The 144,179-nt window shown below is 35.3% G+C and overlaps 1 protein-coding gene across 2 annotated transcripts; it reads right to left on the bottom strand.

Annotated features, from left to right (window-relative positions):
* Positions 1 to 29,302: 29,302 nt before the first annotated feature.
* Positions 29,303 to 133,436, bottom strand: TUSC3 (tumor suppressor candidate 3). Of its 2 annotated transcripts, none has more exons than XM_018069670.1 (10): positions 133,367 to 133,436; positions 100,906 to 101,075; positions 91,280 to 91,397; positions 88,764 to 88,904; positions 88,062 to 88,202; positions 78,399 to 78,488; positions 45,362 to 45,425; positions 37,802 to 37,876; positions 35,528 to 35,618; positions 29,303 to 29,584 (listed from the first exon to the last, which is right to left on the bottom strand). In XM_018069670.1, exons 2-10 carry the CDS (start codon positions 101,043 to 101,045, stop codon positions 29,569 to 29,571), a joined length of 876 nt encoding a protein of 291 aa, XP_017925159.1. In that variant the 5' UTR covers positions 101,046 to 101,075; positions 133,367 to 133,436; the 3' UTR covers positions 29,303 to 29,568. The 2 variants fall into 2 exon arrangements, with proteins under 2 accessions (XP_017925159.1, XP_017925150.1); XM_018069661.1 differs by lacking the exon at positions 133,367 to 133,436 and adding an exon at positions 130,180 to 130,232.
* Between the last annotated feature and the right edge of the window lie 10,743 nt (positions 133,437 to 144,179).

The following is a 144,179-nucleotide window of genomic DNA, read 5'->3' as shown; positions in this document are numbered from 1 at the left end:
AATCCTGGAGATGGTAGTTGAGAGATTTCTTCAACAAAACAAATATGAAACTTGGTTTCAGTAAGTACTTAAGCTACAGATGGTGTTAAAATAAGCAAAGTTCTAAGATTGTAAATTAAATGGTAAGTATGTAAGAATAATAAGGTACTTGATTTTGAAATGGCAGACTTGGGGGAAAACCCCCAAAAAAACCCCTGGAAACAAAATGAGGAAGATAAGCAAGCTACTGAGAGACAGAAATGTGACAGAAAGCAAGAATTTATTTCAGTTGAAGGAACTATAAATACTCAGGATCTAAATCTTGGAAAAAGACAGAGAAATTCTTGTGGAAAAAAAAAAAACAAAACCAAAAACCAGACTTACCAGCATGAACACCTTGAGATAGATGTTTGAACTATATATAGTATCTGAAAGGAATGGGGAAAAGGAGGGATGATCAGAAAAGTGTGTCAAAGTAGAAGTAAAGAAGTTTAGGGAAGCCTTAAAACAACTGGAGACAGAACATGCAGGTGACTAAAAAGTGATGATACATGAGAGAAGAGCTAGTATGTGGTTCCCAAACTGAGTAAATATTTCACTTTATGTTCAAGTAACAAAGACCCTGTTGGCCATTCAGACACATGCATGAACATGGAGATGGAGTTTACTCTTGCAAAGTGTATGCTAACTGAGAAGACTGGATAGCCCAAAAAAGTTAGTACAGGATACTGTGTGTCTCTTAGCATATCTTCTTTCTTTATTATTTTTTTTAATCATCTGATTTATGATTATAATATTACAATTATGATTACAATATTATTAGTGGATTATGTATTCATTTGAGAATAGTCACAGGCAGAGAAAAGCAAAGGCAGAGAGAAACCATATTAACAAAGAGGGTAAAATATCCTGGGGATTTCCCATCATGTATCCCTTCACAAGGATTATGAAAATCTTTAAAAAAGGGCTGAAGAAGAATATAATACAAATGGACACAATCTAAAAACTGAATACAATGCAGCATAGTTCTAACAAATTAATATCACATCATTCTAAGATCATACCACACTAATTTCCTTTGATATTTCCATAAGTAAATTCATTTGAATTAAAGGAAATAATTGATGATGGTGAAGAGAAACAGAGAAATCATAAGATGGATGAAGAACTCATAAAACACAGTGAGAGTTTATTGTCTAAGAAATTTTTTTGTGGAGTTTCTATAAGATAAATTTGGGACTCAATGTTTTCAAACATTTTCATTAAAGTTCTTAGCAGAAAGATTACAGTGCTGGGATGAAATCAACTGGTGTTGCAAAATCACTAAATGCATTCAGCATGAAGAAGGAAAGATCAATCAAAAAAATAAGAGAAAGGAGACAGTTCTCTGGAAAGAACATATAGAGCTGGTGAACATTTGTCTTACAAAGAATGCCAAAACTTTACAGAAATTCTCAGACTGTCTCTTAATACTGAATAATAGTGCCTATCTCAATTCAACAAGATGTTTGAATCCCTTCCATATAATTAATGGCTACTTTGCCAGCTTTTTGCTGACTTCATTGCAAACCAATTCCCTCCATACTTAGACTGAAGGAGATGGTCCAGCTATGCACTTGGCACTGGTATCTGGAGGTGAACAGCCTGTTACACACCTCTAAGAAAATACTTAGCTATATAGGCAAAGATTTATTCACAAGTTCTGTATCTGATCTTATTAAAAACTTTTTGTTATTTTCTACAGCCACAGCATTGGATTAAAACTTATGCATAAACCAAGTTTAAAATATGAAACATTAATGTTCATTCTTATAAAGACAGCTCCTCTCACTGATACCCAGGAGATGAGGAAATGTACTCATATTTGAAGCTACTCATGTCAATCCTCACATAACCCTAAGGAACCTTTCCTTATGGGAGCACAAAGTGTGTGTGGCTGTTGCATTCTCACTGCCAAACTCCCTGCTGCTTCCACTTATGTAGAAAAGTTTTAGCAGTTACTCCTTGCTCTGAAATTTACATTGCTTTTGCTACATAACCTTTTCCTGGCTGACAACTATCTGATTGCTGTACTTGAGGAGACAGTGGGGCAGTCTGACCCAATCAAATCACTTGTAGAGCCAGAGTTCAAGAAGGTTTGGGGTTTGTTCATCAGAAGAAAGGTTCAGCCACACTTAGTACTGCTCCTGTCCGTCAGATCTGCTCCTGTCCGTCAAATCTGCTCCTTTCCCAAGTAAAAACGAAGTTTCTGAGAGATGCTGAAAATATGAGAGAATTATACTGGTAGAGAAGATACTCTTCATGGGAAGATTCATTAAATATTAATAGCCAGGATTTTGCTTGTTTTCTCTCCGTAACATTTTTTATTTGTTTTTGTGTTTGTGTAAAAACAATCAATTAATATGGAGAGTTCTTCTGCATTAACAGGTTAGTAGAATAGGGACAACTAGAAAAGCAGTCATAAATTACATGTTAAGACGTTAATTTATCCCAATGTAATTGGAATTGCATAAGAAAGTAAGGTGTTGAAAGGGTCATTCTGGTTTTGGGCCCTCAACATGAGAGTACAGCTTTCATTTAATCAAACAAACCTTACTTGAAGAATCAAAAGAACATGGAATGCAAACTATCATGTGCTTCAAGTCTCCAGAATCGCCAGGCATTATTCCCAAATGTCAGGCAGGTTAGACAAGGTGAAGACCTCCTGGTCTTCAGGACACCTCTCAAACCGCGTGCTCTAAAATGTGTGTTTACGTAATGCTATCTAATTGTAAAATAATAATAGTAAGACACAGAGGATTATTCAGAAATTCAAGTGAACCAGGTATATCATGCTGTATGTTTCCGCCAGAGCTTGTAAAATAGTGGTTGTCTATCCTGGTCTCTCCTTCATTTATAATCTGGGCTCTACATACATTAGAGTTCAGGGAAAATATATTCATGAAAGAGTTAATAAGTATTTTGCTTTTCATCACCACCTTCCAGTGGTAATCAAAGAGTTGCAGAGAATGGATTTAAAAACAAAAACGCAAGACTCCTCCCAAGATGTTGAGCTGGTACAGTGAAACAACCCAGTAGCTGAATATTATCACTGTTTGCACAAGATAACTATAAAGAGTAATTCAGTGTTTTTAAATACAGTGGCAAATAAAGCAAGCTGAAATGCATGACTGTATCCTCCATTTCTCATCATATGTGATACTACAAAACTAGTATTAATAGCACCCTTGTGAAAAGTATTCCACAGAAATTAAACAATTTCCTGATCCCCTACATGCAGAGAAGGTAACATGGAAACTGTTGCAGAATTATTAAGGTAAGGTGGTAGCAGTCAGGTTTTCCACCTTATCACTCTGCCTGAAGGGCAGAAGTAGCTGGGATGAAGCCAGAAATTTTCTAGCTCTTTCTGGCTGGATTTTTTGTTTGAAATATTTTGTTTTATAAATCAATAACAGAAAGCCCTGAGGACAGGGACCAAAACTCTGGCACTGGTGAGAACATTATTCATCTTCCTTGGCTGGTTCTTCAGCCCACTGGCATACAATCTTACATTGAAAGTGATAGCCATGCCTAACAGGAATGGATGATAACTTATCTAAAGGCTACATCTATTGGGTCTGTATTATTATATTGCAGTTAAAAGGAGTTTTGCAATTGATTCAAATAAAATGGAGATTTGGGTCTGAAAGAAATTGTTTATGAGTAGGACAAAGTGACTTTAGGTTTTAAAGATACATCAGAGATACAGCAAATACATCTTTTATTAGATGATGAAGCTCATCCATGTGTATCAAGACAGCACAAAGCTTTTATATTACTTTTTATAGTTTAGAGATTCCACTGTTGGAAAATGTTACAATAATTTTAAAAGGCAGATAGGTTCTTACAACCTTTATATAGTTCCTTCAAAGAAGGAATCAGCTCCTGCCCCAAAAGAAGTCTCATCAACTCTAAAAAACTAGAAGCTGATGAGGAGCTCTTACACCTATCTGTAAGTATGTGAAAGAAAGTGTGAATTATCCCTCTGAACATGCACTCCTATACACACAACTGACATATATGAGTTCATTCAACGTTCATTTACTTGTGTTCCTTTTCATCACTCTTAATTGATGTAGAAAGGGTTGAGAGAGAGAAAAGAATTTCAAAAGGCCAGACATTCCCCACAACATACAGCAGAAGAAAGCCTATAGGTGCTGGTGACTCTCTGTTGCCCCCTCTCCTGAAAATGTCCACCTTACTTTTCAAGCTCTTCAAGACAGAAACTTTTCTTTCCTAGTATGTTCAGAAAACCCTTGACATCATCATATATACGATTATAAAAACATCCATCATATACAGTTATTCCATGAATGTTATTTCCTTCTGACCAACCTGAAAAATTCTTCTGACTCCTTACACTTGTATCTGTCATCTTACATCTAATCATTTGTAACTGACAAAGCTAAATGTGCTCTGCCCTTTTCACCTTTCCTTTAGCATCTTCTTGTAGTCTTTTATGTTCCTCTCTGTGGTCTCTTAGATGTGTCAACATTAGTGATCATAGGAAAAGGGAAGACTTCAAGATGATCTAATAGGTAGTTCTGAATCAGGAATTGCTTTGACAAAGTAACACAAGCTAACCTGCACAGCCTGCTACACTATGCCCAGCAAAGTAAACGGCAGAAATCGTCTTCAGAGACAGCTAGGCATTTTTACGGTTGGAGAAAATTGAAGGAGACAGTGACAAATCAGAGAGTAAGGGGTAAGATAAGCTAAAGAGGGACAGACTTTTTGGGATAAGTTGGTTTTCCTTATGTAAGTAATTCTATGAGACCTCTAATTTAAGCAGCTGATGTTTTATGTTACACTGAGGTAAAAAGTTTGCTAACAAAATAAAATCTGATTTCATTGAAAAGCAGCACAGAGTTGTTTCAAGAGTTCAGGGCAGGTTAAATGTGACACATATGAGATTTAATATTTGAAAAACTAGCTTTTCTAGCTAGAGATACTGCGGATTTAATGTGCTTGATAAATCACTGTCATTGCTACAATGGGACTGACATAGCAGGTATAGAAATAGAAGCCCAAAGGAAACACAACATGTTGAAGATGAATGATATCAAACAATACTTTTAATGGAAAACAACTTGGACAGAATTGCCCTGTGTTACTATGGTTTTTTATCACAACATCTTTTAAAATGTTGCATTGCTTCAACAGTAATTTTGAAATTGATACCTGGGTGTATGAATATACTGTACAAATTCAGAAATGTAAGTGTATCTGATATAATATATATGGCATACATTATTGAAGGTAGCTTTGTTTTATTTTCCCGAACCAATCCCAAAGTAAAATATGTGAAAATAAAGTGCTAAAGGCTGGTTGAGGTCTAAGCCCTGTACACATTTGGATATTTCTACTACATCTATCAAATTTTAAACATAATAATGTAGATTACAAGCAATAACTAGCAAGAATATTATGGTACAGACTACGGAATGAGTTTTTTTAAGCACTTGTTTATTTGAGCAATGCGACTGCATTTGTACATGGACAAAATTTAGCTGCGAAAAAAACATTAGAGGTAGAACTTAGGGGAGGTATTTGCACCACTCTGAAAATTAGATTCTAAAAATAAAGTCTTATAACCTTTGTCCAGACATTGTCACTAATGTTTATGGTATAATATGAGAAGCCACCTTGAATTTGCAAGCTAAAAGTAATAATTTTTTCTGTTCAGTTGACATTGTACAGCACTGTAGCATGCCATCCACAGAAAAGCAATGATGTAGGCACTGACAAAAAAGCAAAGGTATGCAAATAAAAGTCCATCTTAGGAAACATGGGGCACGTGGGGGAAGAATTGAAAGAGTAAAAGTGAGAAAAACCCATGGGATGAGATAAAAACAATTTAATGAATGAAGGGAAGGTCAAAACAAACCTCTAGTGATGCCACGGCAATCACTCACTGCTCTCAGAAGCAGACCAATGCCCAATCGGTCTCTGGACAACAGTCACCTTGGAAAGTTTGCCCCACTACTTTTAATTATGCATGTGATATTACACAGCATGGAACATCCTTTTGGTCGTCACAGGACAGTTGTCCTGATTGTGTCTACTCCCAGCGTCCTGCTCAGCCCCAGCCTACTCATTGTGGGAGGCAAAGTGAAAAATAGAGAAAGCCTTTGCACTGTGCAAGTCCTGTTCAGCAGTAGTTAAAATATCAGTGAGTACCAGCATTTGAGTCACAAATCAAACCCACAGCAGCACACAGATTGCTATAAAGAAAGTTAACTCCATCCCCACCAGACTGAGCCCAGTGAGTAAAAGCAGTTTAGTTTCAGTCTTCATCGTTGCCTGCCAGATGATAACAGATCATCTCTTATGCAGTATGATCCTGGTGCCATTGGAGTAAGTGCAAGTAGACCCTAGACCACAGTAAAAGTAGAACTAGACATTTTATCGTCTCTTGGAAGATCTAGTTACAATATTCTAGTTGTACCTGATTAAATGCCTTTGAAGCTAAATAAAGTATGAAAGTTAATTAAAATGAAAGGGTAGGATTTACGGAAAATGGATGTTGCAATCTTTATGCCCCTCTGAAATCCAAATCCAAGCCCAGGAATCTGGACTTCTTGTCAAGATAATGCTTCATTTTGGCAATTGCCCACGCTTGAAATATGCTATTTTTTTTTCCTGTGCATGATTTTTTATAGACTTCCTTCATGTTCAGCATTTATTGCCAGTTTCAGTTGTGCAAGTAATAGTACCTGAGTCCTTCCCATCCAGTTTCTTATCTGTCTCCTCAGCAACTCCTGAAGACTCTGAAGATCCCTGTCAAGAGTGAATAGTCAGATATTGTTTTAACTTTATTATCTACAAATTCCACGGTTTCTGCCTTCTAAGTCACATCCTATGTCAGCTGTACCATTTGAATTAAATTTACGCCTCAAATGGATAAAAGATAAAAAAACCCTCAGTGCACCGTTTTACAATTTTGTGAACTTTCTGTCACAGCAAGAAAATGAAAGTTGTAGTGTTTTCCTTCTTTTAAATGATTCAGAGTGGAGTGAAAATTGCGGGTCAATATTTTTGTTAGTGTAATGTTGCTGACTGTAATTTGTTTTGCAAAATTATGTTCTTCTGTGAAATTCTGCCCAACAACCACTATTTTTCCTAGATGTATTAAAAAGCAATATATCCCTTCACAGCACATACACTCTTTCTCAACTTGTCAACACAAACAAAAGTAAGTTATTAAAGTTAATATATATTCCATTCAAAATATCAAACATTATATACTCTGGTAGCAGAAAGAGTCTGATTTTGGATCTAATAGTCAGTCATAAGAGGCAGCTTAAAAAAATGATCATATAATTTTGGATTGCTGAGAAAAAGCTCTCTGAATACGTTAGATATGTAGTCACTGCAAAAACCTATGAGCAGCAAATCCTACATTGTCTCTGTAACTGTGGTAAGTAATGCCAAAATGGGAAACAACTTTACCTAATGGAAATGGAAACAAAAAAAATATAATTGATTCAAGGGGATTCCTTATTTCCTTAAATATGCAGTCAAGTTTGTATGCAACAAACTTCCTCCTGAAACTGATAATAAGACTGGATCTACAGCGGAGTTGCCTTCCCCAGTGCTAAGTACATATGCAGTCAACCTGTTTGTTTTGTCACAACTGTTGCATTGGATTAGTCACATTCAACATTCACCACCAAAAATAAATCAGAATTAACTGAAGTTCATAGTTGGTTGCATTGACATTTAGATATTGACATAATCACTGTCTCTCAAAATCCACAAGGTTGATGTGCACAGGCAAATAGAAGTAACTATTTTTGCACAGTCATCTACCATTTTTTTCTATGATTAAAATTCATAACAGAATTTGAAAATCACACTCTTTGCAAGATGTTTAGGTATATGCATATATTTTATGTATGCAGCTGTCAGTTGGCAGTTTTTCCTTTTCTAGAATAACTGCCAATTAGCAGGAACAGTCATCCCCTGTGAAACTTACTGATCATATTCATCATGTTCTTCTTCATGGTTCTTCTTCATTATCTTCTTCTTCAGGTAATGATCCTTTTTGTAAGGTTAGGACCCATATTTTTTCATATAGAGTGTAACCATAGGTAGAAACAGCCATACAACAGAAATGCTGAGGGCATTCCTTACAGCATGCTGACAAAGGAACTCAGACATTACTTGAGAAAAATCAGGGCATACTAGCTCTTTTAGTTTAAATGGGAATTGCTTATTGGCTTTCACTATAAATACCGATGTGATCTGGGTGAGCATTAAATAAATTAATGCTACACATGGCTCCAGATTCACTCCAGATTTTATCACAAAAAGTACTCTCACTAGTGCCTGTATGCTGCACTCATGACCAAGACTAGCTTTGCAAAATAAAATGTAAACAAAGGTAGGGCTGGGAATATGGTATTTACTAGGAAATTAAGTGAGAAAGACTGGTGACATATATGGGAAAATAGTATTTCTGATAATGCACTCTTCCTTTTCCTGTCACTAGGTTCAATCTGGAGACAGGGGCTTTTTCTGGTGTGCTTCTAGGAGCAGCACTAATCCTGCTCCAGGTGGAGCAGACTGGTTCCAGAGCATCACCTCTCCCACTTGCAAAGTCCTGATGATCTTCAGTGTCTCAAACCCACCCTGGAGCTCAGGTTGGGCTCACCCTACGTCTGCATCCCTGTACCCACAGAGGTCTGAACACAAGGAAGCAGGAAGACAGGAGCACTTTTATTTTTAGATGTAGGATGTTACTTCTGTGGGAGGCAGTAATCCCTATGATTACTTTGTGACAGAGAGGAAGTCACAGATTTTGCAAAGGCAGGATAAAGCCTTTATGAGAGGCGGCTTCTCCTTGGCTCCTGTCAGCCCTCCAGCTCAAGTGAGAACAAGGATGCCTTAGCTGTCAAGGTGGCAGGTTCTTGCTGCTGCAAAAGATGCTTTATGACTGGGTCCTTCTGAACTTGGACTTTAAACATTTTGAAAGCTGGAATTACATCACAGAAGATGTAAAATTTCTTAAATGAAGCAAATCAGAAACAGAAGCAGGGAACAAGTACTAGGAAGAAATTTTTTTGAATGTCTGAACAGATCAAAGAGCTACATCCCAAGCAGACAACAGGATACAGAGGCAAGGATAGACATGAATGAATCAGTATGGGTAGCTTAGATCAATAAAATAAGAATTAGCTACTTTTCCCATCTAGGGTCACATGCTGGCTCAATTGTTAGCCCAAATCATCTTGAGAAGTGATGAAATTTTGAATAGACCACTTTTCTCTGTACTTCTTGTTTTCTCCACTTTTTCAAAAGGCAAACTACCCTTTGCTTTTGTCCTATCTGGCTCATGATTTGATTTTTCACTCTTCTCAGAACTAGCTAGAGAATATCCAGGAATGTTTCCAGCTTGCCCACAAGCATCAATGGTCTCTACTCACCTCTCTACTCACCTCCTGTTGCCTCTCAACTACATTACTTCTTCCTAGTGCCATATATCTACACAGAAACTGGTATATTATTGACTTTAAAGGCATTTTCCCCACTCTGTCTTGCTATGATGGAAAGCCTAGCTTTTAGCGAGGCTTGTTGACTCATCTGTCCTTGAAGGTGAAAAGTCCTTCCTACTGAACACTTCTATCTTTTTACCTCTCTCTAGATGTCTTCTTCCACCTCGACCCCTGTATTAAATCAAAATTACTAAATGCATAATGCAAATCATTGGATCATTAGTATTTTTATACTTGCTGTACAAACCTGACATTTAGACATGTCAGTAGTCTTGGACTGGGATAATTTTAGAAATGATATTTGGAAGCTTTGACCCAACAGACTATGCAACTGCTCAGACATTGGCACTAATTTGGTTTGCTTTCCATTGTAAAGCCCTTTTGATACCTTAGATGCTGTTAAAACTATAACCCATCATCTCCTGGCTCTCTTCTGTCTTAGGCCAGAACATTTACTTTTCATATATAATAACTATATATGTATTTCACCATTGGTTTAACTTTGGAATTGCACTTACAGCACAATTTATAGCAAAGCATAAAATATTTCTGTTATATTTGACATCTTTTATATAGACATCTGTCTATACCCAGACTCCATCTATTCTTATTTACACTAAGCAGAGAAGTTATCTCTGATATTGAGAACCAAAACTCTATATTGCTGAAATTCAAATGGAAGTCTTTAGCAGAACTATTTCCAGCATTTTTACAAGACAAAATTTTGAACTGAAAAGCGTTGAGCAGATTTTAAGTTTATTATTTTTATTTTAAGATTACTGTTATTTTTGAACCCACAGTTTTTATTAAAGGGGAAAAATAAGCAGGCTGTTGTACTCTTTGCTTTCTTTAATGCCATCTTCTGTGGCATTGTTTATATTAGTGAGAAAGGTGTATTTTTTAAGTAATCCAAACAAGTCAACCTTCAGTAAGCATGAAAATATTCAATGCTGAAGAACAATATTCCTTAAACCAACTATTCTTTCTTTTATTACATATACATTTTTTCATGTCTTGTAATAATATGAAATTTTATGTAAGCATATTTCTGAAGAAGTCAAAATGTAAAAAATGTAAAAAATTCTTTCCTCTCCTTGTCTTAATAAATGAATGTGAGCAGTATTTCAGCATGTGAGAGAACAAGGATTGACTGTCCCCTCAAGGCATTTGGTAAGATAAGAAATAACCTTAAGGCAATATTGTGACTTTTGCAACTATTGCTGTTTTGGAGATGTAGGGTAATGAAGTCCATTCCTTCAGTTTTTGCTGCCAGAGGCAATCTGCCCACAGAGGATAGAGCTTATGTTTCACATTTCTTGTCTTTCATGGATAATGCCAGAACTAAGAATTCTCTGACATATTAAAGGAAATCTCACACAAATCCCTATAGCCTCATCATTTAAAACTTTTTTTTTTTTAAATAGAAAAGAAATATTAAGTTAATCATTTAAATGTTGAGACAGAAGGGTGTTTCCACACTTGTTACAGAAAGGAGGATGCATTGCCCTGAAATTCCACCGTACCAACTGCATTATGGGGAAAATGAGGTGGACCTGGTAGTTGCAAGATGTAAAACTGCCATTAAAAAAGAGAAAGTCTGACAGAGTAGCTAACCTTTGGGAAAAATAGAAAAAATTACTGTCTTGCTAGGGAAGCATTTCAAGGTTAGATCCCACAGCACTTTCAAAGATGGTCCCTGCTCTGAGGCAGTTATGAGCCTGGAACATGATCAAATCTAACACTGAAGAGAGTGCACATGGAAATTAAAATAGATGAGATAAAAATTTCAGTTAATAGTATTGCATTTATCTCAAAGATGAAGAGTCAAATAATTTGAAACATAGAAGTACATTGGGACTGAAATAAAAATCTGTAATCATAAAGTAAAAAAGTTTGTTCTTATTCTGCTAGCAACTGCATTCCAATACATAAGCATTTTTGGCTGAAACCAAAAATCATGAGGAAATTCATTGACAAGAATTATTCTCAGGGTTGAAAACACAGAATAAAGTTGTCCTTGGAACACATTAACCATTACAGGTTCCCTAGGCAAAATGTCTATGGATTTCTGAGACTGTGATACACGTTGTTGAAAGTAAGGAGGCATTGCATTCTTTCTCTGCATCACCACGAACCCCTGTAGTGGGAAGCTGGCCCGGTGTTTTCAGAGAACGTGTAATAAAAGAGCCTAACTCTATCTAAAGGACTTATTAGTCATTTTCCACTGGTTTCCGGCTTGAGAACACAACACTGTGTAGTTCAGGTGTAGCCTGCTAATTACATTTCTCTTTTACTCATTCTTCCAAGTCTTAAAATAATCCCGAATGAGATGAAGTGGGTCAATACATTCCCAAATATTCACTGAAGCAGGAAATGTAATCTCATGGAATCCTGACTTTCTGCTCAAGAGATTTCTAAAGAGAGTGGATGCTGTGCATACCTCTTTAGGCTCAAAGACACAAAGACGAAAAGAAATTTGCTTGCATCTCACTCATCAGGATCTGATCTTTGGTTTTCAGGAATTATTTCTGCATACAAGGATAACCACTAGAACTAATATTCTAATAGATTAACATAGTATTGCAGCCAAGCGAGAAAGTTCTAGTATTACTTAAGTCACAGCCTAATAAATTTGACATACAGCAAGCATCCTTTCAGGAACACCAAACAAATTAAAAGTCTTAAAAATACTGCTTACCTGTTTCATCTTCAACTATGCTGCACTCTAAATTACTAGAAATACTTGATTAAACAATGATGATTTCAAATACTGAGTTTAAGGATTTGCTGGACAAGAACAATAGTTCAAATTTGACTTAAACTGTTGTCTGCGGGTTAAGTTGAGCAGTGAAAAGACTAGGAAACTTAACAAGCTTAGTTTACACTGAAATAGACTTCCAGCATAACAAGTGAGAAGGGATATTGTTCAGTTAGTATCTCATGAGAGGCATAATCAAGAAATATGAGTCTCTGTGCTCTTTCCAAAGGCACCTAAATTTGCATGTTATTTGTCTGAATATTTCCCCATATCAATGATGCAAGTATTTGTGTGATAGGTTGTCAGACTACAGTAAATTGACTCAGATAATCCCAGTAGAGTATTTTGCAAACCAGGATCACTAGGGATTAAAGAAGTCTGTCCATGTGGTACTCCTGAATACCTTCAGTGACAAAAGAATGGCTACAGCCGTATCCATTTCTGCAAGGACTCTCTCTGTCCTGTCTAATGCATTCCCAAGGTTTAAACAGACATTCCTGGTTGAGTGTGGTTGTTTGGACTTGGCTCCCTGCCAAGAGCCCAGGATCACAGCAATAACAGAACCAAAGCAATATATATATATTTACACTTATATACAGTTACAAAAAACTATATACATATAAGAAAGAGAACCTCAACACTCCCCAAAAAAGCAGAAAAACAGATATACATGGTCAATAAAGAACTAGCAAAACAAAATCTTAATACTTTCCTTAAGAAAGCAGAGTCCACAACATGGGATCTCTCCTCTCAAATGGGAAAGAAGCAACGGTCTCTCAAAAACTTACAGATTTACACTCCCACACGAAGAACTCAGGAACGCTGCCTGCCTTCTCCAAAATCCACTGGAAGAGATCTACTTTCCAACTTCCTCCCCCCTTCTATCTATATTTCTACTTGTGTAAAGAATAGAATGGAATACTGGGATATGGGTACTTCCTTAGTTTTGACCTGGTTGCCAGGAAAAGGCCTAAACCAAACCACTACATTGAGCATCCTTCAAACAAGTTACAACAGTAAGTAAACCCACTTCTGATTATATTCTAGTGTGGTTACATCATCTGTCTTTTAGCCGTGTTTTCCATCTGGAATTAGTTTTACAATTATGTTCCTTCCCTTCTCTTCCCTGCCCTTCCTTGCCCTGCCCTGCCCTACCCCTGCCCTTCCATTTTCCTGCCCTTCGCTGCCCTTCTCTGACTTGCCCTGTCCTGCCCTATCTCCCTTCCCTTTCCCTCTCCTCCCCATTGGTTTTCTGAATTTTGCCCTGCACTAAAATATATTTGTCTTCAAAGGACATGTAAGAAAAAATAATGCAGTGCATTTTGCTGAATCCAGGATACATCATAATAATGTCTTAGTTCCTGCTATCAGAAAGAAAATCAAACCCATAATTGAATAAAAATCCTCACAGTGTCAAAATTTTGGCAGTTGGGGCCCTATTTTTTGTCCATTTGGTAATGCAAAGTGCTGCTTTTTCTGCACAGTGATAAATTTAAAATTATCTCATTTGCTACAAGTTGCTTGAACTTCCATTTCTCACCTTTCCTGTCAATCAAAGAATGCAGAAAGGGAAATAACTTTTTTGTGATTGGACACACGTAGCTTTAATCATCTGTCAACTGCTGTAAATCAGCAGAAAGAATAGTCAAGGACTTAGTTCAGACACTATTACCAAAATGTCTACAACTAGTCAGGTTTCTCTGATTGCTAGATTTGATAATTAAAAAAAAAAAATTAAAGTGAAATTAAAGTACAGGCGGTATCCAAAAATATTAAATACATTAGGGAGAAGTTATAGTAGCCTACACATAAAAGAATATCTACAAGTTAATGGTTAATTAGACTTAGGAAAACATAATGTGCAAACGAATTTGGTTAAATGGAGAATATAATAAATTATTTCCTCTGCCTAGGGTTTTTGAGTATATATACAATCCATAAGCTGGATTCTCACACTAGATATCCTCTCTTAGGATACCTGAGGTTGAGGCTTACTGTGTACTCACTTCTGTTAACTCCATAAATACATCTCTCTCTACAATGTGGTCAGGAAACTAGATGAAGGAGTTGTCATTCATCGTGTCTTGCTGCTGATATTTCCTGGCTCTTCCTGGGTTTTGTCCATTGCTTGTTCCATCCTGGCTGCAGGGCTCAGCCAGTGCTGGCGACAGCAGGGTGAGTCAGGGAGTGGCTTTTCTCTGTGGCCAAATTATTGGCAGTTCTTCCCCCACTTCTCAAGGCCTTTTTTCTTCTCTTGCTTATCCAACATTTACTCCGCTTTCAGATTCTATAAATGTTTGTTCATATTATTGTTTATATTGTTTTTTCTGCCAGGTGTTTACAAAGTTAAATTTGTTGTCACTTTTCAGTCTGTAAAACATCAGTGGAATTGTTAAAGGAATTCAAGTCATTTTCCTAAAGGACCTATTATGTTTTTACAGTTTTCCATTCACGACAGAAAATGAATTTCAAGTCAAAATGCAGTTTAATGAATCCTGACAATGCAATTAAAACTTTTCTATGATGGGTAAATCCCCAGGAATTTGACAAGAAACAAATAAAGGTAGCTCCTTTTTCTTTGTAGAATAAAAAGAAAGAAAATTAAAAGGCAGAGGTAGTCGTGAGAAAAACATCCCACTACAGAGAAACTCATTCTTCAGGTACATTCATATATTTTCCTCCATTGCTTTACTGTTCCTCCATGGATCAGTGGAAATATTAGAATCGATTTCTTCTCTTGAGGCTTTGAAAGAAGGAGTAATAAGATGCAATTCCGATAATATCAGTGATCAACAAACCTCTAAAAATATGGAAGTATCGTTAAGATAAGGCTGAGTGCTCTCTTGTGTGGAAGTTCCCAGGGACCCTCACAAGTGATGCATGCAAACACAGACTTTCAGGATCCAATAGTTGTTTAATAAGATGATAGAAAAACGCTATTGGATGCAGACAAACTAAAGCAGATGCAGAATATGTATGTGCTTAGAAAAGTATGAATACCGAAGCACATTTACAAAGTTTTTGTTTACTTGTAGAAGTTCAAAGGAACGCATTGTGTTAGCCTTTCCCTTCTCAAAAACTGATTAGTAGTCTAACCAATTTGTTATTTTTAAATGTCTAGAAAAGTGGAAGGGTGAGATGTGCAGAAGAAAATAGGTGAGGTTCATTATATTTGCATTATTTCAGATCAATCAGGGTGGCGAATTCCAGACCTCTGGAACTTTATTGTAAACATCTAGTCATAAATATTTTCAAATATATAAAAATGTGCTCATACACCTCATACACTGACTTTGTGGCACTCTAAGGAGTATGGAGCAATATTACAGCTGTTTCCCCAGCAGTTGTATGCACTTATACACTGAATATCACCAATCCTGACTGGTTGCAACAACAACAGTAGCAAGAAAAAAAAGTGAAACAAAATATGAAGGGCATTTTGTGAGAAAAAAAGAGTAGTATTCATTTTATGACTGCGTAGTTTAACTAAGCAAAAAAATTTATCAACAAGCATTTAAGGAAACATTTAAAAACACATAAATAATCAAAATCTCTTTACAATTTACAGCTAGTTTTCTTAAAATATATACACAATTTGTAATTCTGTCTAGCAGTGAAATTTTACAACTTTGATTTTTTCCACAAAATATTTCTGTGTAATTGCAAATGGTATAATTTTATCAATCGTTACAGCTTATTGGACACAGCTTAGTAACTGCCACTGAATTCAGTAGATTTGGTACAATTCTAAGATATCGATTAGACTCCAGCAGTTAATTACATATAATTTGGAGAGTTTTCAGTTTATTTGTTTTATTTTATTTTATTTATTTTCTTTCACTTCATTTCACCTTATTTTTCTTTTATTTTCAACTATATTATTTTATTCTATTCTATTCTATTCTGTTTTATTTTATTGATTCAACTGATCAATAGTTTCATGTAGTCTCAGATTTTGGCATCTAAAAGCTTCCATTTTCCTTGGTCGTATCACATCTTACTAGTTATTTGGGCAAACCACCACTGTGACTTGCACATTTCTCTAGGGCAGACACTGCTATTTTTCATTATTTTTCTTGATGTTGATGGAAAGACCTAAAATATTTTATTCATTTTGACAATTTCAGGGTCTGCCTTTCTCCAAGTCACAGAATCAATGCAGTTTGTAGGATTCAATATGAGAAATATTGCAAGGCTTTTAGTATTATTTAATTAAGATGAAATGTTTGGAGTTTAGTAAGCACTTAAAGTAACTGCTCCATAGAGAATTTACTGTGCTTTCTCATTAACAGGAGAGCAAGCTCCTTCTTTCTGGGTAGAGACAATTGGAGCTGTCTCCAGAGGCAAGAAGCAGTGCAGGTAAGGAAGGGGAGAGCTGGGGGGAAACATGGTCACTCCTCCAGCAGCCCTCCAGCCAAAGGAGGTGTGCAGAGTGGGTGTGGCCCACATGCCCTGAGTGGTGATGTGTTCCCCCTTTTCCCTTACCCTCCATGTCTCAGCTGGGTCAGGAGTGGTGGCTGCTCTTTGATCACTGATAATGGTGTCCAGATAATGGTGTCTACACCTGGTGCAGGACAGGAAGTATTGGTGGGGAAGGGGAGTGGTTACCAAGTGGAGTGGCTATCCAGATTTGTGCTAGATCCCTGCAGGGACTCAAGAGGGCTTTGACAGGAGACAGGTGATATCCACCTAGGTGGCTTTGCAGAGAGCAGAATGTCACTTACAGGTTCAGCCCTATCAGCAACTCAACTTGCATTATTTTTATTTATTTATAATTTTATTTTTATTCTAACAACTTTTCAAGTCCTTCTTTGCAATTAGGAAAAGGATGCAAGAGCTTAACATCTGGAGTTGGAAGGACAGTACCATTCTTTACTGTTGTTGGCATTTTTTCTTAATCATTTTCTCTGTTACCATAAAGGAAAAAGAAGGAAATGGATTCAGCCACAGTGCTGTTCAATAGTATAACTACATCTCTCACCCTGGCAGCTTGCACCAGTACAACATACTTCGTGAACACTTACTTTGATGGACTGTACCCCTGTGACATTGGACAAGACCAGTAATGGCAGGAAGTAAGTCCATCAAATGGATTTACACTGAAAAAGGTGCAGGCCTTGTTAGAGAGTGACCTATGTGTGACAGCATGACCATTAATTTTCTCTTTTGTGACTTTTTTCCTTTTCATTAGCAAAGATTAGTCTTAATTAAACACTAGCTGTTAGATCAAAGGGAATTAGATCAAAGAAGGAAAAAAACCCATTACATTTATGCAAAAGTATTTGGCATAATACTTCCCAAAATGCATGTGAAAAGTGTTATCTAACCTTACACTGGTAGCCAGAGTCTGAAAAACAGGAGCCTCCTCTTTATAGCTAAAGTCCTGCAGATTTTCCTTTTATTTTTTTCCCAAGTCATACAAATGTCACTTTCAGGACTGTCTCAGATAAAGGTATCCACTTATCAACAATCAACCTGGAAGTGGTGCCCAGCTTCAATAATAAATACAAAATAGTCTTGCCTATGCTACAAATAAGCATCTCTAGTTTAGGAGGCAAGTGAATTTGAAGATGATTAACTGGAAATCTGCTCAAAGTTTTAAGAAGGACTTGACAAGAGAAGCATTTTTCCTTTGAGCTTGTATTCAGCTTTGAATCTCACTAGAACAGAGCTTTCATTTCAGAGGCAGTCACTCACTGCACACCCGAGCTTTAAAATTTAATGAATGCATCCTTTGCAGGAGACTCTGGCAGTAGCTCAGATATATTAGTAAGTGCAATCATGTCAATTAAAAAAGGAAAAAGGAATCGCAAGTAGTCTTTCACTGTTACGGTCATATTGATAGTTTCAAAGCTTCTGTGTATTGAATTCCAGAACCGTTCTCTATTTTGAAGAAAACATAACTGCTAAAAAAAAAAGAAGCATAACATTTATTATACTATAATTAGTATAATTAGGAAAAATAATAGATCTAATTATACTAATTATAGTATATTATTTAATATGCTTATTTTAGAGAAAGTATTTCCATATTAAAATAGGCAATGTTAATTTTCATTTAGCTACTCTAAAAGGTAGCCACAACTCACATATGTAACAAGTTCAGCTACTGTTAGGGTTCTAATTAATATCTATACACCTATAAACCGATGCGCCAATAGGTTTTACAAACATGCAGTGAGCAAGGCCAGGGTTAACCTCATAAATAAAGCAGAGCCAAAGGAAACAGACTCATTGTTGGGAATAAATGAGCAGCAGGTGCATCTGAAGCTTTGCAGAGAGTAAGGAATCCTCAGAGATATGGATGGTATGGATTCCATAAGCAATAGAGGTGTGTGGCTGGTGTCAGGGAGAACTGCGTTAGGAAGCTGCCCTCTGTGTTGGAAAGGCTTTTCTGGAGGGCAGAGGCTGTCCTAGGCATAGCTGTGGGACTTCAGTCCAGTGCTGGGACTGTACTGGTATATTGCTTTGGGAAAATTATTGGTATATGAATGTTCATGTAAACCTCTTATAACTTTTCCTGTCAAAGCAATCATTGCATATATCCTGTGGACTCAGGGTTTTTTTGTTATGCTGGGAACTGCTGGGAAGAAACACAAGTTTCTTTGTGAGAATTATGTGTATCACGTGAAACCATTTCAAGTGCAGTGTTTATCTGAGATTCCTGATTTTCCTGGGTTGATCAGAAGTAGACGAAATTAAGTTGTTTCTGTCTTCTTCTTGAAGTTAGGATGACAAAGGCCTAGCAGTTTAAATAAAACTCAAAGGCTGAGTTTTATTAAGGTACTCTGAATAAGGATGTGAGCTGCTATGTAAAACGTACCAAAACATGAGTCAAATCTTGGTTATCTTCCCACTGTATCCTTGCATAATGGATGATTGCTTTAGATCCCTGCATGGTCTCTTGCATTCTCCTTGGACAGGATGGACTCTAATACATCTGAATTTTAGGTATGTGTCTTCTCTCTTCTGCTTCTTCAGAGTGCCTTAAACCTCAGTCTATGCTGTAGATACTCTGCTCACTTAGTCTTTCCTCAGCAGACTGCCACTGTGCTCTAAGAAGCCTGTGCCAGCAGAAGAGGTGCAGCACCCTTGGAAAATGTGCCATATCCTTCACTCCCAGGGTTGTGTCTGGCTGGAAGAAAGGTTGTCCTTTTGTCTGTAAACAACCAACCTGAAACTTCCATCACAACACCCATGCAGATGGACAACTGCATGCAGATGGAGAGGAAAAACAGTATAGAGACGCACTGGTTCTTTTTTATTTTCATTTTGATCAACCAATTTTATTTATTTACATTGCAGTTACCTTTACCATCTTCTGGAGCTCACATCTGCTTGCAAATAATGGAAACTCATAACTTGTATTTATAATGGGAAATTTTCCATGTTTTTATGTTTCATGTTGCCTGCTCTCTTTTGCTTTTATAGTCCTGTGTTGAAACTAATAACTGAAATAAAAGGTATAGGAGACATAACTTGTAAATATTAAGTTGCTTTTTAGTACGAGACTTCTAAGCTTGATTTAATCTCTTTATCAGAAGCACTAAGCACTCTTGTTCTTGCCATATCATTTTTTATTAGGGCTTTGAAGATTATACTAATAATTAGTGCAAATATGTGCCTGCTGGAAGCATGAGTAAAGACGACCTCAGCTCAGCAGTCTCCTAAACTGAGCAAACTGGAAACCAATCAATTATTCCTAAGTAGGAAGACAAGTACTTTGCATAACAAGAGATTAATGTAAAATGTAATTGTTGCTTTTAAAAGCCAGGATTATTCATTATTTTCTATCTCATAAAGCTGTAATCCTAATTACTAGAAGGCTACATGTCAGATTCACAAGCCAAATTATACCTATATCCTATAGTTGTTTTGTTAAACTCAAATCACAGCATCCTCTCTGTACAGAGTATGGGCTAAATGAGCTCTTCCCAGACATTTTCGACCATCAGTATCATGTAAAAGCTTTATTTTGTGCCCTTCTTTAAAAATAGTGCAGTTGGGTTCTTTGGCATGCTGTAGCACTGACCACTGAATGCCAGCAGCTCCTTATGACAAACATAGCTCTCTGTTTTCACTTATGCTATTTAAGAGCAGACTTACCAGTTACCTGAATACCATGTACTGTTGACTGCAACTAATATGTAAGTTGAAATAAAGGATTATCAACACATAACATACCTGATGCAAATAATATTTATGGGAAGAATGAGGCCTAATTCCATTATTTCTTCATAACATGAACATTGGTTTGGGAAGTATGGCAAGTGGACTCCAGGAAAGCTTGCAAGGATACACTTGTTATTAAACTGCAGAAAGTATGTGTTATTTGAGAACCTAGTGTGTATCAAGAGTACATTTTGTAGCTGTAATTTATCTATACATCCACTGACGTAGCAATATTATAAATTTAAATACTGAGTAGTATTCTTCTGACTTCTGACACTCCTGGGAGTACTGCTGCTTGCTTTGCCCATCTGCAAATCATGCTGAAGGCTAGTCTGTATCAAGCCATTCTGTTATACATCTTCATTTATCTCTATTATCTTGCCCAGCTTTTTGTCTTTATTAATGCATGACACACTAGAGCAACTTCCAGTGCTGATTTATATTATTGTCACCAAAATTTCGACCTGCAGAAAGGAAATTACTTCCCTCAGGAGGATGATACATATCTACTTAAGCCTGTAATGACATTAAATGTTAATGTTTTTCTGAAATTAATCAGACAGAAGAGGTGTTTGAAGGAAGAGTGACCCAGAAAGCACAACCAATTGAAACCAAAGTCCCTTAATGCACTTCTTCAGGTATCCCTCAGTGTGAATGACACTTGAAAGTACTAAACCACTTCAAAAAGAAAAGTGATGATACTTGTGCACTAATAGCAGTAGAGAGCCTCTTAAAGGAACAGCAAATTTGGGGGTTCTGTAATATGCTTAAGATTTGGCAAGAAAGAAAGCTGAAGGAAAGATTGTGAAATTAGAGGGGTTTAAGGTGAAGATAAATTCAATATGGAATACTGGACACCTTGGTTTATAAGCTTTCTTATACTATGCAGCTTTGTTGAAGAGCTCTTAGTGATCAAATTTTTTTTTTATTTTTTTCATGAAATTTAATTTCATAATAAACAGAGACCCCAGAGGCATTCAAATGCCCCTGAATACATAGGGAAAGAGGTGTAGGTTATTTGGGGTTGCTTTGTGGAAGAAATTTCTGGTGAGAGAGTTAAAAGAAAAATAAATCTGAATGTTAATATCTTAATAGTTCCTGAGTTGTATCAGCTAGTTGGTCTGTTGATGACAACTAATATATCCCTGAAGAGCATGAGTTGAAGCATCTGTGGGTGTTTTTTTACTGGATATGAACAGTAGGATGTGAGTAACCAAAGCTTGTCTGTCAAAGAACACTGATGTCTTGAGCCTAACTGAGAATATATGGAGATTTCTCCCAGCAAGAGTCTCTGTGGGGACAGAGGGTTTAGGATATTATGATATTTTAATAATTAGTATGTAGCCATTTATGACTGATTTTTTACTCTCTTAAGAATTGCCTCACCTGGGAACAGTTTAAAACATGCAAAATGACCTGTTTCTAAAGCTGTGGTGGCTAGATTTTTCAGTGTTATCTGTCTGCCTTAATTGCACATGATAGTGGCTTTGTTTACTGCCATCATGCACTGGCATGAATGCTTTCACTGCTTTTATTCTGTGAACTAAAATACAGTCTTTGGATTTGATGTAGTCTTGATGTTTGTGCCTGTGGCTTAGATACTGTTTTTGTGGAACTGGTCTGGGGAGGGAGGTAAAGGCCCAGCAGGAAATCTTCCTTTGAGGAAATTCCCATGAGGCAGCTCTTTCATGAGAGCTGGGTACTGCTGGGTTAAGGCTTTTAACAGATGTGAATACAAGAATGGTGTAGGATGAAATCGTACCATTACTGTCATCAATTTCTTAACTTGAGGCATTTTAAATGCTCATTAAAATTCTCAGAACTTAAAAAGATTCCTAAATAACTGAGTGGTGAGGGTAAGTTTGAGATGAACCTACAATGGCTTCAGGATAGACGCAGCATTATAAAGCAATGAACTGTGACTATATCCTGCTCTCCCTGAATGAGAAGTTCTGGAGAAATGCTTAACTCAGCTCTTTCTAAATCTTCTCCGTATTCAAGTTTTTGTCACATTATATGTTAAATGAACATCTTAGGTGCAAGTAATTGCAGTGTTTGCATGAAAAGTACTGTTTGCAAACTTTATTCATTTTTGCAAATATGTACCTGTTACTCAGTTGTGCTTTCAGTCTGTACTCTGGAAACAAGTTCTCCTGCTAACTGCAGGAAAGTCTCTGGTCTGATGCAACACCATACAGCAGAGGTTGAGTTTTAGCTTTGTTTTCTCTTAGGATTTTATAATATGTAAGCTGTGAAAAGGAAAGATCATTCTGCTTCGAAGGGCAGGGGGATCAGGCCAGCGCAGCCCTCTTCTGAGAGTATCACCTTAGGAGGAGACCAGCAGGGAAACTGGCAAAGAAGAAAGTCCGCCTGGGTCAGGCAATCACTGAACATGCTGTGTGTGTGAGGGTAGGGAGCTTTGGCCTGGGGCTGGACACCTCTGTGGTTAGAGAGATTCTCTGAGAAAAGTCACAGCACAATCCAGTCAAGCTCTATGGCTCTGACTTAAAAGTGGTGAGTCAGAGATTCAAGAGGAGAGCCTGAAGAAAACAGGGTATCTGAGCAACAATCAGCTGATGAGGATCTTAACTGTCATACTAGTAGGGCCATCAACCTGCCATGGCCCTATCCAAGAGGGAGGTGGGGCAAAGAATTGGTTAAATGCAGCTGAGGAGAGTGAGTAATTATAGAAAAGGAAGGGCTAAAGGCTGTTCAGCACCAGGTACAATTATTCCTAGTTCCAAATACCTTGACTAAGGAGGACTTTTTATTAACACACATAGATGGGCAAATCCAGTCTCCAGATTGAGGTGATTTATTACTTGCCATCAGATGTGCTGGTGGTAGATAGCCATCTTGAGGGCAAAAACTGGCTACAACCTTCCTCTAATACTAACAACAACTTCTACTAGCTTTGACCAATGAAAATATTTTCAGATAAATAAGCAGTTCTGTTTATCTTCATTCTGCTAAATGACTCCACTTCTAGTGAAAATATACACTATTACAAAACAAAATAAAATGGAACAGGACTCTAACAGCTCTTTTTAAAATACAATGTAAAGCTTCTTGTTCTCTATTCTTAAACCCAAAGAATGAAAGTCCTGCACCAAGCGCTACCAGAGGGGAAAGAAATACTTATGGAAGCCTGTGCACTACAGCCTAGATAAATCCTTATTTTGCACTGGTTTTGCCTGAAGTGCTCCTCAGTAATGACTTACCTTGAGGCTTTTTTTCTCTCCAGAGTAGGACTCCTGAAGCAAAAATATAACTATTAGAAGACAAAACAAAGCTTTTTTACTTTGGAACTTTTAAGGCTTCTTCATTACTATTTATACTTGTGATGCATTTTAAAATGCAAGGCAAAAAGGCTAAATACAAATCAGAGAAATATTCCCTATTTAATTCAAGTACTTTTAGAGGGTCCAACACAGCCTAATGTTATGGAAGTTACTAATCTCAAATAAAAAATATACAGACCCATGTTAACGTACAATGAAAACATTCCTTGAAAATATGGAAAGATGCTTCTTTTGGGCATCATACACTTACTGTGGTGCAGACAGAAAGAAATTTGGGGTTGCTTACTCATCTATATCTTGTGTAGTAGCATAGCTAACTGGGGTAAACGGAGGACATGAGATTTAAATTTTTAACATAGGTAACAAAAAATTAAAACCAACACCTGTGAAGCTCTGTTCCTCTGCAAGTACTGTCTTTACATGACAATGTCAGAGAACGCTAGACTTGTTTGACCTAATCTTTCTTTATGGATGATGAGGGTTCAGTTTGCCACGTGACAAACAACAAGCTCTAAACTTGCATTGCTCTTACAATAGCATGTATCCACACCTAAGAGGAGAACATAGAGTTTTCCTGTTCATAAATGGACTGCATATAGGTGAATGTCTGCTCTTGGATTTGAGATGTTCTAACAAGAAGTCAGAGCTCCAACATTTTTTCATCAAGAACTCCTAATGCGGCATTCTTTTGTATGTATGTGTGTGCATCTGGGACTGAAAAATATGGGGGTGAAAATCCTCTAGGACAGAAAATATAGGGGACTAAAAAATGTCCAAAGCCTCAATAAGTGTATAAAATCTTTAACTCACATTACAGCACACATCTATATTACATTTTTCTCACAGGCAGAAACTACAGGCCATTTTTCTCTTGAATATAGTTATTCAGTACTACCAAACATAGAGAGTAAAATCATACTCAGTTGTTCACGTATCACAAAGAACTGGAAACATAACTACAAGAGTTTCTAACTTGGTCTGAGGATATCTTAAATCTTTTAATGATGAGATCCTGACCAGACATCCGCAATCATGCGGAGGTCTGTTCCGGGTCCGTAATAGGACACTGAACCTTCTAAATGTCACTTAACATCAGTATGGAGAAAATTTTATTTGGCTGTTCTGAAGAGTATGTGGAGTTAAATTTAATTCAAAAGACAAGGATGATTACTTTTTTTTTACACTTTCTTTTCAACTTCAGTTGCATGGTTTTGCTCCTGTAAATCTCTATGCTTAGATCCTCAAGTATGGATTTCTTTTATTACAAGTTTGTGGGTGTCCACTGCTGCAAACATGAAAAATGCCATCAAGCTTTTCAGTACCACACTTCTGCTCATTTGGAATCTGGGTACTTTTAAGAGATTCTCCTTACTTATGTCCACCTTTAGCTTTATTTAATTTTCATAGAAATGGTCCCTTTAATGACAACACATGTTATTCCAATTATATAAACATCTAATTAAAGAACTAACAAAGTACGGCAAAACAAACATACAAGGTTTCCTCAAAAATAGAGGGATTTGTGCAAAAACTTTGAGGTCTTTGATACCAAAAAAGGACACAAATAAGAAGCGACTGGTACACAAGGAAGAAAGAAAATGGAGCTAACGTTTTTGAAGATGCTTCCTAAGGTCTGTAGAGAAACATCTAAACCTGAGGGTGAGAGGAAATATATGTGCCAGGTAGCATGCAGCAGAGCAAGCACAAAAAAAATGGAGGATTCTGTGTTGCCTGCTGTTTGTAGACTTGAAGTTCTTTTTGCCTACAGCTGTGTGTTTCTCTCTGCTTTGGTTCTTTAAATCAAACTCCAACCTGTCCCTATACTACTATGAAGGCTATAGTTAGGGTGATAAATTCATAGCACTGTAAGCAATCACTTATAAAATATGATAGGAACTGTGCTATCTACTCCTTACAAATGCAACAGGAATGAAAGACTTCTAACTTATGACAAATAGCATTCACTTCATAACATGTTGTGCATTTGCATCAAAAGAAGATCCCAAGATTTTTGATCCATCACGTGGTGAAAATGCCTTGAATTTTAATGACACATTTCTCTATATATTTTAAAATGTGATTGCATGTATTCTTGTCACTCAGCACTTGAGATCTAAATACACTACTGTTTGTATTAGTGTTCTGCTAATTTTTGTACTTTTTTACCTACAGGGTTTGCCTAACCACATGCCTTGGGATTGGGGTCTTTTGAAATCCTTCTTATCCTCCTGAGCTCTGCCAATACCTATGTTTGCCTTCTCCTTGTTTGCTGGTGCTTTCCAGGCCTGCTTATTTGTGCTGTCAAGACAATAAAAGTTGCAGTGGATCATACAGCTCTCCTTAATGTCACCTCCCTCCTCCTTCACAGTTCTTAATGAGCTTACAAAATGCCTGAGGAGGTTAGACCAAAAGGCCATCTAGCTCAGTGTTCTGGCTGACTGGAGATAGTAGTTAGAGAGAATGTGGTCTATTTACCTCATACTTTCTCCAGCATCCAGAATTACTGCATTAAGGATGGTAAACTGTATCACCTTTAAAGTTTCTTGTGGAACTGTGGCCACGAATTTTCTGACCCTATTCTGAACCTGCTGAATATTGTCTATCTCCTCAACCTCCTGAAAAAGTAATAAGGACATATTTCCTTTTAAATAAGCTGCAGGTTTGTTCTAGTACTGTAGGATTTGGTGAGTGTTTAGTATTTAACTTATCTAAAGTGTTTATAAACTTGTAAGCCACAATCATACTCACTCCTCAGGTTTTTTTTTCTTTTCCAGTTGAAGAGTTCCAGTGTTTTCAGTGTCCCTTCATGAGGGGGAATTCTACCTCCCTGACCAATTCCCAGTGCCTTTTTTCTGTACCTTGAACTGCTCTGTGTCTTTGAGATGTGTACATCAGAACTATATGCAGCACTCACTCAACAGGAATCTATGGAGATTTTGTGTAGTTGTAAAGTGTTGTCCTCTGCCTTGTTATCCAAACTCTCTACTAAACATCTCCTACTAAATATTTAGTACCATCTTGTACACGGCACTAAACATCTTCTCTTTGGCTGTCAGTGCATACTGACAATTCTGCTAAAATCTGTTCAATTATGACTCTACTGTCTCTTTCCTGAGTTTTAGCCGAACAAGGCATTATTTATTTTCTCTAGATGCATTGATGTTCACCTCCCAACTTTTTACCCATTCATCAAGTTTTGTAAAGTTTAGTGGACTTTCCTCCCTATCAGCACAGCACCTTGAGCTTCTCTGTAAGGCAGGTTGCACTGCACATGCACTTTCTACACGTCGCTAAGGAAGATGTATTAAAGTGGTCACAGCACTAGTCTTCAGGAAAGTTCTATTTTTGTCTTTCCTGTCATAAAGAGTGACCATTAAGCCCTATTCTTCTCTTTCTAACTTTTAATTGGTTTTCAAGTCATGAAAAGGACACCTCTCCCAAATCCAGATTAGGTTCTTTAATAAATCCTTGCCAAAGGATTTTTATCCTTGTGCTTTCCTGGCACTATTTTAGCCTTCTACAAGCTTTGTAAACTTAAATGCTCCATTATCCAAGTCCTCCATCTTTTTCAGATGACTGTGTTTATCCCTGCTCTCTTTATTGCAGACTTGATCATCCCATCAGGACTGGAAATTGCTCACTGGTCTGTAGCTCAGTCTTCCCTCTAGACTCTCCTTTTTATAGATGACAGCTGTGTTGGCAATCTGTCAGTCTTCTGATACAGAGGCAATCTGTAATGATAGGTGAAGGTACCTTGCTCAGCAGTTCTGCAACCTCACATCTGATTTCCTTCAGAGGTCTTTGATAAATGCCATTTGGTCCTGAGATCTTACCAGCATCTAACTTACCTATTTAAAACAACTACATAGAATGTACTAGACCACTTTGACCTAAGTCTTCTGGCCCAGCTGCTACAGAGAATTTGGCTCCTCTGTCACATTTTTTATCAGTGGGTGCCCCTTAAATCTTTTCACCAACTCTTTCACTAGTTCCTTGCCTGGTCCCTTGCTTTTGGTGTATTTTAAGAAGTCTGTGCTACCATGAGCATCATCTTCAGATAATTTTTGTTTAAACCTGTTATTTTACCATTGACCTGTGTGCAGTGTTGTGGTTTTTATTTCAGATTTCACTTAGAGAGTCCTGTCTTGCAACAGCATTTACCCTACTGTACTGTGTTTGCTGTTATAGAGTAGACATCCCATGAATACCTCTTATGCTAGTACCCATGCACTACTCAAGCTGCTGCTTCTGATTTGGCTATCATTTGAGATCTACTAGTTGTTCCAGGAGGCAGTCACATGTCATTGGAACACTCTACCTCATTACAAGATGAAATACTTAAATTGCGTTAGGCTGAGGTCTTGAGATCTCTCACTACTACTGCATGTCTGAAACTTGCAGTTTCTCTACTCTTTCTGACTGCCGTTGTCATCTTGATCAGAGGTCAGTAGCAGAGTTCTAATTATTTTTTAAAATACAGACTTCCAACCATGGAACCTAGTGCTTCTTTTTTTACCTATAGGAGGTCCATGCTGTTGCACTCTATGTAATCTTTCCCATATGGCCCCACTCTGTCACCTGCATATCCTGCTGTGCCATCCTTAACTCAGTAGTCTGGTAACAGTGTCCCATGGATTTTTTATTTTTTTTTTTCCACCAAAGCTTTGAATGTCTGTTATAATAGGGCTGTTGTTCAATACCACACAACTTAATTCTTCCATCCATTTCTCAGGTTTCTAGCACTGACTTAAACCTCTTGCAAATTCTGTCCTAGCTTCCCCACACTGGCACATTGACAGTCCACATCAGTCTGTGAACCAGGTGTTTTGAGTTTGTCAGTTTTTACCCAGCTTCTATTTTAAATACTGCTCTACAACCTTCCAGCGTTTCCACACCAGTGGTCTTGCTCTGCATTTGTGTAACATATAAGCTGTCCTTCCTGTTTTCTTTGCTCCTAAAATGTCTTCTAGTTCTTAAAATACCAGTATTTTTTTGGAGAAGGAACAGATAAAAGCATTAGATGAAGTGAGTTTTGTAAAGTCTAGTCAATCTTATCCTCATATTTAGAGGTATTCTTATGAACAAAGAGATTCCAACTGCTACTGACAGTGAACTGGTACTTGGAAAAGTATCACCTGGAAAAATACCAGTAGGGAAGAAAAGAAGAAGCAGGACTGAGGAAGAGTATCACATGATGATTCTTGTTTTCTGAGTCACTGAGAATACACTATGCCGGTGTATGCAAAAGGTTTATGAGCAATTCACATAATATGAGATGTGAACAGCTACAAAAATGGCATTTTTAAATGGCATTCCAAATTCCTACATAAGCTTTTCACAAAGCTGTGTGGACACATAAAACTGGCAACTACGGTAACTCCTGTTCCAATATGCTCATCTGTACTGCTTTCCACCATGGTATTTCTCTCAATAGTAGCTGAAAAACTGAGGCTATTTTGTTCACCTCTAAAACACATCTCAAAATCTTATAACAAACTTTGTGTGAAAAATCTTGGTGATACCCTTTGGATTCAATAAGGAAGACTTAAACAGAAGCCTATTATAATGAAATTTATTTAAAATCTTGAGCACACCATATTCATAACATTTTAGCACTTTCCAATTAGATGTTTATATTTCTATAAATTATGCATTCATTGCATAAAACTGCATTCATTTATCTATCAGCATACTATATAAATTATCACAAAAACAGATGAACCAACAAAAGATTCTTGAATACATGTAACAATCGTGGGCTGATAATAGCAGTTATAGCTTATCTTCATGGTAAGCAGCTCTAAATGAATCCCGCTTGAATTCATTTAATTAAGAAGCTGAAAAAAAAGAAAACATGTTTAAATGCTGCAAAATGCATATAAAACATAGCACAATTATTTGAAAATAATAAATAAGGACTTCAAAACATTAATTTGAAAAGTCATTTGACATTCGTGTAATAATCTCTTAAGATTTTTATATCCCATTTAGTAATTACTAAGCAAGGAGGAAAGTTATCAAATAAAACATGAGTGATTGAAACTTAAATTTGCCTATTTAAAAAATTAAAAAGGAAAACACTCTTCAAACATCTGTTCTCTTTAATCAAGTTCTGCATTTGCTCTTACTACTTAAAGTGAGAGACCTCTCCTAGGAAATGTTTCAGGTTTATTTAAAACCTTCTTCCTTTACTGTTGAAGTGGCACCAGAGTGGGAAGACTATATAGTGCTTGGCAAGGCTTTGTAGGGTTGCAGACTCTTCTTAGTATTTTAATACATTAAGAAGTTTCAGATGACATTGCTGGTTTTTTTACCCCTGGAACAAAACTTTGCATTTCTAAAGTGCAGATATGTATTGTGTGTCATACCTTTCTAAGTACTTTACCAAGTACAAACTGGGAGATGGGAACACACTGAGAAAGATTTGTCCATGACTATAGACTAGCTGTACAAACACAAAAGCAATGAACTACTGAATGGAAGTACTGCCTCTAGCTTCACTGGGAAGGTCTTGCAACTCCTTACAGATATGCAATGTGCTCTAGCATACACATGTAGTAATTTCATCAGTTTTCCATTCATGGTATAATTAATTAATGATTACAAAACAAATACAAGTGCCATAAGCTTAAAAGACTGTATCAGTATAAAGATGTTCACTGCTGCAAAAAGCTGACAAGCTCATTAGGCAAGACATACAAACCAAGGCAAAACAGATGGCAACTGGCTGGGTGCTGGAGGGTGAAAGGATTAATGAAAGGGAAGCGCCAGCAAGAACAACTGCATGAAGAGATGAATTGTAGGGTGCTGAGTGGAGAAGTAAGAGAATGCTGAGTACATGCGTTAACCCAGGTTTAGGATAGATGTATAAGGCCATGTACAGGAAAGGAAATGAGAAGAGAGAGGACTACTGGTAGGGAAAAAGTTTGGAGGGAAGAGTGGGGAGGACTGAAGATTACAATAATCAGGAAAGTAGAACTGATAGGCCTAAGAGGGGTAAGAGACAACGATATAACTGTAAGGAAATACAAATACAGCAGTGTCATTTTGGATCAACATGCTACTATCTACTGTTCCTTACTTTCTGTCTACAAGGAAACTGCATCTTTAGCAGCTCAGAGACACGATACAGAATACAGATAAGAGAAACACTGAGTTACAGAACAAGCTTAAGAAGCTAGATACACAAAGAAAGAAAAAGCCTAAGGCAGAAAGATGAAACATATCACGTTCCATCCGCATATGAGGAAAAACTTCCGTATTTCGAGGATGACAGAGCAATGGAATAGGCTGTCCAGAGATGTTGTGGACTCTCCTCTGAAGAAACCTGCCTGGATTTGATCTTGCTCAACCTGCTATAGGTGAACCTGCTTTAGTAGAGTGGTTGATCTCCAGGGGTCCCTTCCAACCCCAACCATTCTGTTACTCTCTGATTCTGTGGAAACTACAAAAAGCCAAAACACCGTGAAAAATCATAGAGTAGCCACAAAGATAGAGACAGGGTGTGGGCAGTTTCTGAAAAATCTAGAATAACAGATTGGACAACATATGTTGGTATAGATCTGCAAAAAGAAAAAAGGAAATGTCTCCTTATGAAGAATTGGGAAGTAGAACAGAAAAAGCTGGCCAAACTGTGCCATTCCAGACATTAATTAGATGGAAAGGGGAAGAAATAGGTAGGAGTAAATGGCAACACTGTAAGACTTACAGGGAAGACATAAAAGCAAGAAGAGGCATTTTTAATGGTGGTAATCACAGAAGAAAGGTCCTATGAGAAGAGCATCCAAACTTTGCCACAGGAAGAAGCACATCCTTCCTAAGAGATCTGTTACAGGTCCAGACACCTGGAATTCAGATCTCCCATTCTTTAAAGAATTAGAAACCAGCACGGAAGTCTACACTTCACATAGAGAAGAACGTGGAGGTTTGTGGATAGTCATGAATTCAGTGTGCTGTTTGATGGTTTAGATGAACAGAGAAAACCAAGGTTGGCTTTCATTTCAATGGGCAGCTTCTTTGATGAACTGTTTAGCCACATTAATAGTAGAAGTATTGAAAATGCTAAATGTAAGATGCTTTTTGATAGCTGTGTATTATTGTTTTCCTGTCTTTTACAATAATCCCGATTTCTGCCATTTTGAAGAAATAGCCAATTTTGCTGGACATGATAGACCAGAATGCCAAACCTGGTGTTTATCAGAAGTAGATTTACCAGTTCATGAATTTAAGGTGAATCAATTGAATTTGCATGAAATCAACATGGAACATCTAAAAAGCTGCTAGTAGTGTGCTCATGTTTATTAATAAATTTAATTTTAGATGTCTGTTTGTTCTGTGTAGTAATATTTTATCAGTATGTTTCCAAGAAACAACCATTCTATTTTATTCACTTGCATTTAATTTCAATGGCTCCATATTACACAACTGAACTGAAACTAATTTAATTACAATGAGGGTAGACAGGTCTTATGTAGTGTATACAGTGAATGTGAGGAATGTTCATATTCTGGGGCATCTTGCAATTTGTCTGTTTCTGTTACATTTATTGTCCTCTATACAGTGAATGAATATCTCATGTCTGACTTAATATTTATGGTTTTTTGATGAAAATAAGGTAACTTTTATTTATCATGCTCCCTTGCAGCTTATTTCATTTTCTCTGCTAGTCAATACAGAATATGTATTTTCCATTTCATCAATACATAGTTTAGAAGGCTGATTATTTTTTATGATTTAACCAAAAAAATTTCCACATTATTCTAGTAAACAATACTGAAATACAATGGCCATGAAGGATAATCTAGATAACAAAACGCTCAACTGGAGGTACTAAAAACTTCTTTCAAAAGCTACTTAATGTAAGTTAGTTAATTAAAACTTATGAAAACTTTGAATTTTCAGGTGTTCATTTCATTTAATATGAGGTTAAAACAATAAATGATAACATGTTGACTTGACAGAACAATTTAAAGCATCAACAATAATGAAACTGCTAAAAGTTTCATTCAGAAAACAAAGCAGGGCAGAAGACAACACAAGGTAGTTAATTAGTTGCAGCCAATGCTAAAAAAAATAATCAAGGAACTGTTTTCAACATCAGTAAAGCGTGGACAAAACTTTTGTCTGTCCTTTTGAAGAAACCAGTATTACAAAGGTTTAGATGCCTAACAATTCCTGTGCTACAGGAATACAATACTGTGCTACTGTATTGGTATCTTCTATTTTGCTCTTACCATCCTCTCTCATTCTTTTTCATGTTCTATGTGCTTTTTGGACTGAAACTGCCTAAAGTGAGGTTTCTAGAGATTCCTCCAAGCTCTTTCCTGACTAGCAAAGCTAACTTAGAGTTCATACTTTTGATTCATAGTGAAGAAGAGTCTTCAATCACTCACCGAGTATCTTTAATCACTGAGTATATTTAATATATCATCCATTCACTCTACTGGGGTGAGAAGACTTCCTAAAAACATTCTCTCAGATATATCAACACACTTGTCTTATCCAGAAAGAATTATAAAAGGGAAAATGTTCAACAGTATCAAATAAAATTATTGCATAATCTTTCAACAGCTAATGATAGCAATTAAAGTGAGAGTTTTAGCAAAATGAAAAGTTTCATCTAGTTCCCATAAAAAAGGTGAATCAGTGCAGGTATGAAAAGCCCTGCCATTGCAAAAATGGCTCTAGCACACAGTTTTGTGTTTGCTCAGTGAGTAATTTTCATGATGACCTCCTGTGCTGTTTTCAACTAGGGTAGAGTTAATTTCCTTCACAGTGGCTAGTGTGGGGCTATGTTTTGGATTTGTGCTGAACACAGGTTTGATAATATAGAGATGTTTTTGTTATTGCTGAGCAGTGTTTACACAGCGCCAAGGCCCTTTCTGCTTTCCACACTGCCATGCTGGTGAGGAGGTTGGGGGGTGCATGGGAGGCTGGGAGGAGACACAGCCGGGACAGGTGACCCAAACTAACCAAAGGGATATTCCACACCATATAACATCATGCTCAGAGGGGAAGGAGGAGGAATGGGGAGACATTTGGAATGATGGCATTTGTCTTCCCAAGTCACTGTTACTTGTGATGGGGCCCTGCTCTCCTGGGGATGGCTGAACACCTGCCTGCCGTTGGGAAGCTGTGTTTTGCTTTGCTTGTGTGTGCGGCTTTTGCTTTCCTTATTAAACTGTCTTTATGTCAACCCATGAGTGTTTTGGCCTTTGCCATTCCAATTCTCTCCCCGGTCCTGCCGGTGGGGGAGTGAGTGAACAGTTGTGTGTTACGTGGCTGCTGGTTGGGGTTAAACCATGAAACCTCCATTTTGTGTCACCTTTCCCATTCCAATGCTTTATGGTATAAAGGCATTTTACCAGCATATTAATTAAACAATTTTTTCCCCCAATCCTAGCCTTCAAGAAGAAAATTCTTTGGAAGAAAGAATCAAATATATATTGGAAAATATCTGAAGTGGATCAAAAAAACGTAAACAAAATACTACTATCCCCTCCTACATACATGCCCTATAAAGAGGACCTTATAGATCTGTGCTCATATCTAGCACTCCTCAGGACACTTCTCTTTTTATCACAGAAATTAACAATGACAATGGCATTACAGGGTCAAAGAAACAACAGAATGCCCAGTACTTTTATTTATGCACATTAGATGACGAAATAGCAGCCTTTCTCCCGTTTTTGCTCTATGTTTATCCAACTCTGTTTTGACTTATCTTCACTACATGGAGGTCACTGCAGAAAAGAGGATGCACAGCAGGTTGTGTTACAGTTTCACTTTTTATTGATGCATGATGCTTCACAGAGGACTGACTTGGTTATTCAGTGCCAGAGAACAGAAACAGTTTAGTACATTTGACCTTTTTTTTTTTAAGTCGGACAGTAAAGTTGATGCTTGAAGTCATGTATACAGCATTAAAACAATTTCTGTTTTCCTTAACTGTTGCTTTAGACATGCCAACATAAACTTCCCTTTTTCCTAACAGATCATTAGTATGCATTGCTGTTGATATTGTTAAAGGCAACACTTTACTAGCCTGAGGACAATTTATCATGTAAAGACTGATTGTTCCAAGGTGAAATCTACAACCAGTGAAAGTAAAAGGACAGACGTACTTCACATCTTAAGATATATCTACACTGGGATCAACTGATGGGACATGGAACTTTTTGGAAGATCTTAAGGAATGTAGACAAAAAGATTAATGCATTTTAGCATATATGACTGAAGTTCAAATGCAGGATACTAAATTAAAAGGTCCTCTTAAGTGTTTTGTGCATTCATTTCATTAAAATCCACAAGAACTATGCACAAAAATCAAATGGACTTCTCTAAAAAACACTATGAAATTGTCCCCTCTGTGGTGGGGCTGACAAAAAAAGAGGGTATTTTTAGTGAAAAGTCATAGCATAGCACTGCACACTGTTTTGGTATTTTTATATTTCATCTTATGTACATCTTAGTTATAAAGATACACAAATAAATATCTAATAAAGCCTTATAAAAGAAAGCATGTTTTCTTTTGCATTTTTTGTGGGGCACTGCATGGGTTACACACCTGTGCTCAAACCCTTTTAACTGGTATGCATTAGCAGTCATGTTTAACAACATGAGCTTTTCAGCCCTTTTTGGTTTGCTTGACTCAATCACCATCTTTCCTGCTTCTTCCATTGACTTCAGTGGTAAGGATTAAAGATTGTTAACCTGAAAGCTATTCATAAACTTACACAAAGCTATTACAATCTATAAATTGAGAATTTAATGACAATTACCTGTATGGGTAGCCATGGTATTTGGAGCGAAATATCGATAACAGGAAGCTGAAGAAAAAGACCACGAGACCAAGGCCTACCAGACATATTACTGGAAATAAAATAACTTTGTTTATTAGCACATAAAACATTTAAAACTGGAATCTTTACAAAGAATATTATTTATGCCAATTATTTATAGAGAATTTTGACACAGTTAAATACAAAAATGTTACTGCCTTGAATACTGATGTCCACTATCTTCTGACAGGATTTAAAACACATATGGAAATAATGTTTATGGTTATTAAGAAAAAATAACTTGTCACGGTAAATGTACTTTCAAGAAAAAAAGAGCAGAAATTTGCAAACTAAATATATGTGGATGCAAACACCTTACTGCTGATAGAGGATTTAATAACCTTGTAAATTATACATATCAAGTAATGTCACTTCAGGTATTTACTTTTCTTTTTGGAAAAAAAATTACATTTAGAAAAATATCCATTTACTGATGAAATCATGTTCTCTCTAGTCAACCATCTATGGCCCAAGTAACAGCAAAGACAGCTAGTGACTACTTTATCTAGTTATTGGTGACTAAAAATGTCACTGTTGTAAGTTCCAAGGCTGGCAGTCAAATCACGTTTTATTCTTAACTCAAAAGCAATATAAATCTTCAGGTTTTGAAACTAAATAACAATGATGCAGATCTTCCGGTAGCATCCTTTGAGCCTTTTCAGGCAAAGAATTAAGTAACAAGGTAAATGCTTAAATTAATAAATAAAATTTGGAAAATCTGTTGGCACCCTGTGGAATAATAGGATAAAGCCTCTTTTGATCGTGATAGCTTGCTCTGTTGCATGTAAATAAACATTTTTAAAAAGGGAAAATGTTACAAGCTGATGCATATAACTCAGATGCAGCTGCTCTACATTAGACGTAGTGAGCTACTCTGATTTTAAAAACTCCTCTTCTTATACTACTCCTACTTTAGCCAAACCTTTGCTATTTAATTGCAATATTCATGCTTCAAAAGTGTGCTGCCTTTGAGCAAAGGATGAGCAAACATGAATCCAAGGAAACCGCCAATGACGCATTTTTTCATTAAAACTGACCATGTGGAAACTGACGCCTGTCAACTGGAATATAAAATTTCAAGTTATTTTGAGAAAACTAGCCATGTACAAACCTAATAAACACACTTCATTATAAAGAAATCACCACTCACAAATATGATTTCAAAGCACGGATGAATAAATTGAAAGCATGAACAGTGCAAGCCAGATACACAGAAAGCATTCACATAAGGGGCACAAAGAGCAAAGTCTGAATTTGTACTGCAGTCCACTTTTATTTCACTGTGCTCATGTTCACAGACCCAGATCTAAGATTATATTTCAACTATACTCATGTCATTGTCTCCTCTAACATCAGTGTTAAAGCTAGATACTGTAAAAGATATTCAGAATGAAATGATTAATCTACAGCTCATTGAAAGAGATTCTCAAATCACTACTGATTAGAGATCTCTAGCAAACATTCAACCAGTTATGAAGCATTCTAGAATGCTTTTATAGAAAATAGTTGGCCAGTCTTATCTGCAATACTGTGTATTACAGAGAAGTAGCTAAAGAACTGATCTCAAAAGAAAGGGGAGGCAGTGTAGCAAATCTGGTATCTTCCAAGTATGAGGAAGTTTGATTCTGGATAAAATATTTTCATCTTGTGTGTTTATGTAATTCACTGACAAAAAAATCTTGCAAATATTTTGAATGACAACAACATTCAGAAAAACATAAAAATTGCATTTCAGACTAAAAATCTTTAGACATTACAGATTAGGATACTATATCTACTGCTGGGTTTTCATCTTCCTCTCAAGACATGATACTGGCAAGACTATCAAGTAAAAGAATATTCAAACTCCTTTGGATGTTGTCATCTTAAATGCCTAAATTAATTTTAAAAACAATGTTTTGAAACTCTTATTCTTTAAGTCACTCACTTTCAATGTAATTCAAGAGCCAAAAAGCATTTATGCAATTCTAAGTAGTAGAGATACTACTGTGTCAATCCATACCTTGGCTGAGTGTGCTCAGAACATTTTTTTACTGACTTCATTTGAATGTAGTTTTATCAACAGAATTTTTATGCTCTCCTCTTTTCCACCCCAAAAAAGTAAACACTGGTTTAAAGTAAAGACCTTCTGAGAACCTAATCAGATATTCACTTGTAATTTCTCAATATCTTCTAATTGTCTAAACATTGCCTTAGCTATTTAGTACAACTTACTTCTCCTTTTTCCAACATCCCCTTTGGAGGTAGCAGCTTCATTCAGGAGTACCATTCCCATGGTGATAGCAGCATCTGTATTGCTATTGTCAAGGAAAGCAGCAGGTGTGTGGGTAGCTGAGAAAGCTACAAAGGTACATCTACAAACTAAAGCTTTTAAGTTCATAAAATGAAAGGAAGTATTTACATATAAAAACCGCATATCGCAATCTGTACTGCACCAATACACTCACCTGTGGCAAAAATCTGTAGTAAAATTTTTCTTTGTGCATTCTAGATTAAAAAAAGGAAAGAAGGTTCAAAAAGCTTTAAAGGATAGTTGTCAAGTAGGACACACAAATTTTGGACAGCTATGGAAATAGTTATTCACCAATATTTTATAATATCTGTATATTTGCAGTAAAGGATTTTTAAAAAATAAAAACTATAAGATCCTTCAATGCAATTGCACACAATTCATTGGTTATTTGACACAAACTGAAGCAGTTGGACTGCTTTATCTTCTTCGGCATTTAGATAAGACATTAGCTTCCTCTTTAGTGTCATATTGCTTAATAGTTTAGCAGAGAAACATCTCAGAGGCAAGTCCTCAGTCACTTTCAATGTTTTGTTGTCTCATTATAACTGTTACTAGTGTGAGCAAGTACATAACAATAAAACAATTTAACTAATCTAGCAAGATGTTAAGCCATTCACTTTATTGTTTATTTGAAACTATATAAACAAAAAAGGTTACTACTGTGCATAACATCTGTTTTGAGGCAGGGAAAGCCCAAATGCCATCCTGAAGCAGGAGTGAACCATGGGTGCTATTTCAGAATCACAATTTCAAGGAAATACGAACTTCACCAGTTAACAGATTCAAATAAGGTTGAAGTTTTAAGCATTACCCCAGGGCTAGGAAGCAGGATGACTATCAATGTTCATATTAATATTTTTCATTTTAGAAATGTTCAAAATTATACAAAAATGCTTAGACATCTGGAATTCCACTATGCAATTTTAATTAAGTTAAGCCTGAGCAAAAGGATTTAGAACTGTCAATGCTAACACAATCACACTTCATCAGAGATGAGCAGCCTGATTTAGGTTTGAGACTTCCAAATTTCATATACATAGAATAAGAAGAGACAAATGAAAAATACAAGATTTAAAAAAGCAAATATCGATGGTGAATAACAATAGACAACATCAAAACCTATTATTTTTAACATCACTTCTCTGATACAGTCTTCTATCTACAGCCCTAAATCAAACTCTAGTTAAAAACAGACTAGTAGCCCAAATTACCTTCCTCACACACGCACAGTGTATAAGGTTTAGGGTCGCTCATGAATAAATGCTTATATTCAAGTCTTCTGGAGGTTTGTTATTGGACTTGACAAAATTTAAAAAAAAATTGCAAAATATTGTGAAAAAACCCCAACCATGGAATCCATGATACTATGCAAACTGGGAAGGCAAAAATTATTTTCTAAAAATTTGGCCTGTCAAGATTCAGATTCATGAGCATAAGAGACTGGGAATCTCCTGTGCTACTGTTATGCTTCAAGTAGGGAAAACAATTGGAAAGAACATCATGAGAATCACTCAGTTCTCTATTTTCAAATGTTACAAAAGCATTAACATGAATTAATTGAGGCAATTGCCACAAGAAGGGCTGACAAAAAATTTCCCCCATGTATTTCTACCCTATTAAGAAAAGTCCCTAAGTTAGCATTATCTGATTACTTTATTTTGCCAATACCTCGCTTGGATTTATAGTAGTGTTTTAGTCCTGACTTTAACAGTCATGGGGAAAAAAAAACAGTCCCAAGATGTGAGGGTAAGTCACCAAATCCTCTTGGGGAAGTGTTACTTTTGCAAAGGTTTTGAACTGCTCTGTAAATGGAATTTTTCTGTGTGATTATCTCATGCAATATCAATACATAATGTAGTCCTTTGCTATTTCCCTTACCTGGTTGCTTCTGAGAAACAAACCAGTCAACCACGCACTATAAAGCTATCTGGCAGAAACCATTTTGTAACTTAGTTCTTAATTTTTTTACCAGATCATGAGTTTAATTCACTTTTCTTACCACCAGGAATAACAGCCTCACAAAAGTAACTTGTTTGCTCTGCAACTGAGAATTCTAGCTCTGTAACCACCTGAATTATGCTGGTTTTTTCCCCTCTCTTTTGGAGCCTCACATGATTACCCCTAAAGCTTCCCTCACATTGTCACTATTTTTGCTTCAATTGTTGCTTTCTAACTTTAGTCATCATTGTTGAGCTTTCAGCCTCATTGGCTGCCTTTTACCTTCAATAATATCAGCTTCGTAGCTTCACACTGTAACACTGAGCATGGTACTTGCTGCAGCTTTCTGATGTGGAAGCAAAAATTCAACAGAGTTGTGATTTCAATACAAGGTTTTTTATCACAGAATACACAGCTTGTTTCTATTTTTAACTCCTGTTTCTAACATTCTCCATTATGCCTTTACACTATTTTGATATTCTACAAAAGAAAACAACAGTCCTAGCTCTTAAAATAATCTTTTACAGTACTGTAATTCTCTAGCAATGCAGAATGTAAAATTTTAGCAAGTTCTTACTTCAACAGTTTTTCATGTGCCAAAAATGAGATGGCATCAAAAGATGTACTTATTTTCCAGTTCCTCTTTATCTGCATCACTATGCATTAAGAAACTATTTTGAAAACATGGGGGGAATGTGGCAATCAGATAAACCATGGCAAGCAAATGTTTTAAATTCAGATGTTCATGTTTTCTGATAAATTTATTCCTCTGTAGAATTTTTTTTCTGTGCAAATCCTGTTACGTATCTTCTCAAATTATTACACTTTTACATATGAAACTTCTGTTGTTCCTTTTCCCAGCTGATATATGCTGAAAACATATTATTTAGACAGTGCTATTGAAAAGGTTTTGAATTTTGATACATGAAGAACAACAGTTTTAAAGTAGGATGAAAAAGACTGATCATCAAAATTTGTAAGATCATACAGAAAATGATCAGTAGTAACAGAGCATAATATTTAGCCCTTGTAAAAATCAAGGTGATTTTTCGGATGTATGAAAAAAACCCATACCACCAAATCCAAAACAAAACCCAAAAATTGTATCAATAAACTCCAAAATTACAGATACCCTACTAAATGAAACCAATTGCTAGTAAATTTGGGATACTTTTTATTAGTATACTCTAATAGAAAATTTAATCACAGAACGCCCAAAAGGAAGAAAACCTGATAATTCCTACATTTATTAATGTGATACATAATTTATAGAAAGGGCTCAGAAAGTGCACTGCCATATCTGACTTGGCCGCGCTGATCCTCATGGAGTGAGACGATCATTTTAGGGGGGACAACCTAAACGTTCCAAAATCTGCCATAGACCTTTTCTGCTCACAGTATCGAAAGCCTTGGTGAGGTCGACAAAGGTTACATAGAGACCTTTGTTCTGTTCCCTGCACTTCTCTTGCAGTTGTCTGAGAACAAATACCATGTCTGTGGTGCTCCTGTTGGCTCTGAAACCACACTGGCTTTCAGGTAGAATTCCTTCTGCTATAGCGGGTATTAGTCTGTTCAAGAGTATTCTTGCCAGGATTTTGCCAGCAATGGAGAGCAGTCTTTCTGCTGTGCCTTTTGAAACTGGACGTGCCTATCTCGTATTGGCCCTTTTAGCCACCAACACGCTTTCAACAAATGTGGGTAGAGCCCTCCCAAATCTTCGTTTGCGAAGCCCAGCCATGATGATGACATAATTTATACTTTTACTTCATACATTTAGTCCTTATTAGTAGTAAGCGAGGAAAGAAAGAAGGAGAGAAAAGAGGTTGACTAACACTCGGTTACTTTTGTGAAAACAGTTTGGTAGTCTCATTCATAGTTTGCTGTATTTCTGCCAAGAGTACAAAATCTGGCATTAGCATTACACACATAAAGAAATGACTACCTTTTTAGTTGCAGATCATGCAGTTGCTTAATAACACATGAGAAGAAAAACTAGAAAACATCCACTTGAGCCTGTGCTCAGTTTACTGTTGCATAAAATGGGGGGAGAGATTATCATGCACGCTTTTTTATCTTTTTTTGTTTGTTTGTTTCGTTTTGGTGTAGTTTTTTGGTAGGTTGTTTTTTGTTTGTTTGAGGGTTTTGTTTGTTTAGTCTGGTTTTTTTTTTTTGTGCTTGGGGATGATGATTAGAACATGAGAAATTCTTTGCTGACCCCTTACAAGGTGAGGCATACTTTGCTGATAGAGGTATTTGTCTTAACCTTCTCCTACTAATACTTAAACCACTACAATACCTGATAAAATTTCAAAAATACTGATCACATTACAGGTTCTTTATCTCAACCATTTCCATTTGAATTTAATTTCTACTTACATTTGAAAAATTCAAGCAAAACATGCACTCTAGTAATTCTATTTAGGAAATATTCTCCAGTTACATGCTGTTCTCAAAAACAAGGTATTAGCCTCTTTTCACAGCAAGAGTTTTTATTTTTTTTTATATAATGGATTGAATGATAGAATCATAGAATGGTTTGGGTTTGGGAAAGGAGATCTTGAAGATCATCTACTTCCAATCCCTCTGCAATGGGCAGGGACACCTTCAACTAGACCAGGTTGCTCAGAGCCCCATCCAACCTGGCATTGAACACCTACAGGGATGGGGTATCCCCAACTTCCATGGGTAACCTGTTACAATGCCTCACCATCCTCACAGTAAAGAACTTTTTCCTAATCTAAAGCTACTTTCAACTTGAACCCATTCCCCCTTATCCTGTTACTACATGCCCTTGTGAATAGTCTTGCCCCACCTTGCCTGTAAGTTCCTTTCAGGTACTAGAAGGTCACAAATAGGTCACCCCAAAGCTACCTGTTTTCCAAGCTTACCCAATCCTCTCTCTTGGACTCGCTCCAACAGGTCAATGTCCTTCCTGTGCTGGGAACCCCAGAGCTGGATGCAGCACTCCAGGTGAGGTCTCACCAGAGAGGAGTAGAGGGGCTCCTTTTGATGCAGCTCAGGACATGATTGGCTTTCTGGGCTACAAGTGCACATTGCTGGCTCATTGTCCAGCCTTGCACCCACCAGCATCCCCAAGTCCTTCTCAGCTGGGCTGCTCTCAATCCATTCATCCCTCAGCCTGTGCTGGTACTGAGGGTTGTCCTGACTCAGGTGCAGCACCTTGCACTTGGCCTTGTTAGACCTCATGAGATTTTCATGGGTCCACTTCTGGAACCTGTCCAGGTCCCTCTGGATGGCATCCTGTCCTTCAGGTGTGGCAACTGCACCACTCACCTTGGTGTCATCTGCAAATTTGCTGAGGGTGCACTCGATTGCTCTATGTCATTAATTAAGATATTAATGACTTAATATAGAAACTAATGAATACAAAAAGTATGGTTGTGCAATGAAACACGTCTCATTGCTTCTTTCAAGACGGTTTTGCTTCAGATCAGGAAACAATGAGCAATGACTAATACTCCACTTATACTATTCAATTCTCAAATCATAACCATCCCAGGGGATGATTTGACAAGCCTTGAGGGTTGAGGAAGGAGTATGTTTAAGATACCAATTGCTAAATATCTCATCTCAGTGAAGAAGGATGATTCCTAACTCAGAAGTTGAGAAAGTGGACAATAGTCTGAAAATTATCTATTTGAATCTGAATTTATGGATGAATTGTACACAATCAAGATGTATTTCAGTATTTTTTAACGGCCTGAAATCCAGTTGTACTGATAGTTAAAATAACCCTGAACGTTCTTTCTCTTAAAACTTTCTGGCTTCAGCTATGTCAAATGGCTTTTCAAGAATTTTAGGAAGCATTACGTGAGTCTTGGCACCGGAGTTCCCTTAAACTCCTTGAAATATGCATCTCACAACAGTGATGTAGCTGGAAGTTTGCATTTCAACCACTGAAATGCCAATCAAACTACATCACTTTCTTTTTTGATGCTTTTTCATTACCACAAGTGGTAATGAGGTTCACCCCTGTTACCAGTTCTAGGTGGGTACACTGTCTGTGTACATACACCTGGTATGTAATCAGTAACATTGCATAGATTTTACTGAATTTAATTTTGATTTATAAAATTATTTAAATTGAGTATCTGACTTCTTCACAAGTCCTTCTTAACCATGTCCTAATTATGCAGCTACAGCCTGGAAAACCAGCAGATTTTTATACAGAAGTCATTTAGTAAATGGGATAGAATCCCTATCTAAAAATAAGTATAGAAATGCAATGGAAATTCACATTTTTTCATCAGAGGTATTAAAAATTCACTTTATAGAGAAACACAACATTTTATTTCAACATCTAGCAAAAAGTGACAACTACTACAAAGTAAAAAGAAGCAACCAAATGAAACATGTACATTACCAGCATAGTAATGCCTTGTTTTAAAATTCAATGCATCTTTTAAACTTTAAAGGATAAATTGAATGTACTGCTGTTTATCAATTTGGCATACTTTTTTTTCTAATTCTCACATTTTCTAGCAACATTTTCTCAATAAGCAAATAATGAAGAAGCAATGGAGCAGCTAATAATTATTACCAACATTGAAAGTATACAGAAATATTAATTTTCATGCACATTTGTCAATATTTCATGGCAAAGATTTCATTTTGAAATTTGTGTGTGACCAAAAACTCATCTCAACAGTATTGAGCCATGAAATGAAACCTCAGAGAATTCCTTTTGGAAGTGGCAATGAACAACATCACTGAAAGGATTCTTTCAGACAGTTGCATTAATGTAACTGAGATCTAGTTATTACTATAAATTGGGAAATACTATTTTCTTTTGTTTGCTCCCCTCAGACAAAGGTATTTGTAATGGAAACTAGACTTTAAAAATGGTTAATGGTGACTACAGTTTTAACTCAATGAATAAAGCTGATGAGAAGCAGGGTTTAAAAAATCCAGAACATATAAGCTTTTCTTACAGTTTATTAAGACATATTCACAAAAAAAATTCATTTAACTTTTTCTGACTCAGTAAGAATGAAAGAGTAAAAGGTAAAAGTAGGTCTCAAGAGTCTTTCTGTGAGAAGATGATGTCAGAACAAATGTGATTGAGTTATTTATTTCAAGAAGTAGTAAGAAACTGTCTAGATTAGGTGGGGGAAAAAAAAATCCAAGGACTACTGGAGGACAAATCATCTTCGTGCATGATTGGTAAATTTCTGTATGCTTTTCTTGTCAGTAAGAAGAAATAAAATTATTTTTTCAATGAATTTTTAACTATTATAACACAGAGTAAAAAAAGAAGAAAATTAGTTTCTGCTACGAAAAGGTAACACTGAAGGCATAAGACTAACAAAGGATATAATAAGGTACACATTAGCGAAAGGAATGCCAGGTTTACTTGGCAGTAAATAGCAACAATACTGAATATTTACTTCAACATATAGCAAGTAAGGCAAAATACAATACCTGCTCAAATGTTCAGTTATTCCCTGCCAGAGCAATTTTATTTAACATCACACTGTGCCTCATCTTGCTTTTTTTATATTCATCATCACTTTGAAGGATACTCAGCAGAAGAATAATATGTGATTCTGCAACAAACTGAGCCTGACTGCTTCCATGTATGTAACTCTGTAAAATAAAAATGAAGAACAATTCTCTTTAAAACGAAGAAATCCACTGAAAATGGCACAAATGGCTATATGAGAATAAAACTAAAACCCGTTTTGCAGAAAAATGCAGGCAGCAACAGCTAGAAATTAACAGCACAGTTTATGTATATATGTTTAGTAAAAAGGAATGTTAAAAATAGTATATTTAGCAAAGCATGTATATACAGTGAATGCAATGTTTCAAACATTACATTATATTGGACTCTTTTTCACACTGCTGCTACTGTGGAATAAAGGACATACATTTATTTGCTTAGGAGATACAATTTTTGAGAAGGCAGGTGATGAAATCAAGGACTGATTGATCAAAAGCCATCAGCATGGCTTTTACAAAAGTGAAAACTGAACCCTGACTCTAAAAAAAAATTCAACTTTAGTCTTTCTCAGATTGAGATATATATACCAAGTATATTTCATTTTTCTGCAATAAGGTACAATTGTGTCCTTCAGAGATCCTAATTCATGAACTCTCTTGTTTAAATGGATATGTTATGACTGCAATAACAGAAGTTAATACTAAGCCTAACACAGTCTACTTCCCCCTTACCCCAAATAATTATTGTTAATGGGCTCCCTTTGTACATTTATTTTTAAGAACTTACAGCACGTTAGTGAAAAGCTGTTAGAATTTATTGTTAGCTAGTTATGATAGCAAAAAAGAAGCAAAAATTTGAAGGAATGCAAACATGCACAAAATGAGGGAGATTCTGTGTCTTTCTCTACTATATCAATTACAAATATTGAGTACAGTTTGTCATACTATTCTATGTGAAATTAAATATGTCCATGTTCTCAAAGTATTATTTACACATATTCTTCTTAGGCAAAGATACAATTTTCACCCCAACTAAATAGAAAGAAAAATGCTTACATCTATAAAGGTAAAGAAACGGGAAACTTTTTGCCCTCCTTATGGATGCAGGGTTCTGTTAATTTATTTTTTCACTCATACATGTTGCTTTAATTAATTTTATTCTGAATAATTCTGGTGGAATACCATCCTTGTCATGATTCAGAACAATTCAGATTTTAAATACTCTAATGCTTTGAAATACAAAAGAATGCCTTTTTCCACAGTAGTTAAGCTCTGATTGATGTGGTGTCAGATCATGTATTACATAAGAAATTATAGAAGTTTTTACTCAGTAGATGGTTATCTATTGCTTTCAGAATTCAATCATATTATGCTCATTCAAATAACTAATAAAAGCTAAACCAGGCAAGGCCTTCATGTATCTAAAGATTCCATCTCTCAGAGGTATCTTTTTTCTTTAACAAGATAAAAATCACTGATCTCAGAAGAATATCTCATTGCAGTATAATATGACAGTGAGCCAAATTGTATTTCTTGGGTTTTTTTGCATGACTCATAAATCTCACTAAGGTTAAATATACCTATATATATACATATATATATACACACACACACATATATATAACACAAAGGAAGAATATTTCAGATTAATAAAAATTAATGACAAAGTTAAAATGCTTGATACATTGTGTACTCTGACTCAGACATGATCACAGTTCTGTGAATAGTGACCTTCTGTCATTATTTCTCACACATCTAAAGCAATATATATACACACAGGTCTACATACAAACTTGCAGGATCTGGATTCAAGTGTGCCTAACAAACAATAAACATCTATTTCTTTGATCATGACACAAAGTTATAGTCTAAAGCTTACAGTGATTATAATATATATACTGTATTTGTTATTACAATGTGAACTGAAATAAAAAATGAGCCTTTCATCAGGAAAGTGCAACAGGGTTTAGTAGCCCTATTTAGTTATTAAATACCTATATGCATTTATACATCATCACTACTAGTCTTTCTCTACACACATGCTAAATTGAATGAAAACACACATTGGGAACTAAAGACACATACTCTATGTTGAAGAGGTATTATTATTATCACTGATTAATAAAACTGGTTGTCACAGGACTACTAGGATTATAAATGCCTTATGTATTTGCAAAACATTTAGATGAGAGATGAAATTTTTATTCATACACTTTTATACTTTGCTAAAGTAAATTACTTTTCTCTTCCTCTTATGGTAGCAATTTAATTCACTGTAACACCACTGAAGGAACAGAATCCAAAGTTTGCACATAAACACATATACATACTGACACTATATGGACAAATCATTACTTTCCTCAAAACAATTTGCTGACATTATATTGTTTAGCTTTCTTCCTAACAGAGATGAAGAGCCTCACCTCCAAAAAAGGAAAATTTTATGCTACTGCTTCTGATGACAAAAATCTGTCCCACACTGGGGAGGAATCACATTTTAGGTTCTAGTCTTCATTACCCAGCATAGTAACTTTATTGAAAAATATCACTCAAGTTTGTGTGACTTCTGGTTTCACTTGGAAATAATAAATAATTACAAAAAGTTATAATTACAAAAAGTTATAAAAAAAACTAATTAGATGGTTACCGTTTTTTTAATCATATTCTGATTAAAAAAACTTAAGGCAAGTTTTTATGTGTTACAGAAGTAGTATAGTGATTTAATGTAATGCTCTAGCAGGGTTGGTATCAGAATAATATAAGGTTTCAACTGTTGGAAAGACATTCTCAGAAATTTCTCATTAGAATAACAGAATCATAGAATGGTCTGGGTTGGAAGGGACCTTTAAAGACCATATAGTCCAATCCCCCTGCAGTGAGCAGGGACATCTTCAACTAGATCAGGTTGCTCAGAGTGCTGCCCAACCTGATCTTGAGCGTTTCCAGGGATGGGGTATCTATCACTTCCCTGGGCAACCTATGTCAGCATCTCGTTGCCCTCATGATAAAAAGTTTCTTCCTCATATCTAGTCTACATCTATCTTCTTTTAGTTTAAAACTATTACCCTTTGTCCTTTAAAACAGGTGTAAAATGTCTGTCCCCATCTTTCTAATACGATCTCTTTAAGTACTGCAAGTCTGCAATAAGGTCTCCCTGGAGGTTTCTCTCCTAATTCATTAAGATAGGTAATCTCTATGATAAAATCCTAAAAAGAACAAGAAATTTAGAGTAGAATATCTTTCCCTGCCTGTTGGTTAAATTAACAAAGTAATTAGTTTTACTACATGATGTAAAATATTCATTTTTATATCAGGATTTGACCAGTCTCTTTAAAGATAAAAGCCCTTAAGAAGACAAAATAATGAAAAGAAAGACAGCCTCATTATCACAATTAATTAGGTGACAGATAAGAGTCCTAGCTGCCAACTGATACTCAGCACAATGAACTAGACACAGTTTATTTGCAAATGTGAAACTTGAGCCAACCAAACTAAAACCTAAAACAAAAAAACCCTGACTAGAAGACCTGAATCAGAGACTGTAATTTGAAAACTAGCTGATGAATATGAATTTCTGGTTAAATGTCTCATAGGGATTAATGCTGTAATCATATTTCTTTAAATGTAAGTTGCTAAAGGCATAGCCTTGCTTGCAAGGAGGTGGATGTTCTTTGATTTAGTTCTGGAAATGTTACATGTACATTAAAAACCTAGTAAGAGACAATTGTTATATACCTGCTCTGCTTCCAGAGAGGGGACAGAAATGGCTAAAAGCAAAGTGAGTAGCCACCTTGAAGACAAAAACCAAGCTTCATCTTTGTTTGAGAGCGCAAGAGATCTCAGATTAACAGGAAGAGTTCACCAGTTCAAAGCTACTTTGTTAAAATATTAAATAAAGCAGATGTTTACTGTCCAGTATTGACATTTTAACTCTTAACTTCCCTGTCCTTTTACAAGTGTACTTAGGTAGATTTTTTCTTTAAAGTTAATTAGCAATAAATCTGTGTGTGACCAATAGAGTCCTCAAACTGCTTCCCCAAGACATTATTCTCCAAATACTCAAAACTGCACCATGGTGCATCTCCTCTATAGCTGTGAGTCAGTCAGAGCAATGCTAGTGAAGTGCATAAAGTAGCACAGACTGTTCCAGGGAGGAAGGATATTTGCATTTCACAACATATTGTGAATCACATGAATTTATGGCAGTACCTCATCCCATTTCTTATGAGGAATGGCTCTTAACCACTTCACAAAGGAATTATGGGTTGTGTTTTTTCCCCAATGCACTTTCAGACCTCCTTTCTAAACAGACAAAAAATGAGAGTAGAAGTTTTCAGAAGATAGAACTGCAGTATTTAATGTAAAAATTATAGCAAACAGCTTTTCTTGAAAAAAGAATGTCCTTATGTTTAAGGAATTTGTCCTTATGTTTTTCCCTACAGGCATATGACAATACTGTGAGGTTGACTGAAGCATAGATTATATTTGTACTGACACATATTTATGCAAACGTACCCCCACACATCAGTTTTGCACACTGCAATGGCCACTGACTCATCAAATTTTGAAATTCATGGACATCTGGGGCTCATACTTACTTAAAATAGAATATATTTAAAGACACATTTTTAAAGGAATATTGAAGAATTAGCTATTTATCAATTCTCAAGCTAAGGAAAGGATCTGGTCACATGTGAAGTTTCTTTATTCTCTTATTACTTTTTTCCCTCTATAAGAAGATTGCTGAATGACCTATATGCAAGGTAGATATTCTCATGAATTTTATTTGAAACTACAGACTATTAAAACACCAAGAAGTGAGATTTCTGTTTTGCTATCATTTCTGCTTTTTGACACTGAATCCATTTAATATTTGGAAGCTCTGTGAAGCCTATCTGGCTGCAAATGCTCTAGGCAAATGGTTTAAATAAATTAATGAATAAACTCAGTATTTCTCTTTCATTTTAATGGCATCAAGAGGGAGGACCACGCAAGATGTGAAGATAAAGTCTGTCAGAAGAGAGACAAGCATAGCTTGAGCAGAAACCTGTACAGCCGCCCAACTACTGCTGCCACACAAGAGATGCAACAGTAAATGCCCCACTGGTAGGACTAACAGGGGAACCAAAGCCTGAGTAATTCACACTTTGAATAATCAGTCCTTTTCCAACTCTGGCATTCTCCTATCTCAGGTCGGATTTCACAGAAGCTATTTGATCTGTGAACTGGAATAATCATATCCTCAAATCAGGTCATTTTCTTTGGTAGTGACAAACAATTGTTCAATGCTTGCATATTTCTACAAAATTGTATTAAATATTTATCTAATATTCATAGACTCATTAAATATTTAGTGCTATGGAACTGCAGATGGTACATATATAATACCACACCAGGATAGTAAAGGATAACAGCAATGTAATATACCTTTAAATTCCCCTAAATGCAAATTGTGCTTTTGATTTCCCTTCAAGAGTGGCAGTTGTCATGGTTCAGTAATATACTTAACTATAATCTGTGCTCTTCCATTCCTTTCTGTTAATGCAATGTAAATAAAACAGAAACAAAGTAAGGAGAAATAAGGCCTCTGTGAGATGTGCTAATTCTCAAGGCAAGAAGAATTTGTTAAGTGCCCAAAATTAAAACATGATTTCATGTGCTTCATAATCTTTCTTAAAACAAACATCATGATGTTTATTTTCCATCAGTATGTACATGAAGGATGCTAGGGTAAATGGAGCTTATTAAACTAAGTTGGGTTTTATAATAGCCTAAGATACAAAGCTACTTCATGAAGTATAATCATTTTGGATAACTGAGAAATAACCTGTCTTGAGTTTATGAGATATGACATGCATCTAATAAAAAAGTGTATTGAAAACTAATCAAAAGCAGACTAATTTTGCTAATAATTATTCATAGTGATAAGCTGAACTTGGATGGTATGTTGAAGAAACCCCTGGATGGAGACTGTCCCCTGAAGGAGACAACAGGCCAAGTTCAAGCTAATATATCTAGAAAGAAATGAAGCAACACAGTAGTTAACTGCCCCAAAGAGAGACTTATGAATTCCACACCATTAGGATAAACGTTGTTAATCTGTCTTCTTTTACTGCATTAACATTCAGGGTGAAATTCATCAGAGAAAGGAACATTACAGAAGGCCATGGATTACTTAATTATGATCAAGCCTTTGGAACGGCATATTTTAATTAAAGACCACCAATTTTGCCAAGAACACACATTAGATATAAGAAGTCTAACTTCTTAACTTAAAGGGGAAAAAGAACTTTCTCTATCAATTCAGATTTATATGTTTTCCAAGGCCAGAAGTAGTATGACTTTCAGCAGTCTTTAAATGTTTAAAATGTTTAAAAAGTGAAAGTTCTAAAACATTCTCTCACAATACCATTACCACACCTTATCATTTTAATTGCAGAAAAAGCTTAAACATTTTATAGAGAACAAATAATTCATGCAGTAAAGCAAACACTTTGAAATCAAACATCAAGGTATATTAATGAATGTTTTATTGTGTGATTTCATGATCACAACTACATTTCTCTCTAGACAGGTTTTCTTCTGTGTTAACTACGTAACTCTTCAAAAGCAGCTTAAACTGCCCAGCAAGATTAAGAATAAAATCTCATGCAGCTCCAAAGCCCTAGCTTTCTGAGTCTGTGATTGCAGCTACCTATTGAAATGTTATGCTTTGTAAAAACAGTATAGTTTCACATAGGTTCACTTGAAGCATGCTCTCCAAATATGCTTATTTTATTCCTACATAGTAGTATCTGTTCAGTTCCTACTGATCAGAGTTTTAACTTGCTTAAGAATCCAATAAGGGACTTCTTATGAAGTTATTAGACCAGGCAGGTGTCTGTGAAAATCTGCAATAGAAGCCTAATCTAATTCCCTGCTTTCTTTCCATCACAGGAGATACTATCACCTGCTAGAGACAGCACATGTACAGTGACCTATTTTCCCCATAGCAGCCAGCTCTCAAAAGCCTTATTGTGACCACTGATGTGAAAAAACATGAGATGATGCTGGTTTGGGCCTAAGTTATTCACATGTGTGAGAACAACGTAGAACCTCTGTTAGCATATGGATGTGATTTACCAAAAGAACTATAAACCTTTTCTTGGGACAGAGGACATGGGACCCAGTAATATGGGTATGAGTTTATTTCAGAGAAATTAAACAACACTGAAACTGAGTAAATAAATATATGAAGTCCCATCTCAAAAACTAAAGAAATGCAAAAAGTCTTGACTTTGGTTTATTTACCACACAGCTCAGAAACCTCTGACAAGTCTAATCACATATTAATGTCCAATAGTTAGCATAATGTACAAGTATTTAATAGGATAATTTCTTTTATTGTAGATACCCAGATATAAAAGCGACATCTGCAAATGATACTCAATGGCTTCAAAATTCAATGTAGTAATAAACACAAAACTAAATCTAAACTCGGTCCTAACAGAAATCCTAAATAAATGATTTTGTGTTTCTGGCAAAATGAAAACCACATATGACAGTAAGAAGTGAGAAGTCAGCTATTTGAGACAATATTTTTTCCAGGAATCTTCATTTTATTTAATAATCAAACAGAAATACTCTAATTTAAGACTAAGTTACTTGAAAGAAACAATTTCTTTTCAACAGCTACTAGCTTTACGAATATGTCCAACTCAAATATAAGCCAACCTGGTGAAAATTTCCTGTATTATATTCCTAGTAAGCAGTCTCTCTAAGTTATGGATTTCTACATGAAATCCAGTACAGCTCAGTTATAGACCAGCAAGACCAGGACTAACAAAATAGCTGAAGTGAACACACCAGCATACACAAAATGGTTGAGGGACAGAATCACCAGAGGTCTTACTTATGCACTTTTAGTGATTTTATTCAGCTTACACTCAAGCACTTGACTCTAAAAAGAAGAAGGATACCTAGGAAATCAACACTGGACCCCTCCAAATAAAACTCCATGTATTTATAACTTTTTCAGCATCCTTGGTGTAACAGTTAGTGCAAGTGTTCAGACACTCAATTACTAAACATGACCATAAATCATATCAGCCACTTTTGATGGGAGAATTTAATAGCTATGGATGAATTTAACCCTTTCAGAGAAATATTTAATGTTGAATTTTTTAAAGAGTTTATATAATACAGATACACACAACAGTCTCAAACAGACTCTTCGATTCTCTCATATTAATTCCATGAATATGAGCTACATTTTCCATGCCTGAGCTCACTGCTGTGTTCACCATTGCCCAAACCAAAACTGAATCAAGAGACAGCAGCCAGTTTTCACGAGACTGGCTGGTTAAAACAGGTTGTGCTGGCTGCCTTCTACAAAGTCCGTCTGGCATCGAGCACAGAATATGATCTGGGTTTCAGCCCTAGAGCAAAAGTGGAGAAATGCTGCCTTACTTTAGCAGACTAGCAGGATGAAAGTGGTAGTTGGTATAATTTAAAACAGTATTATAGAAATCCTGGTTTATGCTGCTGCTTTGGTTGTTCCTAGGCAGCTTTTATAGCTATGCTGCATTATTTAGGGTGTCTAGAAGTGCTATCAAAGGAGTCAGATAATCAAAGGAGTCTTGCAAATCCAGAAACTGTGAACTCTCTGCTCAGATATACAGAAGCTTTGATAAAACCTGCTGAATAAGAATTAATTCTGAGGGACTTCTCCAACATTTATTAATCATAAAAAAATAAGATGACAAAAGATGCAGCAATCCTTCAAAGAATCATTACTTTGTGGGTTTCAGAAAAAACACAGAACTTAAACTATCAGGAATAAAACATTGGTACCCTTATTCTTACCTAATTTCCAAGTTGCTTAATGGATTGGCATGCAACAAATGCCTTCCCTCTGAATGGGCATTACAACACACAGTACCCAGGTGAGAGACTTTAACAGAGACCAGAATTTCCAGGATCTCTGAAACAGCATTCTGGTAGTTTGGGGAAGTTTGCATGACACAGCTTAGCCCAGTTGCCTAAGGAAAAGAAACTGTGATGTCTTGCTTAACAACTTGACTACTTTTTAATCAACTTAAGAAAGATGGAAAAAAATTCTTAGAGAAAAGTGACATTCCTACACATTTCATTATAGCTGGACAACCAAAGCAGTGATTCTAATGAAAGAAAAGCTGTGATTAAAGTTCTACTGTTAATACTTGTTTTGGAGTATGGACTGCTTGTTTAACACATGGAAGCCAAACCATGATACTTCTAATTAGGAAACAAAAGAAATTGAGATGTTTTTCATGAACAGAATTCATCTAAAAATGCAAACACATTGGTAATAAGAACTATTTCTGAACTCCCAAATATCTCTTTAGTATTTGCTCTCATTCTGATGCTAAGCACAATATGGGATATATCTCATTGGTCTTTAAAAAAAACCCAACAGTCTAAGGTAAAATGTGTACCTAGATTGTTGCCATATACCTATGCCACAGTGTAGGAGTGTGATGATCTTCACATTGTTGGTGTTCTGTCAATGAGTGGTCATGGTAAAACAAGAAAGACAGCTACTGTATAGTACACCATACGTTTTCCTTATAAATTATAGAGATGGAAGAGCTGAAATTAGCCATTCAGCTGAGCTCATGTTGTTGGTGTTATTTAAATCATGGTTAAAACATATATGTAAAATATTTATGAACTCAGAAGATGTTTTTAATTTCTTAGTCAGGACCTGTGGTATTTTCTCTTTTGAAATTTCAAAGTGTTCTTTTGATTGGATTTCAAGTTGTGAGGCAAAAAAGGTAGTTTCACCTGAATACTGAAGTGCTGGAAGCAGAAGTGAAGACAGACAGACTTTGCTATGACACTAGTTTCCAAATAGACTACGCTGAAATCAAACAGCTGTGAAAAACACAAACAAACAAAAAAGTCTATTTTGTAGCAGAAGCAAGGGGAGGTGCAAATTTCAAATTACCCCAAAGCTACAATCCAATTAACAACAACAGAGGAATGTGAGGATAATCCTGTGTTTCATGTAATTGTCTTCCCCAAGCAAACTCTGCTACACAGAGTTTAAGAGATATGTATAAAGCTGTTCCAGGTACAGGTTTTGCGATGACAACTGACTGCAAATTCCACAGTAAATTAAGTCAATTTTTTTGGATTTGCAATGGCAGAGAAACTTGTCAAGTACAGGGGAAATATCTGTATATTTGGAATGCAGCTTTTTTAATGCTAATTAACCAGGAAGCCGAGACATACTAGGCAGGCATGAATAGGTATGCAAAACTGAGCATGAAAAATTAGTCTATATGATTGAGCAGTTAGGTACATGCCAGAGAGGAAAGCCATGCTGTTCTTTCTTGTCAAAGTAATTTTTAGTACCATCTGAAGCACAGCTTGTATATCAATTTATAAACCTTAACCCTTACTTTGAAAAGAGGTATCTGAATGAACACAGTATAAAGTAACAGATTCAACCGATTGAATTAAAAAGTTTATTTCTTGAGTAGAACTGTAAGTCTCTGAACTCCTTTCAAACTACACTTTAGTGAACACTGGATTATTCTTGAGAGAAAGACTGCCAGCTAATTGCCAAAACTTGAACAAAAGAAAATGAAGTTGCAGCTGCCATTATGGGCCAAAGTCACATTTGTAGTAATGGACTTGTGTATGGTTATTTGTATGTCAGGATTTTTTTCCTTATAACAGCAACAACAAAATTATACTTGTGTGACACACATAACTGTTTCAAATACTCTGAAGTTTTATCAAGCAAGTTTTATAACAAATTTTTTATTACACGTCATGTAGCAGAAACAGCCACATATATGCCTGCACATCCTAGGGTTTTATATCCTTATATCCTTTGCCACTATGTGATGGTGAACCAAAAAAAAACCTTAAGATTTTAATATTGTTTATTAAAAACAATTTTATGTACCAAATTATGCAGGTACATAAAGTATCAACATTTAAGTCAGTGAAAAGGAAGAAAAATTTTCACTACCACAAGCGTTTTGTTATTCTGTTCAGATTTAGGTGTAACTTATTATCTGATGTTGTTGTAATAGGATATCATTTCAATTATCTAAAGCTCTAAATCTGACATTGTAACTTCATTACATAGTCTCGCTCCACAGCATTACATATTAATATTACTCTCGAGATAAAGAGAGCATCTCATCAAATTTTTTAAGAAAACAGAATTTTAGGTTGGCATGCATTAATTGAGGGAAACTTTCTCTAAATCTTGTTTTTCAAAAACAGGTTTCTTTGGTGTGTTGTTTAAACTCTCTTCTCCTCATTCTTCTATAGGCCAACTTAGTAACTTTGACTATAATGGAAAACTGAAATCTACATGAGTGTTTTCTCAATGGAAAAGACATGCTTATTATCTTCTTCCCAGTACAATCTCTCTCATTTGGTCTTTCTGCTGATTAACACTTAAGATCACAAAGAAGCAGTCATTTGGAGAAAGAGACTATGGAAAAATACAGGTCTCCTAACATGATTGTACAAAACCTTCAAAATAGAACTGAATACCTATAAAAAAGGGTCAAAACTAAATTTTTAATAAGTTTTGCTGTACTGTTTTTAAAATTCCTCTCAGTTTTCTAGAATAAGCCTATGGTAATCAGAATTGTACAGCTCAGTTACTAAAAAATGTTCAGTGTTGCCCAGAGCAATTTTTTGCATGGTATATTAGGTCTAGTTAGCAAATTGGAAGAAACACTGCTGACATGACATAGAAAATGAAGCCTTTAGCAGAACAAATTGAGAATAAAGGAATCACTCCATGTCTAGAATATAAAATTTGAGAGTAGGCACACCTGACAAATAGGAATTTATTTCACAATAACAAACACTTTAAATCCATGATTTATGAAGGCAGTTATAGGAGCCACTTATTTAAATTCATTGCTTAATGCACTGGCAGATGCTTCCTAATTATTAGAATGTAAGAGTTTGAGAACATTTTTTCAAAGGATGTGCTATGCCATTAGGCATCTTGTACTTCAACAACTATCAAATTTGTGATGATGTATTTTATAAAGTTATGTTTATGATGGCAGGCATTCACTTAACATACTATAAAAACCAATAGCTAAAAATTTTATGTTATGACACAAAACCTCAGACCTATTTGCTGTGTTATCCTTAGCAAGTATTCCAGCTGGCAATGAATACAAATCAAATACTGCTGTCAGCAGGATGAGTTGTATTTCAAGTTCCTTCCATCAGCTGTCTCCAAGAAAAAAACCCAAATAGTGGAGCATCATTATTGCACCACAGGATTGCAAAAACCAACACAAGTCTTATAGACATCCAGAATTATCAATAGATTTAAGCTTATACTAAATTATCTTAAATACTAGCTTTACTAAAGAAGCAATAAACATTAATACCTGGAGGGGGATCAATTGAACATTGGATGTCCATGTATTTGGGACAAGGAAAACAGGGAATTATTTGATGCAAAATGAAAAATTCTATTAAGATATTATAAGTGCTTGTTCATATGAGACTTTGATACTTGCACTACAGTATACAAGGAATTTAAGAATATTACAAGTACTGAATTGTGAACATGTAGTATGTTCGCAGCTCAGAAAAGAGAGAATAAGTTTAGCCTTATTCTACAAATACCAGAAGTCTGAGTTATTCAATGCTCAATTATTGTGCCTAGATACATAAAATAACAAAGTTGTACCTTCACAACACATTTAGTGTTTTGAAATAAATAAATTACAGGCAACCAAAGTGGACTGAAATGCAAAGTAGAATTTTGAGAGCGGATACAATACCTCATGATACTTTATCCTCTTTTCTCTGCAGTAACAGAGAAGAAAACCTGGGTTCAGTAGACCACGGCTTTGCAGAAATGAGGGTAGCTTGCAAGTAAGTATTACTAATTTGGGCAAAGTTGTTGAAAAACAAAGAACTTAAGATGGTTCACTTTTTAGAATAGCATATTAATTAACCAGAAAAAGGCAAAATACTGATGTCAACAACAAACTTTACATTAAGAGCATTCATATGTTCAAAGTAGAAACACTGTGATGCCTGAAGTAGGTAGATGAGAACATACTAAGAAGAAAAGGTGAAGAGAAAGAGCAACAGCCTGTCTGAGAAGGACACTGAATACACAAAAAACAGAGGAAAAGGCTAAAAATAAATAAATAAAAGAAAAAAACCAGAGAAGTTAAATTGCTCAGAAACATTTCCAAAAAGCTGACATACCACAAAGGAGTTCACAGTGAGTAAATCCAGGGAGATGTATAATGTTTTGAACTCTTTTATGGGTTAAACTGCAAATGAGAGATGAAGTAGAACAGAAATACCACTGTAAGAAACCATACAAAGAAGAATCACAACACAGTACTGACTAAGCAAGTATCGCAGTGAAATATAAATATAAATGAAATCTAAAATATATACATAGATTTTCTTCCAATTAAAGCACAAACAGAAAAGTTCTAGGTTTGAAAAAATGTTTCTATTGATGTTCTCAGGCTGAATGGCAGTGAAGAAGTGCTTTCAGTCTATGCAGCTCAGATATGTGGACAACAGTGACATGCTTCCCAAGATCAGCAGTAAGCAAAAAGAATTTACAAAGGACACATTATTCTTTTGTGCTTGTATTTAGTGCTTTGTGTTGAAGATGGTTCTGAAAAGAATTTATGAAACAATAAAAGCAGAAATATTAATTGAAGAGAAAAATAATACACTTTATACAAGAATCAAATCATTCTTTTAATAACGTTAAATATATGTTTATACTAATACTACTACTATTATTTATTAATATAATATTTCTATATAATATATTGAACTATGGCATTACATTGAATAGTCTGCTGCAAAGTTGCAGATATAAAAACATCAGCTGTCTAGCAAGGTGCAAAACAAAGTTAGTATTATCTCACCTGTAAAATGTTGTAATATAGGTGGAAAAGCCTGGAATACTTTTTCTCTGTAATTCTATATATGCATATAGTGTATAGATTATTTCATCATATGAGGAACTATAAGAATAAGTCAATAATTTTCATGTACAAGGAAGAAAAATTTTACATCCCAAGACACAAAAAACCCCCCACAAACAAACAAACAAATAAAACACCCAAAAACCCACAAAAAACCCCACGGCAAAAAAAAAAAAAAAAGAGTAAAAATTGAAGATTCTATATGAAGGAGAAAAACTGAATAAGTTAAGGACTGTATGTTGTCTAGTAAATTAAGATTTGGAATTGTTGAAAGTAAAATTAACGCAGAAGAACAGCCTAACAAACTGATTAAAGATCTGGAAGCAATGTCAGAGAGGTCTGCATTCAAGCACATTTTTAAAAATGTTCCATTTATGAACATTTATATCATATTTTAAGTGGCTTAAGTAGTTATAAATTTAGCATTCAGATACTTACATACACTACAGTACTAGATGACTGAGTTCCTTGAGAACATTCATAAACTTTATCAAATTTGAGATCATTAAAAATATTATTTTCCTTTTTTCTTGGCATGTAGAATGGTCCAAGTTTTGTATTTTAAATTATCTACATTACAGTTGAACTATTATATTTTAAATTTTCTGTTAAAGAAGTACTTTTTCTCCAAACTTTTGTTCTAAGTCAAAAACTTTTGTACTCTATTTGTGGCACCCATAGCAACTATGTGGAAATTAATAACAAATAAAACCACCTAGCACAGGAAAACTTACTGCATATACAGTAAACCTAAGACATGGTTCTCAAGCAAAGTGGCAGAAAAGAGAATGGATGTCTGGGCTTCCAAAGTTAGCATGAAGTTAGGATACAAAACACAGCCTTCACATATGTGATGGTAAAGAATTGTTTGCTTACACACCAAGTGCCTTCAGTCCCATTGTACACAGGCTTGGGCATTGTATGCAAATACATAGCATCGATATTTTTCACTGACACTTTAGTCACAACAGAATTTCAAGATAACATGTCAAATCCAATTATAATTTAAGACATTTAAACACATATGATATTTTCTTAATAATTGACAGTGCTTGTAGTCCACTGAAACTAAGTAAAAACTCCAAGTTCGCATTTTAGATGTGAACTGGAGTGAAACTTATTCACTAGCTGAGCCTGAATGAAGGTCTAACAGGCAGAACACTGCCTCAACTTGTGTATTTTGCCAAATTTATTTAATTCACTAATTTCCTACTGAATGAGACCAGGAAGTTCTAGTGTGGTCTTTCCTGCTTTCTCTAAATTAATTACAACAAAATTCCAGTCAACGATTCCAAGAAACCTCAGTGGTTTTGTCAGTTTTCAAAGCTTATCTACACAGTCAGACTTGCCTTAAATTTAACAACATGTACATTTAATCTGAAGATTGTTTCTCCAAACGTCCCACCACTTACGTACAAAGGGTTATTCACAGTGTCAGAGGAGCAGTTGGTTTCACAATGAATTTTGTCCCCTTTCACCTCTATGGACTTTCACAATTCCTTTCAGTTCTTACACACTAATTAGGCAATTATTTTAGCACAAACAGTGATTTCTCAAAGTATCTTTTAATTAAGAACAAAAAAGAAGAAAGTTTGATACACACCTCTCTGGTTTATACATGATATGAAGGCCTAGTAAAAAAACCTCAAGGTGACTTTGACCTAAGCAGATTTCCAGTCCCATGATACTTGTAGAAGAAGAGAAGTTTCTTTGCACCTGAAATAATTTGGGTGAAATGCTGATTCAAAAGAAGTCAATAAGCATTTTGCTATTGATTTCAACAGAGCCAATAGTTCATTCTGATTGTTCACTGGTGATAGAATTTCAGAACATTAATATTTAGAAAGATATATAATATCGAGTAAGCCACATAATTGCATAGAAAAAGCTATAAAGTAAAACCATTTACTCTATATTAAAGAATTTCAATATAACATTTATTTCTACATAACATTTAGCTGCAGAAGACTAAACTGGTTGTCATAAGAAAAAAGAACTCAAGCTTTCAATATAAAAGAATAGGTTCTCAAATAACCTAGGCAAGAGATTCAGCAGGTAAACTGCCAGCCTCATTTTTGGAGGTAAAAAAATGTCTTTCTCCTGAGTTCCTTCTAAATTGACCTGGATGGTACTTATTTAATGACCTAAAATATGGCTTACACTAAGCGATTGAACAAGAAAAAAACATGTAGGGGAAGCTTCATGACATCTTCCTAATTATCCACATCCAGTCTGGTATCACACACTTCACATTTCAAGTTTCTCTGAGGCGAGGTCTTTTCTTTGCCCCCTAATAGAATACTTCTTTTAATTTTAACTTTTTTTTTCTTTTTTTTTTTCCCCATCATCAGTGAACTATTACTTGCTTACTCCAAAAGGTAACTAATAGATGAAGCCCTGACTTCTACTGCTGTGTCTACCTCCACAAGGAACAGTGATGGCTAGAAGCTACTGCATGTAATGTATGTGCTCACCCTTCTCAAAGATTATGAAGGGAAGAATTATGATAACACACCAGGAAGAAAACAGATGATCACAGTCCTCAAAGTACTACCTGTACGATCTCAGTAGGAAAAGTCTCCAGTCCCATCTAAGCACCTTTTACACATCCTAAAAACCCCTTAAATGATAGGGAATGTAGCACCTGCCTTGACAAAGTACTGCAAAATATAAACTACACTAGGAAGTACATTTTTATATCTTTGCCTGAACAGTTTAAGAGTTATCTGTTACTGAACGTCTTTTCTGTTTTTAAGTATATGTCTCCAGTGATCCATATTCCCTCAAAAGCTAATCTGAACAGCTGGCAGGCATTGCAACTGCACGTATTAGCAGGATTACATATTGCTCTCTACCAGTCCACATTTTTCCCTTCCTCTTTACACCTTGCTAACTCCAAAGAATGTGAATTAGTATATACAACACATAAATGATGTGAGGGCATTCCAGTGTGACACAAAGACAGCTCTAGTGTGACCGCACAGAAGACTCTTCAATCTTGCAATGTAACAACAGGAATCCATTAGCTTCTTTGCAATGACCAACTACTGGAAATCTTTATTCTTGTGACAACACAGTGTTTTCACATCTCTTGAAGTACACATACCTGAATAATTTGCAGTCAAATTTTACTCTACTATTTTATTAAATTCTCTGGACAAAAGGAAGAATTACTTTGCACCTGAAAGTCATCTTTTCACACACTGAAAGACAGATGCTACTAATGACACTATAGTTTAAGACTGATGTTTAGGTTATGACTTAGAATGGTTCCTTTAAACCTCTCCCTAAGATAGTGCCTCCTCAAAACATGCTTCTGGTTTTAGGCAGACTGCCTTGAAGTACCATCTTAGGGGAGTTTAACAGCTATAAATTTGAACAGCAGCTTTTTGAAAGCCTAAAACCTAATATGTATGATACGCTGCAGCAAAGAGATCCACAGCTGTCTAACACGTAGAAACATTTTATTTGAAAATGTCACCCTCAAATTTATTTTAAATAAATGCAGCACTCAGATCAGTTTGTTATCATTCCTTCTACAAAAGTACTTCCATACTTAAGATCACTTTGTGTCATCGTCTGAGTTTTTTTGAGACTGTATTTAAGTTGTGCATGAAACACTGTACTTATAGCAGTAAAAGTGCTTTTCTCTTCTAATAATCTTAAACTGTTTGCTCTTTCGTCCAGTGAATGTTTAGAGGTTGTTGTGATTATGCTACTCTAAGCAAAAGACCTTGCTCCTGAATAGAAACAGTCTGCCTAAAGCCAATCATTTTACAGGCATTTTAGTTCTACAGGAGAAAATGTATGACCTGTTTTTTAATTCACATCACTCTACAGGTTTTTTCCAACAGAGCAATTAAGTGGCAGATTACACTCTTGCACAGTTCTTCTGCATAGAACTCCACTTAAACAGCAGCTGACCCTTCTCTGTCCTTCCAAATAACTTAAGGCCAACAGCAAACTGTCAAGCTCTTGGAAAGAGACAAAGAGTAAATAGCAAAGATGATATAATAAACCCCTTAAGATAGTACTGATTTTCCTTCACCTCAAAAAGTAAAAATTTACACCTGTTATTTCCTTATTCTGTCATGAGAGCTTTTTAGATCTCATTTTGTAACTTCTTCAAATCTACTTGATGACGAAACTTCCATCAGTTCAAGTGGACTGTCAGCAATAGCACTCATGCCTGTTGATGCCTTCCAGGAATTTGAATAGATACATGAGGCAAGACTTCCCTCTATTGCCATGCTCCTCTCTCCAATGTGTCATATTTAATCTAAAGGCCATTGTAATGAATTCATCTTCTTGTCAAAAACAGTGTTTGTTATCAGCCTCTTAAGTGATGCTAACAGGGAAACACGGACTGTGTTAAGATTTGGATTAATGCCAAAGGAAGAACTACATGCAGGAATAAATAGTTACAACAGTCACAAAATATGGACTATGTTGTATGAGACTAACTAGAAAAGGTCTAGCTTTCATCAAGGCCAGAATTCTGCCTACGTAGAATTCTCCAGGCACTTAGCATATTTGATGATTTTTGGATGTTAATTGTCATAATGACTTATTAGATATTAAGGGCTATTTTCATACATTTGAAATATTTGAGATTGCTGATGAAACCCTAAGTTCTGTCAATCTTTATTTGCTAATCTGTACATTAGAAGATCAAGTACGAGAATTTCACTGAAGTAAAACACAAATATTGCTTCAGAAATCTAAATGCAGTAAAGATTCACAAGGCTACCTATATCTTATAGTTGAGATAACACATAATTCTTGTAGATATTATCTTGAATAACTGACATATTGCTAACAGTGACCTATAAAGAAGGTCTTTCTAGCTCTCTACAGTCCACCAGCAGTGGTTAAGCTCTCAATTAATTTCAGTGTAACAACATAAAAGTTCAGCACAATTCTAGTTCCATGTAAAATTTGCACAATACTTTTGAATTCACTGAGAATTTGCATCAAACACAGAGCCTGAATGCCTTAAAAAAAAATCAAATTATAGTGATCATAAATAGCTTGTATTAGTATTTGTATATTATACAGTGAGTTAGCTTTTATTCTGTATATTTACACTCCAGCACTAAACTCTGAAGTTCTAACTGGTTGACAATTCAAAACACATCTCAGAAAGAAACACGTATTTAATGCCAATTTCCTAAAGAGGAGGTTAGAAATGTGTTTGAAAATTACTTTTTTTTCCCCCCCAAAATGCTCATAAAAATCTCTAACAGAGACCAGAGTGGAATTTCATACTGTATCAGGACTGACAGAAACATTCAGAATTTAGCTTAACAGTCTGACATATTTATCATTACATTAACATCTAAACTGTATTAAAAACTGCATTTCAGTATGTGCAATGAGAAATTGGCTACACTACAAAAGCACTGATAATAGTGTTATCTCTTCTGTTCCAGCAAATATAACCTCAAAGAGGAAGCTTCCTCTATTGACAATTCAAAGCCTTCTTGAGTATTCACATTATGACTCTGACACTTGCATGACTGATAAGAGACAAAGTCAGAAAAAGTTTGAAGGTCATTCTTTTGTCTCCCTTGAAACTGGTATTTTTAATATCATCTAGCAACTCTTTTCTGGCAAACTCTATTGAGAAATGCATTGGTGTTTGGGTAGATATTTAAATGCAACTACTGTACCATTGAAACTGTTCTACTCACTTTTTTTTTAGCTTGCCAAATTAAAATAAAAACATCAGGAATAATAGAACTGACCTTTAAAATGAAAAAAGGAAACACTGCAACTAGGAAACACATCTATACACACCAAAGTGATAGCTGTATTAAAAGATTAAGCTTTAAGCTTTTAAAATTGATTATGTCTAGGATCCATATATCAACTTGAATATGTATTTTTATTAACATTTCAAAGAGTTGTAAAAATTATAAAAATATTAAAGGACTGAAAACTGTGTTTGAAAGTCATATATAAGAGGATATAAAAATATTTCTATAGTATGACCTGTTAAATAGAGAAAAATTATATTCATAGCAAGTTAAAAAAGCAAGTTACTTTCACAGCATATTAGAAATAAATATATGACAAAGCAGGCCAGGATTCACCCACTGTAATACTTCAAAATACGACAGAAAATCCAAATTGAAATGTTCAAGGGGCACAATATATTTTTAAATTATTATCACACATACATAGCATTTAGGTATTAGGTTACTTTTATAGTTTCTCAGTTGAGAAATTAAATTTGATAATTAAACAAAAATTATATCAAAGTTATCTCTGAAACACCTAAAGTTAGTTTGAATGTTAAACTGAAGTACTCATTAAAATTATTGTGAATTTGAGTTAGCTATCAATTACATACACTCTCCCCCCCCATCATTTAGAATCTCTTCTCAATGACAAAACTGCTTTACAAATTTGGAATGAAGAAATCAGTTTACCCTTTGGTACAGTCATTTTCTAAACATTTATTCGAAGTAGCATTTTCACTGTCAATAGAAAATTACAAGATTGAAGAGGAAAGATCTTCAGCTTAAGTAGACAAACAATATATTTTCTCATCTGACATACAGTCTAGAAAAGCATTTAAGTCAAGATTCTGAGGAGTCTACAGATGTTTGGTCTTTTCAAGAAATAGAGAAAAGAGCAGCACAGTGCTACTAAGACAAAAGCCAAAAAACCCCAAAGCTGTATCTTAGCTTTTGTTCATTTATACATATATTAGCATGAAATAGATACAAATTTATTTAATAACTCTTTATTAGAATATGCATGTTAAAATATAAGGCATGCCTCCTCTTAGGAACAGATGTATCAGATACAAATCTGTGACTGAAATATCTTCACGGAAGTAAAGCCTCTTGCTTCATATTAAAACAAATTTCAAAATTTGACTGGAAGAATACCACCATTACTGATGTAAAGATGCTTATGTTGAGCTGCTGAAGACTCAAAGGATATGTTTACATCAGAAAGCAGTACATATTAATTCTCCAAATCCAGTATCCACACTGTACACATCTCAAGTGGTTCTATTTCACACTAGTTCCTCTTTGGTCCAATGGACTGAACAAACCAGTAGCAGCTGGTTGGACTCCTAGGGTTCACCTTCTGGCAACATTTCTTGCAAAAGTATCATAAGGCCATGTGTTCTACGTATTGTAAACCAAAGTACAGAAGCTGGGAATAAAGGTGGCCTGGGTTTCAAAGGAGCAACTCTCAACTGAAAGAGACACTGGTGAGAGTGAACATTTCAGGCTTTGGAGGACAATAAAGCAGAGAGAGAACTCAGACTCCACTCACAGAGAGGGATATAACAAAGCTGAAGAACCAAAAAGCATTCAGAAAAAGAACTTCTCGTGGTAGATTGGAGACTAATTTTTGAGGTAGAATTGAAACAGATACTACTAACGACAGACCTCAGTGATCGTTACATGACACCTGGCAGATTCCATCCTCAGTTACCTACTGGTTCCACAAGAATCAATAATATTTTAAGTGCATTTTTCATATTGAAAAGGACACTGTAAAGATACAGGAAACATAAAATAATTTCAGGTAAAATTACTTGATTCAGTAAGATAAATTGAAATATTAATGATAACACATTTTAAACTTTCAATTTAAGATTTTTGCATTTCTAAAGAGCTCAATTGAAATGGAAAATAATGAGGGAAATCAGCCACACAAAAAATTTGGTGAACTGAATGAATCAGAGACTAACCGTTGAACTCAATAAAGTTATCTTGAATCTATATCTCACACATGATAAAACCAAATAAATAAATAAATAAATAAATAAATAAATTATTGACCTTTCAGGGAAGTATTCCAGAACTGATTAATAATCCCAAATGAAATACAATGAACAATCAGAGTTTGGAAAGGGGCTAACTAGCAAATACATTTCCCTCTTAAAAGGTCAAGAAGCTTAAGGATAAAATGAAAGTTGTCAAGAGGCAAACTGAGGTAGCCACACAAATGAAATGCAAACAGATAGCTCAAATTTCAGTCATTAAAGAAGAGAACAAGCAAAAAAGTTAATATGCAGTAAAGGGTGGTAATCACCCTGCTTCTGAATTCTGTGTTTATGATGAATAAAAGTGATACAAGTGTCCACAGCTGACAGAATGCATCTAGACCACATAAAAAGCTGAAGGAAAACTCAAAAAGCAGAATTCTGAAACTAGTAAATAAATCTTAAGGTCAAATAACAATTTTAATTTTTTATGTATGTATTTGAGCCAGGTCGATCTGACCATGTCATTGCAAATCTACAGAGCAGCGTACACAGAAACCAAACCCACCCTGGAAAGAAGGAAGTAGAATTTCAATCACAAAAAACGTTTCTAAATAAATTTTGAAATAAAGAACACTTGAACATATGAAGGAACATGAAATATAGCACACTTAATCCAAAGAGACAGGTACCAGATCTATCAGGCATCTCTTTCTTAAGGGTGCTCCTGACAAAAAAACCCATAATACTGTTTATCTGAACTTTGGCAATTCATTCTGTTACATGTATTCCTTGGATGAAAAGAACTCAGACAGGAAAAAAGTATCTACTATATAAGCATGGGCTGAACATGATTCAATACTTTGATCTGCCTATTAAAAAAGTTCAGTCAAAATCAACATACAAAGTGTTGCATCTGTGATTGCCCCAGTAATTGAAAACTTAATGTGAATACAAAAGGTGGTACAACAGCACTGTAAAACAAGTCTTGGAGCAAAACCTTAATTAAAGTCAAAGATTTCTATAAGATAGACTTGCCCATGACTGGACAATGTACAAGGGCCCTTCCACTACTGCATACTCATGCAGTATGAATTAGGCTTTCAAGTTATTTTATGGATTAGTGCTATATGAAATGGTGTAGATGGTCGAATAAAAAAAATTAAGAGGCAAAGGAGAAGGAAAACAATTCAAACCAATACGATGCATATGGACTAAACTGGTTTACTTGGTACTTATGTTAATAACCCAACATTACATTATTCATTAGCTCTCAAAGAGAATAAGTTCCACGGAACAGAAAGTCATTAAATATATCAGCAAATGCATACTGGTGAAATGTATACAGATGTATAGCTGTAAAATCCAGGATTCTGTTGGAAGTTGTTTCTGGTTTTTGTTTTTGATTTTTTCCTCATTATCCTTTTCTTTTTCAAATTGCTGTTGCATGTTTAATGTTCCAGTTGTGCTGTCTGTTTTCAGGATTAGTTCTGCCATGTACTATACATGCCATCTTTTCTGGAAGGTATGTTCTTCAATTTATACAGAAAATAATCCTCTGAGTAACAGTGGTTTGAATGTCTCTCTAACCTGCTTCTTCTACAATTTTTTTTCTCAGCTTTAAGATGCTTGTTTGGAGGGATTTCAATTGTTTATTCTTCAGTAAATGAAGCTTTCCAATATTTTAGCAGGGTTAGGGAATCATGAAATTAAACAAACAGGAGAAAAAACCAGAAGAAATACAAATTAAAGTTTTTGTACGGTTTCTATTTTTGCAGTTACTCAAGTTTTGCAAAATATTTGTAGGCCTGAATTTAATCTAGTGTTTTTTAAGGGATGAGAAGAATACAGTGGAAAGACCACAGGCCTCTGTGAGCAATACCTCAAATGGCATATACATTCACATCACATCCTTGTGGTTCGGTATTTTCCAGAGCTAATTAATAACTGTAAGTGACCAATTATTGGGATTTTAAATGACTAACAGCTGAAATTTAATTCAATTTTGTTCTGTAATCAATTCTTAAAATCCATGATTAAACTGTGCACCTGATCCAATGCTTGCATCATCTCCATTTACTGTAGCATACTTCTAGTTAAATGCACATTCAGAAGGTAAAGTAGCTAACACTGCCAAAAGTCTCTCCAGTTCTTTACAGGGCCATACAAAAGGGCTGTGAGTTCTACCACGTCCAAATAGTTCTGCACATTTCCAGCACTCAATTTTGAAGCTTAGATTTTACACCCAAGGCATTTTAATGGTAGTATACCTACATGTCTTCTAAAGGCAATCTGTGTCTTTTTTCCTCATTTCCCACATTAATAGTATCTTAAATTACAGCACTGGACAAGACCAGATGGTGTTTATTCAATCATTATACTATTCATTGAATTGTTCTCTGTCTAAAAACAAAATAAAAAAAAATAATAGAACTACTGTGAAAAAATTACTTCTTCAATGATTCTGGTAATGACCCACACAGAAGACTACGAACAATTCCTACTTTTATATATCTAAGAGGGATTACTCTGGTTAATATGAACTATGGAATACATTTTCTTGTTTGAAATGTTTTTTAGAACCAAATTCTTCTTTCATTCTATTGGCTTGTATTAGAAGTGTGAGAGGCTGGTAAATGCAAAGAACTTCCCTCTTTTAAATGGTAATGCCATTTTTAGTACATGTAGAACATTTTGCTATGCTAAGTGACCTCAGGACCTAAGAACATGAAGGAGATTATTTAATGCTTTTGTTTACTGCACAAAAGCTAGACTTGCAAGACTGCCAGTAAAGGACTTTTTTAATTTGCACTGTACCTGAAGTTACAGTGTTCCAGCCTTTAAGACCTTGAGTATAAATATTAATGACTTTTAAGGGGAACAGTGCAAAATGCCTCTTTGCAGTACAAATATATACAAAAGAACTACAGTCTATTTCTAATAAATATGAAAGTTTGATTCTGGGAGTACTGAATGCTAAGAACAGGTGATGCACACAAAATCTGCTTCTCAACCCACTTTTGTGCATAATATTAGCTTGACGCAAGATGCCTTTAAAACCTTTAAAGAGCAGATCAATCTCAGTTGTGTTACGCAGAAGTAAACTCTCCTGAGAAGGGCTCCAGTTCTGCAATGGCTTTTTAAGGGATAGACAAATGTGCTTGTCTAAAGGCTAGTGCAAAACAAAAATAATTCCTTGTGAAAAGCCTACTACTTTGTGAACTTGTTTCTCAACAATGTGGACATAAAGTAAGTTTGAATGCTGACCAGAAATGGGGATAGAAGTTACATTACCTCCTCATCATACTCCAAGAATATGGGCAAAGCAGTTGCCCATTGTAATTCTCTTACAAACATTTTGGGGGACTTTGATAAACACAGCTTGCCAGTTACACAGTCACCGCAAGACAACTGACTTTAGCAACATCTACTTCTAAACATAAGTATTGATAATGCAACAGCCATGTAAGCTAGTCTTGTGAGCAGGATCTAACTGGAACTAATGTAAAAAAAAAAAACAACAGAAACAAACAAACAAACAAAAACCAAACCAAACCAAACCATCTAAATTTTCACCCAATACTTTAGAACAGAATCCCAATAGCTTGAACTTGTCCTTTGGACATAAGAGAAGAGCAGAAAGCTTTAACATTACTAACACATGTTGTATAGCATTTTTGATGACATAAGCATTATAGAATCCACAAAATAGTTTTTATATTTCCAAGATATTTTACAATGACTATTAAGAAGACAAATATATATATATATACATTCAATTTCTTTTATAATTACAACCATTACAATAAACAGAAGTACAATGCCAGCCAAAGAATATTAGATAAATAAACTGTATAAATTAATCTGAGAAATGTAAAAAAATTAGGAAATAATGTCCTTAGTTTATTGAAATATTCTCATTGTTCAAAAGCTGGACAAAATTTCATTTCTGCTATTGAAGCATTACTGTGTCAAAAGAAAAACAGATACACACATGTTGCTTCAAGTTGATTTTCATAGTTGCTTTGAATAGGTCTGCTGTTATTAAAATTAGTGATAACTTTACAAATGATTTAGAAAAAAAACAATATCACAAAACATCGCCCCCCAGCCAAATAATAACAAAAAAAGTTTAACCCAGTAATCAACCCTTCCCTTTACCAGAGCCCCTACTCCCCCATTCTGTTCCTATGTACAACCTTCCCAAGTACCAGCTTATTCTATTTTCATTTTTGTATAGCAATAGGTTTTGACTATCTGAGTATACCAGCTGAAGCTCCTCAGTTACTAGGGTTCAGACTCTGTATAACCTTTATGTAATTTTGCTGCTACGCAATGGGGAAAAAACCCAAGGTACCTAGAACAGGACACTTTTAAGTCTCAAACTGAAAGGAACAAATGAGAGTAGTGGTAGTAACATCATTAACCTTGAGAATGTTCATAATACTTCAAAAGAACATGTAAGGAAAATAATGAAAGTTGTGTGTGTGTGCGTGTGTGTCTGTGTATGTGTCTGTCCCTGACTATATTATCTACAAGATGTCTGACAACACGTATAAAGAAAAAAATTTTTTAATCTTATGAATGATTCAAGGAACAGAAAAACAAAACCTGCCATTTAATATTCAGGAACTCAGAAATATGTAATAGGCGAGATATATATAGTACTACCCTACTGTCTTTTAGAGGCTCAGAAGAATAAACTGCATGTACAATAAAACTTTTAACTTAGTTTTAACTTTTTATTTACCTTTTAATTTAGTCTTTATGTCTTCTTCTACTGTATCTTCCTTCAGGAATAGTCAGTTAACATGAAAGGTTAGCCAAAGAAAGGAATTAATGCTGGCACCAGAGCTAGACAAAAAAAATGTCAGAATAATTTTTGTTTCTGTGAAAACATACAAAAAGTATTTTATATTTAATAAAATATCAAGTAGCAAATAACTATTGCCTTGTAGATTAAAAAAAAAAAATCAAAAGTTCCTTATCTTCAATAAAAAATAACCACAATAAAAAGGTGTCTCTCTGAACTGGAGGTTATGGGTGAATTAGTCCGTGAAGGACTGTCTGAAGTATGCTGCTTCACTTACATTAACACACTCAAATGCATGTTCCTTCTCTTGACATTGTTCACAGGCATAAGAGAAATCTAATCTGCTACACTAAAATGACAGCATTAGAGCTTACTAGCCAAACTATATGGAAAGGTAAGAGCTCATAAAAATGCACCAGGTCTATAGCTCTAAAAGGTTCTACAGAATAGAAAATATTTTGATACTTCCTCAGTAGTTCACAAGACAATTCCCAACTGCTGAAATTTTAGTTCAGCACAAGTAACATCTGCACCCTTGTACCATAGATTATCTTTCTACAGGGAACAGATAAGAGTCACAAAAATAATCCATCAAAAATGGTGAAAGATTGAAAGATGCTGTTGTGCAATAGAGAAAATATGTTCCTTTCCTCACTTCTCCCTTCTCCACTCTCAAAGCTGCAAGATTTTAGAAGAAAACAAATGCTTAAGTTCTTAATAGCTATAGGAAGCATATCTGCATGACTCTATTCAGAGCAGAATCTATACTGAGAAAAAATCTCTGACTACTCCAGGCTTAATTTTTTCTTGTTTCCAGTTTGGATATTGGTATCATAATAATGCTAGTGTCACTTAAGCCAAAGTATGCTGACAGGAGTTCTGAAAAGCTGTTCTGCTGGGCTAAGTCCATATTTTATTAACGTTACTGTTAAATTCCAATTAAGAACTTGGCTAAATCAGCTTTTACTGAAGAGAAGGATAAAATTTACCTTGACTGTTCCTGAGGGAAATTGAAAACAAAAGACAAAAATAAATTAGAAGGTAAAATTAAAAGAATTCTGTGGATGGTCAAACACTAGAACAGGTTGAGGAATCTCTGACTATGGAGACATTAAAAATTCTCTTAGACAAAGTCCTGAGCAACCTGACCACCTCTGAACAAGCAGCTGGACTAGACAATCTTCAAAGTTACCTTCCAATCAAAATTATTGTAATAGAGAAGCCTCTTATCTTTTAACATCGATACAACCAGTAAAATCTGGGGAGACGGAAAAACTAGATTCCTGTCTGGTATTTAAGTTGAATTTAAGAAAATGGTTTGTTCTAGTAGTAACAGAACAACATGAACCAGTTTTTCCCATGTGTCATTCTGGTTTTCTGTCTTAAAGTATATTTTACTGTATTGCATTATCATTCTATCTCCAGATACCTCATAACTACATATTTGAGGTCTCCCTGATTTCTGACATAAAAAGAGCTGTTCTGCAGAAAATAGCTGTTTCAAATTAAACTAAATAGCTTCTAGGAGCTCATCTACACTTGGCAAAAGGAAGGCAAAGAGTGGTGGACAAGGAGTGTTTATTAGTTGAAAGTGGTATCAGTCAATTAAAATTCGATTTCTGTTGTTGCAAGAAGCAATTCAAATCTGGCAGGTTGCTTTTTTATTATTTCATTTTATTGGCTTTTATCATGATAGACTACTTGCTGAATGCTTACTTGTCTAAAATCTGGTTTTACTTGATGAGAACATGTTCCATCTTTACTGAGACGAAATAATGGCCCTTGCAATACAATGGCACTATGTGAACTTTTAGAGCATGCATGTGTCCAGAATTGACCATTATAAGAACGCAGAGATTCTAATGCCTCATCTCAGCAACCCTTCTGCCATGACTATTTTCCTACCTCCTTTTCTTCCCACAGTAAAAAATAGAGTTTCCCTGTATGGTTTCCCTGTTCTAGTCTCAAGACAGAAACATGTTATACAGAATGCCAGACACAATCACCCTTGCAATCTCAAAAATTCAGACAGATCTCTTACACAGGTTAATAATTTTCCCAACTGTAGTTTAGATATGATGTTGCCCAGTTGTTAATGTGCTGGTCTGTTAAAAGAATTAAGATTGTTTTATACTAGTTCTATGCCTTACACTGCTCTTCGTTAACTTTTTTGACTAAATCATGACAGAAGTTTAATTTAAAGGCTTGAGAAACCTCTACCTCTTGCAGCTTCTGAATAGATTCACTGTTTTGATAATCACAGGAAAGCTATTTCATTAAAAATATTCATAACATAAATAAAGCACAACTCATTTCTCTCCAGTACATTAACATAAATAATTGGCTATTCTCTTAAAATTTTGAGAAGCATTTCCAACAATAGTATGGTTTTGATTACCATAATATTACACCAAAATATTCCCGTGGTAAAAGTCAGACCAATCTCATACCTTATGTTAGGTACTGATATAATAATCCATATCAACTTTTTTTATCCAAAAGCAAGACAAATATATAATAACATATCACACAGTAAACTGACTGTTGTATGCATTGAAATCGCTACCAAACAATGTTGCCACTTGCAGAAAAGTCGGGCATTACAAAGACAATCTTGGCCAACTGTACTTCAAACATGCTTCCAGATACACTGAAGGCAAAAGGACAATGTATTTACTGTGACCTACTGAGCTTGAAAGGGAGTAATTCTTTAAAACCGTTTCAAGAAATGGTTCCATATCCTTTAATTAGACTGACATGAAAACCTTTGTATCAGAAACCATGAAGAATTAACTTCAGTGACATTTTATCCTGCTTAGCAGTACAGGGCTAACATGAGTTAAGAATCCCAATATTCTTAGTTGAAATTTTTCAGAGTACCTTAACTTTGCATTGACAAATGCAAAAATTGTACCAGCAAATACATGTTTCATTTAACTTCAGAAACATTATCACATATCTGTATCAGCAAGAAAGGTGAATAAAAATCAGTGGTTATAAAATTGCGAAAGGTAAGTGATGGGAGGAGGGGGGAAGGATGAATCAACTCTACAGTTGAACAAATATTTAATATGGTATTATAAGGTATTCTATCTAAAAGATAAATTGCTTCCTAAGGACATAATTTGTGTTATGCTTAAGCAATTTTAACAATCTTTTAAATATAAGACATTACAAAATATCCAATATTGTGGCAAATAATACCATTGTCTATTCCACAAAGCAGCAACTAATAACTGATAAAAAAACCATCATATTTTCCTCTTCACACAAAAACTTTTCCAACTTCTAATAATTTCTTCTCAGAGAAGGAAAGGAAATAATGAGCTTTGGAAACCATCCAGTATTTTAGATCGAGCTTGTCCTTTGCCCTCTTCTCATTTACAGCAAACTTTCGACCATTTTAAAGATGCAGTCTTAAGTATATTGCACAATAAAAATTGTGGAATTTGTATGCAAAATAAAACAAAAGGCTGCTAATCCATGGAAAGATATACATAAATGCTTTCTTAGCCATTGCTGCTATTTGATTAAAAGCTGATGAAAATCTAATGAGAATTCTTTGCTATTAGGTCAATTAAACAGCAGCAGAACTACCTCTGCAAAAGGTTCAAAACCATGTAATTGCTTTCTCCAGCTCTCTACTTGTCTCACCACCAGCTCTATTCATATCAAGTTCTGAATAAAAATCAGAATTTTCACAAGATTTTATACACAGACACCAACAGTAGGTTTAGTTATCACACTCAGTCCCAGTAAAACAGGTACCAATTTTAGTGTCACACAGTCAGTAAGGGCCTAATCCTAACAAAATTATTTGGCAAAAGATGAAGATCTCCAGAAATGAAACAGAAATAAAGTATGTGCCAAGATAGAAGACTAGCACCAGTTTCATCAACGTAAACCAGAACTGACACAGCAAACAGTGTGATTCAGCTTTCTACATTAAAATTGATGCTGCTTTTGCATGGATCCAAAACCCAAAATTAGCTGATGGCAATGGGGAATAAAGGAACTAACTGCAACAATCTCAATAAGAGAGCACATACAGAAATACAAAAATATGGTTTGAAAGCTTCAAGGAATAAAATCGTAGAGTAGTTTAGGTAATCAAGCAAAGAATCATAACCCCAGTTCACAAGCCAAAAATTTTAAGAACTGGTAATGTTACCTGCACAAGATACTGGCAATAGTAAGTAGTGTTGTCTAAGCAAAGCAAACAGCTGTCCTTTTATCTTTTGAAAAACAAACAAACAAACAAAAAACCAACAGGAATTTAAGAAGAAATTGTCATCCAGAATTACAGCAAGAACAAAACATATCATGGGAGATATGTGAGGTAAGGAACAGTTTATGAAGACAGATTATTACCACTTTCAAAGGCTGCTGGAATATCAGGCCAGCACAGAACTTAACCACTAGCTCCTATGAAGTAAGAAAACCTCAGATCAGTAATTTTGAACTTAACAATAAAACTGTTAAGCTTGGTGAGCAATTCTATGCCTCCTCCTAAAATCAGAAATTTACATGGTAAGACTGTCAATAAAGTTTCAGAGTATTACATACAGGTAATCCTTGTACAAAACTGGTATGCACATTTGGAATCAGTACTAAATGCTAGACGTTGGAAAGAAAGCAATGAGTTAAATTTCATCCAGATGTAAAGACAGCAGTTGCTGACTTAATTCACAGTGTGTTACAGTGAATTATCATGGTTGAGTAAATCTCAAAGAAGTGTTAGATAAGCACTTTTATGACTTCAAAGTCACAGAAAGATAGATAAGTGCTAGAAAAATGAAATAGGAAAAATGTTCAATACTGCTATTTGAAAAAACCCCTCACAATCTAAAATAGGTAAAGGTTTATAGAATACTTAATTGGCTTCTAACACTTCTAAAGTTAGAGTTTTAAATTAAAACTATACTGGTCGGTGAAAGCTCAATTAAAGCAGGATCTTGGTGACCCTGCATCTTTCCTTTTTTTAATTTTTAGGATCTGACTGGTTTTACTTACTGACACAACTTACCTGAAGTCATATACTGCAGTAAAACCAAAAAAGAATGTATGTATGTTTACCAATACAATAGGTTAGTATCTAGAATTTAAAAACATCTTTACCATTATTTCCATTATTTAGTTGTGTGTGCTAACACTCCCAAAGTAGTAGCTTTACAGACACTTAGGATATGAGTCCACACTTGAAAACTTAGACAATCCAGCACAAATTCAGGAATATGTTAAGATTACTTAATGTAGGATATACTTCAGAAACAGGTCTTTAAGACAGGCAATGTGTAAACAACTGGACACGGTAAAAACTAATCTGTCATAAATGCTGCTTTTTCTATGCAGTATTTCTCCTTTCTGTCACTCCATAAGAAAGCATCATAAACTTAATACTGCAAAGCAGTAATGAAAAATTCTAAATTTTCATAAAGTGTTTTAGTAAGACTATTTATTACATCATCAATTCTATTTCTGAATAACAAAGTTCACAGATGAAATCCTGACATTTTTATGAAATCAATATGCTGATAAAACGATAAAATGTAAATGCGTAAATGTAGATTGATAAAATGCAGATCGGTAATCAAATTCAAACCATCATTTTTTGCTACTCCAATTAAGATATGACACTAACGGAGTTAAAACAGATTTTTTCTTTAAGGCATAAGACAGTTTCCTTTAACTAGTGATGGCCAAAGCTGAAAATAGCTCAACAGGGCATTAGTTACTGAAAAGCTTCCTGATCGATAAGTTCATTGCAAGTTCTGTAGATTCCATCCCAAGAAACTGCTTAAAAAGTGGTAAATAACTAAGAGTGGTAAAAACTTGGCAAGGTCCTCTTTATTTTCCTAGCAGGCAAAGAGAGTTTATTTTTCTGAAGTCTGATGAACATTTGCTAATTTGTGAGCAGGAAGAAGCAAACGAGGTAATTCTTCAAAGACAGCAGTAGCGGGATCTAACTAATTTTGGCAATAGTAATTTTGGCAATAGTCAACTTAGTAAAGTTGATAAAGAATTTAAATTAAAGGAGCAAAGAGATACAGGATAGAGCATTCCATAAAGTTCAGTGGAAGTGTTACAGACATGATGGGAGATGGTACAAAGCACATGAAAATATTTGGCATCTCCTTTTCTAAATAAAATGTTCTGGACAGGAAGATAAGAGCTTACAAACCTCAAGGGTTTGTGTAAATGTAGCCTGAAAGGAAGAAACAAAAGAGATCTGTTTTTTACCATGTGAGGGAGCACATCCCTACAAAAAGACACAATATCTGTGTTTATCTTTGGGCAGCGGAAAATTGTGTGGTATGGAACATTTTATAACACATTCACTACAGCTAGGAGCCTCACAGAGAGAATTTTGGAAAACACAGCCACCTACGTCATTGCTCAAATTAGAGACGGTAGCACCTTTCAAACACCTAAAATTCCAAAGACTCTGTTTGCAACTAGAGACTTAAGACTCTGACAGACTGTCATACAGAACTATGGAACTGCAACTTTTTGCAATTGTAGACTCACTGTAGCAAGCGACTGTCTACATAATGTTTCCCCTAAAAATAAAATTGAAATAATCAACTCACCACTTGTCCATTCTGAGGATTTTTATGTGCATATGGTGGTCCACGGATGTGATTCCACATCTGACCAGATGTCATAGCAAATACAACACACTAGGAAAAATAGAAAAACAATATGCTTATTAACTTACCATGATGAATTGAACAGAAAACCATTCTGCTGGTGATTCTTGCTTTAGATACATACTTGTTCCCCTAACCAGACACACTATCTTCCTCTATTTGAATTTGAGTATCGCGTGTTCAGATGTGTTGCTCTCATAAAATTCTCAGTCACTTTCGTTATTCTGAAAATGAGTTAGCTCAAGAGAGATTTTTCAAATCTCTCTTGAAATAATCCTATATTTATGTGCCACATTTGCACATCTATATGGCAACAAGCACTTGGAGCAGTAGAAGGCATTCATTGCAAATGTTCTGGAAACTAGTATTCAGGATTTATAGAACCTTTCATGAAAATATTTCTGTCTCTAAATTCTATATAAATGTTTAGCTTACCTTTTTGCTTTCAGGTGTACAAAATGATATAAAAAGTCACAGAAAAAAATCCAGTTATTAAAAAAAACCCTGTCCTATTTTATGAAATTCTCATTGTGTGTTCTATATGACTGTGATTCATTTTAGCTATGACAAATAGCAGTGACTGCGTTGTTAGAAAAGTGAAATTCCCTATGGAGGAGTGTGAAGTTAGGTTAGAGATATATGACAGCTGTAAAAACAGACTTTAATTCTCATAGAAGGTCATTATGATTCTCTTAAAGAGGAAAATACCGTATCTTTTGATTAACAAATGAGAAAAACAGAAATAGGGAACTTGTATAATCTAAACATATCTTGCGTCGTATCAGTATAGGTAATCCTTAGAAAAATTACAAGATAATTTAGATACAGTTACATATATGCTCATTTTTACCGTATATCAATATTCCCAACAGCACACCTAAGTCATAAGTAGATGGATCACAAATGTAAAAATTCATACCATAATGACTAACTAAGCCAGGGTTTACTAAAACCCTTAAAGGATTTTCTTTAAAGAATACTTAGTAACTCATTTGTGAAGTAAATATAAGCTACTGGAGCTCTGAATTCCTATAAATGCAGCATTGTCACCTCTAGTAATATGAATAAATTTTGCAAGGCCTTACTACTGAATCTTGCCAGGTTTTATTCAAATCTGTCTTGTCTTTCCTGGTTTTGGGTTTTGTTTCGGTGGGGTTTTTGTTTGGTATTTTTTTGTTGTTGTTGTTTGGTAATTGATAGGGTTTTTTAACTTCTTTAGCTGAAACAGCAATTTTTCCAAAGACCACGTGACTATGTCTAGTTTACATTACAATTGCTTATCTTCGTGTGGCTCATTAATTCCACCCCCCCCCCCCATTCTGTTTGGGATGAAATAATTATGACCAACACACTGAGGTAGTGCAGGCATGAGCTGACTGTAGAGACAGCAGAACTGTAAACACAGGATGTAATGTACCACTATGGAATGATAAGAAAGGATGCACAGGATTACACTGGAGACCCCAAGCCTATAAATATTACACCAACAGTGAACAAAGAAACACAGATATGGGAGCTCATCAAAAACAGTTTTAGGGCTAACAAAAGGAACAAAGGACAAGCATCCAACATATGGAAGACCACCATCATTTACCCAGTAAATTCTGATGTAAAATTTAGTTGCAGATCAGTGAAGGAAGCACAAAGCATGAAATAGCCCCTAGGATCCAAAAGCAAGGAGGAAGAAAGCAGCAACATCATACTCCTCCCTGGAGGAGAACCTGGAATGCTGACAACTCACCATAGTACCCCATCACCCCAAACCAAAGCCAAAGAATGATCTCGAGATATAAACAGTGGAAGAGTAACCATGACATCAGAGAAAGGCAAAGACACTAAGAAGTGTGTGCAAAACAATTCTAGTTATGCTGTTATGATTAAGACTTTTTTCTCTTGTAATAGAAAAGAAAGATACATTTTCATATATGGTTTAATTATAATTCTTCCTTGTAGTGTTAAGATTTTACTTACAATAAGAACAGGTTCTTGGCTTTAAATATACGGTGTGTTTCATTTTGCCTATAACAGGATTTGGAATGTAACAGTATATTAATTAATATGGTAGATGAAGGCATACAGGTAGTGATTATTAGCAAATGGATTATGTTTTAATTAATATTATGCAACAAAATGAAAAGGGTATACAGTGACATTACTGGAAAAGAGTAACAGATAGTTATTTCTATACCTTGCAGACTGTTTTAGCAGAGAAATTTATACTGCAATTTTGGTGATGAATCACACAATAGATAGCTTATGTGAAAGCACAAAAGTATAGAAACTGAAAATGTGGATAACAAAAGTGAGGTGAAAGATATTTTGAAAGGCAAAAAATTACGTGAAAAGTAAAACATTGAAAGATAACAGATGCATAGAATACAAAAATTAGGTCTCTGAAGGTGAGTCTTCTATGAAAAATCATTTCTCTAATTCTTAAATTATTGTTTGAAATTTACATTCTCTAGGGCCAAATCTGGTTCCATAAAGAAAGATTAAAGAGACTCCAGCTCAATTTACATAGTCATATATTTTATAAACAATAAATCTCTCAAATTAATCAAGATCTTTAATGCTTGCCAATACAAATACCATGCTGTTGAGACTGTAACATCTAACAAAAAAATATCTACGTGACAACAGTGGGGAGAAGAAAATGTCGAGTATTAAGATTATTGAAAAGCAAAGACTTAACAATATGGTTATTTAACTTGAAGGCATCATTCATATTCTTTCAGTTCAGACTGCTAGTGACCAAGGAAACTAATTCAGTACACCACATACTGCATCTGCCGTGATTTCTTTCCATCATGTTCCTTTTTACGGTGTATTTCAAAATTACGTTTTCAGGAGCCAGAAAACATTCTCCCGCTTCTCCCTAGTCCTCTTCCAATCTTCATCTATTTTAAGTATCCTAAGAACAGAGCACTTCCATCATATCCCTTAAGTAAGCATTTGGTATGCTACAGATAGCACTTGACATTCAAGCTCATTTTGCTGTGTTCTATATTCTCCAATTACAATCATCAGGGTAAAAAAAACCCCAACAGTGGAAACTACAAATTTCTATTGTATACACACCACTATTTGCAGAACAGATGCACACATCTAAGATACATCATGCTGATGCCATTCCAAATGGCATAGTTTCCATAGAATCCCATGGCTTGGGATCCTAAAGTTTCCAAAACACTTAGTTCACTCACCATTACTGTGAGTTCATTTTTCCCAGGACAAAACTTTACCAAATTAATTCCTACAGATGATCAATCTGTACCATGTGGTTAATGACTTCATATTTACTCTCATATGCAGAGAAATGGCCACTTTCTGCAGTTTTCTTGGATCTTGTCAAAGTTCGAAGGATGAAAACTGGAGTTCAAGCCAAGGCACTTATCTCTGAGCATAATGACACTTTCTCATAGAAGAGTCTCTACTTTCTCAGTTCTACAGAGAGGAGTACTACAGACCTTTCATCCCTCTGGCTCCCTTCTTCCTCTTTGTCAGACTCCAAGAACAGCACTAACTGCTGCATGCCACCTGATTTATCAAAGGAGTTCAGGGTTTTTTCAGGGTTCAAACTATTTTAAGAGTTTCCAGATTTAGGTAGCTTACTCTGCAACTAAATGATAAAAGCAAACAGATTAGATCTACATTTTTCACTGGTGTAGCACAGAGAGGGAAAGAACAGTGATTTGCTAAAACATAATATGGTTCCAAGACCAAATGTCCACAGAATGTCTTCAGTGGCAAGAAGTTCCCCCTATTATCAGTCCTAGCTGAATACACTATATGTGCAGACAGGTCTGCTCAAGGACCTTGTTAACAAATTGCAAGTGGTATTTTCTTGATGACTTCCATCCTCAGTTTCACTAAAGGGGAAAACTGCTTTGAGTTCACCTGTGGTGCATTTGTGTTTAAACCACAAGGCTACTGTGAACAGTTGCAAGGTAAATTAAGCACCAAGAGTCCCAGTAGAACACTGAATTGCTAGCAAGACACAATTTCACAAGCACATCAACAGGAATTTTTAAACTGTTCTTGGTCTTGCAAACTTTGTCAAATGATTTATTTTGGCTTAATGCATCCTTTCTCAAAGACATAAGTTTTGTTTAAGACTATCTGCCAGTTCATTACTGGAGATTTAAAAAGCCATTTGGAATGCATTTTGAAGAGAAATTTCCTATTAGCAGATACCATACAAAGCCAATAATTAGATTTCTTTTCAAGTTTAGACCCAAGAACATGGAAAACACTATGTAATGTAAGAAAAATAATGGAACTTTAGATTCATTTATGACTAGTTAAATTCAAGTATAGTTTCAAAAAAAAAAAAAAAAGGGAGACATGGGCAGCCAGTTCTGCACTTAATTTCTCTATTTTTCTGCATATGTAAGTTTTAACCACCTCACAATTACTGTTTAAACAAATGTAATCCCTCCTATCCAGTTTATCTCTGCTTTTGTGATCAATGAAAGCTACTGAGTTAGGAGATCCATGCTCAATTTCTACATAACAATCTATCACTTATTAGAATCTCCAATAAGAGATATACAATTCAAGGACAGGGACTACAACACAGAAGCAAAGACAATGGATTTCTGTATCTTTAAATGTGCACCCCTAAAGCATTCGACTATAGGAAGAAAAGAAAATTAACAATCAGCATTTTTTGCTGTTCTTTTGAGATGCCTATCTACTCACACAGAGGAACCTGACTTTTTCTATGTCTATCTTTGAATAAAACACATGACTTTTTTTCTTCTCATTCCCAGAAAGGGGTGAAGAAGCCACTGGTAGCCACAATACCCTTCAAGCTCTCTTAGACCAATAACTAATGATGAATGTATTATGTGGTATAGATACAGTGGAGTGTATCAGCACAAAACATTTTCATACCCATTAACTGTTCTGAGAACAAGTAAACACACACTTTATCTCCTCATTCAAGTGACCTGACATATTTTGCCCAATATAGTCAGCTCCTAGGGAGCTGCCATTCTAATCTGAGCACAGAATTTTGACTTCCCGGATTTCACAGGTATATAGGCAAATCTGAAGTATACACATAAATAAAACTGAAAATTATATGCAGAAAACCACAGTGACAGCCTGGTAAAGTAAGTGCTTTCAAAAGACCCCTAGCTGCCCACATTCCAGCCAACAGAACAGATAAACCCTCAGCACAAGTACTGTTGTCTAAAATGAAGCAATTCCTCATCTAAAATGTTAGAAGCTTGCCTGGTTTATACTGTCTGACCTTTTCTTCTGCCTGCTTAAGAAATTAAGAGTCCTGACAAGGGTCTGAATTGCTTCTTGTTATCAGCATAAAAGGACACCATTCTGCAAATATCTTAGGACAGAATTCCTTCCTCATCTTGGTGTTGGCATGTCAGAAGGAAAAATATCCATAGATGAATAGCAGAATTTGAATTAAAGTCTAAGATAATCTAGAGGATAAGTAATGCATGTGATCTCAAAAGACATCTTTTGGGATATTATGTACTGTGACTCAGTCATTCGGGTTTGTCATTCTAAAAGTCTGCTGGGTGATGTTGCAAATGAAAATGCCTAAGGCATACAAGATACTACCAGAGTCTGCAGTGCTTCAATGAGGGGATGAAACCACAAATATTGCTGTTGCACAATCTAATGCTGAGGACAAAACCAATTTAATGGTTTTGTGTGAACTGGCATTGCAATTAATGTGTGAGATGAAAGCTCTGGTCTTGCTTCTGAAAGTCTATCAAAACCAGTACATGCATTCCTAAATATTCTCCTAAAACAGTGCTGGAAATATTGTCTATGAGACACAACACTTTGGTATCAATGGAGTTATTGAACAAAAACTCAGTTAATCTTTCTGGGATCCTCTGTTCTGCTAGTAAAAACAGCAGAGGCGTTTTATGCTGAGAATTTTCTTCTAATTTTTAGCAACAAATTATTCAATCGGGCAGAGAGGCACCATCCATTTTTCATTTACATAAAAAGTATTCAACATTTGGGAAAATAAAAGTTCTTCAACTTAGTAAACTAAGAAGCTCTAAAAAAGCAAGAAAAAGAAAACTAGAGAGTTCTCTGTTTGCAATGACACAGTTTGCAGTCACTGAATCCCAGGATCTCTATGAAAAACTTTCAGTTGAAATTAAAAAATGTTATTTTAAATTTAATGAATTAATGCTAACGAATGCAAGTTAATGAATGCTAGCTACCTAACAGTACAACATCTCCCAAAAAACAATCAAAACACAAACCTACAGCTTTTAGAAAAGAGCTTCCATGCTTTCTCAATTCTTTATCATCTGAAAAAAAGAACTGCCAATAAGGAATAAGATAATTGCCTATACTTCTGTTAAAAACATGGGCTTCCTGTAGTTTTTATGCATCTTGCCAGGCTTTCTCTATTTAATTTAGTTTTTAAAGTTCAAAGAGGAAAAAATATTAATGAAGAATATAATTATTTAAAATTAAACATTTATTTCTTATTTATACCCTTCATAAAAAGCATCTTACTAGACACTATTTTCTCCATTTTTCCTTTTAATAAGTTTTTATCAAAAAAGACGCTCTAAGTTTTACTGGTAGAAAAAGAAGCATGATCTAAGGGAATCATAACTACATGATAACTTAGAAGGAATATATTAATGACTGTCCATTTTCTTCTATGAATTCTAACATATTTTAGTTATTAACTGAGGTTATCTGTGCAAAAGCCTGCAATCTGGAGCCCTTGTTGATTCCATCAAAAAGAAGTTATAAAATTTACTTGTATGGCTGGGTATATCTGAATAAAACCAAAAGGATTCCTGGTAACTGTATGATCTTTGACAAAACATCATTTTGCAGACTATGGGGCTTTAAAAACATTGCAAAGTCAGAAGGACAATAACAATTAAAATAGTGAAGCACTGGCTCAATGCCATGATTAATTACTATATACTTTTAGATATAAGAACATTTTCTAAAACATCTTTTCAGTACTATTAATTTTTAAAGTAACCAGAATTTTATAGGAAATAGTATTAGCAACAACAATAAATGGCATTAATGCCATTTTAGTCCCTTGTTTTTTGATACAATCAGCAGGATAGCAATTACTGAATGGCATTAACAGAATTTCTTTAAATATTTGATTCCATCTGGACATTGAACCTGTCCACAGGAGTGGAATGTGATTATAGGTTTTCCACACTGCAATTTACAGTTACATTCAGATGCAATGTTCAGCTGTCAAGCTGCTGCTAAGGAGAACGGCAAATATTCTAAGAAAGAATTGATGTGGTAATTTTATTAATTAGGAAATTAATTATGTCTTCAACCATTTATTGAATGCAGCTTGTAATAGAATAATTCTATGATTTGAAGAACTCATTTTTAACCTCTGCAAGACAAAAAAACCAATTCCCCAAAACATTCAAACATTAAACTTTTGATCTGAAACTCAGAAATATGAAATTGAAATGAAGTTACTGTCTCCAGAGATATAGTGCATGGTTAAACAAAGGAAATACCAATTATTACACATCTTTATTTGATTTTTGACACAAATATCTATTTTGGTGTCTCAATTATTGTTTTACTCAGGTTATTGCTAAAGACCAGGAGTTCAAAAAATGTTAGACTGATACATACAAAATGTGAGCTTTCTGGTGGTAGTACATCTTTAAAAAGTATTATGATCAAAAAAACCTTGTAATCCAGAAAAAATATATGAAACTAAACATGACAGACTTACTTTGGAAGAGGAATGTCAAAACCCTGTGCTAGAGCTCAGGATACTCCAAATGACATCCTGCAACAAGGAAGACATTCTGCCCGTGGCTCTCTAGATCAAAAGGAAACATCATTCTACCTGAAATCTAGTCCTACAGGTGGTTTATTTGAAAACTTGTTCTTTATTCCTTCCTTAATGTATGGTGTAGATTAACAAACTGCTTAAAGAATGCATGCAAAGTGCACTAGTAGGAAAAGCTACGGTACCACATGAGAGAAAAGAGCATTATCAGTAACCACTATTCAAGAGAAATGCCAGATATTAAGGAATTCTGAACAAAGAGTTGTCTTTAAGATCTTATTAATAATTCAGACATAAAAATTAATTAGTGCTTAACAGGTATTAGGTAACTTTATCTTTGAACTTGTGTAATAAAGGCTGCCAAAGACCCATCAGCTGAAAGTATCACAAAAAGAAAGTATCTTTTCATATTGTTGAATCACAGCAGAATAGCAAACCATCATTATGATATAGCTTTGAAAAGGCAAAATTGATTATAGGATACATCAGTAACCTACTTCTAGCAGAGCTAAAATACACAGAACTATAAAATAGCCCAGGTTAAAAGAGACCTGAAAAGACCATCTGGTCCAAGCTTTCATGGGAAAGGGAGCCTAGATTACAAATAAAATATGAATGCTGATGCACAAATAAACTCACATTCCATCTAAAATCGTAGCCATGTGCTTTCAAGAAAGGTCAATTCATATTGATTCAAGTTGAGAAAAAATCTTTTAAATTATCAAGTGAATAAATAACGATTTCAATGGCAAAAGAATAAAAGCTTGGTTTATACTGTGCAAAACACATGGACAAAATTTTTACAGGTATGGATCTTGATTGATAAAACTACTAGTACAGCAGGAAGGAGTTCTATTAAGCAGCAAAATGCTGAACTGCACTCAATAATCCCAGACGCTCTTCTAGTGTTGGTAACCATGCTCTTGATGCCATGTCCCTGAAAATTAAGCCTCAGATGCCGCCCCTCAGATTTTTCCTCTTCTGTCAATCACAATGATGCCAGAGTAATGAGTCCTTATTGATACACCCTAACCATCTTCTACCATCCTTGCATACTATTGCCTATCTAAAACTATGACAGCTGACTATACTGCACAGTCCATATTTTCATCACTCTATTCAGTTGTTCGAAAACTGTGATATAACAAAACACACTGCAACACACTATTAACTAAATTAAACCTTAATTCATTATTTATGGTTTTGAGGATTTAGTTGACTAGTATTTCAAACAGAATTGGTTAGATCCAGTCTTTCCTCAGAATTAAGGTTCTAAGATCATCCTATTCTCATTTAGGTTAACTGTAGAATGTTAAAGTCAGTACTACTGAAATCAGTTTTGGATAGAATTCTCCCTTTTTCTTTGTTTCTCAGGTATTTTATCATTGTCTTACAAACATATAAAGCCTTTGTTACTTTTCTCAACCTATCATCACTTGAAAGTGATATTCTGACACCAATATCTACACTAAATGAATCATAACACTACTGATTTTACCAAAAAAGGACAAGTTGAACCATAGCCATAAACATCAGTAATATTTATTTTTGGAAATATTTTCATGTTAAAGTTCAAACAGAAATCTGCAGCTATCAGAGTTTGCTAATTTTCAGTGAGTCACTCATAGTAACTGATACTCATTGTTTATGAGAATTAGATCCAAAATCTAGATTATCCATCTTTTTCTGATAGTATCATTCTGAACAATGTATTAATGCAATGGCTTTTAATTTACCATGCAAGTAATGAAGACACATATGCTAGGATAAGAAACTAATAAAAAGCAAATTAGTAAGGAAAATCTGCATACCAGAGCTGCCATGGCCCAACCAGTTTTGTTGTAGATGAACTCTAAATTATTTCTTCGTAGATACAACAAGCCACCAACAAGAGATACCAGAAGAGCCAGTGCAATTGTACCAGAATAGTTAGGAGGCCTGAATACTCTGATCTGGAAAAGATAAATGCAAATACAGATTGTAATAAATGCACACATACAGATCATCTTCCATATAGATAAATATGGAGCATCTGAAATCTGGATTCCAAGTCAGCAAGACTAATCCCTAAATATATTTAAATAAGAAAAAATAGTACTTCCTTTAATAAGCACATAATATGAAAAAAACTTCACGTATAATTTTGAACTTTTCAACTCCAAAACATTATTTCTTCAACAGATTTGCAGGTTCTATCTGAATTAGAAGAAGCTACATTCAAATCTATTTGCTTTGTACATAGTCTTGCAAAGCACATTTTACTTCTTAACAGCTAATTATCACTGCTTGTTTTCATCCAGAATAAGACTACAGAAAATTTAACCAAGCAAGAATGGAATATAATCTGCAAACCACAGAAGTTACCATAAATACCACGAATGTTATTTTTTTAATGTGTTCTAGAACCTTCACCTGACAAAAAAAAAATTAAGGAAAGATGGAATTTGTCATCAGTCTGTCTCAGACTACAAAGATACATTTGGTTTCAACATTTAAAATGTTGAAAGACTTACATGAACATCTGTTCTGTCAGCTATCCATTTAGCTAGCTGCTCGGCTGCAAATCCGATTCTCTGCAGGTCAAATGTGTCAGCTCTCTTGGGTTTACCTTTTGGAGGAAAATGCATGAAAGTCGGAGCAGAGTTCATATTCAACTAGAAAACCAGGAAAAACAGCAGGAAAAAGAATTAGTAACTCTATCCTCAAAATAAAACAACACAGTATCCTCAATAATGCAAGTCTAATTAGCACGAAAATATTATTTGCCTCCATACATTACAGTTTTAACACATTTCATGTATAGTCCTCCAAAAAGAATGCTCAGAATATTCCCTCCAGTAGATTCTTCAGGATGTTTAATTATTCAGAGTATTTCACCCACAAGCTTTTCTGAGTAAGAGTATCTTATGCTTTAAGGTTTTCACATGCTGTAACACCTTTCCTGTAATTGGTAAAACAGAGACCTGCACTCATCCAATCTATTAAAGTATATCAGGGAGATATTCAAAGGGAGTAAAGCAGTTTGATTTGTTTCCCTTGCCCAGCTCTCATGAATCTGAAGTTAACTATACTATTCATCTAGCCTTCTACTGGCTGCAAGACTGACTAATCACGAGTGACTAGTCTTTTTTGAATCCAGAAAGGCCTAGATAAACTAGCACTGACTACATAACTATCCCTAGAAAATCTTAATTCATGTGTTGATGTCACTGGAACCATTCAGAGGACATATGAAAATTCCCAAAGGTGATAAACAAACAGATTTCCATCCACATTTGCCACTTGAAATTCTGACTTCAACTCTGCTAGATGGTAGAGGAGAATATAGTTTTACTACATAAAATTCCTCCATGTTCAGGACACCTCAAAAATAGTGCAAAAAAGCACTTTAGAAAATGAAGCTGCAAATAAACAAAATCAGAGGTAACACTTAAAGATGATGCAATATGGAGGCCTTTAAATAAAAAATGCAGAGTAAGCCTGTTTGTTTCATTCCTGAAAAATGAAATTTAATTTTACATTACCCAAACTTAATCTTTAATCAAGTACAGAACTGAATTTTTCAACAGAAATTACTAACTATTAAAATGTTTTTAATCTAAGCAAAAAAATACCCCTCTTCTTTATTGAGCTGTTTTGGAAATAAATATTCCAAGAAAGTCTAAGACAAATGTTGTGAAATTGTTAAATGAAACATAAGATACAGAAACACGTTGAGATGCAGAAACCTTCTGACATTGGATAGACTTTGGGGGCAGTTGGTCTGGAACTACTTTACCATTGCTCTGTAAACATAGCAAAAGCTAAAAAATGCAAATTGCATTACCTTTGAGGTTTTTTGCTATGGCATCAATATTACATGACTTGTTTGTTCACATAAATGTATGGTCAGAATTTCCCCCAAATCCACCTTAAAACAGTCCATTAGTTCAATGTATTCTTAACACTGCATCTCTAAAACTGGTAGGAACCTTACATACTGATGTTTAATTTCATCTACATGTAAACATGACTTTAAATGCATATCATTCAAAATAAAACTGAATCTGTGTTCTGTTACACAGGGAATAAGTTGAACTGGACTATTCTAACATGTATTGATTGGTTTAAGGCCAGATCAAACAACATATATTGTATTATTATAATCACGTAAGTTACAATAATACAAATTTTTGTAAAGCAAATCTTTAATTTGTAAAGCAAAATCTTAAGCCACTAATAACCATTCTTTACACAATACATTCTAATATTTCAACTGGAAGTAAAAATATTTACTAAAAACAGTAATTACACTTTTTAAATTAAGTATTTTAAAATAAATATTAATCTTTTCCTCCAAACATTTTAAATCACATACTTCACCAAAAGGTGTTTAAAATATATGGAGAACTTCAAAGCTTTTCACTTCTCTTAATCTGCATTTTTAGCTTCAATGAATGGATAAATATCAAAGAAAATCATGTCAGTATTTAGTATTAATTTTCAAGGGATGCATTTTGCCTTGACTACTCAGTTTAAAGGGAGACAAACTATTCTCCAACAGCTGATTTTTCACTCTTTATAGCCAATATATAAAATGTAAACCATTCTCTTCTCTTTTCCCTGAAGAACTTCCAGGCTAATTCAAATATTATTGAAGTTGAAGAATATTGTATCACATAAAAGCAATTAGTTAAGAGCTTTTTACCACTGAAGAGAAAATAAAGGAAATCTTTAAATGCAAATGTTATTTGCAATGTTCTTCATTCTAAAAAATTACATTAACAATTGTTTGGGGAAAAAAATGCACATGTATAATGCAATCTATAAACAAGGATTATAAACTACGCTTGGAAAAACTAGAAGTGGTTATTGGTAGAATTTGCCTTTGTTAATGTCATAGAAACTGCAGTGTTTTTAACCAGGAGGAAATTGTATACAAAACACAGAGGTACACACCTACATACAGAAAATAATTTGTCTTACATTATTTGGCAAATCAACATGTAGTTGTAAAAATTAACAATGTTTTACAGTGTCTAACATTTACCTGTTGAAAAACATCTGCCCCTTCATCATAATCCACTATTGTGAAAAACAGTTTGTTTGAAAAAGCAGATGAATAGCGCCATGAATTAGCCAGTACTTGATATTCTTCATTAGCTTGCCTGTTAAGGAAAAGAAACAAATGTACATCCACATGGCATTCACTGGCAAAAAATATGCTATAACGAGCTGCAACAGCTAGATAAATTACATTTTCAGTATCATTCTCAACAACCATACTATCAGTTAAAACGTTTCAGCTAGTTATGCAACTCTTTGTTTCAAACTCGTCTTCTCCAAAATTATAAAATGTGTTAAGGTAAACTATACCAGAGACATTCCAAGATGATATTAAGAAAAAATAATGTTTTCCATATTTAAAAGTCTCAGAACTGTGTGGCAAGTGTAACAAAAATCTGCTAACAGATCCATGCAAGCAAATGCCTATGTTGCCCCTGATTACAATATCAGGATTTACTTGCTGGAAACAGCTACAAATAAGGAATTCTGAAACCAGTGGACAGACAACACAGAATTGTGAAAGTAGCAGTCTTCCTAAAACAGCAGAGCCATAAAAAGAGAGCCAAAGAAACTGCTAAGCACTTGGGAAATGATCCTAACCAAATAAACAGTAGGCTTGTAAGTAGCATAATAAATTACAGATTATTTCTCTAAAACTTCTTTTAAAAGTGACAATTTTGTAGAACAGAAGGTGATTTGCTACTATTCAAATATGTCAGAAAGCCTCCTCTTGGCTTTACTCATGGGTCTAAATTCAGGTCAGATTTTTTTGAGGTTTTGCTTGTTCACCTGTCCACTTTACATAAAAATTAAAAACCCCAAAACAAACAAACAAAAAACTCCCCCCAAAACCAAATAAACACCCACCACAATAAATCTGAAATACAACAAACAAAAAAACAAAAGCCCCCCAAACAAGCAAAAGAACAAACCAAAAAACTTTGCCCTGATTGCACTAAAAGGAAGGGAAAGGGAATTAATTCTAAGAGAATAATCTCGGGATCTTTATCAGCAGAGACATTCTCTAAACACAGAAACATAAACCCACAGATTCTTTAATAGGACAAATCAATACCAACAAAAAAATTCAGAGAAAAAAAAGAAAGAATGCTTGCAGTACTTCCTGATTGACACAGATTCCTTTGTTAATTTCCATATTATTATTTAATCACATCTGCTGTAGAGTCCAAACCAGGATTTCACCACTTGGCAACTCGACTTTGCATATAGAAAGATACATAAGCAGTATAAATAAATGTATTCTGCAGCTTTTCTCAAAACAGTGTTTCTAGAAAAACAGTTCTATGTGTTAGATGGTGCAGAACAGTTTATTTAAAAGTTGTAAATTCAAAAATCTGTTTGCTGTAAGAGAAACTCTGCATTAAACATACAGAAGAGAGAGCAAAAAAGGGGAAGAGCATTACAGGACCATAGATATCCCAAGACCTTCACCATTTCTTCATAACTGAGATCAACTTTAGGCATGACATATATTACATACAAACTCCAGCAAAGTTGTGTACTATTAAGACATACATTGTACATGAAAAAACTATCACAAAAATCTAAGAGTTAAAATGAAAATTCATGACCTTTTACTCCCACAAAGAATAAATAAGATGAAGCACAATAAAACTCAACTTTCAACCTTACTACCTGACTTTGTAAAATTTGCTACTTAACAGCCTTACTCAATAGGCAGTTTGCAATTTAAAAAAAAAAAAAGTGATGTACTCATTAGTTGGTTATTTCTAGAAACAGGTATCACTAAGCAGGCTAACATATTCACTGTCATCCTGAAGAGGGCAGTCAGACAACATCAAAGGAATGCTTTAAAATCTTAAGCAATATCTGTAATGCACTCTTCTGATAAGCCTGCTATATTAAAGCTGAACCATTTTTATTAGAAGAACAAGATAAAAATCACTTCATCTTGATGCCATCATTCTTCTTCATCTACCTTTCACTTGTGATGAAATAGTATTTCTGGGAAATTCAGATACTCCACTTATGCCCCCATTATTTGAGAGGACTCTTGTTCCTGCTGATCTCAATGCATTTTGCATCTTCGAACTATTTTGAATTAATATAATAGATAGAAAGTATAATTTTTCAAAAGGTTGCTTTAGATTTTCTGTAAAAGAGTCAAAGTAAAATTTCATCCTCAGACTGAAAATAACAATTCTGTAATATATCTTCATAGCAGCTCTTGAAGGGTGTGGAGAAGAAAGACTGAAACAAGGAGCAGCAGGAATACAAAGTTAAAGGATTACCACATCCACAACTGAAGATCATCCTACACTACATAATCTCCAACTGATACAATGCTGATACAATCACATTAATAACTTTCTGTAGCATAGGTTCATTCCTTTTCAGACTCAGTAACAGTAAAAAACACAAGCACTTGACTGAAAAAAAATTCAGTCTTCAATTAACAACAGACAATATCAGCTATGTCACTTTTTACCTACCTAGGTCTATAATTAGTTCGTACCCATTTTATCAGTTTATTTCTACGGATCAACGTTAATTATACAAAATTGCTATAATAATTATATGAAATACTATAAAGGCATAAAGCAAAGAACTACATTTGGGTTGAACTCATCAGAAAAATATAGTAGCACTGCTCTTGCTTGCTTGACAGGATTTTTTGATATATGGAGAACATCTGAATGCTATTGCTATTATAGTCACCTCTTAAGAACTTCATTATACCAGCAACACGGGAACTAGCAACAACAACACTAATATTGACCAGCTACTAGAAAATAGTGGCTAGATCAAAGGGAATGCTACTATTAGATTTACTCAGAAAATTCAATATTCTGGAAAGTAAGCTGCTAAGCAAATGCTCTACGAAAATTCTTCCATTACGCAAGAGTTGCTCATGAAATATTAAAAGTTTTATTTAAAAAGATTAATTATGTGGGTGTCTATGGCAGTTAATCAGATTTGTATAGCTTGAGCTATATTTAATGAGATTAATTTTATTCTATTAGCCTAACATTTTAGTAAGAAAAACACAAATGGAATATTAGGAAAAGAATAAGAGTGTGGAATTATTTGACAAAGAAAGCAGTAAAGCATTATTTTCTGGCACACTATGGACTGTACAAAATACTTACATATGTACAGTTGGCACAGAATGCACTACCAGGTCACCTACCTGTTCTTATCCATCTGTTTAAAGTAAACTGCAAGCAATGCTACAATTTACTTCCACAACAACTTTTGGCTTTTATTTGAAGACGTGTTTCCAAAACTAAAACAAGGGGTTAAATGCATATTTTGATGTCTTCTCAGTGTCAAGAAGACAAATTCAGAACGCTTATTTGATTTTAATTTTGTTTAGAGTGACTCATACTGTCTTCAAGAAAAGCACTGAAAAATCTACAAATGTGTCCAGAAAATTCACCACATATGTGGTGACATAGTGTATGGACACTAGTTGAAAGCTACACTCGTTTTGCAAACTAGATGTCTATAAAAGGGGAAGGCAAGCTAAAATCCATGCTATTCTATTTACAGCATCCCATGAAATTTTCAATATTCTACAGATGAAAAGAAGCTATGAGGTCCAATTTTGTAGAAGTTGTGAAGTAAAAAAATAAAGAGTTGCGAACACAGGAAGAATAAGGAGTTTCTTGTGATCCAAGTAGAAATTACTGCCTGGTTAAACAGGACTCATCAGTACTTTTATAAAGATCCTGAAGTACACAGGAAAAGCAATTGTTTAGCTTTCAACAGCTCCTTCCACATTTCCTATTCCTTCATTGAACAAAAGTTCAAATCACAGTTTCCTCTCACTACATTTAAGAGACCTGCCAACGATTTTTCTCACTACCTCCTCTTGATCAAGTGGCCAAAAAAAACCCCAAAACCACAGAAAGACAGAGGATCCTGTTTCTTCCTTCTGATGATGCCTCCTTGACTGTCACAATTCTTTTTGCTGTTGACCTACTCTTGGATCGGCTACTTGAAAACATATTTCTTTTCTGAGATATCTTTTTTAGCAGGGAAACCAACAGAATCCCTCTCTTTTCAGAATTAAAAAATCACCTCCTCTTGGAGGTCTAATTGATAAGGCAGATGTTAATAAAAGCATGAGGAATCTCTTCTCTCATATATTTTGCTATTTGCTTCTATGCACTGAGTTAGCAGAAGGCGGCTACATTCAGAGACCTTTATTAAGCACATACTACAAAATTAAGCTCAAAATTTAAAAATACACAAACTGTATGTTGAATTATAACCATAGTTTTAGATAAACCTGTGAGGAGGAATAACTTAAGCAGTTAACTTTGAGCCCATTCTGCAGCAGGCTTTCTTCAGCAACTACAAGCTTGTTCTGAAAGATGCCACTAATAATTTCTGACAGAATTCAATCTTGTCACTCAAACTAAACCAAAGCAGTCTTTAGAAAACATGTGCCACATCTGAAAAATTGAACCATCTCCCCCATATTCTACATATTTTTAATATATTTTACATTTATATTTATACGCACAGAGCTAATGGGAGTAATCACCGCTCCTTTCAATATAAAAAACTTCTGACGCTTTTAAAAATGCAATAGTCTGGTCAACATGGATGAAAAAATTACTGGCTACCCAACTTGTCTGTATTACCAGCCACTTTCATCTTTCTTCTTCATAAATACTTTTTGCACACAGTCTTCGCAAAACTGTGTTTTCCAAGAATCTCGAAGCAGGTTTGTTACTTCCACTGTAAAATACTGTTAAACATCATCTAGAACTGAAACAAAACAGTTTTCAGCTAGTGCAGTTTACAAGTTTGTCTTCACAAGTGGTCATCTGCCATTACCATAGGCTTTCTCTGTTGCATTTCCCCATTTTTCTCCTGATCATTTATGATGCTAATTCTAGGCTTCAATCTCGATTTGCTATAATTCAAAAAGGCTCACCTCTTAAAAGGAAACATGTGGGAATTCACAGGCATAAACAAGCATAGTAGAAAGTATGCAAACCAAAATCTGTTTGTTTCAAGTAGCTTTAAATTCACAGAGAGACGCACTTGTCTAATTTACATATTTTAACCATTATCTTATAACAAACTAGTAGCACAGGTCAACCTATAAAGCCTATCCACCGAAATTCAGCATCTTTAGCCTCTGCTCTGATCTTTTCAAGGAACACTAAGAAAAAAAAAAATCAACACAAAATATGCACCTTTCTGTGACGGGCTTCAGCTGTTGAGGAAAAGCTCAAGTGACCAATTTCATTTTTCTGACCCAAATATCCCTTTCCAAATGAAAATACCCCAGAAATGAATTGCAAAATGAACCAGACAAAAATGTGAACTGTTTGGAGACAAACAAGATGTCTCTGATGTACACCTGTACTGAAAGCAGAGATGGTTGCTTCTGCCAATCAGATGAGAGAAGCAGAGCTTGGAAAGTAAAATAAAAGACTTTGCTTATGGAGTTGTCAGATGGTATAGCAACAAACAAAAAAGAATGAGTTAATTATAAGAATGAAAGATGCAGAGGAGCAGTCAGCATCAGCAGGATAGAGCTAAAGCCCATGTGTAGCTAAAAAAATCGAGTGCAGCCCCAGGGTCACTGAAGTCTGGTTGGTAAAAAGGTGCTGATCACTTAAGAAAATGTGGTGAGAATAAAACAGGGGAGCAGACTGCAAAACGCAAAAAGATGAAAAGCACAGAAGTTGGAAGCGAATTTTCACCCAAAAATGCATTCAAGTCAATCTAGAAGTTACTATTTGCCTGTATGTAATACAAAGTACAGGCTGAGAAACAGTCTCCTCATCTCTGTGAAGATACTATTGTCAGAACGAACGTTCTTTTTTCCTCCTTACATACATAAGTAATTTTTTCTTTAGTAGTGTGACTGATGTGGGTAACGGAGATAAACTATCTAGTTGAGTGAAGACCTAAACACCAAGGGAAAAAGGCAGCTCGTCTTATATCCTGAATCATCACTGTTCAAAGTTAGATTATTTCAGACTGCTCATCCAAACTGATTCATCATCACAATGCGTCAAGGGGCCCTTTAGGATCTGCTTCCAATGTGCAGTTGCAGAGTATATGCACCAAGAACAGCAATAACAGGTAAAGTCAATTAAGACTAACCAAGTTTAATTTCCTGGAACTAAAACAGTTTAATCAAACGCATTTCCAAATGTGCATGGAAAAAATCCCCCATGTTAAGCCATTAGAAACACGTTTGACCTCCATTTGAGAGCACATTGGATATCTAATCTGTTATTGTTAATTCATCTCCCAACACCAGCTATGTCATATTGAACTTAAATAATTGTGTCAACAGAAAAACTGACATTTATGCTACCACTAACACAATTGTGAAGGCATCAGACAGCTTTCAATACTCTTTTGGATCAGTACATGGAAACTTGTTTGTTGTTTAAACTTGTTATATGCAAAATCTTCACTCTAAATTCTGCTTTAGGATAAATACTGAATTTCCTCAAAAAAAAAAATCTAGAGGCATGACTAGAGGCCCTACTAACATGTATACAGAGCTGCTGGTTTTCAGAAGCCTTCATGTCTTAGGACTAGACTGATTCAGACAAGATTGACTGAAAATTTATTTTTTGCCAATACCACACCTTTATCCAAATATCTAGAGTCCCAAGGACTTCTTTGTAAGTGGTATTTTAAAAGTAAGTTGATATGATTTCCATATACTTTCACAAATCATGTGATTTATGTGATTGATGATATAATGTCTTCCTTGCTGCACAAAGAAAATTACATTCTCTGAGACATATTTGGTCAGCTTTTCACATGTATGTCCTTGATATATGGATAGGTGAACTCAACCAAGTTCCATTCAAAATCTGGAACTTTTCCAGCATTAAAAAGGGTAGGAGGTTGCAGAAGGGGAGAATCCCTCCTTCATGCCTTCTAGACAATGTCCAAGCTACAGCACTTCTCAGCAATGGACAGGCATGATAGTCCTTTGTCCAGTGGAGAACATAGACCACCAAACTGACTTTGCATTCACTTGGAAGGAATTTCAAAAGTGACACTAACCTTTCAAATGCAGGAAGCTACCTCTCCATCTGTGAGGCCACAATTGTTCAAAACACCAGCCAGAAGAGTCATACTGATTTTACTATAAGCAGGGGCTCCTCTAAACTACAAACATTCTAAATATAACCAAATACAAAATCAGATAAACAAAGGATATAGGGGTTTTTTTAACAAGATAGGACACAAATGATCTCTTCTGGCCTCAAATGTGCTCATCTACAATGGTTTGCTCTAATAACCATTAGCTTTCACTGCTCTTCTCCAGAGGAGGACCACATTTCCTACTCTTGGTATTTTTATCTTGTTATTTACTGCTCCCCCTCTTTTTATTTTTTATGTATAATACTGTGTTTTTCACGCTTAGAATTTGACATAGCTCTATTCAACAGCCACACACAAATTTTTTTTTCACGTTTTGAAAATACTACACACATGTTCTTTATTAACTGGACATTTAGAAGAGACAAAACACAGAAATTTCAAATCTAAGCACCAAAAGGAAACAACAAAAACTTTTTTTTTTGTAGATAGGCCTGTGATGCATAAACTAACAAGGTTCAATTTTTAGGGGGAAAAAAAAGTTCTAATTCTTGTGACAAAGTTATTCAAAGTCAAAGATTTCAGTCTATGTGCTTTTTCATATCTGAAATATGACATTGATTTTTTTTTTTATACAATTGCTCTGAAAATATTTTGACAAGTAGCAGTTAACTTAAATCTTGCACAAAAGCATCTTCACAGAACATTACAGATTAAGTTAAAAAAATCTATTTTTCCTTTAGGCAAAGTGGCTAGTGAATAGCTAACAATCAAGTAATGCACGCATTTCAGTTCTCTATATACTTTCAGTGCTCCTGTCCATTAATTAGGAATTGATTTGAAAATGTCGATTTTCCTGATAATGGTCTTACGTGCAGTATGATCAACCTCACTAAATTCCTTTTATTTCCCATGAACAAGTGGATTGCAACTTCACATTTATTTAAACAAGCCCAACTCAATGTAGTATGCTGATTTTTCCTTCATTTTATGCTTAAAGATTTTCAGTTGCTTCTGTACATAGATGTCTAGTCTGGCCTTTTACAAGATAAAATTTACAAGCTCTTTTTCAGTACAGTAAACAAACACACTTGCAAGCAAACCTAATTTCCTTTAAAAAAAGCAGTATTTATGTTGTTTTCACATGCCCTATAAAAGACCTGTACATAGCACAGGGAAAGAATTTGCTATGGCCATTATAATGACAAATACAATGACCCTTATAAAGCTGAACTTGGTGCATCTCCTGTAGCTTTATCCACTGGGTAAGAAAATAAGGAATGATTTAAAACAATATGGTAAACTTTCGACTCCTATTTCCCCTCCTAAAGTTGAACCCTGGCAACACAAAGAAGAAACAACAGCAACCAAAGTGCTGAACTAAAAATTCATTTGACTTAAGAATATTGGAAAGCTTCTATACCTAATCCTTCTCCTTCACAGTTCATATGTGGAGACTGAACTCATGGAAAGGCAATTTATACACTCTCCCTCAAAACTGACCAACAGACTTCAATGATGGAAAATTAATCTATAAAAAAAATCCAATAAAACCCATATACAACTACAGATACACGAGTTGAAGTTTCTGTTGTAAATGTCCCATTCCAACACATCAGAAATCTAACAAGCTGCTATGTTTACCAACTCTGTATGTAGATTAAAATGCACCTGTTTAAAACCAAGAAATAATATTTCTTAATATACAGCTTGCATATTTCATAGTTCTACAGAGTATTTTACTGCCTATTTAAACACTGTTTAGAGCTCCCTGCACAATAATCCAATCTATTTCTAGACACAATAATTTCTAATGCATATTTTTGCTGAAGAAGGTTTTATTAGCACAGTTTCTGATTCAGTAAGGTAATTAAGTGCATGACTACCTTTCAGTCCCTTGGCCTTATTTGCCTGTCTATCATTAGTAATTTTTGGATTAATTTATTGAGCTAGGAACTTGCACAAAAAGGTCTTGAACTTAGAGGAATACCAGAGCCACTCTAATACATATTCTAAATGGAGACACCAGAACATATCAGAGTGCAGTGCCAGAAAGTATTCCACAATAAGCATGCCTTTGTGGAACAATGTGCTTGCATGCAAGAACTGTCCAAAGCTGTGAAATCACAGGGTAAGTCACATCTGCATCAGAGCCTTCGACATCTCTTACTGAAGAAATCAGTGAAGTGCCATTATTATATGGTAATGAACCACTTCTGTCACACAATGTCTTTGGAAAGATCATGGTCAACTATAATAAAGTTGATTTCTTAAAGAGAAAGTCTTCCTTAGTTGTGTACATTTTATTCAATTGTAATTCAAAAAAGAAATAAAAAATTGGCAGAATCCTAAAATTTGACATCTAGATTAAATGACAGTTGAAAAGATGCTGTAACAAGCACATGAGCCCGTTGAATAGTGTGCATCTATCCCATGCAAAGAACAACCCCACTCAGTGTACTGCACATTGATTCAAGTGTTCACTTGAAGGCTGGTGAGGAAGATGAGAAAGTTCAGTAAGGTATAAATTACCTGCAAACAGAACACTGTCGCTGTGGCTGAAGAGCAGTGAACATCACTATCACAGAGTAGTTACGAGGTGGAGCCTTCACAAACCTTCGGAATTTGTCTCCATTCATGCGGATGACTGAACGCCTTGAGCTCCACTCCATCAGCTGTTCCACCTTCTCAGCCAAAAGATTCTGTAATTGAGGACAAGGATGAGGAATGTTTAAGCTTTAAGTGCTTTGTACCTATATTCTGCCTTTTCACCCTCAGAGCTTATATGGACTTAATCCAGAGGTTACATAGTTATATGGTTATAGGTATAGGTTATATGTATATAGCAAAAGTTAGCTTATAGCACAATTTAGTCTTTCATGTAGACAGGGAAATTTTAAGTATTTAAAAAAATAACTCAATGTGGTCTTAAACAAATAGGATCCATAAAATGAAATCAAACAGGCTGCTACCAAAGGCAAAGGAGTAGAGTAAGGTTGACTGCCTTAATACAAGTTGTCAGTACACCAATCATTTAACTTCCACTTAAAAAAAATTGAAGCTTCAGAAAACACAGCATTGTGTTATATTTATTCTATTTAGTAAAAATGAGAGCAAGATGTTGTCAGTCACTCAAACATAAAGAGGAAAGAAAATTGTACCTACAGAGAGAGAAATAGTTACTATATTCAGAATTTCCTACAAACATGTATCATGTTGAATTTAAATTAATACAAGTTTTATTTTTTGCTACAGACAGGACTGCACTGTCATATAAACCCATCTAGGTAAATTCTTTTATGGGATCAACATTTTGAGCTGCTTTCAAGATTAAGGACCCCAAAGTATTTTGACTGAACTACCATTGTATAAGAAAAAAAATCCCTGCCTGTGTGTTGCTTTTGCTTGAAAGCATTCCATGACATGAATGATTTAAAGGAAGCTATGAGACATATTAGAAGACAGTCTTATTTATCAAAGTATTCTTATAAAAATCTATTTAGAATTTTTTTTTAACAAAGTAAGCCTGATGTCACACATGCTCAGTAGAAATTGTTTCGTTTCCTAAATTACCCAGGTTCAGTGAAGTCTCAATGACAGTACTCTAGGTGGATTGCTACATACATTGTATCAGGATCAATGTATCAATCTATCTTGTTTTATATCCTCTGTTCCCTATTCACAGACCCTGCGGAAGCTGCCTATATCAAATAAAAATTTTAAAAATCGTGGAGAAAACTGGAATATTACAAGTCAGAAGCTGAGCAATGAAAGAAGGTGGGAAGGACAGAGAGGGGGCAGACAGACAGAAAGTGAAGAAAGGGCACCAAACAACAGGGAAACTAAGTTCAGAAAATTTGAAGATCTCAGACCTCTGTTAAAATACACAAATTAGTGGAAGGGTTTACGAACTGATGAGGCTCCACTGTGGAGGGGAAGAATAAACTAGCTTAAAAAACATATTGAAATGAGGACACTGAGAAAAGAGAATACAATGAGAGGCAAGGCAAGGATAAAATTCAAATACTGTGTAAGAAAAACTGAGAAAGGAGACAAGGTGGTTTTTCTAGGACTTTCTTTAAAAAAAGGAATGAAATAGAAAAATTAGGTCATCTAGTAACATTTTGACAAATCAGTAATGCTATAAATAAGAGCAGAGAAAGATATATGAGGGGAAGGAAGGAGTGAACTGCAAGGATCAAGAAAAATTACATTTTGCCTGTAAGACCTTCCATCTTAAAAATTATCAGGCACAGGTCATCAGAAGGCTTGAGTCCAAAAGTTTTGATCAGTGTAAATCATGAACAGTTCTGAGCCGCATTTACTTGACGTTATAAAGCCTTTAAAAAATATCCTTTAGGGCTTCATTCCTTTTCTCACAATTTAGGTGATATTTGTTATCACAAATGTGAAAGAGAGATTACAACTCTGTTTATATAAATTAATCAATTAATACCATAATTTTTCTTCTGCTAAAAGACATATGTAAAGTTTCCTTGAATTAGCAGTGTCTGAATTAAATCTTTGGTCATTTCAAAAGATTCCCTAGTTTTGCATCAGGCACTGCAGCTGGTAATGTGCAATAAAACATAAGGAGCTAAAAGGATGTGAACTAGTATATCCAAAAGCTTTAATAACTGCAGCAAAAAGATAAACCAAAGAGAACTAATAAAAAGACACGACTTCTATATTAGCACAGGAATGATGTACAATAACCTACTTGGTACAGAAAACCAAAGACTTTTCAGAACAGGCCTTATTCAGAGAAAAGAAACCCATGAAATAGCATTAAGGGTATGAAAGCAAAAGCATGATCTTGACAGAAAAAAAAAAAAAAACAAACAGGAGAGGAAAAAATCCAGCTCTATTAGTGCTACACAATTTGTTTCTATAAAAGAAACAGTTATATTGGAAGACTTACTCAGAGAATTCCCAAACCAAGTTTTACTTGGAAGCTTGTTGCCAATAAAAAAATTGCCTTGATTCTTTCAGATCCAACCATGTGCAATGTCACCTTTACAGAGTTCTTATGCAATATTCTGAAGTTCATAATGTTCTCAACCACTTGTATCTTTTGTTGTTTTTTTTTTCTAAATGTACTAGGTAAAAAGCTAGTAACTAAACTAACCTGTTTACTATACTAGGTAATCAAGCTAGTGCTTCAGGAATGTAGTCATCGGGTACAATTTAAATACTTCCTTCATTGCATTCTGAAGCAATCTACTCTTTTCAAATAGGAAGTTATTGAATAGATTGCTATAGGTTACCCTTTTCTTAGGTAACTGACTGCACTTCGATATCCTACCGAATTTTTCCTACGCTTTATTCCAGAAAGACTTCTTTTGCAGAATAATTGATAGAAGAGAACTTGGAACTGATAGCTCTAGAATTCATAGTGAAGTCTTTCTGATTTGTAACTCTTTAGAGAGAGATGAAGGCCTGATATTGTTTTTGTCATTTACAAAATATTTTCATAATATATGCTACTAAGTTAGCAACTTTTTCCTCATTTCATTTAATAATGAAATCTAAGAAATAAATCTACTCTTAAATAAGTTTCTATTTTAGCCATGCATTTGATTTTCAAGCTCAGTATCTGTCTTAAGTAAATATGGCACATTTCAAAATTCCAACTGTGTACTTTAGCTTTGGATCAAAAAGGCACGTACTTTTGTGACACTACACTCAGAAAACTGGTCAGTCTGTTAAAAGAGGGGGGGAGCATGTTTTAAACATGCTGAAGCAGCAGAACAACCTTAAGGATTTCATAATTCAAATTGTAACTGATATTTTTGTAAGAAAATATTTCTCAGATAAAAGTGTATAAAAAAGAAAAAAACACTGTTGAACCAAAGTATGAGCTCTACCTCAGTCAAAAAATTTCTCTTGTGTAAAAGAGAGTGGTGAAAATTGAAAAAAAAATTGACAGAAAACATTTAAAGCCAAAAGGGATAGTTTTCCATATTACCCTAATAAAAATAATCTATTAATATCCAGTAAAGCATTATTAGAAAAGACAATGGTCTATCTCAAATTGTTCTTGCCATGAAGATACTGAAACTGAATGTTCTCCAGTAGTTTTCTTCTATCATTTACCATCCAGCTATACAAACCATACCTAAAACTGTTACCAAAGTGAATTCCCATTAGGATTTTAGACATTTACACAAATTTTATTAACTCAACCTCTTTACACCACCTGGGGAAAAGTTTTCTGCCAGAGAAAACCTGGAAATAGGAGAGAATGGCTAAATCTGACAAAACACATCTTGCGATGAACAATATCCAGAAAACGAGGAACTATCCCATTTTTCCTCTTGTGGCTAATTTTCTGCTCCTTCACACAGTCTATACAAGTAAAGACCCTACATTTGTTTAAACCTATTGGTTTGCAGAATTCCTCTGATTACTTATACCAATAACTCAATGGAACTGTTTTAGTTGAAACACTAGGAAAAAAAACTCCAAACAGACAACAAATCCTAGAAGCCTAAATATGAAAAGAGAAATTCTTCCTGTATGAAGAAAACTCTAGGTTTGATGTTACAAATAACTACAACAGAGTCAAGAGATAACAGTCTACTGATAAAAATATAGAGAACTTTTAAATCAATGGGTGAAGAGGCAGACATATATCATTTATGTATTTTCAGTGGCTGATGCCTCAAGCAGAATAAAAGAACATTCATGATCTATGTGTGGAAACAACATGAATGCTAATTTTTGTAAAGCAAACAGAACTATAATACTCCTTGTTGTTACTACACTATCTTGTAACAAGTGAAAATCCAGGAATTTTCTTACCGAACAGGAAAAGCTGTTTGTTTTTTAGAAAATGGGATTTTCCCATAAAGCACTCACCTATGAAAATTATCTTTGCTGCTGTCAAAAACAGAGGCAAACTGTGACAAGTTATGAAACAGAAGATGCTGGCAGGCCAAGCTTCTGGCATCTACACCTGAAGCAATTCCCCATTAGGGATTGCTTCCCAGTGATCCCCTGTATCTCCTCTCTGCTTCTTAACCTAACAGAGCTTGTCATCTACAAGCCTTCCCTTTCATACTCTGTGACCAGCAGATTAGCTACTCAAAACACAGCTTTATCTATTCATTCTCCCAAGACACAGTGCCTACAAGACAATGCATAAACAACAATAAGAACCACCCTGTATCCACACATTTTTGTCTCATTAACTGTTAATCTTCCTTGGTCAGATTTTCTAAATTTCTTTTGGCCTAAATAAAACTGTCTTGTTGGGGACAGGGGGTACCAAATAACACAAAACAAAACACCATTCAAATTTTCATAAATGCTGCTTGCTCTGTCTATCCAATGGATGTCCCTGACATTTTCAAGACAAATCTCCTATTTAAAAAAAAAAAAAAAATAAAAATTAAATACTGTTCATTCAGATTTGTTGATCTGTGAAACACAAATCATAGAAAAATAGTTGGAGTGTGGCAAAGAGAAGATACTCCCTGGTTCTCAAGAAAGTTTTATCAGATTTCTATATCATATCAACATATTGTTGACAGGTTTACATTACTGAAAATGTATTTTGAATTAGTTTTCTTCTTCAGATCCCCTTTCATTTACTTTGCCTTCAGTCAGAACAACTTCACACAGGTAGCTTTTAAGGCATAAGGGGCTATTAAAAAAAAGTAAAAGAAACAGTCTCAATGATATTACTCAATGCTTCGCTGTTCAAACTAGCCTGCTTTCACTTGAGACACACCAGCTCTACCACTTCGCTTCTGTCAAGCTTCAGAAGAGGTTTCAGGTCTCGCTGATATAAGAGGGTCCTGAATACTGCTCAGTATGTGAACATGGAATACCAAGACCTCTGCTCTGGAAAGGCAGGGTCAAGAGTTGTAAGATCAGATACCTATACTAGGAAAAGTCTTCAAATAAATTAGCCAGGGACTCAAACTACTGTTGACTACTAATAAGGTTGAGGCATTGGTTATTACCAAGCCATTCCCCTTTCCTGATGAAAAATTCAAATTCACTCCAGTAGCTCAAATTTTATTCCTTTCACTACAGAAACTGTGAATCAAGGACTTGCTAATTAATGATTTGATGCTATATTTGCTACTAGAGATCAGTTACCTACTGATTTTGAGTGTTTCTGAAATTATGGTGTTGCAAATAAAATAAAAAAACAAATGAGACAGCTTGCCTTCCATGTTTCCTTTATGTGTATCTTACCAAAACCAAATAATGCCAATCAAATCACAGTTGATGAAAATTCTGCTTTGTTCATTAAGGTGCCCAAAACTGCTAGCTTTGTAAGCCATTATTTCAGGACAACACTCATTGTAAAAACAAACAACAAAAAACACAAGGTTGCACTGATAAGGCATGTAAAGTATCTCATAAATTTCTCAATCTGATGTACGTAGCTTAAATTCCAATTTATTTTAACAGTCTCCTTTTTAGTCTTCAGTTACACTAAGAATAATAGTACAGAGAAACTAATTGAACTAATAAACACATTTCAGCAGTATGTAGTAAGAATAGTTAACTCTTCTAAAAATGTGTCTGATCAACATTCACGGATATGTAATTACTGGCAGCATTACATTAATGGAATTAACATTAAACATGATTAAACATGTTCTTACAGGCATACATTCCTCTGTTGTTCCTTGTTCACCTGAAGCCTGCATATAAATGTCATTTACACTACCAACACACCAGTATCCTTGAACACATCAAAAACAGTTTTATTGTTTGTAAAACCCAACAAATACTCAGGTAGTTTCATATAACATTTCCTACACACTAAAATGGGCTAGATGGTTACTTTCCTGCACAAGCCTTCTAAAGAAGATTTCACATAGCTCATGGACTTGAAAGGTAATTTCTTTAATCTGTCTAGGTCTTCACTCTTTTCTCTAAAAGTTCCTAGGCTATTCTGAAACCCAGAAAAAAAAAATCACTTTTATCAAAGCTTATTCTTCTTCAAATTAAAGCAAGCAGCATCAGCAGCTTCATCAAAAATATTTATTCCCTCTTTTGAGCTTGTCTTTAAACAAGAATATAAACCATGAGTCACGTCAAAGTTGCAATCTCTAATTTCATGACTCACAACCCTAGGTTCAATGGAGAAGTCCAGGATTAAGTATCTGAATATTCCATTGAGCATCATATTTTTCTGCAGCAGAAATTAAGAGCATTTACATCAAATTCTGAAGGCATCAGAAGCACAGTACAAACTGTTCTGTAACTCATAAGGTCATAAACTAATTCCATTGAGAATGGTTATATCAGTATTGCAAATCTTTTCCTCTCTGTTCTCTCCTCTTCAACAAAATAAGAGCATGAGTTAATGCAAATATTACTAACCAGTAAGACATACAGAAATCTGTTTGGATACTTATTTCCCTTTCAGATTATTTATTTATTTACAAAAAGCCATTGCCTGAACATAACTGAGAAGCCATGTAAGCTGGCACAGTATGACTGACTTGATATTATGCTCCATTGACTCAAAGTCATTTAGTTGTGACTGAGGATTTGCTTTTTGGAATCAGACACCGATTTTCATCTTTATGTAAAATAGCCTACATTTTGTGGCACTAAGCCTAAAAACGTCCTTCTAAGGCTGAGTAGATAAATGAACAGAGAACTAAAAGTACTGAGGTTTGTTTTGGGTTTTTTTTCCAATTTTAGCCTATAAGTTGCTCTATTAGCAGTTTCAGAAAAATCTGGTTGATTTCTTATTATACAAAGCTGTCATTTTCTGAACATTGTACAAGAAATACTAATATTTTTTCCACAGTAGAAAATGCAAGATAGAAAGTAACCTGCATAATGGTTTACACAGATGTATGTTGTCCAGTTGATTTTACAAAGATATTCAATTTCCATGGAATACAATCAAAAATTGACAATTTATTTCAAAATACAAGAAATTCATCCTGTTTTTAACTTATACTTTTTAAAATTTTCACACTTTGTCACAACTTTTATGATAACTTACATTCATTAAAAAATAAAGTTCATCTAATTTAAATAAAGTCTGTAAGTCAACATTATGAATTACAGAGTAGAACTCCAGTACTGTAAACAAGCATACAAATTCCTTCAGGAAAGATAATCCCTACTGTACTGCATTAAATAAACACAAGTTAAACCATTTAAATTCTATAGAAATTAGCCTAGGTAAGATGCTTTATACAACTATAGGCTTTTCCCTTATTGTTTTATTTTTATTTTTTTTGCAAGTGTGGAAGTAATTAAAAACATAATGAGAAATATCAAAAGGATAAATTATCAATTAGAGAAAAGACTCTACAATAAAAGCACCAGCTAAACCTCAAAGCACATTTTGCTTAGGTCACCTTAACACTGGAAGGATATCAGTCTCAGGAGAGCATAATATAGGGCAGCGAGGATGATTCCAAGAGTACTTGTTATACACAAAGGCTAAAAAAGCTTCATTTATTCTCAGTGGAAAACATTTCAGGGTGACCTAGCAAAAACGTTGCAAAAGTTCTTGATTAAAATTGGGAAAAAATCTTTAGCTAAATATTAAAATTATGCACAAAACGTTAAAAACTAACATCACTCTGCACATATATTTCAATTCATTAAAATGATCAAACTTCAAATTCTAAATGACTGTATATTTTTTTCAATATTCAGAACCTTCAGATTACTGGGAACTGGACACAGCCATACCTTTCAGAGCACAAGTTTATGATTTTTAAGCAGACACTTCAAGTTAAATCTATGCACAATTATTATTTCACAAATTGAAACTCCTTCTAACTCCAGGAACACAACTCAAAAGCTACAGATTATCAAGATATGTGACATTAACTCAGTCAGCCTGCCATTTTCAAATATTTCTGCATTTTAGGTAAAATTAAACTTAGCTATGTCTGCCTTCTAAACTAAGTGCTGTTTATATTGCTATTCTGAGTTTCTTGATTCCAAGATTTATTTTTTTTTAAGTTCGGTTTTCTGCAATAGCCATCTCACATCATTTAGCAGCCTGGCTCAATCTACAGTGTAGAATTATGAATTAACTAACTGAAAGCCATTTGTATACCTCTCCCTTGCTACAAAGAATATTGACTTCTCAGAGATATTATTAATATTGTGTTTATTTTTAAAAAATAACTTTTTTGCTTGTACAGAAAAACACCGAGACCTCAATGAAGCACACCTAAATAATTTCAATAGAATCCCTTTAATAATTTTTTTTAATTGCTCCATCAAGGAATATAACAGTATTTTTTTTTAATTACATAAGAGACACTTAAAATGAGAAAAGAATTTTAGAGGAAGTTAACTGACCTTAAAAAAAAAAAAATCAACAACAACAACAAAAAAATTCAACAAATCAGCAGAGTTCTTATTCCCAAGTTATTCCAAATAAGCAAAGAACAACCAATTAATTTGATCTAAAGAACACAAAGCATCTAGTTGAAAAATGTTCTAGATATGATGAGCACTCTGGCTTCTTCATCTTCCAAAACATTAAAAGTAAAAACCACAAAGAAACAACAAACAAAAAATAAATAAATAAACCCCCACAAAAACAAACACCAAATCAAACAAACAAAAAACCCACATATAGGCAGATGTCACAGATTTGGTCCTTTTGATATGAATGAGAGGATTCTCAAGTACCTATTCTTTATTGACACCTTTATATTAATACAAAAGGTCATCTTCCTTATTAGGACACTGGGAAGCTAAAAAACAGAATTAAATTTCTCACCTGCCTCTTCTCAACAAGTGAATTCAAAGCCTAATGTCAGAGGAAAGATGTGGTGATGATAAGCAATAAACACTTTCTATCTTGTGACAAGACAGTCAAATACTTTCTGAAGTACAATACCTAACTATGCACAAACTAATGTAAAAATTAAGAATTTTAAAATTATGATCAAAAAGTTGCAGACAAAACCATTAATACTTAGAGTGGAAAAAGTTATTATTACTACCAAAGGGACTGAAACATCTCCTAACTACCCACCACAGATAAAAATTGCACTTCTTCCTTAAAATTCCAGATGTTCTTTATGCTTTACCCATCAACCCAAGTACCCACAGGATTAAAACTCCAATGTACAAATACAGTAGAAAAGAAATAAATATTATGTAGAATATTATTACTATTCTCACTAAAAAAAAAATTATAATTCCAGACTTGGCAGATATAAGAGCTATCAGGATTAAAAACAACTGCAGATTTTCCACCAAAAAAAACAAACAAAAAACCCCAAAACAAACAAAAACCAAACGAAACCAAAACCAAACCAAAACAACAACAAAAAAAAAAACCAAAACAGAAACCCCCCCACAAGCAAACAAAAAAAGTTTGCTTGTGTCTCCAGTACTGCACTTTCTCCCACTCAACCTTAAGACAGCCACTTCCCCAGTTCCCTCACAAATGCTACATTTGCTAAAGTAGGGAAGTTAGCCAGTTGAAATATTGTCACTACGATTTTGTACAGTAGCACGATGATTTAAGCTAACACAGTTGCTACTAGAAGGAAAACCCAGGAAAGCTGAAATAGTAACTGACCAAAAAGCACAGAATGATTCTGATCTATTTGTTTGCCAATTTAACGCTACCAACTCATTTATAAAGATGACCAAAGATGTGAGTTAACTAAATAGTGAAAGATAAGTGAGAAAAAATCTTCCTGTTTCCTAAAGCAGAGTAAGAAGGTGGATATCTCGACAGATAAACAGTAAGTGCTATTCAGAGGAAGATAGGCCTGAAACCAATTATAAGTAATAAATAAGTGCAAAGCTCATTAATATGCTTAGCAACAAAATTGGTGAATATTCATTGAACACGCTAGAACAAACAGTAAATCACCTCATCACAAGGAAAAATGCCAATCAGGAACATTGACATTGGTTGCACCACCTTATAGTCAATCAGGGAGGTTTTCATCACAGAAACTTCTTGCAGTCCTAAAACCATGCCAGAGGAAAAGTATATACTACTTATTAGCTCATTCCAGATTTAGTCTGGTGCAATTTACACTTCATGTTGTTCAAGGGAGTCAGGATTTCATATTTCATGAACAGGACATTTAAAAAAATACATTTCCTACAGAACTAATAACCGTGTCAAAATTTCCTTCCCCCTGCATTATGTGTGTGCACATCCCTAAATAAAATTCTCAACTTACACAGTTACTGTATCTTCTATATTTAGAAGAAAACAGTTAAGAAAAACTCTCATTCTGACAATGAGAGATGAAATGTAAAATAATAGGAATTATATTCAGATTCAAGGCATCCAATGCAGACATTTCAAGTCCTCCCCACACATTTTCAGTGAAATAATACATCAATGACCACAGGGAGGAGAAAGCATCACCAGAAATTAGATGCAATTACTGCCCTAATCCCTACAGACACAAAGGCTGAGAATACACTTTATCTCCATTTGACAGAAACCTGTCCTTTTACAAGAACAGCACATGATTTGCTATAAAGTTTTAGGTCTGAATCACATTTAAAAATAAGTACAAGAGGCATTACTTTCCAATTTACTTTGTTGGTACATAAGTCCTTATCTCCCTCTCCAAGAATGTAGTTGAACTGAATTTAATTTACTCTGCAAAACAAAGCAATTACAATAAGTAAAATATTTATAAAATGTATAACATTATGAAATGTATATAGGACACTATAAATACAAAAAAATTAAAAATAACATAGTTAAGTATTCTGTACTATGTATACACATGAAGTTACATATGCAGGACTGAGACTGGATGAATATTAACCAACCACACAAATGGGTTGCTTCATATACAAACTCCAACTTGACTGAAATCATCTGATTGTCTAACTGACTTATTGTTAGTATGGCTCACTGGTTTTGGCCAAATATCCAATAATTCAATGTTTTGTGGTGAGAAGAGACAAAATATTTTCCGGAAAAAATACTGCTTTGTCAAACTATGTAAATGTGTGCTTCAAAAGACAAATAAGAGCACTGAAAGGCAAGTATTTAAAGATTTCATAAAATAAAACAGACAGGGCTTGTGAGCCAGATGGCTTTTTACCAGCCACTCGTAAAAGAGAGTGGGAGAAATAATCTGTAGCATGACTAGGTCAATTTGCATATACACAGTTCTGTCTTCAGGATAAACTACCAGAATCTGTAACACTAAAATAAAACTTCATTTATACAAAAACAAATACTGTATCTGATGCACATTAACTGTTCCCACTTAAAAGAACACAGTTAACCAAGGAGAAAAAAATTTACTCTCCTGGTATTTTCAAGTGGCATTTAAACAGACCATTGTGGAGAAGTAAGATGCAAGTAAAGCAGTCCTCAGACAATTGAAATGGCAAATTTCAACGAATACAAGAAGTTTCAGGAAAGGGTATATTTTAAAAACATCAATGCAAAAAGTTATGTACCACAGGAAATGCAGATTTTAGAGGAAAATTGTCCTGGAGAGAATTCAGTTCATCAGTCAACTGCAGAAACCCCTTAGAGCCAGATCCACTACGTGCCGATCTTTCCTCACAGTCCATGCTACCTCTAACAGCTTCTTTTTTCTCTTTTCTCCTTTTTCATCACTCATTAACATGAAAGTACCCATTTTTCCCATGGAAATGAATGAGAAGACAGGAGAAGGTACTACTGACTTACTGACAGCAGATAAGGCCACCAGAACTCTTACTGGTGAACAGAGAATGGAAAAAGAAAGATTCAGTAAGCCATGGCATTTCTTCTTCAAGGAACAGGAGATCCAGATCACCAGAAGTGATTCTAAAGGAACATGGGACCAATAACGATAGAAGGAGGGAGGAAAGCAGACCTGGAAAATTACTGAGAGTATATAAGCACAAAGGATGTGAGCTTCTGCTATACACATGCTATGCCATACACTGCTATGACTGAATAGTATACTTTAATATGTGCTACAAAGCCTAAAGAAGCAAGAAGTTACTTTCAAAAGTCTGTAACAGAATCCATGGCAACTGTATTGAACTCACAATTGAATACATCTTTTAAATGGTAGAACAGTGTATTTCTTCAATATTACACTGCTACTTATAGACCAAATTATGTTGTCCAGCGTTCAAGTATAATAGTGAGAGTTTCATTTGCACTCTTAATTAATTTTGCAAAAGGAATTATTCTTTCGGTATTGTTGTTATTTATGAAATCAGAGCACAGGAAATCCTAATCAAGGACCAGAATTTAATTGTGCATAACAGACAGTTCTTGGCCCCAAGAGTTTGGAAGCTACAAGTCAAGACAGACAAAACATATTTGTTTATTTATGTATTTCTGCACACAGAATACAAGAGACCAATGAAGACCATGGATTAATATGGTCCACATGTTAATGTTTTGCCACATTTTTTTGTCTAACCACTGTCAAGATTTTAGAACCTTGACAGCAAAACAGACAGAGGAGTTTAAAAGAACAGGAGTCTTTGCAATGCTTTTCAATATGCTGTTTCAATAGGAAAATATTAATAAAAGTAATCCAGAGATACCTGGTTTTAAGATTTAAATGGATGTACAATAAAGAAAGATGATGCAGGATAATGAAGAGCAAGAAGTTGGTAAAAAAAAAATTGCTTACGCACAAAAAGAGTAAAGTAAAATACCTTCTGCAACTTTTGTTTACTATTCATAGTTGCAAAAGTAAATGGTATGTAATCTGTCACAAATATTGATGGTCTAGGGCTAGAAAACAAACATAAGACAGATGTGGTAAGTAAAACACCATCATTTTTTTAAGTTTTCAAAGCAGCCATTCCCTTAATATTCACTAAGTGTAGAGAACCTTTATTTTATCCCTGAAGCCCTAATTATTGTGAACCCACACTGTCATCTGTGTTTTTTTGCAAGACTGCATCCTTTCCCTTTTCAGAAAACTTAATTAAATCTTTAATAAGCCAGTATAAATGTAAAGGATGTGGAACACAAATATCACCTTATGCATATTTATTAAATTTCTGCAAACCCTAAAGCATTTCTCCCCAGATTAATGGTATGGAAAAAATTTATTTCAGTTTACCTGCCAATTTATTTTCTTGTAATACTTCCATCTGTTAGTTCTCATGACAGGGACCTCAGTACTAAATGGTGTCTGAATAGAGTCTCCACCACTTGGTATCAACCCTACAAGCCTAAACCACAGCTGATCACTTCCTCAGGTAATTGATTAAAATAATCATTTTTATGGTTTAATCATTGTGTGAAATTAAGCGTGAAATCTACCCACCCTCAGCAAGTGGACAGTCTTATTTTCATATTCTTGCTCAAACTGTAGTATATAGAGCAGCTTAAGATCATTGAGGAAGCTGGCAATGACATTCTAGTGGTGTTACCACCACTAGAATGTGAGCTCTGGTCTTGAAACGTGATAGTATAAGTGCAATTTCTAAAACTACTTAAACCTATACATTTAATTCAAGTAATTCATTAGACCTCTTTTGACAAGCAAAGATCATAAGACAGATATGACAGATCACTGAACTGAGTATGGTTGCATACGTGCAAGTAATCTTGTCCTAAGAGAAAACACTACTTTCAAATAATATTAGCATATTTAAGTCATCCAGGGGACAGAAGAGAAGGAAAGAGCACAGAGGACAAAACAATGTTGAAATCTTCCAAAGAACTGAAAAATTGCTTTTGGAGAAATTACATTAACTTTCAAAAAAATATAAAACTTAATTCCAACTTTGAGGCTTATGAGTAAAACCCTGTAAATTAACTGACTGATTAGACATCTGCACAGGTTGTGGAAAATTCAACAGCTATGAAAGCATGACTCGCATTATTCTTCTGGTCCAACTCTGAGATCGACAAGTGGCATTCATAATGTCAGCACCTAATTTCAGTGCTGAGTACTCCGATCAAAGCATTCAGCTAATATTCTAAAAAACTGTATCCAACCACCTTTCAAATACTCAAAGTCCCATGATTAACAAAATAGTGTATCTAGTCTATCACTCTGCAGTGCAGTTATGTTTTGTTGATACGAGTATGTGGCATATAGAAGGTGACACAGCATATAAAATGAATCACAAAACAAAAATCAGTTACAGAAATTATCTCTACTAGTGACATAGATGAAGGGATCGAGGGCACTCTCAGCAAATTTGCAGATGACACCAAGCAGAGTGGTGTGGTTGACACTCCTGAAGGATGAGACGCCATCCAGAGGGACCTGAACAAGCTCAAGAAGTGGGCCCCTGGGAACCTCATGCAGTTTAACAAGACGAAGTGCAAGGTGCTGCTCCTGCTGCTCCTGTACTCCCAGTATGAGTACAGGCTGGGGGATGAGCAGATTAAGAACAGCCCTGCCAAGAAGGACTTGGGAGTACTGGTGGATGAGAGGCTGGACATGAGCCAGCAATGTGTGCTTGCAGCCCAGAAAGCCACTTGTATCCTGGGTTGCATCAAATGCAGTATGGCCAGTAGGTCAAGGGAGGTGATTCTGTCCCTCTACTCTGCTCTGGTGAGACCTCACCTAGAGTAGAGTACTGTGTTCAGCTCTGGGGTCCTCAGCACAAGAGAGGCATGGACCTTTTGGAGCAAGTCCAGAGAAGGCCACCAAGATGATCAGAGGGATGAAGCAACTCTTGTACAAGCAAAGGCTGAGAGAATTGCCTTTGTTCAGCCTAACTAAAAAGAAGGCTGCAGGGTGACCTAATTGCAGCCTTCCAGTACCTGAAGGGAGCCCACGAGACAGAAAGGGACTTTTTACATGAGCATGTAGTGACAGGACAAGGAGGAATGGATTCAAACTAAAAGAAAGTAGGTTTAGATTAGATATTAGGAGGAAAATTTTGCTGTGAGGGTGGTAAGGCACTGGAGCAGGTTGTTCTCTGGAACCAGAGAAGTTGTGAATGTCCCATCCCTGGAGGTCTTCAAGGCCAGTCTGGATGGGGCTTCAAGCAACCTGGTCTAGAGGAAGGTGTTCCTGTCCACGGCAGGAGGCTTGGAACTCAATGATCTTTAAGGTCCCTTCCAACCCAAACCATTCTATGATTCTATGAAACAGGTAGTTTTCATAGGTTAAGCCAAAAAGAAGCATTACAACCACTAAATCTAAATGAAAAAAAAACACAAAATAACTTGAATCCGCAGTAAATTAACCACAAGGTAATGAAGTATCTTACAAAGTTGTACCTACTCTCTTACCTCACTTTGCCTAAGCTTCAGCTTTCACCTGTCAAACATAATATAAAATTTTCTGACAGATGAGAGAGACCTTTCCTAACAGACTTTTTTCATATGTGCAGTTTTGGATTGTGGTTAAGGGCTTATGCTTAATATTTGGTTTTAGCCAAAGACTGAATTCAAGCCTTTCCCTTCCAGGTAGATTACAAATATTTGTTGTAATTTTTTCCTAAACACTTTATTATTCTTCAAACATATTCTTCAGCAGTGGTATCAGAAATGGTTATCCTAATCTATCAATGGTCTCCTCCAGTATGATATGCAATAATGTAATCAGATAACTATTTCCTCATTTGTTTATTCAGAAATGACACTTGCCCTTTCCACAACAGCTTAGAATTGGTATTCATTTTCAAATAGCTGCCATTATTCCCTCCTCCCCCTCATCGCAGTATTCGAGGACAATCTCATGGAAGTGACCTTCACACTTAGTTCCCAATCACACAGAGCAATCAGGTGGGTAAGTATAACATAGCGAAATACTGCACCATTAGTTTTTAATCACAGGAAATAACCCATGTCATGTATAACCCTACTTGTCTCTCTCCAAATGATTGATGAAAGATGACCGACATATTAGACTGAAAAAAGACTTACAGAATCATCTCATTCAAAACAGTCATGCGAAATGAGCATTTCTTATTAGTTACTTCAAGATCTAATGAATCATATGACTACTCACTACAGCACCATCCCTTCTATCAAAATGTAATGTAGTTTCAACTACAATGGGTTTCAAAAATCATATGCTCTTGATACGTACTGTTTCTACAGGTTTAAATGTTGTAGATGTCACCCCGTTCAACCTTCTCAAATCATGGCTACCTTCAGGAATTACAATGGGTTGCTAAGGGCATAGTCCAGTAGAGTTTTTAAAGTCTACAAGGATGGAGATTCTGCAACCCCTACAGGCACCTTCTTCTTATGAATTATTTTTTTCCTTCGATATTCAGTGAAAATTCCCTTCTTCCTGCATCTTGTGGCCCTCACTGCCTGTCATTTCACTATGCAAACTATTAGATTATGAATAACATGCCCATTCCTTATGTTTCTTGGGAAAAAACTTCAGAAAAAATGAAGAGCTCTGATTTTTCACCAATTCAGAAATTGCATGATTTGCAGAGTGAGAGTTATCCACAGAAGAGAAGAATCTCTGCTCAAAGCATGTGCAGTATAAAACTTATACCAACCGAAAAACTTATTAAGTCTGACATGACATATCAGCTATTTGTGTGTCAGTTTACTGTATAGAAAGAACCAAACATACCTTTATCATTACAGTAATTACAGTCCAGTTCCACAAATTTAGACCTCTTCCAAGTCAAAAGGGTAGTGCCCAATTCAAAGGCCAAATGATCACAAATTTACTCTCAGCTCAATCTTACTTATTTACTTTCAGTCTCAGAAAGCTGAAATGCATTCATAGCCTAAGAACATCACTGATAAAAGGTCCAGACATCAATCCAGTTATCCTGAAAGAAATACATGCTTCAGTAAGAGAATAGGCTCTTAAGCATATTAAGTAGAGAGGCCAATATTTTGGTAGTGCATAGTGGGAAATGAACTACCATACTCTTAAGAATCCTGACTGCCTGTGAAGAAAATATTTCCACACTACACTGATTAGGATGTGAAAGCAAGTATTCTAAAGATGTGAACAAACCCCCTCAACAGGGGTGGTAAAGTCATCATTGCAATCCAATTTGTGCATGACAAAAATGTAAGTTCAAGGCCAGACTAATTTGGCACTTTTATTTCATTCACTATTCCCAGCTAAGAGAGAGACAAAGACAAAAAAAAAAATCTACTTCAGGCCAGAAGAGGTTCTTGTGAAAAAACAAATTAACTATGAAGCAAGGCAGTTGTAAACTCTTTTGAACAGTAATTCTGTTCAGTAAGTTCAGCAGTATGTCAAATGGACAATCTTCCCCTAGATAGCAGGAGAGATGAAAAGCACTCACCTTCTTTGACACCAAAAACTTGGCAAAGACAAAGACTACTAAAACAGTAAGGCATGAGCCATAAGAGTTGTCTGCGCTATGCAGCCAAACTTGCAAGATTTGAAATTCAGTTTCTTTGTGTTTGCATCTGAGAGCATGCAAAAACTAAACAAAATATTTCATGCACGCTTTTACCAATCTCTGGATTAAGAACAACATGTTCCTGCAACAGAAGGCACACAACAGCAGAATTTACATCTGATAAAACACTCTCAGTTTGGGGCCAAGTCAATCCTCTCCAGATACACCTGTAACTACAGATGTAGATTCCCTAACAGCCTCATTCTGTAAAGTATGGAAAGAGAGGTGCAAGACCTAGGATTGCTGAATTAATCATGACTGAGCATTCCTCACAGAGAGATCCATTAATGGAAAACATTAGACTCATGAAAACCAGAGCTGAAAACAGCTGAAAGGCGGAAGATTATGGGTTGGTGAAGGAGTAACACTTCCCCTACCTAGGTGTCCATTTGCAGATGCTGTTACAGAAAAAAATACCAGGAATAGGTGAACTCAGCCTAAATGAGTTAAGCCATTCTTACCCATCTTATATTGAAACCCTAGGTGATTTGTTGTTATAAAATATTTAAAGCACAAAGTAGTTTTACACCACTACTCATAAAGGAATCAAACAAAAAAAGATTTCTTCTGGTAATCACAATATGGCATATGGTTTCCTATTCTAGGAAGAAATATCATCTGAACCATTTTCACTCAACAGAACACAGCAACAGGACAAAAATCACTTCCATGAGGTCTCCTGTCAATAGACGGATAACAAGAGAGGCAACGATTAGAGCTTAATGAATAAGAATTATCCCTTTTATAGATTAGTGCAGAGAGTGATCATGATGAGATCAGAATCCATTACTAGCCTTCTGTATTTCAGGGAATTGCAGTAGGGACTGAAGAGGGAAAAATAAAAGCATCTAAAAGTGATCATGTTTGTTTTGATAGCATTTCACACCACATCATCCCATTTTTCTTCTCCAAGTGGTAAAGTAGAGTTTATAGGGCTAATTTATGCAGCCTAGTCTGAATTTTCAGGGAAGAAAAACAAATTCAAAAGCTATGAGTCACAATGAAGACCTTCAAGCCAAAGCAAGGAACCTAATAAATCTCAAAGACAAAAGGAGGTCACAGAGAAGGTAAATTATGCTGAGTCTCTCAACTTCTGCACTTAATGCCATGATTAGAAAAGTCACACATCCTACAATAATAATCTGTATTGAGTATCTGTAAAACTGAATGTCCTTTAGTATCTTACAGTTAGAAATAGTAACAGTGGTATTTGAAGGATTTATCCTTGTTCTTACTTTGCAGTGTTTGCAAACAGCAGGAGAGCATGACACAAGCGTATGCTAACAACTAAAACACTATTAGCATGAATTTTAACAAAGAAAACCTGAATCACATAAAACAGGAACTTAATATTTCTTTCCGCAGTGTAAGCTGTAAGCTAGCTTTCTGAAACAATGGCTTATCAACCTGGAAACAAATGAATGACTGATCCGAGCGACAGTTGACTCCTTAAAAGCCCAGAATTAATGAAAACAGAATTCTTAAATTTCTGTCTTTTCTTGCAAGGGGTACAGACTTGAAGGAAAACTGATGTGTGGCAGAAACAAATAACTGAATTAGAAACCAATACAGCATTCAGTGTCAACTCAGCAATGGGGAGGAACTCAAATAATGGTTCAAATATGGTGATGGCAACTAGGAGGATGAAGAAAATAATATGATCTAGTCTTTCTTGAATGCTGCAAACTGAGCTCATTTGGTCCTGACAGGCTGTATTTGCATAAATACCAGAACTATTGTGCACATGGTCTCTGATTTTAGAATAGATCATACAAATCAGAGGGTAAGAGAAAAGATGAGTACCAAATAATGAAATCAAACCCTTGATTCCTTTCCACATTTGTCTTCAGAGACCATAACGATTACAAGTGTGCCCTCCTCCCCCACCACAAGCAAATCCAGAGGGAAGATACTGAGAACAAAAGAAAAAATTCCAAACACAGATCTCTTCAGATACAGAAGTAGTATGAGTCAAATTTTGATGTATTTCACTATTCTTTCTCCTTAAAGAGCAAAATGTGACAATCTTAGAACAAGAGATACAAAACAGATCATGGGAATGACTTTTAAAATCTATCTGTACATACCAAGAAGAGTAGAATATCACAACAAAGAAGAGGAAGAATTGAAAAATATCAAAATTCTTGAGAAAAATGTTGAAAATATTCCAGAAAAACATGGGAAAGATGAAACCAAAGGTTATAAGGAAAAATATCTAATCACCATAGAAGCATCATGACAAAAAAACATACGAAGGAAAACCATCATATGAAGAAAAAGTAGAACCAGTGGGAGTTACAACATGAATAAACAGAAGAAAGAAAAATAATGCACCTCAATACTAAAGGGAAGAGAAATACAACCTAATACAGGAAGTGAAAGGAGGCAGTCTGAAAGCTGGCTTTGAACACACCTCAAGAACCATTTTTTTGGCAGAAAATAAATGCATAACTTGCCTGAGGGCAGCCACAAATGTTCCAGGATGGAGTCTGCTCTCTGAGTTGAGCCTGCATAAAGATTTCATCAAAATACGAGAATATCTTACTTCTAGGAAAAACAAAAACAAACAAAAACAAACAACAAAACAAAACAAAGAAACAAAAAGATAACAAAAACTAAACAAAAGGGGAACTAAATGTTCAGAATCAATCTGTACACTCATTAAAAAAAGCACCAGCTGGGATATAGGAAGGGAATAAGGAGACTTTTAGGTTAAAAGGAATATGAATGTAGTCTCAGGAACAAAAAAGTACCTTTTTCTGTAGCAACTTGAAACTGCAGCTGGTGAATCTGCATTTTATAAAAACTCAGATGGTTTGGAAGACAAGTTATACCTCGAAAAACAAAATAAAAAACAGGTGGAAAAGGCACTGGAAAACTGTACTAGAAGAGCTGGAAGTTATTTCTAGAAATGTAAAAAATCCGCAGAATCCCCACCAGAGTAAGAATATGAGATTATGAGACTGATCTCCTATTACACTTTTTCTTCATGAGCACTATGACTAGATTTGAGTAAAACTAGAAAAATGAGCATCCTTGCATCAATAATTTTTCAAGACTATTTGAATTATCCTGGTATTGTCAAAGTTTCAAAAGACCAGGGAAGCTGGGGGTTTTTGACCATGTGTAACCACAAATATTTGATGGACTTATATTGTACATTCAATTTCCTCTGCTTTGATGAAATTTCATAACATACAGAATCAAATTTCATAAATTCTTTTGATTTTAGGTCTAACAGTGCTTTTGCAGATCAACAAAACCTACCAGGAGCACTTACAGTACTTTTTTCAAAATTAAATTTACTAGATTTGACATATTATATGCTACTCAGAAAGGCATTAAAATATCAAAACCATTAACATTAGAGAGCTGAACTGGCTGAAAATGTGGGCTTTTCAAGTAGGTTTTTTTCCTCCTTTTTTTTTTTTTCCTTTAAACCGAAGGCTTATAAAATTCCTGGATTTACAAAAGGATTACACAGCACAGAGCACGTACCAAAAAAAGACTGCTACTTTTTCCAAAAAGAATTAAAAGTAATTTGTCTTGCCACACCTCAACATCAAAAAAAAAAATAAAATTGGAGCACACCCTTTTCTTGGCTATGAGATGGAAAAAGCAGGAAAAAAGGGAAGAACCAATTTTTCCAATGTATAAAATGGACAAGCAACCAAAGAAGACTGGGCAGAGTTACAGAGGAAGCCAGTTACACATCTAATAACTGAATTCAAATACCTGAAGTCTCCAGATGACTTTAACATCAGGGACAGTCTTATCAGTGACTCTCAAGCTGAGAAGGTAAGATAGCAAATTTCTTTTCTACAAAGATTTTAGAAAGTAATACCTTGTTTCATTACTTCAGAAGAAATTAGTGAAAGGTCACTTCAGTTTTAAGGTCAATTCTTCCAGAGTGAAGAAATTAGAGATTTTTTTTTCTCCAAATATCAGTCAATCTGCCTCTCTGAACAGAGGTATATTTTAAGGGCATTAACAGTACTTATCAAAGACAAACAAAAATATCTACAGCACTTTCCATGATTAACAATAGCAACATGATCCAGTCAATTTAAAGGACAACCTACTATAAGACTAGAAAGTGAAGGATCTAAAGCAGAGCATCCAAATTAATATAAATCTTACTTCACATGAAGGAAAATTCATGTTTTTATTTCTTTTTTAGAAATGAAAAATCGTAACACAGAAGGCGTCAGATGACACAACCACTTAATTACAGAAGTTTGGATACAAGTTCAGACTACTGATTTTTCCTTCTCTCCTGTACATTGTAGCCATTACCTCTATGTTAATGCAGGTTTCAGAGTAGTATGTCTCCTAATACTTCTTTTGTACTTTTGATCATGACTCATGTTCTTCACTGTGAGAAAAATCTTCATCTATCCTCACTTACATTATTTCACTGTCATTTGATTACTAATGATTATTCACACATTCTCTGCTGTCTCTGATATCTATTCTCCATAGTTTTACTTTGTTGTGCCATCCTTTTATTGGTCATGTTATTGTCAGAGTGTCCTAGCAAATTCTTTTTCTCAGCAGGCAAAAACATACATAGAAATATGATAGAACCACTAAATGTAGCATTCTTCCCTGTGACTAGTGCCTCAGTGTTTTCAAACAACAAAATCTTTTACCTCTCTCAGCCATCCACATGAAGTTCTGGCATTCTTTCATTACCCATACCTTAAGAAACAGAAGTATTACGCAGTTCCTTGAGGAAAAGTTCCTTTCTCCAGAATACTACCTTCCCTGGTAAGTCATTCAACAGAGGACAAAGGACATAGCATGGTGCTAAGTTAATGAATAGATTCTGTGGTTCAACAGGAGGTAGACAATCCCTAGTGACAAATAAAGCACTTAATCCTTTTAACATAAAATAATTACTTGGCACTTTTAGATTTATTTCTGTGTAGTTTAGGAAAAATATTCATAGACACCAACAGATAATTTTTATCTAATTAAAAATAAAAATTGTGATAGGACTAAAGCATAAGTTTTTTGTTGAATGTTCAATCATGACGGTACAAGCAGTCACAAAGCTTTAATGCAAAACCTAATGGTTTAAATATGTTGAGAAACTGCTGTTTAGACACTAATACTCAGCATTAATTTCTGTGTTGAATATTAAAAATGTAGTACCTTATAGAGAATAACTCAATAACTCACACTGAGGAAACTGGAAGTGGAATTAATGTCTACATTAGAAAAATAAAAATATGAAGTGAGTGTTTATCAAAATGACATTGCATTCTCAGAAAAACACTGTCATATCACAGTCCAAATTTTTACCTTCTGAAATTAACTTTCAAAATTACTTGAAATCAAATTTCTAAAAGTCTATGCATTTTTCATTCTTAGAAAAAGCAACTATAGATCTAATGATGAAAACCAGCTAAAAATGTCTCTTAACTCTTTGAAGATGAAAGATTCACTATAACTCTTCAGAACATTTTTGCTATCAAAACAGTTCATTAAACTCAAGAAAAGTTCCATTTTCACTTCTTGGGAGAAGTACAGACAACAAATTACTTTAGAAAACAAAGCTGCTGTATCAGCTAATGAACTCATAATTTTCTCCCTCACAGCCAAGCAAGCATGAGTTCTGCATGAGAGCACAGTGCATTCATTGCTCAAAAAAACAATGTTACTATAACTGAACAGCTTCAGTTAGGTTTTTGAATCACTTAAGATATATGCCAATAGTCTAATACAGTAACACAGCTATAATTACAACATTTTAATATGGTGGGACATGAAAAATGCTATTAAAGATAAAATTTCTGCTTTCTGTGATTCTACATGTCATCTGAATGTGTGAAATATACTTGAACTTACAATCTGCCCAACATTACTCACTTGAGGCTCTTGTAAAATGAACACACCTAAGGCGTCAGCACATCTCTCCTAAGTTTATGAAGGAAGGAAATATCATTCAGTTCTTACACTGGTTCAGTACTGCTACTGATGGCACTACAGGTTGCTAAAGCTCCAATACTAACATCACAACCAGAATTCTAGAGTGGAGTGACTTCAGGTCTCATTGCTTTCTGGTGCAGCCAAGTTACTAATATGTTTTCTACAGTACAAAATATTTTGCACTACAATAAATTATCAGCTTTAGTGCCTCTCCCCCCATTTGGCATTCTATTAAAGCCAAGTCAAATAAGGCAATATATGACCACCTATAGACTAAATCAAACATCCCTATAATCTTGTGCTATATTCTCTTTTGCTTGGTATCTGTAGAAGCAACAAGGTACTTCGATTAAGTAAGCCACTCTATGCTGTTAACTGAGGAATTTGGACCTACAGCTAACAGAAACTGAGATCAGAGCGGGCAATTCCAAAGTTGAACAAGCTTCTCCTTCCTTCCACCAGGTACTTACAACACAGATTTTGTGTAATTCCCCCCTGCTCTACATTCTTGTAATATACAAACAACCTGGAACACCAAAAGAAAAATGTGGATTTGAGCACCTTTATGTTCCCACCAAGGCCTCCGTTACTTTTAAAAATTTCAGGGCTGGCTCTCTGAGCACTGGGCATAGTGCGCTCTACACTTACTTCCTTCAGCCACAAGTGAGGTGACAGAGAAAGCAAGTGTACACAGATTATCCTGAAAAGCCCTCACTACTTTAAAGTAACCTTGATTTTTTTTCACTGCCCTCCCAACTTAAAGGGTTTGGCAGGCAGCACTCACGTCCAGATGGTGGACAAGTAAACCTACTTCAACAGATTGTATTACAATGCTTTATACTGAGCAGTTATTGGATTAAATGTATAAATAGCTGTGGGAAACCAGGACTTTCCTCTTTCAAATTATCATCACTCAGATAGAAAATTATCTTTCCTCTTGTCACTCCTCTGTGGCCCAGAGAATCCTGCAACTTTCTCTGAAGCTCTCTGTCTGTGCAAAAGGACAGTAGAATCCAGTTCACATACTCTGAGATCATTTGAGAGTGTAAACAATGTACTGGAGAGGGAAAACAACTGATATATTTCAGAGTAGGAGCTTTTTTAATTAAAGCCCGCTTTTTGAATTAAAAAAAAATAGTACAGATCACTTTAAAAGGACCCAAGCACCCAGAGGGGCAGACAGACCAGTGTTTAGGGTATTTTATGTGAAGTAGAATATAATTTCCCAGAAATCAAATTAATATCAACTATTCCCACTGTATCAGTTTCTGTGACTTATGATGAGGTGTCCTACTCCTGTTAACTAAATTGCTCTACAATTCCCTCGCCTAACTGTAGCTTGAATTCCTCTTTTTGGACAGACACCTAAACATATGTGGATATAGCTAATTTATTCCTTCACTGTATGTAGCCCTATATAGCCCTGCAACTTCTAGGGTATCTAGAAGAGCATTACTTCTGTCAGTCAAAAGAGATTTCTACCCGTATTCAAACACCTTCTCTGTACTGTTAGATAACCTTGAAAAAACAGAGTAGAGAAAGGAACTATATTTCAAAACATTCTGTCTGTTCAGCTTTATCACCCCTTACATTAATCTCTCTTGCAGAATCTGAGTCTCTAGTTATGTCTTTTATAGAAAGACAAAGATTCACACTAAAATACTTTAATAGGATTAAAAATAATTTTCAGTATCACATTTTTAGTATATCAGTACCCCAGTGAATTTAATTATGGATTAAATGCAATTTATATTTCATTCTAGTTTACTACCAAAATCAGAAGAGGGTTATATGGACTTGATAGCTAAGAGAAGTAAAAAGAACAAAATGTTTTAAGTAATAATTTGAACCACTTAAGTAAACAAAGACAAGGCAGCTACAATAACCAACGAAAGTTTAAGCAGTACGAATCAAAAATAACTCTCATATTTTATTGTTAAAATAACCATATTCCTCAGTATAGTGCAGAAAAAATACTACAATATAAATATAACAATTTATTATTCTAAACAAACAGACTCTTGCAGGACAGCAAAGTTTTGAGTTAAAGGCCTAACTTTAGATTCGGAATGCACCTCTGCCACTGACAAGATCCAAGACACAAAATATGTGAAAAAGCCTGAATATGTAGTCAGCATGACCTGAAAATATGCAGTTTAAAGTGAATTAGCTGATTAATTAGCTGAACAACTGTCAATTATTTTCATGAGTTATGAAAAACAGGTTAAGTGTCAAAGGACTTCATAAAACAATCAAGTTAACAAAAATGCTTGGTAGAAATTATAAAATAAAACTCAGAAATTAACTTATACTTTAAGTAGGATTTTTTTGCTATGCTACCTGCACTTTTGCTCTACAAGCTCAAAAATCTCCATCGAAGAGACATTTACGTGGCTCAGACATGAACACACACACATCAAAATCTACAAAAGCTAAACAGAAATGTCAATGTGCAAGATTCAGGACTAGACTCTGTCATAGTTGGCAATTTGTAAGGCAACTAGATAAGGAAAGCAAATGAACATGTAATAGTAGAGCAGAAAGCAATAGTGATATGGAATTATTAAAAAGTCAAACTAAATGCAGAGAAGAAAATGGTTTCTATCATTCGAGCAGCAGATGCTACAGCCAATAACCTTGAGCAACTCTGTGAGCTCAAAATGTCATTCCACAAAGGGACTGCATAACTGTAATTACCACTTCTGTTATGGACTTGATATACAAAATGTTCCATGTAACACAGCCAAACTCTGCTAAGCTTAATGACCAGTACATCTGAAATTCAAAAATTAGTTGCTTTAGATTAATCAGAAACGAGCAAGAAAAATTAATGGAATGGCACAATTCAGCTAAGGACTGCAACCGCTCAAAAAGAGATTATAAACTTGGGGTATTCCAGAATGGTATTATCAGATACAACCATCAGAAGAAAGTAAAATCCTAATAGTAAATCCTATTAGGTGAGAGAACAGTCTCCTCAGAGAAACGCTACAAGTTCTGCCACCACTTTAACAGTTATGAAGAAGAGTGTTTTCATGAAGAAGCCTGCAATGGCAAGAATACAAATCCCTTCTATGTAAAACTTCTGGGACTATTGTCTAAAATCAAACTATTGCCAGGTTGGGTTTTTTTTGTAATTCTGTCAGAAGCAATCCATTCAATGCATACATCAATTTATCTCCCAGAATATGAAGGACTTGTGATGATTGCATATAAAAATATGAGTTTCTCTATCTGAAATGCATCTTTCAGCTTCACTGTAAAATATCTTCCCATTTGTTTCATGGCAATCCGTCATGATGGAAAGTTGTAACAAAAAATACTTATAACATTTGATATACACAAACGACAATAAAGCAGGTATTATATTTTTATATCTCACAGCATTAGATGAAAAGATAATTTTTTTTAATTATACCTGCTTTCAGATTTATTACAGCAAGAGAAGGAGGCCTAAACCAAATACGAAGTTCCTTTTTGAGTTCTGATTATCTTATCCAATAAAAGGTGACCTTCAACACACTTTTAAAAATGAAGAGAATAAATCTGAAGACCCAAACCCATATTCAAAGAACCCAGTGCTTTCCCACTCTAATTGTACTGACTGATTTTTCCAGAGCACTTAGAACTCAAGCAGATACAATCTGTATTTTCCATGTGGTTGCACAGGATGTGCTGTATAAATGGTTATAGAACAGAACAGGGGAAAAGATCAATTATGCCACTGATCTGCCTTATGACAGCAAGGATGCCAAATGGAGACATCTGGGACAGAAAACTTCCAGTAATCCAATCACAAAATGCTATCAGACTGCTGTAAATGTCCTTTATTTCACTTATTGTATGCAACCATGGAAGACATCAAGGTTTTCCATGCAGATTTGTTAAAATAAGAACTGCTAGTTAATTTTGTCAAGTTTCTTCAAAACTTTAGTTAATTCGAAATAGAAAAGAAAGGGATATAGATGGGTTTTGTTGCTGTAAAAACCAGTAGAAAATAAAGACTTCTTGCTACTGCATTTTTTTTCTCTACTCTGTCCCCATTCTTTTTAGGACAGAGTAGAGAAAAACATTTAGAATTGCATTTAAGGAATTTTACATTTTCAGGCATGACTTAACACTTATTTCACTTGAAACAGTTATTTTAAAGTACTGTTTGAAAAAACCTCTCTCTACAGCAATAATAGCTAAAATGTCAAATTACACAAACGGATATAAAACCTCTACTTAAAATATATCCCAAAAATGGCTTGAAGCCAAATCTACACTCAGGCCTGAGTTTCCCTTCACAGATTCAATCTTTGCCATATCTGAATTATTAATAAAGTTTTTAAAGAGAAGTCTATATTTGGTATAACTGCCAAACACTTTCTGCATGCTGTCTCAAAAGCAAAAACATGCAGTGCTCCACAGTCTGGAGATCAAAACCAAAATTTTCATTACTAGAAGACCAAGAGGGCCTTATATTCAAGTTTAATGTTAAACAGAATTTCAGTAGACCAAGAGAAGAAACTTAAGTTTTAATTATCACTATGTTTTTTAAATAGTATCAGAGATCCTGAGAAATGAAGAATTTAACTCTTAAACTACATGTGCAATTGAATATATACTGAAGACTCCTCATTCATCACACATCTTTTTTTCCTCGTCTTTTTCTCCACTTGCTCTACCACATTTCCAAACATTTCTTTCTTTCAATAAAATACGCAGGCAGAACATTCATCAGAAGGAAAGAATGTTACAGATCATCAAAAACAGCATCAGGAGATAGCGTAAGAAACTAAGTAGTACTCTTTCAGTTTTAAAGCGATAAAGACCAAGGACAGCAGCTTTTGCTGCACGTTTTGCAGGCCCAGTTCCGAATGGGTGAGAATTGCTACCTTTATGGTGAACGATGACCACAAATTAGACGGGAAAGGCATTTTAAAGTGGAAGATACCATTCTGGCTGCAATGTAAGGAACATGGTAATAATCATCAATAACCTTTAATAAACAAGATTGGCTCAATATGAAAACCCAAATGAAAATGAGAACACATGGTGCAGAAACAAGAGGATATTGCCAATCTATCCCAGTGAATTTCAAAGAAAACAGAAAACTATGTTCAGGACTGAACATTTTCTCAGAAAAATTATCACATTTAATACTTTAAGCCTTAAAAAAATACACAGTTGCTTCTATTAGTAAGAAAAAAAAACCAGGAAAAACTGTCAAATGCTACCTTTAATCATTCTCCAAGTTGAGAAGACTCTGCATCAAAGAATAATCTGTTCTTTATGGTCATGATAAGGACAAGAAATACAGTCTCATAGATGTGGGTATTGAACACTCATAGATTTAGACTAGATCTTTGGGTGAGGGAGGGGGTAGGAAAGCCAGGAGCTACCCTAAAGGCTCCTAAGGGCACATCAGATACACATTTTTCAGGAATAATAAAAGCATGGCTGAGCTTTGGGATGAACTATCAATTAGATTGCCCTTCCAAGGAAATAAGAGAGGGAGAAAAAGGAAAAGAACCATTACAGATACATGAGTCTTGACGTCCTTTAAAAATACTCAGGGTAAACCAAAACATCACAACTTACCAAAAGAAAAATAGTTATTCCCATTGCATATCAGTAGTTTAACTAAGCTTCTGAATCATCCACCTGAAAGCTCAAAAATAAACATTACCCTCTATGAGAAATATTTCAACATTCAAACCCAATGTTCTCCATGTTTCAGTCACAAAAATTGTATAATAAAAAGCCAACCAGTATATTTCAAAGTGAATTATTCCAATTCCTTTCATTTTTTTAATAGTTTAATCTACTTCAAATTTGTATAAGATATATAAAAAGTATCAAAAGGATTTAGAATATGTCTTACAGAAAATGCATCTACGTCAATACAAATATATTATCTCAAATGCTGTGGAAACAGTCAATTTTTATTTTGTCCCATTATGCATATAGTTTCCAAGAGAAAAGTCCTTCTTCAGTTTCTTGTTGCTACTTCATAATCAGGAACTTTTTTTACTTTTCTTTAAATAAAGCAGGCTTTTCAAATCTAGTGAACCATGGGAGAAACTAATTTCCAAATCAGAAGTCTAATGTTTTCTATTTTTCTCCTTAGTTGTGAAGGATGTCATGAGTGTCCACAATACAGAAAAGGATAGAGCAGGATTAAAGCAAAGCAATAGGAATGTTTGTGTGTTTACATATTTGTGCAGTCATTCTAAAAACGGTTTCCATTAAACCACATGACTGTTTACTAATTCAAATCTATTTTTCAAGTAGTTCTATAAATTCTTGCAGATTTAATCAAATTTAAGACCAACCTTAGTACGTTTCAGTAATTTGCCTGAGAAGAAAGTTTCTTTAGTTATATTAAGAATATTTTACTGTATAAGACAATGTATTTTAGTAATTTAAGAACTTGCATATTTTCTAGTACAGCTATAACATAGTATTTCACAATCAACACAAAGTTTTACCAATGTTTTTCAGTTTCCCCATTCATCTTTCTCTGCTAGCAATAAGTCAACAAAGATACAACAAAGCCCATAGGAAAGAGGAAACTGACATGTAGTTTGGTTTTCTCTCACGGGATACAACATTGTAACCACACTACATTAACTGACCTCTTGCAGCGTTCACTCTGAAACCATTCACTGGGTTCAAACACTTTTCCAACTTCCAATAAAAACTACAGCAATCTTACCAGTCTTTGTATAAAACCTAAGCCTCACTTTACGTATCTAACCTCAATCACCTTTACCTTTTACCACTGTGCTTCCAGACAGTAATGTGAACAGGAACCTCCCGGAGCACAAGATCATGTGCTCTTTCAATTCACAAAATTTTTCTCAGAACAATTGTAAAATGTTATTTCCAAACTACTCACTGTAAGAAAGTTCAAGTTTCATTTTTCACATACAGATCTTTTTCCCACCATATATATTGGGCAAACTACTACAGCTTTTAACATGAGGTTAGCAGGGCAAGAAAAGGAGTCAGACTTTAGGTCTTCCATATACAACACAGACACACACAAAGCAAAATTCATATTATACATACAATGTATAAAACCCTGAAAAACACTAAGTTACACTTTAAGCTTGCATGTAAAGTGAGGAAGCACAGTGTTGCACTAGTTCCTCTAAAGATGCAGCCACAGCATACTATGTCTACATAAAGCCAGCAGTTTGTCTGTATGAGCTGTCCCTTGCATTAAATAAAAGTATTAAACAGGAATGAAAAATGGCAATAAAAATATGCAGAAAACTGGGATGTATTAGTTTAAATTAGCTAAAAAGGAAAACTGAACAACAAGCTTTACAGACGAGAAATATCAGCTTGAACTGTAAGACCAAATAGCTGAAAAAAAAAATCCCAAACATTTCCATCCCTTTATGTACCACCTCTGCCATAGCATTGGGAAACTTTCTATAAAGTAATTGTAGATGTCCATTTTAATTTACCATTATTTACTTGTTAGAAAAGGATTCCATTTAAAAAAGAAAGATTATTTCAGCTATCTTGGTAGCACAGCTGGCACTCCACATGAAAGTGTCAACAAAAGTTGCAATGCCAGCACATCACAGCAAGAGAGAATCAAGAGCATCAAACATTAAACACATTTTATTAAGAAAACCTAATAAGTTAAAGTTTTGAAAAGAAGTTAATTATAGCAGCAGAAGGGTAACACATTTACTGCTTACTCTTTCCAGAAAGAGGGGAAAAGACAACGCCTTGAGTGAAGGTATTAATTTTTTTACAATGACACCCAAGGGATTTATTTTCATGATCAGATTATTACTTAACTTGGTAATATGACAGTCAGTCCACTATTTAGATACTTAATAGTATCTAAATTATTAGATAATTCTAATTATCTAAGATTCTTATTAAGAATCTTACAGTAAGTTTGGCCTTTTAGAATTGTAGAATATCATGGGAAGGGACACTGAGTTCAACTCCCAGCTCCACACAGGGCAACATAAAAGTTAAACCATATACCCAAGAATGTTGTCCAAATGCTTCTTGAACACCAATAGGCTTGGGGCAATGACCACTTCCCTGGGTACCTTGTTCCAGTGCCCAACCAGCCCCTCATTAAGAACCATTTTCTAATATCAAATCTGAACTTCCCCTGAGACAGATTTAAGTCATTCCTTCCACTTCTGTTACTGGACATCAGCAGGAAGACATTGGCCTTTCCCTCTTTGCTCACCCTTGTTTCATTTGTTTGGCCCATAAGCCTTAATAACCTACACGGTTCTTTAAAGAAAAACAGAAATGTTGACCATCCTTCTCTTTGTCTGAGACACTAGTTCAAAGAAAGCATCAGCTATAAAAATTTTTCTTTCCCTCTCCTCTACCACCACAAAGCCCAAGCCCTCCTACAACACTAACCACCGGTTCAAAAAATTAAAAAAAATCAAAAATTATAAAACTCCACAGTTTGGTTAAAAGTTATCTCCTCCCAAAAATTAAATTACACTGAAACTACAAAGAGACTCTACCAGGTGGCCTAGCACTGGGTATGTGAAAACCTGGTCTGAAATAGACAGCAAGCTAGAAGAGAAGTCTAGCAAGCTCTAGTAGCACTGAAACCTAAAAGTGGCAAATATATATATTACAAGTTTACACATTTCCCTATTTAAATACAAAAGCTTCTAGAAATAACACTGTTGATTGTGAAACGGAATTAAAATCGCTTCTTCCTACACACCTCTCCCAGAGAACACCTTCAAAGGATTACCAGCACCTACACCTTCCACACACACACCTGATTCCATCGCCTCCATGTTATTTATTAACGTTGGGCATTTCTTTCAGTTGGCACCACAAACAGGGGGTTTAACTTCGATGTCCCCCAGGCTCGCCGCAGACCTGAACTCCTGGCCCCGGCTCTCAGCCCAGGCCCCCTGGGCCCACGGTGGCGGGCACCCAGCCCAGCGCAGCGCAGCCCAGCGCGCAGCCGCGGCCGGGACGGCGGCCCTCGCGCCCTCTGCTTCGGAAACCAGGGCGGCCCACGACAACTCCGCGAGGCACCGGCTGGGCAGGGGCAGAGCGCGGGCACGGCGGTCCCGGCGCTGCGCCCCAATCCGGCGGGCGGCGCTGGCTCCCGCTGCCCTGGAGAAGCCGCCGCCGGCCATCCCCTCCCGCGGCACGGCAGGTCGGCACATTCCGGCCGCCCGCCGCCCGCTCGGGGCTGCCGGGGGAGAGGGGCCGGCGGGGCGGCGGAGCGCGGGACGCCGGACGGGAGGGGACAGGGGGACTCCGAGCGGGAGGCAGCGCGAACTGGGCACATCCAGCCGGGCGCGATGGCGAAAGAAGCGAACGTCTCTACCTCCTTCTTTTCTGTCCTCCCCGAGCTGTCCGCAGAGCAGCAGCAGCAGCAAACAGGAAGGAGGGGGGAGGCAGCCCGGCCGGCAGGAGCGGCCGCTGCGGTGCCCGCGCCCAGCGCCATGTTCCGCCCCCGCCGGCCGCACCTGCGGCACCGCGGACGCCGCCGCCGCGCTCATTGGGCCTGCGTTCGGCCAATCGCAGCGCCCCGCGGCGCGGCGGCGCCTGGGAAATGTAGTTCGGGCGGGTGCGCTCCCGCGGGGGCTGTGCTGGGGAGGCACAATCTAACCTCCTGCTCCAAATTCCCCACCACCTAAAGCACTGAGTGCAATCCGAATCACGACAAAAAAACCAAAAAAACCAAACAAAAACCACAAACAAACAAACAAAAAAACCCAAACAAAAATCCCAGACTCTTCTTTCCTAAACGTTTGTGCACATACACTTTTTAGATTTCACTATACACACACAAAGTTGCCTATGAAGAAAATAATATTAATGCAATACGCTAATACAATTAATTCGAATTTAATTCCCAGAGCATTAACCATGCAACTTTAATTTGATATTCTCATTCATGATACACAGTCAGTGATTATGTATTTCTTGAAAGTACACACTGTGGTGCATAGGATAGGTAATGTTAAATTAATGAGCATATACCTTTTTCCCCCTAGAATTCCAAGTACACTCTTCGTGCTGCGTTAGTTACTTACACACATCTGCCCTGAAAACTCAGAAGTTAGAACTATTCATTTCTTCATAAATCTTGCTATATCACTCAAAAATTTTATGAACTTTATAATCAAAACACCGCAATGAAATAGAAAGCTGAGGCACGAAGAAAGTATTCAAAAGTATCTGTTTATTTGGGGCACAGAATTTCTAGATGGTATTATAATAATATCAGGTACTAATTTGATGATACTGCTGACAACTTAGCACCAAGCAGTTAAAACATTAAATAGGCCATTGTGTTCTCTTGAGGTATATTTGCAACGTGCCTTTCAGAAGTTACACATGCCCATAGGAGTAGTAGGTCATATCCAAATAATCTACGAAACAATAAGTTCAAGAGAGTTCAGACCACCTGTTATCCACATCTATCAGGTTCAGACTATGGTTTGGCAATAATAATCACAAAAGAGTGTGAAATATAGACCCTGCCTCTCAAGTATTTAGGAAGGTTGGCTCACCAGCCCTTGACTGTAGACTTTGAGTTCAAATACCAGGGCTTCAATAAGACTTTAAAACAGGTGATGTCCACACGCCTACTTATTTGTTTTAAAGAGAAATCACAGATCCATTCACTCCAGTCCTCAGTTGCCCAAAATTTATGCTGTTCAGTAAATAGCTGCTCCACATTTACAAATGGGGAAGGAATGAGTTCAAAAGAAAAAACTGACAACAAAAGGAAATGGAAGAGAAGACAGGACACAGGAGGAGGGTCACATGGGTGAGTGAAGTGAATGTAGGAAGATTAGCTTTGTTTTTTCCATATGTCTTCTTACACTTCCGAGATAGTCTATCTTATATGATTTCTGTTGGTACAAATGCTTCAACATGACTGTGTCTCAGTATTCCCACTATCAGTACCCCTGCACAGCACTAGCATTAAGTGATTTCTGTAATTAACCCAATGCTTGCTATGCTAGCGACTTCTAAGTAATTTCTGTAATTAACTGTATAACAAGCTAAGTGACCTAGTGAACACAGTATGAACATAGTATTGTAGACCACCCATGGTACCTGCCTCCCTGCTGTCCCTCAAAAATGAGGACAAGGATAGTAAGTGACTAAAAAAATAGAATAAATAAAAACATCCATCATTATATTGGATTGCAGATGTTTCTAACACAGATCTCTGCTCTACAGAGACAGGATATATATATTGATCATAACTGCATGTTTCAAAAAATAACTTTTTTTCCTTCGCTTCATTTAGGAGATAAAAATTCAATAGAACCTTTGCATTGGAACAAGAGAGGCATATGTTTGTTAGTGTGATAAGAAATAACATTTCATTAAAAAATCTCAGGCCACTCTTGCTAAATCCAGAAGGTGATTTCATTGCAACCTTGTTTAGAAAACTGTTGGTCTCCTTGCGATCCTAGTAAACCATGGCCTTTCATGGACCTTTCGGTGTGTGAAAAGAGCATTAAAATTACTAAGAACATGTAAAGCACTGGGAGCTCTTCATTCCTTAAAAAGACTAAGAAATTTCTTTGGCACAGAGCAACTCTAACTGTCAAAATTCTTACATTTGTTTTAATCAAAAATCTCCATTTTCAGTCACCTGGAGTCCAGACCTCAAGCAGGAAACAGCAACATAGACAGTTTTATTTCTTCTCTGTTCAGAGTTTCATACAGACCAAAACTTTTGTAGCCTGAGTGTTTTTTTTCTAGCTCACTGGATAAAGAGGACCACACAACTGATGCAGTAACTGGGATGTACCATACAAGTGACCCAGTGAATCTGTAACTGCAAAGTGTTTTCCCATGTATATGGTACTCTGAGGCTATCTGGAATCTCTGCTGATAGAACCAGCCTCAAAGATTCTATATGCAGGCATAGCTGCTGTATCATGGCAGGTGTGAATATGAACCTGGCAAGGAGGACCTAAAGTGAAAGGAAGACATCCATTTGTTCTTTCCTCAAGGAATGACAGAGGAAGGAGCATAAGCTGGAAAAAAGTGAAGGGCAGGAGAAAGTAAGATTAATGTGAAGGATTACATGAAATCTGATTGTTTCACATTTGTTGTGTTGCTGTTCTTCAGAGTTAGCTCTGCTAAGAGAGTGATGAGGGAGATGAGCATCCTGACCTTAGAAAACAGAACATTTTTGGGTGCTGATGCAAATGCAATGCGAATGACCCTGGGACAACAAGGGAAGTACATTTTGGGTAAGAGTCGTCTAAAGGATCAATAAAGAAAAAAGGTGGCCTATGCATTTCTTGTGAACTTAAATTTTCCTACCAAACATGTTAAATAAGAATGTTTAAAAGCCTCCAGTGAGCTGGAAGACTACCCTTTCTCAGTATCACATGAGCTCTCCTAAGAGGTGATAGAATAACCAGAGAGAAGAGCTGTGGGAGTTGCCTACAGTGGTTATCAGAGAAAAAAAAATGCTGTGTGAGGCTCAGACAGCAGAGATGGGATGAGTGCAGGAACAGGCAATGGAGAGAGGGTACCTTAAAAAATAACAAAAGAAAAGAAAATAAAGTAGTAATTAGCTACTCAACTAGGGGCTCTGGAGACAAGGAAGAAACTTAGCTAGAGAGAGTGAAATTAGGAGATAACATGAACACAGCAAGCCAACAGATCACATTAACTCAAATCAGACCTTGCAATCCAGAAACACTTAAACATTTTTCAAGAGTAAAGATCGCCGCATGAGGGGAAAACAGTAGCCAAACAGTTGCCTAGGAGGAAAAAGAAAAGAAAAAAAGTGAGTTATTTAAAAGCATTTTAGTAATGCTTCAAGAATTAGTAATTCATATCTTGCGTACATTCTCTGTTAGTTTTCTTTTTCTTGTAATAAGAATATCCTTTGAATGTTATTTAATTTGTATTCATGAGTGAGGAGATTCAGCTCGCAGAACAAGAAAGTTTAATATAATCATTCAAAGGTTTGTATGTGGAACTCGTCAGCATTTTTTTCTTTTTAAGTAGTCTCCTTAAATTCAAACCTGACCTTTGCTACAGCCAATCGAGTCCTGATTAAAGTCTTGTAGTAGTTAGGCAGCCACATCCATATATACATACATACGTATATATATATGTGTGTATATATATATAAGTTACTGCTCTGGTTGTTAGGTATTATTTTTTCTAGTTTTTAATTGGAAAAAAATTTCATGACCCCACCAATATTTTTTGCAGGAGCATTACAACCTCTAAAACTATGCACTTATTCAGCAGAGGGGCTCTGATTTTTATCAAGCACATCACTGGAACATTTAGTTACAGTAGCAGCCTGGCTCAATGAAGGAAATGTCATAGGAAACTGTCCTAGTTAGGACAGCTGAGACTGGTTCATCACTGGATGGGTGTAACCCAAAACTGTGTATTCTATAGCCTTCCATACCATTTCCCAGAAACTGTTTTCAATAGACTATTTACACCCTCTGCCCAGAGCAGCCTGACTCCTCAGGCTACAAAGTAGGTGTTAAGAGGCCCGCGATATAGAAGGGTGCCTCCCTGTTCCTCACACCCTTTGTGAAACTCCCCGCCCTGAGGAAAGTACTGAGCATTCCTGCCTGAACTGGAGAATATATAATCTTGGAGTCTTGGAATTTTTTTTTACCACTCGTGGGATCCAGAGGAAGACTGCAGATCACCGCTCTCAACCAAACTGCAGACCACTGCTCTCAACCAGACTGCAACCATCACTCTCGACTGGACTGCAACCACCACTTTTGACCAGACTGCAACAGCACCCTCACCAACAGGTTTTACCCCTCTCCCTTTACTTTGGATTCAGGGGGCCCAGAAACACCACTCTGTTCATGCCCCAGGGTGCTGGGTTATACATTTGGGTTTTGTGGGTTAAAACCAATTGTTTGTCTGTATAATTGTACTTATTGTATTATTTTATTAAATTGTTATTCTGACTTGTGGTCTCTCTTTTGGGTTGAGTTCATTTTCCCCTGCTGGTTTACTTTTAAACCGGCACAGAAGCTTATATGCTACAGCTTCATGGAAGAAAGAATTGCATTTGTTAAGTACAACTTAACTGACATGAAATGATATAGTTCGGTCTTTTTGTTAAGCTATAATGAAACATTTTAGGTCTGGACATACTTATATGTTTCCTTTGAACTAATGATGCCAAAATATTTTGAAGTTTTTCATTAAAATTCCAAGGATATGGGGAAAAAAAGTTAATTTAATTGTGATTTGTTATCAAAATAAATTATGTGTCAGAACTTTCTTCAAAAAAATCAGACTTCTGTTCTAATTCATGTGTCTGAAATTTGTAGAGGTAATAGACATGTAAAGTGATTCATGTTAGCACAGTCCTGCTCTTTAGGAGATGAGTGTGATGTGTAGGTTATGATACAGACAAAAAGTAAAAGGCAAGAGCAATGAATATTTCTAAGAGAAAATATTACAAACTTCTGGACACAGTTTCTTAAGGACAATCTTTTACTGTTTTTATATGGTCATTTAACAGTCACAAGTCAGAAGCTGTAACCTTTAATGTTGAAGGATGGGTTTACTCTTACTATCAAATGGAAAGATATCTTCTGGCTTTCAGCCGTCAGCCTTCAGAGAGTTCTTTTTCATTCATAGCCCATTGATCTCTCTCTACCCAATGAGCCACATCACATCCAAGTCAGGTGTGAAGGGTGGTGTACTGGGTTATACTTTTTTTACTGCTGTTAAAGATGAAGTGTGCAAAACAAAACTTTAGAGTTGCTGGGAGATGCTCCCTCCCAGAGAGGCACATTGCCATTAATCAATTGCTATCATTAATAGGACTATTACTTCCTATAGATGTGCTTTTCGAGGTACTGAGGCTTTCAGGTTTTGGCATTGCACAGATCTTGATGCATGCCATTAAAAAAAACCTGCTCATGGCATGGTTGGCAGTAGTGTAGCTGTTACTGAGTCGTGTTCCGGACTTTTTTCACTCTTTGTAGAGAATATAAAACTGCCTAGGTACCTGTCAGCCATACAAGCCTACCAGTTTATGGAGTGAAATATTACACTCCTCCTTTTGTTTCATGGGGGAAACAAACAAACAAACAAACAAACACCAAAATGAACACACACACAGAGAAAAACCCCAAACAGCAGGCCAGACTGGTAATACTGAAAATGTCATCCTAAATTGAAACCACACTAACAATTTTATCATACTATTTTGTTCCCGAACAAGATACCAGTCCCTTCCTTGGAAATACAGTTATAGTACTTGCAACAAAGTGCACTGTATTTGCTGCTGGAAATAAATTTTATTAGTGTGCTTTATATCCCTTATATAAAAGATAAATGCTATGAAACCAGACTGACTACAAAACATCATACCATCTTCTCTTTGGTATCAATGCAGTGTACTTCTCTCATTCTCTATGCATTTGTACACCTAAAGACTAATATAGGAAAGGAATTTATACTGTGAATACATATATATTGTCAGATATTTGTCTTCGTTGTATTTTGAGTTGATTTTATTTACATTGGTTTCTTAGCCTTGTTGCGAGCCTTGTCTTGATTTGGTAGTTTTGGCTACTCTTATTTTAAAAGTTACTTTAACTGTAAGCATTGGTGTGTCATCTGTAATATGATAGCAACATTTTTAACCTTGAAGAAAAATTACAGACATATATCAACATTGTGAAAAGCTTAAGTTAGAAAAGTGAAAACAAAAACATTTATAAAAAATATATCAGTTCCCCAATTGACAGCAATATCATTTTCAAATAATGAATATAGTTTTTAACTACTTTGAAATAACTGCAAATTTGTAGAATTTTCCAATTAATTTAAAATTTATATTTTATTTTGTCTTTAGGAAGTTTGCATACTCGGTAGCTGAAATCAGTTAGAAGGATGATGAAACTACATACTTTATTTTTGGGTTATCTGCCCAGTTCTTGCTCATGAACATCCAGGCAAAAAAGTTTCTTGAAATTTTCCATTGTTGGCAAATAACAGCAGATAAAACTTAGAAACTATGCCAATGGTCACCTGTAATTCTTATACGAGTGGCACCCTAACCCATTCCCCTCTCAAAAGCTACATTATTTTCTATTAAAACTCAGTTTGGCATTTGATTATTAAAAAAGGATGTGAAATTGTTCGTGCATTTTAATGCTTCACTCCAGAATCAAGACCAAAGTAAGTGCTTGATATGAATTATAGAATGTCCTGAGTTGGAAAGGAGCCATGAGGATCATTGAGTCCAGCTCCTGACTCTACACAAAAGCAACCTAGAAGTTCCTAAGAGTGTTGTATGAATGCTTCTTGAACACCAACAGGCATGACATGAATGTCAAAGTGGATTCATGTTACATAATTCTGTTTGAGTCAAATTTTTCTACACTGCTCAAGGATATCAGCATTTTTAGATAACGTTTTTTGGGATTAGAGGAATCCATCTTAGAGACTACATATTTTAACTGACAATATAGAGAGCTTATTTCAGAGTAGACATCAAACTGTTGGTTGGTTGAAGACGAGATAAACGAACACTATTCACAGAAATATAATCAATAAATGTAATACTTTGGGTGAATGAATGGAAAGTGGTCTGCATTATGAAATAGAGTTACTACAATTACTTGCCTGAAACCCCTGAATTGCATTTCCTACTGGTGGCCAAGAGTAGGAGCTTTCTCTTGCCACACAAAGTCTGGATTTTGATTTCTGGAAATGCAACTATAAATGTATAGTTGATATAGGATCTGTGAGAAAGACAGAAATATACTGAGGGACAAAGTGCATGAAATTTCTGAAAAAATTATAGTATTAAAAATTTATAGTTCCAGTTTCAATTTTCTTGATTACTGTCATGGTGGATGCTAATTTAGGGATGTGGTACAGCACACCAAGCTCACAAGCCATTTTTACTATGTCTTGAGGATCATCAAAATTCTGGATATGTAAAATACTTACTAGTCTTAGGTATGAATATTTCATTGACAAATGAAAAGAGAGGAGTATGAAAAAAATCCCAAGTCAGGCAGCAGAGGTGGTTATTTCAGTAACAGTCTCTTTTATATGTCTCCCTGTAGAAAGGTTTAAATAAAAATGACACCTTTGAGAATGCTACTTATTTCTTCTCTAGGAAAGTTAGGACAAACATACATCATTTCTGCATCAGTAATGAGTCTTTTTATTGTACAGAATAAAGTTTGATCTGTTCCAATAATAATTGTAATAGAGTACTGAAATGCTGTTAAATGAAGATACTAAATATTTCTGTAAAATACCAGTTCAGATTGTGTATTTTTCACAGAAGAAAAGAATTAATGTTTTATTAGTCAAAAGAATATAGTTTAAGCACTACTGAATATTGATTAGTTTACTGTGGATAGTGAAAACTATTTTTAATCAGTAAAGGTGACAAGAATATCAAATGAAACTAAAAATAATTGGTTAGTCTCTCTAAATAAGCTGTTGAAGAGTTAGTCAACTGCAATAGCATCATTTCAGTTCTAAATTATCTTTTAAGGAATGATATTAAGAGAGAATTAATGTGCATTTGCCCAGGCATACTCTTAGGTGAATGCTGATAGCACACAAAATTTTAATTGCCCTTTATTAGTATTCATCACTTTCAGACTTTTTTTATGTGAGTATAAAAGGTGAAATGATCTCTAGAGAGTGTGCGATGAATCAAAATATGTTGAAGGGCCCTAGACTCAGTTTGTGAGAGATGGCTAGACCATGGATGGATAGGCAATGTATGAAACTCTTTAAGATCAAAGAACCAAAGTTCTTCAACAAGGAAGAAGAAGATTCTGCTCTGTAAAAAACTCCTCTGTGCTGCTTGTTGTTTTAACCAAAACAATAAGCTTAATTAAAACTGTTAAGTCCCAGCTCCCAACAGCTCTCCCTACGATCTAGAAAAATCAAGTTATTCTAGTAAGATAAATACAAAACATGATATCTTAGTGTGTTTACCCATCATAACAAAAATAGTTACGTATATTGAACTTTTTGCATATGACGTTTTCAGAGGAAAAGGATTTTCTAAGTTTAACTATCTTAAATATTTTACCTATTAAAGTAAGCAACAACATAAATATGTAAATGATGTTTGTTATTCATCAAGCATATGAGGATAGTTTTAAACATCAGATATTAAGCTAAGGCAATGGAAAAATTTTTATGACCTATAATAATTAGAGTAAAATATTATAATTTTCTTAATGACTTCTTTTGCATCCCTGTGGATATTTATTCCTCACAGAAAGCAGTTTTAACCTACTGTGGATAGAAAATGACACTGAATTTCATAGGGTTCTAACTATTATTGCTTTTAATACTAATGTTCTTGAAAGATCCCATGTTTCAAAGCAATGGTATGTCTGCTAGTTTGCATTTAATATGGTAGATTTCTGCGGATACCTATTTATTTCCTAAAAAAACCCACCTTATCAATTCCACAGGAGATAGGCCTTAGTCACCCTTCTGAAAGTTATCAGGAGAGATTCTCCAAACAGGAAAACTAGTAAATGATACTGTTGATATGGCAGATCGGTTCACAGGCTATGAATGTCTCCCACTAGCATTGTTATCATTCTGAAATCATTTTAGTGTTCTTTGAATGCTGCAAGCTATTTAATACTCATACTAAGAAAAAGAGGTTTTCTCCACTGAACAAATCTTTCAAGCTATCATACAGCAGTCTTCTCCCATACACATAGATAAATTTTTAACATTTCATTTACATATATTTTAAAGCCTACCTATATGGCTATATTAGATAAAAGAGAGGGAATAAGGTATCAGAAGCCTACTGGAAATGAGAACAATCTCACTTCCCTCTGCTTCCCCTGCTACTCTCTGAAGACCTGGGACTGAATGGAAAACTTTTCCATGAAGTCCTTCTGTTTCTGTAATGTGGGTTGGATGATATCTTAAAGAATAAAAATAATAGTACCCGTAAGAACTGCCAACCTGCATCTTCCGAACTTTATCAGATTAACCAGTACTGCCCTGCCTAACATGAGGACTAACATGCCTCCATAGACATATTGAGAGCTTCAAAGACCACTATTGCCAGTTATACATCACGTCTCTCATAATTAGCAGGTTAAGACCACCTCTCACCTCACCCTTTTCTCCTCCAGCTTTAATATACTCTCTAACCTCTTGCAGAAAACTCTAAACCATTCACCTCAAACAGCTTTTTATAAACATCACACACGTATCTTACATAATGATTCAGCTGTTACCTGTGGTGCTGTGACTCAAGACCACTGCCAAAGAAGAGTTCAAATGCTTGCATGTTTAAACAAAGTTTGCTAGATGTGATACTTAATGATTTTGAAGTTTTTCTTTAGTGAACTTCATTACAGCTGCTGCCACTAATAGAATCAGCTTCACAAGATAGGAGGAAATCCTTGTCTTTTTGCAGCTCCGTTCTGTATCCTCTTGTTAAAATAATTTCATTTATATTAATTATTAAATTTGGTACCATATTCTAATAACAGTAAGGGAAAGCCAAAAAGAAGAAAAGAATAATTTTAGAGAACAGTTACAGAATAGAAACCCAGCAATTACATGTGACCCAGGGG

The sequence above is a fragment of the Manacus vitellinus genome, unplaced genomic scaffold (genome assembly GCF_001715985.3).
Source record: "Manacus vitellinus isolate BGI_N305 unplaced genomic scaffold, ASM171598v3 scaffold_0_pilon, whole genome shotgun sequence".
NCBI lineage: Eukaryota > Metazoa > Chordata > Aves > Passeriformes > Pipridae > Manacus > Manacus vitellinus.
The sequence above is the reverse complement of the archived record's forward strand: the minus strand, read 5'-3'. Positions and strand labels throughout refer to the sequence as shown.

Coding starts and splice junctions, on each gene's coding strand:
- TUSC3 (XM_018069661.1), bottom strand. CDS start 130,203: ATGGGAATAACTATTTTTCTTTTG. Junction 88,905..91,279: donor GGGCAGATGTTTTTCAACAG/GTAAATGTTAGA, acceptor CTGGTTTTCTAG/TTGAATATGAACTCTGCTCC. Junction 45,426..78,398: donor ATCCTCAGAATGGACAAGTG/GTGAGTTGATTA, acceptor TTTATTTTACAG/AGTTACATACATGGAAGCAG.